Genomic DNA, 128,628 nt, shown 5'->3' with positions numbered 1-128,628 from the left:
TGCCGGTAATAGATATTAGCTCGATGCCGTTATAATACTTTTATCCAATGATAGACTGCAGTTCACTGAAGGCCCACATCCACAGATCCACTACGAAATTATACAGTGTAAGCAAAATGTAGGTGACCAGTTTTTAAAGCAAATAATTGTGTAACTGGAATGAGGAAAGTTATAAAGAAGCGCGAATGTGCTTTTGTTGAGTTAAAGGATACGATAATTATGAAATAGACTGGTGGAGGATAAATTAGGCTACCCCGACAGGTTTAGCTTCGAAGGCGGATCGACTATTAGCTATTGATCCAACAAGTCAAGAAATCCTTATTACTCACTCAGATCATTTTGACTGAAGTTAGAGTGGTGAATGTTTTTCGGGCAAGCCTATTCCTAATTCAGTACTTAAGAATATTAATCTATACTAATACCTATTATAATCCATGCGAAAGTGTTTCTGTCCGTCCGTCTGTCTGGCTGACACTTTTCATGGTCCATCCGTTAAATCAATTTTGACAAAACTTGGTACAAAAATAGTTTTTATTTCGGACACGAACATTTATCCCGGAAAATCAAAAAGTTCCCACGAAAAATCAACAAATTCACGCGGCCGAAGTTGAGGGCATCGCTAAGTTACAAATAAATATATTTTTTACTTATTGCAACAAAAATGGCTTGTTTGCTTATTTTATAATTAACTTACTAATTGTGCAATTAAATTTAATTACACAGTACCGTTTTTAATATTAAAGGAAACATTTGGCTAGAGCGTTGTGCACGATCAACATGATTTTTTGTTTGTATTTTAAATTAGAGAATTATTTACGAATACAAAAAAATTGAACTGGTAATTAATTATATTAAATATTTTTTTATTAAATAATTATTCTTACTAATTAATTACATATTATTCAATAATAATGAATAAGAATAAGTAAGAATTAATCAATTTTGTTAAAGCCTGGATTCGTTCAGGTGGAATTTTTTCGCACATAAAATCGTATGCTGCGTCAACTAGAAATTCTTCTAGAAATTATGATCAAAATCAGTTTTGATATTTCACAAGTGGGTTTTCACAGTAAGTAAATTTTCGAACTTACAACTGTTTGCTACATTAATCCAATTCAAAGTTTTACTCCTAAAATGAAGCTATGCGAGCGTTTTCACTTTTCGCTCGCATATTCTTTAGCGTCTTAGTTTGTTGGGTCGAAGACCATGGGCGCCCAAAATTTTAAAAATAAAGCTAGATTGAATGTAAAAATGTGATTTTTCGTAAGGCAGCTAAAGTGTGACATTTGAAGAAGTCTTTTTCACGTGACTTTTACATGCTATTAGGTACAGTATTAAATGGCCTACCTCTATTACGGTATAATTGTTCCAAGAAAACCCCTACCATAATATGATAAAGGGGTAGCGTACAAGACCCTCATAGTTAAGTCACACGTACTATATGTCTTCGTACTTCATATTATTATGGTTCTTCAAAGAAAGCTCTAAAGCCTAGTTCTCACGATTAGCCGCTAACTATTGGTATGTGAGTCGAGTGGACGGCTCATTATTTATTGAACACGATATACTAAAAGACCAGAGAGTTCCCACATACCTACTAGAGGCGGTGATGTCCTGCAAAACTGTTTCAACCTAACTGGTGAACAAGGATTTTTCTTTTCTTTAATTTAGTGAATTAAAATGCACCAGAACACAATCTATGTATTCTGGTGCATTTGTGTGGTGTTGCGTGGTGTTACTTGGGGCTTGCTTGGTGGCTGGCTTTTCCTGCATGCTTATAAGCAGTGGGAGGGTGCATGTCGCATGCTGCATGTTGTACCATAATGATTTGCTTTTTTTAGCGGATTATAGCAAATTAAGCTTTTGATTCTTTTTATATCATGGACTTCCGCAAAGTAAAGCCTGCTTCGATACGGTATTAGTTCAATAATTACTATTAAAACATTACGTCTTTGTAGGAGCTTTTCGCATCTCTATTGTCTACAGCTCAATGTATACGGCGATACCCGACAGCGACAGTGTGAAGCGAAGATACCTAAATGCTCATCGATTCGGCTAAAACATTACATCACCAGCTCATGAGGTTTTACAAACGTTAACTGGTATGTGTTAGTTTGCTGTGCACGCTGCTTTCGGGCATGGTAACTACTTGTGATAACATGCGGAAGGTCTTGCTTGTTTTGCCCTCATAATATTATGTTCTTTCTTGAAAATGGTGAACCCTTATGGTGCGACTTCCTCCATCTGTTCGTCTATCCGTCCACCATAGATGCTTATTTCAGTGACTACTATTAAGTACTAATGTTTTCAGCTTGATAATTAACCCCCGACCCAAAAAGAGGGGTTATAACACCCCCAGTTTGACGCGTGTATATGTGTATCTGTCTGTGGCATCGTAGCTCCTAAACTGATGAACCGATTTTAATTTAGTTTTTTTTGTTTAAAAGGTGGCTTGATCTAGAGTGCTCTTAGCTATAATTGAAGAAAATCAGTTCAGCCGTTTGAAAGGTATCAGCTCTTTTCTAGTTTTCTTATAGAAGTTTTTGTGTTGGGGGTTTTTAAAATTTTGAGTTATGCCTGATAAGTAAAAAGCGTCATAGAGTTTTATGTTTACCCAACTTTATTACCAAAGAGAAAAATGCAGATTTTTTATTATTATTGTAAAAAGGCCCATAATTTTAAAGGAGGGGTTACTAAGGCAACTAGAGTATATATGAAAAGGCTTAATTTGGACATTCTATACATATTTTTAACGCACAAACTATGATGAACAAGTATAAATTAAAAATTTATAACACCCCCGACAAGTGAAGGTTGCAGTAACTAGAAAAGAGCTAATAACTTTCAAACATACATATCCTTCTACATATACCATGTAGAAGGCTTGATTTGACATTTCTTTATGTATCTCTTCTGAACATTCTTGTAACGAAGACTGATATCCGCTTGCCATCCTTGAGTTCAGAATAGGATATTCGCTTTGCCAGTTTATCGCTTGAAGTTATTTTAAAGTACGTGTATCAAATATTTTCGAGGAAAATATGAGGTGTGATCATCCTTAGATCAAAGCGCATAAAAAATCTATAAAAATTACACGGAACATACAAAACGACTAAGTATAATCTTATAAGATGTTCAGCCGGATGCTCTTAAGATTATTTGCGTTTAACATAAAGTGGTTTAGCATGATGCACTAAGATCAATTTGTGCAGGTTTATGTACTTTATGTTTATTAATCTTGAGGTTCATGGAAGATATGTAGTAAAGTAAAGAGAGAAATAGGTACGTACTCCAAAAGTCCATCCAGTGAAAATATTATTGTTATTGTTCTCATTTTATTTTAAGAAAGTGATAGGGCATGTACCTACAATTCTTAGGGAATTTCCAAGCATCATCGCTTGAAGTGATTGTTTAAATTGACTATCATTTGACTATTAGATTGATATGTTAAAAGCTTTTAAAGTAATATTTATATCAAATCATCATGTTTTTATAGATCAGTCGTCATCTTTGTAAGAAATGGTTTTTACCATTTTAATTAATGCTGTAATGTTTAAACGCAATTTCTAAGTAGTAATGACTACTAATAAATATGGCGTTACTCATCCCGAAGGTTAGCCGAGGCCACAAAACAAAATCCGCAGTTTGGGTCACGAACTCAGTAAAGATGAGTCATTTTACAAGGAAGGAGTAGGTACTTCATCTAGGAGCTATGGCGTCACCAGGCGTAGCAGCGGACGGTCTTCCTCACGTTTTGCCGTTTAACATCCCATCTACGAGATAAAAGATAATAATAACTCACTTTAAAGTTTATGAATGATTCGCGCATAATTAAGGTATATAAATAGATATTATGTATGAAGTTAAAGTTAACATTTTTTGTAAGTATATATTTTCATATTTAATTTGTTTCAAGCTTTTGTACTTATATTATTAGCTACAAGTAACCACGCAGCTGTTATTAATTTGGAAATTTTATATAATTTATCCAAAAGTGAAAAGTAGGCAATCGATACGAACAAACAATAATTTTCGTTCTTTATAAGGAATCTATCGGCGCATAGTTTGTTTGGATTCAATTCCTACTTCTTTTTGGGTTTTTGGTCTGCAGATTTGGGATCTCCTTAGAGAATAACGTTCCATAATATTAGTTAATGATGTTAGTCGTATGATAGGTGTGACAAGGGTTCAAAATTCACGTTCCTACCTAAATAATCAAGCTAACTTAGAAACGGTACGTTTTAAATCGACTTCATTTGAATGTACATATTGTAATTTTAAAGTTGGTATTTTTAGGATACAACAATAATGTAATGTAACCTACCACTCTTTTCACTTTCAATTTACCATCGATCACTTTTTGCTTTGTACCTATTATATCCGTTATCACCTAGGTAGGTATCACTTTTACTTTTGAATTGTATTAGAATAAAATAATATGATTGTTCTTTACTTTTACGAATACCATACGACGACAAAATATCTTGTCATGAGTTAGGTACTTTGTGGCGGCAAAGTTGGAAGGAGTCCGCAAATATATACTTAAATATTTAGGATGAAATCATGGACCAATATGAGCTTAGACATCGTATTGAACAAGATTACTTATGGCTTTTTTCAAAATGGAAAAACTCCTTTATAACAAAAAAATAATTCAATGTCGCACCCGCCTTGCGCGCTGTTTATTTTCTCAATTCTGCGAAGTACTTACAAGTTTGGATTACCGTACGGCTTTCTAACCTATTAGGTACCTACTTAGGTAATTCTGTGATAATATTTTTTCGCCTTAAACCTAAGGGTAGTAAAAGCCTTCTTTATAGTTTTGATAGTGGTCTACAACATGAGCAAACGTATTGTATGTAATATACGTAATTGTTAAGTCGTATTGATTTTATTGTTTCTAAGCCTTCAGATTTTATCATCATACTTAGTTAAACCTACTTATACTTCTTATTGTAAAGGATGTGCCTATTTGAGTCGAAGACATGAACGCAGAGCTGGGGGATAACAAAAAACAGACGCTCTTCTGCAATGTGACATCATAATGAGGATAATTTATTATTGGTCGCCAGTAGAATTGGATTATTGTTGCTATATTATAGTGAAACAATATTATTCTCAGAAACGAAGTGTTTGAAATACCTCACTTATGCAATTAGGCCAGACTACAAAATATTTTTCCACGCTGTGCTGCAGACAGCAAAATTGTAATCATTTATCATAACAAGATATTTATGGTAAAAACGACAGAGAAGACAAGATATAAAGTAGGCATTGCAGGTACATCGTGTTCTTCTTGTGGTTGAATGTAGTTTTTGCCATGGAGATGCAGTAAATGAAGATATTAGCACGATCAGTAGGTAGGTATAAAGAAGGTATAGAGCATAAAAAATGTACATCAGGTTATGGTGAAATTTGACAAAAGGGCATACCTACTAGACATTCTAGGAGATTAAACATTATCAGCCTTAACCTTGTAAAAGGGGAATGGTACACGAACCAATAAAAAAAATTGCCAGTCGGTGAGGACTCTTACTTTACTTTTCAACGTAAACGAATTTTAAAGGGTTATTTACAAGTTCTTTCGTTTTCTGAACTATGGCGGCTTATGTAGAAATTTCAGGTGATAATTTATACACGTATCAAACTGGTAAATATACCGGTTCGTTTGTAAGAAAGACAAGGATGTGTAAGCAAGAACGTTTCTCCGTTATAACGAAGTCCGCTTACTGTGGTCTCTATAATTTACACTTGCTTGCGGTGTGCACTCTTGCCCGAATTTAAATGTTCACATTGTTTTGAGGAATATCACAAGCCACTTCACACACCATTTAACGAAGTCATTCAACCTGCGTTTTGCAATTACATATACGTACGTAAAGTACAGACCTACGTTTTCACGTAGCCCTTGACTGACGTATAAGTAATTTGAATTTATTTTAATAATATTATACCTATTGTAAATAAAAAAGTTGATATTTTTGTGTGGACAGCGACACGTAAAAGATTAGCTTCTATGCTTCTATCTTATAACTTGTCAATCTGCATTTTGCAATATAAATATAAATTGAATAAAAAATATTTAACATAATATTGTGTTTCGGGGTTTTTATCAACTAAGGAATCGCAGGAAGAGTTGTATAGGTACAATGTTATAAACATCGACTGTTTTATTTTATTTGTTACATTTAGTTACTTTTCGAAGTTACCTTTATGTTTTACAATTTACCCACATATATTCATAAATAATAATCTATGTCTGAACTTAGAATTATTCCATATCTACATTCCTGTATCGTATATACGCTACAGGAATGTGTACCTACCAATAATACCATGTGTGAATTTAATGACATCTTCGACCTAGACATTGATTCTGTAAAATATATCATCATCCAGCATAATTTCCTTCATTATAAACTCATTAGCATGCGGCCAACGGCACTCTTGCCGGCCGCCAAATTACCAACATTATCAATTTATACTCACTTGTACACAAACAAAAAACTAGATGACCGTTTCCCGTTAACGAATTCGTATTGTGCAATGTAGAAGAAAAATTGTAACGCATTCCCCGAGTGCGTTTTTGTGGAATTTAATAGTTCAGGGAAAAAGCAGTGATTAAGGTAGAGCACGAATGTCCGACAGAAGGAAAAGATGACTAAAGGCAAATATCCAAACTTTGACATTGATAAGGATAGGATATAAATTAATTAATGGAACTAAGTGACACCTAGGTTTATCCACCAGTGCTTACCTGATGCCTGCGATCTCATCCGCGTGGATTTACTTTTAAATTCTGTGAGAACTCTTGATTTCTGAAGATTAAAAGACGATATATCCTAGAGATGACGATAGAGTACGTCGTGTCTAGAATACAAACTGCCAAATTTCGTCAAAATCGGTTCAGCATTTATCCGTGCAATAGTCAAACATGTATGGATAAAAAACTGGATTCTAGTTTGTCTAATCTCCTAGAGTTTAATCCATGCTCATAAAACGTCATCACGGTCATTTTGAAAGGTTTTAAACTAGAAAGTATGTAATCTAATTAGAAAATCTTAGAATATGTATATGCATTTTTGTATCCATGTTAATATTTTAGATTAATCGCTTAATTCAATAAAATCGTGCATGCTTAATACTCAAAATATACTAATATTTGTGTTTATTTACACGGTGTTAGGACTAAAGGTTACTTCCTTAAACGTCGTGCTAGTAGTTTGCGTAATAGCGTGTCTCGTCACGTCTCTCCGGTTTAGAATTTATACGGTGATCACCACTTATACTATAAATAATAGGCAAACGATTGGCCTTCACAAGGACGCCGGCGTATGAGGTTGTTAGTAATCATTTCATGTATACTTGAAAGCGTTAAAAACGTGCAAAACCCGTCAGAGTTAGTTGATAAATTAGTCGATGATAACACAGATTATCGGTAAACGAATGGTCTAAGACTGGGTAAAAGAGTTAAAAATTATAGTGCTAAAAATATTTACCCTATGAAACATGGGAATCAGAGATTATCACACGTTTACTACACCTATATATACCTACCTAAGTACCTACATTTAATAGGTAGATACCTAGTTCACTGATGATCATCATCATAATCAATCGATAGAGCTTCACGACTGGGCATAATATGTCTCTTGTAGGGACTTCTACAGCCCACGGTCTTGCACCATTAAATCCAGCGACTCTCTGAGATTCGTTCATTCTATAGCACCTTGGGATCCCAACGTCTAGCTGTATTTTGGACTACCTAGGTGCCCTGCCCACGTGCCACTTCAGCAGCTTCAGCTTCGCAACCACTATGGAATCCTTCATGCAATTCATGGATCTCATCCTTTATGATTGAATAACGTAGAGAAACTTGACCAAGCATAACTCTCTCCATCGCTCGCTAAGTGACTCTGCCCACTCTCTCATATGAGGCCCATAGTTAGTGACTATGTCTCGGATTCATATATCATCACTGATGGCAACACGCACTCTCGAAGACTTTGGTCTTCAATATCGGACGAAAAGTCATATCGAAGTTGACTAATGACTTAGATTAAAAATGAAAAGAATGTATTTATTTTAGTTATATTAAGTTTATGTTAAATCGCTAGTAAATCTTTAAATAAAAATAAATAAAGAAATAGATTGCCTATAAACAAACATCCCAAGTCAAAGCCAACAAGCCAAGAATTGCAGGTAAATTAAATAGGTAGTTGTCAAATATGCAACTCAGAAATTAATTTTATAAAATAAATAGGTACAAATTAATGGATAAGTTTTATAAATTTTTCTCAAACATTTGTACCACCAACCTACTTTACTCGATTAATTATTGAGGTTAGGTCAATCAATTCGTTGTCGTTTCTTCTTTGCCAACTATGCCGTTGGAAGCAGATGAAGTAGATAGATCTATGCTAAATTAAATTAGATAACAAGATAACGTTCAGAGACGGAAGAAACGGTTCCGAAACTAGTCGGACATACACCGACAAAAAACGTTTTAGGAAACATTCGGAAGAAAAAAAACCAGTAGGTAAAATGGTGATTGGCTTTTTTTATGTTCGTATTAAAATAGAAAAAAAATCATAGCTCTATACTTATTTGAATTTGAAAAGTATTAGATAGGTACGGTCTACTCCGCTTATTTGTGGAACTAACTAAAAGTTCAGCAAAATATTTTTTACATAGATACTCGTAGATCGAACATAACGTGTATTCTTCAAAAACTGTGTTATTTGCCCCGAGCAATACTCACTCTACTTTAACTCATAGTTTATGTAGGTAGATACTTTGTAAGTACATTATTTAAGTCCTACACTGTTATTTAGTTGTACAGAGTATAGTAACAGCACCTACAAAAAACTTAGTTGTAGTGAGTATTTTCTGGGTAAGTCTGTATATTATAGTCTCTTCTTCAGTTACTTGTTTTATAAGGTATATCGCACACCAACTCCGTCTGTAGATAAGTATGCGTCGGTACTTAGAGAGACGTATTATTTTTTGAAATACTTTTTGGTGCCGAGTAAACGTTGCAACGCAACGCGCGTGTTGTTGGTATTATTATTAGCAACCTTCATACAGTACAAGGGGACAAACTGTAATTTCATCTCAATCGGATGATGAATGCATGAACGAAAAAAGTACAGAGACGAAAACACTAATAAATAATATAAGTATTGGTAGACAAAGTTATGTTTTAGTTATATTTAGTATTGAAAATCACTCAGAATCCACAGCTAAGTAGGCTCCAATAAATTTTATTAACGAGAAGAAATAGCATGATTAGTGTTACCTATTTGATTGATTTTTTTTCAATAAATTTGGTATTTCTGGATGTTAATTTATCATTTAAGCTGTCATAAGTCATAACGTAACGGACTTCGGCGCTCGCGCTGGTCATGAGACAAACAGTATTAAACACAAATAAATGTAAACAAGTTTTATATTTATTGAAACTGTAAATCTAATTGCGTGTAATCAACTGATACGAGTTTTAGTATGAATCAAAGGTTATAATCTAATCTCTATCTTAATGCACGTATACAGACAGAAATACAAACTTGATAAATGACCTCGTTATTGTAACGGTCGGGAATGCTGCAAGATTTTCATTTCGAGGTCATCGTGTTTATGTCTTTATAAAGCATGTTACATGCTTTTTAGACTTTTCAGAATCCGCACTTCCATTCTAATATTATATCAACGCGGAAGTGCGTCCGTCTGTCTGTTATATAGCTTTTATGGCCTATCCGTTAGTCGATTTTGTTGGAATTTGGTGCAGAGATAGCTTGCATTCGGGGATGAACATACCTATACAACTTTTTGTCCCCGAAAAATCAAAGAGTTCCTACGGGATTTTTAGAAAATCGAATCTTACGCGGATAAAGTTCCGGGTATTATCTAGTATTTTTATAATTAAATGTATTTTCTATTGATTTGCGTCATGAATAGGATTTCAAACGCTCTTACAAAATTTGGCATTACTAGCTTGATTAAAAAAGATTGCTGAATGTAGTAAATAAATAATAGCTAAATGCACAAAAAGCTCATCTTCAGCATTGTGATGCGACTAAGTCAAGGGGTCGGTCCGGCGGGAATTATTTTTTTGACCTTAAACCTTCTTCACGAATCACAATATACAGAACGTATCATTAAACCAACATAATATGTTATGTCTGTGTCCGTTTAAATTATCCAGCACAAAGGGTTCGCGCGTTTTGCATGCGATGTGACTCAGCGCCTGACGTTCCCACAAAGGTATTCGCAGGAAAGACTTATTAAGCCATTGTGATAATGTCACCGTGAGATCGGAAAGCATTCAAAATACGTTTAAGTGTGTACGGCTCAAGATAAATTAGACATAATTACATCAAATTTCGCGTGCTACAAGTGTTCACGCGAGAGTAAATGTACTAAATCGGCTAGTACAATTTAAGTTTAACCAGATTTCTCATCGACACAGAAACGCGACCTACATCGGACACGAAAGCTCGTATAACTGTTGGTGCTTCGATATACACACAGGGTGTTCAGTAGATAGACGCTGATGGTCCGCCCGTCCGCCGAAAGAAGGCCGCGCGGCGACCTTCCAAATGGTGGCCGGCGTTCGTTGACCGCACTGAAACGGACATAACATACAGGTACGCTGGAAGAGGTGTGTCTTACAAAATGTCAGCTATTGCGTACCGAGTATTAAAATTTATTTGTGACGAATGGTCTTCGTGTTGACACTATGTTAACAGATGTCTCATCACTAACTTCTGATTCCGAATACGCTTACATGACGCTTACTGCTGCTATAAGCTCCAAAATGGCGAAAATAGAAAATAGAGTTGCTTCAAAAATGGGTCGGCTATCGCAGGTCCAGCGTACCTGTATTGATCAGTGGTTGACCGCTAAAATTGTGGACCGAGAGAAGCGCACCGCCCGCGCCGCCCGCGCCGCCCGCCCGACATACCCAATTAAGCTCCCTGCATGCGTATTATATTCGTTTGCCTTACTTATTCTATATTTAGTCAAAAATTGAAAATTACAGGCTGTATAATATAATGTTATAGATTTATAGCTTTAAGTTTACCGTACAAATCTTATTGGTGTCAATATAATTCTTGGTTGTAGTTTGATGTTTAGACTTTATTATAATATCCTATGTTTATATTTATGAATTCAAAATTTTTTCCTCTTTCATTTGACATCCCACTCGATAAAATAGCAAACAAAATTTTGGAGACGTCGTCGGTCGTTTTTTTTTTCATATATAAAATGTAACCTATGTCACCCGGACTATAACAACGAATCAATTGACACATCATTCATCAAAATCAGCCCAGTAGCATAATCACTACCTTAACACACAGAATCTGATACAAACGTACATACATACATACATATACTGCAACAAAATCATAACCCTTTTGGCCTTGCCTGCTGAAAAGTCTGCTGTCGGTTTGATAATACTCTTATTTCAATTTGATTCATTCTACTTTTTTCTTTTTAGCTACAAATAGGGAAGTGTGAAATTGTGTGTCTAAAATATTAGATAAACTGAAAGTTTTGCAGAATTGGTAGTTTTTTTTTAATTTACAGACTAGCGCTTGGCTGCAATTAGACCTGCTTGCAAGTGATGATGCAGCCTAAGATGGAGCGCGCTTGCCTAGAAGTTGCCTATTCACTCTTGACTTCAAGGTATCTATATTACAAGTGGAAGGGAAAACTGATGCCGGAAGGGTGTTCCATATCCTAGCGGTTCGGAGAAAGTATATTTAAAGAAAACCGTTGTAGAACTTAATAATAATGAATTAGATTTCATAGTGGATACCATTGCTTTTCTGGGAATAATAATATACTATAATAATAATAAACGCTAGCGTACCTATTTCAGTTGATTCAATAGTCGAAGGAATATAAATTCATGAAAGCTTAACTCCTCATACCTCTTTTAATTACAAGCTAATAATTATAATAGTAATAATTGCTTAAAGACGGTAAATTATTTATTATTAGACGTATATATATTAGTACAATTATTATATTATACTAATAGTATAATTACTATATATATTAGTACAATTATTATATTATACTAATAGTATAATTACTACAATTATACTATTAGTATAATTTGAGGAAAAAGAGAAGACCTACCAAGATTTAGAGGAAAACATAATAAATATAATAAACAACAAAATGAATTTAAATTTTGATAAAAACTGCATTGAATACATAGGAAGATTGGGTAAAAATAAAAATAAGTTGAGACCAGTAATAGTAGTTTTATCCTCAGTGGGGAGAAAAATAGAATTGCTGAAAAAGAAAAAGTGCCTTAAAGAAACGAATTATTACATAATGGAAGATTTTCCGAAAGAAGTTCTGGAAAAAAGGAAAGAATTAAGAAAAAGTCTTGAAGAAGAAAGAAAGCAAGGAAGAAACGCAATTTTGAAATATGACAAAATAGTATTTTTAAAAAACCAAAAAGGATTGCTTTCTAAAAATTCTGTGTATGAAATGAATATGGTGTCCCCTTTGGAGACAAATAATAATAAGAACATTCAAAAATGTAACAAAAATAACAAAATGTTATCACGAAAAAAGCATAAAAATCAAAATCAAAAATAACTTTCAAGTCCAGATTGCCCCTCTCAGCCTCCCAAGCCGGCTGGTCACCGTGGGAGTGCTAGACTGCTACCCTTCTGATGGTGAAAATGGCAAGAGTAATAAAATAAAATATTCAGAAAAACGTAACCAACAGGAGGAGGCCTTCGCCTAACAGGCGTACTGAAAATAACAGAACATAATATCATAGCTTAAAAATATTTGAATAGGATTATTAAAAATTGAAATAACTAATAAATTATATTATTATTTAAATACTTAATATTATGAAGTACGAACTAGGAATCAATTGTGGTGTAAAAGATCCTTACTTACAAGTACACTGTATACAATATATAATACATGCATATATTTACTTTAAAAAAAAAAAACTTATATTTACATAACATAAAGTGACTATAAAAGTTTTACTCGTTAGTGGAAACTTAGGTGCATTATAAATTGTATTACCTACATAATTACCATTATGAAAATAAGACAGGGAAATGTTTGTTATTAATTGTAGTATCAGTTATAAGAATTAAATACGTATATTTTACATGCGATATGATAGATAAAGATAGATATAATATGTGTAATCATTGCTTCTTCAATATGCTGTTGTAATGCAAAGAATGTGTACCTAATATGTATGTACTTACCTGCATATATTATGCAACATATATTGTGCTTTTTAAAATATTATAAATAAAAACATAAGATAATAAATTGTTATCTAGTAAAAATATGAATTGTAAAGTATTTAACTATTATATATCGATAACAACAAATATATACCTTCCAATAGGCATATACCTACAATGTGATAAAGGTGTATATGAGCTTTTCCATTTAAAAACAGTTTTATTCAGAATAAATAGTGATTAAAAATCAATTTTTTAAATTATAGTTGTAGTAATAAATTGTGTTCATAAAAAGAAATAAAAAAAGAATGGAAAAATTGAAATATAATCTTACCTAAAAGCATGTATAACTTATGTTTGTAAATTACTTGTAAAATTTTCAGTAATAAAAGGCTTTATTATTATTATTATTATTATAATTTAGACGTGTATATTAATTAGTAGATCATTGATGAGATCATCTATCTGATGATCAATGATTTGGCTTCTTTATAGAAAAAGTATCACACTTCCAAAATATTAAATAAATTTTATGATAGAGATGATTAACTAACGAATAAAATTGAGCATTGATACTATTTTATCATGATAAATCTAAAATTGCTTTGATGAGATCCGTTGATTCGCGCAATTCAAAAAAGCAGAGGTATCCATAGTATGATATCATCGCCAACAACAGGTTTGTATAGGATCTTCGTGAAACAGGGCATGAATTTACACCTTGCTATTTCTACAATTAAAGACGACTAATCTTATTAAAATTGACTTCTGACTCACTTTGTAAAATTGTATTGAACATTTCCATAATAATGTAATTAAGATGTAGGTACAGATTCTTCGATGTAGTTACTACTATGTATTTTTACTTCTACTTTTTATTTCTAGAACCCTATACGTAGTAAGTATTCTTAACATAGGTTTAACAAATTCCATTTGAATGAGAATGTCTTTCCAGAAACTGCGTTTGGACGGGTTAGCCGTCAGGATGACCGTTTAGGGACGATATTTGCCTTATCCAGTCGGGCAAGTGGTTTTTCGTAATGTGTCCAAACCTTAGATATGTGTGCTATGTTCATAATAAAGCACAAGCAGACAGACAAGCTGTTTATCACAATTTTATAATATTTCATTATTAAATATAATGAACCTGACACAACTATAATTTATGAACCATAAAGAAAATCCTGGGATCAACTTATTTAATACAAGACGGGATCCGTACATTAGCATAAGCTAGAAGTGAAACCTTATCAGCTTGAATATAAATCTAATTACGGGCGGACTTGTGTCAGTTCGCTTATGTTAATCAACGAAGGTGTTAACGATTATGGAAGATAATTGCGGTGATGAATAAAATTAAACCATGGAACTAACACTCAAATAAGTAAAAATTACAAGTTTCCTGGTATGAGTTCGTATACCGTTACAGAACTATAGTCGGTAAGGTAACCGTGTTAATTCACTTACTATATACCTATTTAATTTGTGATTTGGACATAATTATTGAATCCTAATGCGACTTTAGTAAAGATCTAGTAAACTGTATTCATACGCAAATCTTGTACAAGAAAAACCATTTTCCGGTTATTATTACAATTGATCTATTTATATTATATTTCTTAATTGCGCCTAACTACATATTTATAGGTATACACATAAGCATGTAAACATGTGATTAGGTAAAGATACTTAAAACAAAGAAAATAGTTGTCATAATTTTTCTGTCAACCGCGAAAAATATGTTCATGACCGCACGATGATCTTTACATATTAATAAAACATTAAGTGGTTATAACTTAAAAAGATGCATTATTAAGTTAGTTATATTAAAAAAAAACTAGATGATGCCCGCGACTTTGTCCATGCGGACTTAGGTTTTACATATCGGTTAATTTTCCAGCATAAAAAGCCTATGTCATTCTCCGGGATACAAGCTATCTCTGTACCTTTCATAAAAGTCAGTTAAACGGATGGGCCTTGAATGATTCCATGGGATAAATCGATTTTCCGGGACCAAAAATAGCCTTTGTCCTTCCCCGGGATATCTGTGTACCAAACGTCAAAATCGGTTAACAAACTGATGGGGCGTGAAAAGCTAGCAGACAGACAGACACATTTGGCATTTATGGATATTGATTTTAAATCTGACTTTAGTCAATTGAAGTAAAAAAAAAACTTCAATTGCTTTCACTAGTAGTGTCACTAAAAAATGGACAGTTATGACGAACTAACAGGAAAAGAAACAAAAAAAATGACTTGTCTACTTAGTCTAATTCTTATATTCTAGAGGTTGTTTAATGGGTATCATTAAATCAAAATGTGGTACCTAATAACAAAATTCAAGTGGGAGTTGAGACTGATGTTAAATATTGACAAACTTAAAATTACTGTTAGATCTTGAGTCACTGCGTAAATAAATCATTTGGTGCCATTTCATTGAACTACAGCTACCAAATGAGGCTAGTATTTGAGATAATTAATTCTGTATGATTTCCTAATTTCATGAACGAGAATATCTACAGTGTAGATTTTACACTGATATTGTAAAGAGGTAAAATTTGTAAGTTTGGATGTACGGAATAATCTCCGAAACTAATAATCCTACTCTTCTTCGACTCCGAAAATTCTTTCACTAAAGGTTATAGGTAAATTAAGAGCTTTAGCTTGGGATAAAGGAAAAGAAAAAATAGGTAGGAAAAAATTATATATGTACCGCGGACAAATTCATGGGCAAAAGCTAATATGTACATTGTACATATGTACCTAATGTGAGAAATATAGGTAAGGTAGGTTTAGAAAGTGCGGTAAGTTAAGAGAGTTTGGATTTTCCTATTAAGTTTGAGTTTCTGAATAATGGTATCACAAGAGCTCAAATAAATAAATAATCAACAGTAGAAAACTCATCATTATCATCACAACCCATCATCGGCCCACCGCTGAGCATGGTCTTCTCTAGAATTAGAAGGGGGCTTAGTCCACCACGCTGGCCGCTGGCCCAGTACAGATTGGTAGAATTTCCATACCTTTCAGAAATTATGGAGACTTATCGGGCATGCAGCTTATCTCATATTTTCCTTTACTGCGAGATAGCTGAAAAGTTAGAGGAACTCGCCCGGAATCAAACCCTGGACCCTAATAGCTGATCGACGCGTCTAAACCATTTGACTATCACTGCTACTACTAGCAAAAAACTACTTATCATAAATTCTTAACGGCTTGAGAGAGCTTTAGAATAGAGCCGCTTCTGTAAATAAGTAGTTAGGTACCTACTTCAAGGTTTTAGATGGCAAGTTACTTTGTTTCAAAACATAAACTCCCCACAGTTAAATCGTAATCGATTTTATCAATACATTATCTTAGTTATAACTAGATGATGCCCACGACCTCGTCTGCGTGGATATAGGTTATCAAAAATCCCTTGTGCTTCCTCGGGATGTAAGCTAACTATGTACCAAATTTTATCAAAATCGGTTGAACTTTTGGGCTTTGAAAAACTAGCAGACAGACAGACAGATAGACACTATTTTAATGTATATGCTCAGTCACTACTGTTAACAGGTTGAGATAATGATGATGATGATCTGTACATAAATCTGTACAGGCTGAAAAACTCACACTTCAAACGGCTACCTGAGGAGTGTAAGCGGTTATTTAAATCACTACTTGATAAAATATTAACTTAATAAATGCATATTTTCGGACAACGCACAGCTTAACTGTGGGTCCTCTTAACTGGCGGTGGCTTAACTGGGAACTCTAGATGCTTTTTGAATCTCGTAGAGTCTAGACTCTACTTCTTGAGACTTCTAGACTTCTAGACTTCTTGAATCTCGTAGAGTCTAGACTCTACTTCTTGAGACTTCTAGACTTCTAGACTTCTTGAATCTCGTAGAGTCTAGACTCTACGAGATTCAAGAAGCATCAGCTTTGCATAGGAAATCCTTATAATAAATAACGTAGATGATGAGCATTAAGGAAGGAATTTTGAAAATGAATACCCTAAGATGGTAAAACGAGGAACGAAAGTTTTTACAGGAAGTAGTATTTAATTTTTGTAGTTAAAAACATGGAATTTGGTAACTGTATCTTATATATTAGGCTCCTTTTTAAAAAAATGCTAGGCTAGCTTTATCAGAACGAATTTTCAAAGATGGTTCCTGAGAGGTTGCCGATGGGGAATCCCATTGGACTTACGGCTAGTGTGCTAATGTTATGAGGAGGTAAAGTTTGTAAGTTTGTATGTATTTAGTAGGCAATCTCCGAAATTACTCATCCGATTTCAAAAACTCTTTCACCGTTTGAATTCCAGAGGAACATTATATCGGAGCTAGAGCGACACCGGGTGGATGAACTAGTTGTACAATAAATTTGAACATTTTGGTCAACTCATTAGCTCTCCTTAGCTTGTTTTCTTACATCTGTGTGGTCATCTATTGTGATAATTTGATGATCGGCAAGAAGCGGGACACGTGTCATCGGAGCTGATACTATCGCCCACGATGTTTGCTCATAGAGAGTAATGCCCTTTGTGTCCCTTGTTTTGTTACAAAATATTGAACACCGTTTTATTTAACACTTACACACAAATTACTTGTATATTGACTTGTAACGACCAAGAGCAGAAATGGCTTAAAACGAATTGTTACGAAATGAAGAGAAAATGATGCAAACTGTTACGGTTACAGATGGGCATTGTTGCTAATTGAGATCAGGCATGATGTTATTAGGTATTGTATATTTATAAAAATCCATTGACTTTTTTATTCTGCCATCTTAATAGAACTTGTTTTGCGACTTGCGAGGTAAATATGTAAACACAAAATTATATTTTCACCTCACTAGCTCAAAAAATATGCCTATTTGGTGCTTAAAATCAGTGTGCAGTCAATTTTGTTTACTCAGTACGAATTCCTTGCACTCACTGAAAAAGTGTTTTGAATTTAGAATGCTGCGAATCGGAATTTAATTTTGGCTCATGAAACAAAAATTCGTTATACTTCATATCTTTCCTTACATTTCATAATCTATATAATAGGATTGACTTTTACAGGCGCGCTTTTTGAGCTATTGAGATGAAAACAACTGTTTATTCCTTATATAGCCAGAAAGTGTTGTTTTATATCTTTTTGCCATCACGAAATATTGTATAAAGTGATCGGAGAATTAATGCAGTTATAATGTACCTTTTACATGAGGTTAATTTGTGGAAGCTACTGTTGAAGATGAAATTAAACTCTGCTGGTTGTAAGCCGCTGGTTAAGTATAATTATTTCGTGTTTAATGCGTCAACAAGCTAATGGCATACCAAAGATCATGTTACGAAGTTGAGTACCAGTTTGGTGGGTTCGTATTGAACGCACAGTGGTGTAGACGGACTGCATAAATTCTACGCAATGCATGCGCCAAAGTGGGAATGCCAATGAACTTAGGACGGCTATTGACAGGTATTGCGTTAAGACAAATAGTCGTTCCGGCGGCTAAGACAGACCTCCGTTCACTTGACCTGCCTACCTCATACATGTGTAGATGCCTCATGCCACATACACCACATACACCACAAGCCTGCCGAGAACGTCTACGTAAATATACACTAAGGGTAAATACAAAGTTCTATGTGAGCAAGAACCTAGTTTTCTTGTGTACAATCGTATCGATGGATAATGCGTGTTTCCTAAAGTTAACTTACATTTTATACAAGGACATAACTCCTAGATATACATATAATATACATAATATATAAGTAGATACCAGGCATAATAGGTTTGGTGCATTTTTTGTCATTACAGTTACCCAATAGTATATTTTTAAAGAGCGACCATGATAAAGCGAATCTGATAAAGTTGATGTTATCACGGATCAAAACCTGACTTGGCCACTTTAAATGGGAAGATTGACACGGCATCTTACATTGTGCAAGAAATAAAAAAGGGATTCGTAAAACATTACTAGTCAAATATAGTTTTGATCTTCCGATTAGGTGGACGTTGATCGTGCAGAATACTTTATTCGATGTTTAGAGTTTATCCCCCCACAGATGATATTTTTAGACTTCTGTATTTACAATAGCTGATAATATAATCATTTACACCTGCCAGTATTTATTGACACTATCAGTATTTCTTTATTTCCCTTTATTTTATAATATGCTAGAGGATGCCCGCGACTTCGTTCGAGTGGATTTATTTATGTTTTTAAAGATCCCGTGGGAACTGTTTGATTTTCCCGGGATAAAAAGTTGCCTATGTCAATCACAGGGACACGCTCCTCCGGTACCAAATATCATACAAATCGGTTAAGCGGATGGGGTTTTAGGAATCTCTCGGGAACTGTTTGATTTTGGGGGATAAAAAGTAGCTTATGTCCGTCCCCGGGATATAAGCTAACTCTGTACCAAATTTCGTCAATCGGTTAAACTGTTGGGCCGTGAAAAGGTAGCAGACAGACAGACAGACAGATAGACAGACACACTTTCGCATTTATAATATTAAGTATGGATATAGTATGGATCAGAGGTTTTCTTCTCCGCAATTCTTTTCTTAAAACCGATTAGGGGGTGAACTGAATTCCAAAAAGAGGTACCGAAGTTAACAATTCAACCCGTTCGTTTTAGGTTCTTTCGTTGTTACTTCTTGCACTAGCTTATTACTTAGTTGGAGGGCTGAGAGAAATATTAGTATGAATTTATGTTCAATATTAGCACATATTGTATTTGACAGGACTTAAAGGGTTCAACTAATCAGATTAAAATGAATTGAATCCTTAATTTCCCAAGTTCTATTATTGTGGACACCATACAACTGATGTTGGTAAAAATCGCCATAAATATAATGTAGAATAGTAGCTATTACAGGCATGCGTAGCAATGTAATACGTATAATATCGCCTTATTGCCTAGTTCACCATATATAATAAGATCAAGACTTGAAAAACGGGCCGAATTGAGAACCTCTTTCATTTTGGAAGTCGGTCAAAAATATACACAAACCTGCCCGACTCGGGTAAAAATATTTCCTTCATTTAGTTTAATTATGGTTTCACACTAGGTGCCAGTTAATCGGGTAGAGGAATAAATGGGTTTTCATCAGAGTGCGAGCGGCACAGCGGTTATTGATTGTGACGCGGTAATAGCTCAGCCCATACGTAGCGATAAATCACCTGCTTCAGAGGTTGAAAGATGAGCGGATTACCGACAGCCTACACGTTTTATACGTTACCTATCATATACATTATTTAACCTAAGCGACATTTAACCTTGGTATTAGTTCTTCGACCCTACTATAATATTTATCGTTATTTATTTTTAGGTACTTAGATACCATTTAACAAAATCTGGAGGATATAGCTAACCCAGATTGAAGACGGTTATGACATGGAGTCTGCGTATAGTTATACATATAACGTATATTGTTATGCGTAAAATAAACAACGTACCCATACATCGTAATCATAAAGTAACTCCTGAGTTTCTTGCCGGTTCTTCTCAGTGGAAATTGTTTTACGAAACGTATAATAGGTAGCTTTAGGTACTAATAATAAAGCGTTTGTAAAGTAAATCAATACCTAATTTGTCAAGTTCGTTATTGGGAATAATACGTCCATCATAGTGGCCAATAAGAGTTTTAAAATTTCTTATTAAATAAGGATACTTAATTATATAACTAAGCAAGCATAAGTGGTACAAAGACATGTTAAGCTATACCTAGAGTCTTAACACCGACATATTTTTATTTGGTAAACATATTAGGTACAATGATAGCATCATTTTTCCTAAAGTGGCATCAGAAGTAGCATCAGATGTTTGTGAAATCACCAGATATTGACGCCTTCATGTCTCCTAATTACAGAGGGAAAGTGAACGACTGCCTTCAATGACATCAGCGTGCAGTCACCCCTGCATAAAATAAGGACGTGTGGTTTACCTTCACCTCTATATTGTCATAAAAATTATAATCCATGCATTAGCGCTTCAAATATTCAACTGATTTAGCTGGGGCCAAAACCGTGTAGTCCTGTTGGCCCCGTTAACCGTGTCCCCGTTAACGGGGCCAACGGGATAAGAATAAAATTATTAAAAATCAGTCCCGTTCGCCCCGTTAAATTAAAAAAAACTAACAGTTTGATCTATCGTTTGTTTTTTTTTCAGATAATATGTAGATTATCGCTTAGCTGCAATCAAACCTGATGACAAGTGATGGTGCAGCCTCAAATGGAGCGCGTTTTAGCTAAATTAAATAATTTCATCAAATCCGAAAACCTCAAAATGCTATGATTTATGTTAATTGAACTGTATTAAGCACTCCTTATAGCAATGGCTAACTACGGCTAAGTGGTGGTACGGCTATTGACGATTCAAAAGTATTTGTTAAAGTCTAATTGAATAAAAATATTTTGAATTTGAATTTAACGATTTTTAATAATTTTTAATAATTTTATTCTTATCCCGTTGGCCCCGTTAACGGGGACATGGCTAACGGGGCCAAAAGGACTACACACCATTATTTAACTAACAGAAATGCAACACGCATTTTGCGTTTCATGATACTGAACATAATATTATCCTCACTAATAAAATGTCCAGTACCTACATAAGTACATACTGTTTACGAGCTCTAACTGAATATCCGAATTATGGCAGCAAGACGCATTTGCATCTTATTTTTTGCGATGGGAATTCGCATCGCGTCGTATCGCAGTTTTGCATATCGGCCCTAAAGTAGGCTTTTTATACCGGGAAAACAAAGGGTTCCCGGCTCCCGACTGATTTACACTAATTACAGAATCACGCCAATGAAAAATATTTCAAGTGCTCACCGCACTTGAAATATTTTTATCAGCGGCTATATATCACAAAACTATTATTTAGCTTAAAAAATTGTAAATTATGTAAGTATACCCATTTAATAATTAGATATTACTATAGGATGCCCGCGACTTCGTTCGCGTGGATCTAGGTTTTTGAAGATCCCGTGGGAACTGTTTGGTTTTCCGGGATAAAAAGTTCTATGCCAATAACATGGACGCAAGCTACCTCATTACCAAATTACATACAAATCGGTTGAGCGGATGGATCTTTAGGGATCCCGTGGGAACTCTTTAATTTTCCGGGATGAAAAGTAGCCTATATCCGTCCCGGGGATATAAGCTAACTCTGTACCTTTTGTCAGAATCGGTTAAACTGTTGGGCCGTGAAAAGGTTGCAGACAGACAGACACACTTTCGCATTTATAATATAAGATTGGATTAAGTTTTGCTTTTAACAATCCAATATACCTAAACACCTTATTAAAAACTATAGATACTTTCTCATTCAAACGGCCTGTGTTGTCGTTAATAGATAATTGAAGAAGAATTCTTGTACCTATGTAGCATGTCTAGAGGAAAATTTATAGGAGAAGGGAGGTCAAATCCGCTTTGTAGCGGTTGAAAAGTCGCTATTCGGGAGGCGCTTGCGGTACTTAAGAGCATTGTTCGCGGTCAGTCGGCAGCCATTCGCTAACATGCTGTTATGCAATGCGAAATTAGTGCCGTAACCCCTAGTAAAGTTATAACGTACCTAAATACCAATATAACTATAAATATAATATAAATACAATTCGTAATCGAATTCCATTTCGAGAAACCAGTCTAAAGATTAACAAATTACTGGAGAGTCGTTTTAAGAGTAGGCAGCTACTGAAAATTGATTATAAACAGTTATTCAGATTATACGGTTGGATATACTGATATAACTATGAATAAGAGTTGTTTTCTAGGTGTACGGGTATTAAAGATGAAATAAATCTTACCGACGAGTTTTATTGGCTCAATTATTTTTGAGTAGAAGTTATAGTGTTTGTCGGTATGACTATGAGTAGTAGGATTCAATAAGCCGACAGTAGTAATGCTAGTTTATTTTATATTTTTAAATTAGATATCCATACAAATATAATATTATAAATGCGAAAGTGTGCTTGTCTGTATATCTGTTAGCTTTTCACGGTCCATAGTTTAACCTATTTTGTTGAAACTTGTTACCTAAATAGCTTGCATTCCGCAACACGAACATAGGCTAGTTTTTATTTCGGAAAATAGACGAATTCGTACAAGATTAAAAAAAAAATCCACGCGGACGAATTCGGATTATTTGTGGTTATTTAATTATTATTATTAAATTAAATTCTTTATTTGAACTAAATAATAGTTGTACATAGTTCCACTTGACACCCTGAAACTCTTTTAAGCTTAGCATCATCCATCTATTTAATTTCGATTTCGGTTATGATTTATTTAATTTGTTACTTTATCATTTCTTCCGATAATAATTTATAGATAAAACTTTTTGTTGCAATAAAAAAATTGTGACTGAAAAGAAACTGGATGATTGATGAATAACAATGAAGGAAAAACTGAGCTGCGTATTCTGAGTATGGTTGCTTTAAATATCGTGATAGCGCCGCGCTGCGCTGGTCTGAAATAATTGATTTAGATAGGGTACTTATCGTGCATGAAATATTTCATAATAATTCACATTTTTGTTGCAGATTTCATTTAGAACAGTTTAATTTGGGCATCATTTTTTTTAAATTTAAATAAAGTTAGGTATACTTTGGTAGCTACAGTACCTAATGCGTATAATGTAATACCTACTTGCCTAGTAAAAGCAAGTTTTCGAGTGAACGGTAGCCGCGTTAAAATTTAGTTCATAATAAAAGGTATTAATGTTAAAAGTAATGGCCACACGCTTTATTGGTGTTTTAGAGTATAATATTTATAACTTTCAAAGATGTTCATGAGCCGATGACCCGAAGGCGATTACGGTACTTCCTATGCGAGTCTGCGCTATTTACATTCCCACCTCATTGTTTGTACTTCGTGTAGTGGAAGGATGAGAAATATCAGAAATGTAATCAAAGACGACACGACAAGTAGAGAACACGTATTTTGTGTATGAGTGATTGATATTCGCATGAAATTACCATAATCTTTACTTTATATTTTCTATCTCTAAGTTGTATAAATAACGTTTGTTATATTTTTTTAATTACTATAGCTGTGAACGACTACTTCGAGACAGTGGACTTCTTAAACACGCACTTTTTACCAAAAGCTCGATACCAATTTTCATGAGTATATAACTTCAAAGAATGACGGACTTTCATACAAACTTTCATCCCGTTTTAATAGGGGTGAAATCTCCAAAACCGACCAAGTGCAAGTCAGACTTGCGCACCGAGGGTTCCGTACTGGGGCATTTTTTCAGACTATTTACACAATAAGTAATAGGTACTAATATGGATAAAAATGAGTAAAAATCTGTTTTACAATGTACAAGTAAAGTCCTTGCATATGATACCCCACTTGGTATAGTAATCATACTTTGAAAATTGAAACACATTTTAATTTTTTCCTTTACCTACTTGTGCTAAAAGACCTACCTACCTGCCAAATTTCATGATTCTAGGTCAACGGGGATTTCCCTATAGGTTTTCTTGACAGATACGACAGACAGACAGACAACAAAGTGCTCCTATAAGGGTTCCATTTTTAATTTTGAGGTACGGAACCTTAAAAATCGTGAATTCCTACGTCATAGAAGGAACCTACTGTCAAGAAACGCTTCGAGAAAAGGTACGTAGTGCCCCGGCCGCCGTTTGGCTCGTCTTGTCGGGGGCACTACCGTGACCCCTGATACATAAATGTATATAGAAAGCCAATGTGTAAATACGTGAGAATATACCTACCTAATTGGAACGCTACAAACTCATTCGTTCTCCACTCTCACACCCTGTATCCTCTTTTGATACTTCAGGACATATTCTGATCCCAAGGGAAAACGAAAACATCGTAAAAAAATTCAAGTTAACTTGTTGTTGTTTGTCTATGTTCTTTACATATCGTAACGTGACGGTTTTATTATTAGTAGGTACCTATCTAGGAAATAGGTCGACTCAAAATTAAAAAAAAAGTTTCGGAAATGTAGCTCATTGAACTTGTTGAAGTACCACAATTTACAGTTTAATTGACTGAGTCCGTAATGACTCTTTCCAGTACCTTTAGATTAATTAATTTTGCGATGTTTAAAACCTTGTTTAATGAGACGCGCTCGCACTGGGTAATGTTTTTATTAAATTAATTCTTTGAACTGCAGTCAAGTCTGACGGAATAAAAAGTTCAAACTGGAAGGAAGCCCAAACCATTACCAAATGTGACCTGCATATGAACACAACGGGGCTCTGTTTGTTAACATTTATATTATGGTCATAATTTTCCACACGTAATGTAACATTAAGCAATTATCTCAGTAATTGCTTGAAATTCCTAAAGAACAGAATTTACATGTATAAGATTTTTAATATACTTATTTTGTGATTTGGGAAAACTAGATGGTTAACATTTCTTTTAATACCTTTATACTAATATCATAAATGCGAAAGTTCGTCTGTCTGTCTGCTAGCTTTTTCGGCGATTTTGACAAATTTTGGAACTTTGCGACATTGTTTCATAAAAAATTTGGAGTCCAACTCCTCAATCCTGATGCTGCAGGGGATCTGACCAATCCACGCGGGCGAAGCTGCGGGCATCAGCTAGTATAAGTAAATATAAGTAAACCTCTACCATTATGTGTATTAAACCTTATTTGCCTTGGTTGGCATTATGTTAAAACTTTAGGTATTCAATAGATTAAACTGTTCATCGAAGTTTACAAAATCACATACCTCATAGCCCGAGGCTGTTCAAGGGCGGTTTAAGTACCTACTGCCATGCCCAATTTCACGGTCTACAGCACTGATATCTCTCAAAGAATACTTAATATTTCTTAAAAGCAATGTGCGGATGGGTAGAGAGCTTATAAGCTCTCGTAATAAAATCGCAATTGCTTCCGTTCGTATAATCTTTAACCATTCTATGAAGATCATTCACATCAAAGAATTTACTCGTTTATTTTATATTTTCTACTCAATGCAATTATGAAATGTAGGAACCTATTTTTAAACCTGTTTAGTGATAATAGTTAAATAACTAGATGATATGGATTTCTGGCATTCGCGTGGATTTAGATTTTTAAAAAAATCCACGGGACCTGCTTTTCCGGGATACAGAGTAACTTATGTGTTAATTCAGAGTAACCGAACCACCAAACCTCCAAATTTTCACACGCTACATGTCCACGTGGACTGCTCAAGTTTCGAAAAATCCTTTCTTAGCGGACGTCATAATAGCTATCTGCATGCTTTTCAGCCCGATCCGTCCAGTTGTTCGAGCAGTGCGTTCATAGATCAGTCAGTCAGTCCGTCAGTTTTTGCTATTATATGTTTAGGAGAAGATTAGGACAGTGAAACATATTATGTATAGGATTAAAAGATTACGACTAGTGCTAGCTGACCCACCCCTGCTTCGTTCAGGTGGTTTTTCTGAAAAATCCTTTCTTAGCGGGAGTCTACGTCATAGAGAAAAACTCCACACAGAATCTCAATTTACTAGATGTCAGACATTTTATTTCCTTTAGATGTATAGAAAGTAAACTATTCCTAGTTGATTTCACAGTTTCCCCTACAGTACCTAAATATTCAATGGTTTTACTTAGCCTGGCCATTGAATGTTATATGATGATCGAAACTTAAAATACTAGGCTCCCCATGATATTATTATTATCCTATAGAATGCTACGATGCAACAGTAAGAATTCCTGTATCCTTGAACTTCTCTCTAAGCGAAACTTGTACGTAGTTTATAAATAGAACGTAGTTACAGCGCTTTTTGCAGCATAAAAATAGAATGAGTAGTACCTATCATTGGATATCTAGTAGGGAGCCACCAGCCACTCTATGAAAGGTACCTGTGCAGGTAAATGTATTTTATATGTATTATGTTGAACTTAGAAAATATTATGTGGATTATTAGGCACACTGAAAATAATTATAATTATTCACATTTTTGCCTTGTGTGGTAATCTCATCCCTTTTATATTGCTATGAATGACTAACAGAGCGAAAGATATCATATATTATAATTACTATAATATAATGCCCGCGATTTTATTTGCTTGAATGTAGATTTATAAAATCCTGTGGGAAGACGCTATGATTTTTCGGGATGCAAGATATTATCTTTGTACCAAATGTCGTCAAAATTAGTTAAGCGGACGGGAAGGTATTGGACAGACACTTTATTATATTACTGGATTAATGTTAAAGGTGTATAAAATCTGCCATTAGGAGGATATGTAGAGTTATTGTTTTTAGCGTTCCGTACCTCAAAAGGAAAGACGGAACCCTTATAGGATCACTTTGTTGTCTGTCAAGAAAACCTATAGGGTACTTCCTATTGACCTAGAATCATGAAATTTGGCAGGTAGGTAGGTCTTATAGCACAAGTAAAGGAATAAATCTGAAACCCGTGAATTTACAAAAAACAAATTAAAAAGTGTTCATTCAACAACATTTTATTATATTAACTTGGTTAGCGCTAAGTAGAAGAAGCAGGCGTTATTTTGCGGAATTAAAATAATTAAGAGCTAATTTAATCTCCATTTAAATTGAATTTTTTTGAACAACTCAATGTAACAAACTTTCAATCAAAATTTGCCCATCATCTTTCTGTGCGTCGAACTTTCTCATCTCTGAGGGTCGTGCCACATTTTCATCAAGCACATAACGATAATAAGAATTTTTTCAGGACAATAATGCGCTGGCCTTTGTCAGATAGGCTCTCTTTCGTATACTTACTCAATTGCTACTGTTTTCAGCTTAGAAAGATAAATAAATATAAATTCGGTATTTCAAAGTGTTACCGACCGACGAAGCCAAAGTATTTAGCTGTAATTATAATAATTAATGAAGACTGAACAGAAAGGCGCCTTTGACACGATGTAACATAATCTTCCGCTGCCGCCACCCACAAACATTAGGTAGACACTTTTATTTTCAATTCGCGGAATAGCAAATATTGTGTTGTCTTGTGTGTTCATCTTTTTTATTTTATTCCTAAAGTCGATTCAAATAAGAAGTTTGTAAAGTAAATAAAATTTTAAAAACACTCTTTAAAAATTTTGTTTACTTGTTTTGTTTATTTGCCCAAGAACTTATTGATCTAAGTAATTCCTCCTTTACTTTTCTATTATCGTAACGCAAGGCATCGTCAAAGTCTGCACCCTGTCAAAAGCTTCGTCGCCGTTTCTACCGTTCAAACCGCTACGGTTATTAAACGCATCATTGTTTTCCACTCCACTTTTAATATTCAACCTTCAAGTTAAGAGTGAATACGCATCTTCTAGGCAAGCGCGCTTCATCTTAGGCTGTATCATCAACCACTTGCCAGCAGATCTGATTGCAGCCAAACCATTGAAGACATAAAATTCTTATTCTTTCTGGTTATATCACACAAAATACTTTCCGCGATGCTGCAACAGTGATAAAAACTACTTGGAATACGATTTTAACACAAACCTAATAGAAATAATCATTTTAAACTTTGTTTTAATGTTAAAATCGACAACATTTTGTTAACATTCTATCTAGATTTTCTTATTTTAATGGAGTATAATTGCCATGTCATAGATCCCACTGCCAACGCGCAGCAGCGGTCGTAAATCTTTATACGTTCCGCTATGAAAACTGACCAATCTATACTTAAATAATAAAATAAATCAAAAATAAATAAATAAATATAGTCAAATACGAGTAGTTAGGTATATCAGTCATGCTATACCTAAATAGTGAACAACTGAATATGGAACGCAAAACTCAGAACTCGAGTCTTCTGGCTACTATTTTTATGTTCTTACCTATTTTTCTAAGAAAAACTTTTTCATATCTGTCTCCTATAAATTAAATTAAATGTCCTTATACTAATAGCAATAAAGCAAAAAAAACAAGACTGGGACCAATTTTTAGACGTTATAAGTAGATAGAGGACTATCTAAAATTTCATAGAAAGAGGTTTTAAAATTATTCCTGGATCCTAAGTAGGTACATAAATTATTCCTAACACGCACGAGCAATATGTAATGTGATGATTGATGAACAAACAATTTTCAATTAATAAGTTCGATTCATTGTCGATATCGTCTAGACGGAGATTATGTTAAAAATTCAAAGCTCCTTCCTTTTGCAATTCCTTTAGAATTGATCCTGTAATAACAGATTCATTTTACTCCTATTCAAATAGCAAATTTGCGTTGCGCGCTTTGATATGGAATATCTTTTCTTTTAGACTAAGAGCCTGATGGAGTGAATTGCTATGAATATAATTTCACATAAAAAATATTTCTTGGCAGGTGTTTGACCTCATATTTTATAGAACTGGAGGATGGGAATAGAGCCTACCCGAGTCAGTTTCTTTTCTTATTCTTAGCGGATGTCTACGTCAGCCATCTGAATGTTTTTCAGCTTAAACCGTCTTGTAGTTTGAGCTATGCATTGATAGATAAGTCAGTCAGTCTGCTTTTACTTTTATATATTAATATTAGTTTTCACCCGCTATATAAATGGAAAAGCGCGGGCGAAGCAAGCTTAAAGTTCAATTAGTACAACATTTCCCGAAAGGAGGCATTTTATAGACTGTTTCAGTCCTCCCCCTATACCTAATGGCGTCCGGTATAGTAGCATCACTCGCGGCTCGCACCATTCCTGGGTTGTTCCTAGATGAGGATGTAAATATTATTTACGCGTGAATCGTAGTCTAACTTTTATTCTATAGCTAGGAAAATGAAAGCATGAAGTGGTCTTGAATAGATTTAGTTTAAGTTATAATTAAAACTATTTTTTATAGAACAAAATTGTTTGAATAAAAATGTTTCTATTTGTTATGAATTTGTCTTAATGCAAACTTTACAGGTTGCTCTGAGACTATTATATTCTGTTACGTGATTTCCAAACAGTTATGCTCGTTATCTTGTCGATGGGCTCCCTTTGTTTGTTTTATGATGTTGGGCTTTCAAGTAGGAGGCAAACAGGATCGCTTCACTCTTTTTGTATTAATCTGTCCCGATGGCCGCCTTAACTGTAAACATAGACTGAAATCCAACTCGTTCGACTTTCTACTTAAATATTTCATGTACAGAAGTTGTCCAATAACAGTTTTATCATGGGTAGGTAACAATCCCGCTAACTGTGCATCTAATACAACAGATGGGACATCGAGTCGATTAGAATGAAAAGCTAATATCGCTCATTGTTATTATTAATGAGTGACAGTCCCTCAGGGGCCTGCCCTTCGGAAATATTTACAAAGGAACTGCGTGATCTGGCGCGCAAATGTTCACGGGGCTGTGCTGTGTGAATCAATATAAACGAAAATTGCGGAAACTTAATATAAATCGCATAATCTAGTGTGGTGTAGGGGACGTTCCGGGATAAATCTCAATCGGGGGTGAGGCGAGGGCGGGAGTAGCGCGGGGGGGTCGAGACGGAGGTCGGGCCGGCCATCTGCCGCGGGGTTAAAATCGATATTATTTAGGAAGTTTTATTACTTAATCGAAATCTTAATTTTATAACTTCGTGTGAAATAACTAACGTGCACCGTTTTTGTAATTCCAGTTTTAAAGGATGACCGAGACTTCGTCCGCGTGCGTTTATTTTTTCAAAAACATTTTGATCATCGTAGACAAAAATATGTCCGTTCTCAGGATGTAAGTAGGTATCTCTGTACCTACTGCTTTAATCAAAATCCATTAAACAGATAGGCCGTAAAAAACTAGCAGACAGGCAGACACACTTTCGCATTTGTAGATTTAATTTCTTTTATTTTCAAATAACATTCATGTATGCCAATAGGTTTGGGTATCAGATTAGACGACTCACCCCACCTCTATGGGCTCTTCAGCCTATATATTATACAGTAAGTTTACGGCAAAAGATTTAAAAAAACGGCAAAAGTAGTAGGTACATGACTTGATCAAACGTTTTATTACTTATGTATAGTTAGAACAAAAGTCCGAAGTTACTGAACTCAAATAAATCTGCGTATAATAAAGTTGTACTGCCGGCCGATGTGAATTGCCTTCCGCTTGTTACAAGTCTCGCTTCAAGTTCAGATTGGTAAAGTTATTAGGAATCGCTATACCTTCTAAATAATCCCAATCACTTAACTCCGGCCTACCTGATCCTCGTAAACTTCTTTGATTAACTTCTGGGAGCGAGTTGGATCGTGACGTGTTTGAGAATTGCTCAAGTTGGACCTACATACCAAAACGCGTACCTGCTGTACTGTGTTATATTGATCCCACCAAAAACATTTCATGTAAAATGTTGCCAAGACTCACAAGTTCATAATGCTTTCACTGTTAAAAAGTGATGAGATCTCTAGTAGAGCCAAGCCCCTAGCTGAGCTTAGAATTGCGCTGCCCATGGGACCTATCCCAAGTCCAAAGTATATAGCTCTTAAATGCTCTTGAGTATATCACATTTATAACAATAAAGAACAAATAACTCTACTTACAAGCTCTGATTTTACAAACCCTAAATCTTGGTTAAAAAAGGACGGCTTGGCCGTTTGATGTTCGTGGTACTTTTATCTGATATGACATTTAAGCCCGGAATAGCTTGTGCGACAATCATGAAGTATAATAAAAATTAGTAATTGTCGAACAAACTATTCCTTATGACCTTAATATAATATGTTATGCCATGTAATGCTTTCACGAACATTAAACGGCCAAGCCGCACTTTTTTAATCAAGATTTAGGGTTTGTAAAATCAGAGCTTGTAAGTAGAGTTATTTGTTCTTTATTGTTATAAATGTGATATACTCAAGAGCATTTAAGAGCTATATACTTTGGACTTGGGATAGGTCCCATGGGCAGCGCAATTCTAAGCTCAGCTAGGGGCTTGGCTCTACTAGAGATCTCATCATTTTTTAACAGTGAAAGCATTATGAACTTGTGAGTCTTGGCAACATTTTACATGAAATGTTTTTGGTGGGATTTCATTTCTTTTTGGCAGGTGCCCTAGATTTTTTTTTTGGATCTATTTTTTGTAGGTACCTACATCATTTTCATGGCCCGCTCTCTATCGTTACCTCTTTTTTTAAAAGCTTTTATTCTTGCAATGTATGTAACTATGTTTGTTTGGGTGGAATCTTGCAACTCAATTTTAAAGCAGATATATCAAATTTCAGTCTTTTAGGACTTCAGGAAACACATTTTTTAAATGTACAGACTGGGAAAAGTTTATTTTCCTGTTGTTTTAATGAAATCCCTAGCCTACATACCAAATTTCAGTCTTCTAGGACTTAGGGAAGTATTTTAGAACTTTTGACTAGAGGGGTTTTGAATGGCAATAAATCTGAAACCATAACAGGTAGACAATTGATACTTGGCACGTTTGATAAGTCTGTCAAGGACATATTATCCTGAAAATATCAGCATTCTAGCGATAGACTTTACAAATAATTTGCTTCCCCCATACGTGGGAGTGGAGGGGGAAATTTTTAAATTTCTTAATTTTCCTGTAGTTTGTATGCAATTTCTAGTTTACACACCAAATTTCAGTCTTCTAGGACTTCGGGAAGTACCCTAGAATTACAGACTAGAAGTTTTGACTGTCAATAAATCTGAAACTATAAAAGCTAGACAATTGATACTCAATGCGTTTAATAAATCTGCCCAGGACATCTTATCCTGAAAATATCAGCTTTCTAGCGACAGATTTTACAGATTTGCTTCACCCGTAAGAGGCGTAGAGGGGGGGCATTTCCAATTTCTTAATTTTCCTGTAGTTTGTAGTCAATTTCTAGTCTACATACCAAATTTCAGTCTTCTAGGACTTCGGGAAGTACCTTAGAGGTTTTGAGTAGAGGTTTTGATGATCATCAGTGAGGGACGAAATCGGCGTATTTTAGGTATCAATAAATCTGTAACCATAAAAGCTAGATATTTGATATTTAGTATATTTAGTAAATTTGCTGAGGACACCTTATACTGAAAATTTCAGCTTTCTAGCGTCATCCAGACCGAAGTTATGACGGGTCGAAAATACGGCGAAACACTTCGAGAAAAAGGTACGTAGCGCCCCGGCCGCCGTTTGGCTCGTCTTGGCGGGGGCACTGCCGTGCCCCCTGATATTTATCATATATTTATTTTCCGGGGAATGTGTGTATATACATGAAAATTCAGACATGATTTAGGTATACTTTATTTATACACTTATCTTATCACGAATATTTTTTTTTCTGACCATTGACGAGCGCTTGACTGCAATCACATAAAGTACAGTACTTAGGTGATGATGCAGCTTAAGATGGCGCTTGCCTGCCTAGAAGGTGCCTATTTACCAGGAGTGTATTTAAGATTTGGCGCCCTGGGCAATAAGATTTATCACTCCACTGTTGTTTTCTGTCTGCACAGCTTAAATTGTTTATAACGTTTCACTTTTTGCATATGAAAGTAATATCAAACTTATTTAGTTATATTGCAGTTGTTAAAAAAAAATTGCCTAGGCGCATTCTTTCTTTTATGTATGCCGCATACTTACTTACTCACCATTGAGCGTTGAACAACCTATAATTGTTGATTACAACTTAATTTTTACGGCGTTATACGTTTTTTATTTTTACCATTAGCATTTAATTTATAATGACGATTTCTCAGCACCATTAAAATATGTTTTTGCTCATGATAAGAAATTGAGGTTAGGGGACCTAAAATAAGACAAATTCGATCAGGTATCCCTTTTAATTTATTAGGTATTACCTTAAAATAATTTATAACATCCAATGCAAAATAACATCCATTAAGACAACCGAACGTAAAATCTTAACAGGGCTCTCTCCGTCACTCGCTTCATACAATCGTAGTTCCAATTTCATTTGAGTATTAAGCAACCAAAGTCCATGAAATTTTGCAGACATATTCAAGAAACGAATATCTGTGTCCATGCTGTTTTAGATTTTTCCAAAAATATGTAGTTTTAAAATTACAGGGGCTCAAAGACTTGTATGTAAACCTGGATCTGGAAAACCACAGACATAGATTAGTTTCTAGAATATGTCTGCAAAATTTCATGGACTTTGGTTCTGAAATCGGAACTACGTTTGTATGAAGCGAGTGACGGAGAGACCCCTCTTAAAATAAATTATTGGTTTAACGATGTCTCCAAAATAAAATATGTCCGCCGATCCACTACATTATATTAGTGGGATACATATTTATGTATACATATATCTGTAAGTAAATAATATGGTCAGTAGCTCAGGCTAAGTTACGAAATATGGAACCCTTCTTAGGTAAGGAAGGGTGTCTCCCAAAAGCCCAAACTCATCCAAATTGTTTTCTCTCCTTATTCTGGTTCAACCAATTTTACTGCCGGCTAATTCATAGGCATCTACGAGACAAACAATATGTCAAGTCAAACATGAAATGTTAGTAGAACTCTAGAAGTATTCTCAAACTTCACAAAGATAAGGCAGGAAAATTGGCAAAACGCACAAAGCATTTTTCACGTACAAGCATTACACAATGATTTATGGCGACACATGCTTTGTGATTCCAACGTTTAAATATAAATGACTAGCTGGTGCACGCGGCTTCGCCCACGTGGATTTAGATTTTAAAAATCCTGTAGGAACATTTTAATTTTCCGGGATAAAAGTAACCTTTGCAAGCCTTTAACTAGGGGTACCTACCCATGTAAAAATTACGTCGATCTGTTGCAACGTAATTGAAGCACAGACCAACAAACTAACACACTTTCGTATTTGTAATGGGTAGTGAATATGGCCTAACGGTACGGCAAAAGGCTTGCGAAGTATTCCTATTTTTAAATTTTCACTTGCTTACCGGCACAAAATCTACCAATTTCATCGATGTTTGGTCTTGATTCTGTGAAATATCAATGTCAACACAAACCAGATATTTTTTTACTAAAATCGGATTAGCGATTATACATACTGCATTTAAAAAAAACCTGAAATAATACAAACACATGTACATTAGCAAATAAATAGCTCGTGCATTTGTTTTATAGTAGTAGTTTCAGGTTTAGGTTATCAAGAAATAATAATACAACATACATGTAAATATGATTGATACCTGATTGATACACTGTTTTTAATAATATAAAATCGATAGTAAAAAAATACCTACGAATAAAGCGTGACAAATCAAAAAAAAAACTTGTTGAAAAGGAAACGGTCAATAAACGTACGTCTACGTGAACAAAACTTGACTAATCATGCTAACTGATATTATGTGACGCGAGACGGCAATAAATTTGCCATTTGAGTCATTTCATGATAAATACAGTTAGGTACACTTAGGAAGGTAATGTACCCAGTTTAAACTTAGCAGGTAGGTACTTAGTTGCCGAGGAAATGTTCAATTTTTAAAGTAAAATCACCGGTTTGTAAAAAATGAAACTTCTACAAAACTTACTTTCTTTGAAACTTATTGTAAAAGTTTATTTGAGTACTCTGTTTTCACTACTGAAGTGGATATAAAATACTAGTTCGCTGGAAGAGGTCTACCATACAAAATGACAGTTTTTTTTTGTACAGATTCGAAGCGCCCGCCCCACCGAGCGTGTAGGTCTCCGTGTTGATTCTATGTTGACAAAGTCTCATCACTAACATTTAGTTTCAAGTGTACGCTCACATAACGCTCACTGTTGCTATCAATGCCAAAACGGCAAAAATCAAGTTATTCCAAAAACAGGTCGGCAATCGCAGGTCCAGCGAACTTGTATTAGTAGAGGTCAGGGATTTTCAAGGGCTCCAAGAGATACGTAATTACCTAAGGCTTAGGCGTTTTTGATTTGAGAAAAAGAAGTATACTTTCTGACGTCAATGCCTGGTCAGATTGTTTTCGAGAAGCGATCAGGCTCGCAATTAGATACGTATTTTCCCAATCCAAGCGGTGAATCAGAGGAGAGTGCGGGCGCGGGCGGCTGAGCGGTCTGCGCTGGCTGCGCGGGCGCACGGCGCGACGCGATCGCAGCTTGCAGCGCGCCAACATTCCACGCGATCGTTGCCTCCACACGTTCGCAACCACTCTGATGCAATATTCAACTTTACTTCGTCCTTGCAATGCCGTAATTCGTTACAAGTTTAATCGCCGCGTATCGTCTTTATCTTTTTCTGCGCTACAGGTTTTACATCGCTGGACTCAAACTCAAGGCCTTTTTGGCGCCCTTAATTGTCTTAAGTCTGGATATGAAGGATCGGGGATGCGATGACAATAACTATTGAGAATCAACTTCTTACAAAAAGATGGGCATATCAGATCGTGCACATTGTGTTCATTCATTCATCACCAACCCATCACTCACTACTGAACACGGGCCTCCTGTCAGAATGAGTAGGGTTTAGCCATAGTTCACCATGCTGACCAGGTGCGTGCCCGAACCGCCGACCTCCCGAAACGGACGTCGTGACCATCACTGCTCCTAGCTGTTGGAAGCTATCACTGCTTCATATTATGTATTGGGAACAAAAAGGAGAAATTTTTTATGTTTAGTGGAGCATGTTAACGTTATACAAATAAAGTGGTGAGCGTCTGTCATGTTGAGTGGCAAATTGGCGTCGTCTCCGCATTTGTTCCGCGCCGCCGCGCCGGGCATCGGTCGCCGCTCGCCATCGCGCCACACACAACCTTGTCACTGCTTACTTTACCAGTTACTGTCTATGTCAATGCCGTTCGTTCCCCGACATGCGAGGAGGAAAACAAACTAAGCTTACACCAAAACGCCTTAAACAACACTTATTAGTTAAAACACGTCGATTTATTTGTTAAGTATACCTACTATAACCTAGCCATAAAACCGGTCAAGTGCGAGTTGCACTCTGAGACGAAAGCTTTCGTACCAGCGTACAAGAAATAACAGTTTTTAGTTTTTTTTTTAACGTATCTGCAAATTCACGGTTTTCGGATTTTTTCTTGTGCTATGAGACATTGCTGCCTTCCAAATTTCACGATTTTGATCCCTTGACGGGTCTTGACAGACACAACATACAGACAAACAGACAACGAAGCAAAGAAGGGTTGCTTTTTTATCTGGAGATACAGAACCCAGAAACACCACTCAAGTCGGACGCGTGTACTGAGCGTTCCGTACCTTAGAATAAACTTAAAATTATTATCTCCAACTACAAGAGTAAGTTTACAAATTAACGATACATATTTGGATTTTTCTCTGTACTTGTTCTATGAGAATTGCTTCTTGCCATTCATGACTGTAGATCAACGGGAAGTAAGTACCGTATAGGTGTTAAATTATTTGCGAGTGTCAAAACAAGCAGCATAAACGGCCATATTTTTAGATTATGTTGACTTAGAAGCCTGATTTTGTTATAGCTCCAAGAGACCGTAGACCTTGTGTTTGATATTATTTTACTTGATACCCTCCATGTGTTTCCAAGAAAAAGGATCGTGACAGTCAGTCAGACGGCTAACGAAGTGATCCTATAAAGGTCCTTTTGTCCTTTTGAGGTAAGGAACCCTAAAACGGCCGTCAAAAAGGATTAGGCGCATACATCGTACACGTCACATGCGCTGAAGATTAGCGTCAAACTATACCTTGAAATCATTTTTCCATACGTCTTTGCAGATGACTATGTAAGGCATTTCTTCGTTAAGCCCATGATTATGGTCTAGATCACGTCTTTTGTAAAAAACCTAGATGTGTGTTGCATAGTAAGTGGCCGTAGACGGCTCGATAACCGATAACCCCTAACGTGACCGTATGTATTCGCACGATAGCTTAGTTTAGAACTGCCGTTACTTGCAAAATTGCGCACATAATCCTCGCTTCGTTGTACTGCAGCTTACCGCTTTTATATCTTAGTCGAATCTATTGCTAATTTTAGACGCCAATGATATCCGATTGTAATAGCTGTAAGTTGGGCTTGTGTAAACTTATATTAACTATTTTGCCCTCAAAAGAAGATTGAAAAAGGCTTCTTCAAAACAGACGTATCTTAGGATGCATGATCGCTTACTATTAAGTGTAGTTTCAGTAAGCGCAAAAACGAAAAAGTGCACACATATAGTAATTCTCTTCGTTTCGCTATACTAAATAAATCTAACTCGATTTTTGATCAATGGTTTTTCAAAATCTTGGGTCTTGTCCCCTATGTTTTCCAGATCCAGATCACACTTTGCTTTAGACTCACAACATACAAAAGTACAGTCTAGGTTAGCCATTTCGAAAAACAGCCAGGGCAAACGACATTAAATAAAAATCATAAATATAAGTGTGTGACGTAGACCAAAACCTTCCTAAAATTAGGTAGGTATGTAGATGACGTGACGTCGCGTGGGTGAAATATATCAAAATTGATATTTTGGTTTTTGAAAAAATCGCAGACAAACATAGGTACATACTAAATAAGACGTTAATAAATCAATATTCATTTATTTGGAAACACAGTACACAGAACAAAACACAGAAACATACAGAAAAATAACACAAACACTTAGTCCTAAAATACGGCTTTCAGTGTAAAACACTGCCATTAAAACTAAACCAACCAGGAAAATGCTTGGAATCGAACCCTCGACCTCCCGAATAGAAGGCCGACGTCATACTCTTAACCATTACGCTATTACCGCTTGCGTCTATCTATAGACGTAACATTTGCTAACAAAGATTTCTTTAAGCCAATTTCGCAAAAAATGGCAGGATGTAGAGTGCGAGGCGTGTCGAGTGAGGAGGGCGGCGGGGCGGCGGGGCGCGAGGGATGCGGAGGAAGCGGCGGCGGGCACCGGGCGACTGGCGAGGCTGCTAGTGTCCGCCGCTGTCCGGACTAACCCGTCGCTCCAGGTCAGCGCTCCAGCGGGCTATTTATAGAGGTGCCCCTTAAACAGAGTAATTATTCATTGATTAGCACTGCGAGGAATAGGGGATTGCGTTTCTGATAGCCATCGCGCAAACAAGAATCGTAGCTGGCGCCGCGAGTCCTCGTGCCTGCCCGCTTTACTGAGCTCGCTCACATACCTACCTACGAATAGCTTTAGTTCTGTCTGTCTGTTATCTTTACACAGCCGCGCGATCTCTTTAACCGAACGTAACGAAATTCGGCATAGAGTTACGAGTAGCTCGCATCCTGCACACGGACGACGGACCTGACTACTTTTCATTCTAGAAAGTAAGCGATTTTTAAAAAACCTAAATTCACGCGGATGAAGTCGCGAATGCAGCATCTAGTATGTAGGTATTAAAAGAAAGTTCCATGAGTAATATTTCGATAAATAAATAATATAACATGAAGTAAGTAGGTATTAACCTAGTTCACTCTGGCCTAGGCAATACAGTATTCAGTAATTGGGAATCCTATGCAAAAAGATCATATTCTTTCATGCTAAATAAATAGGTACAAGCACCAACTCATAATCTCAATCAAGGTTAGATTTTGTTTGTTAATCTCCAGAAAATAATAAGAATTTTTAAAGAAAGTCTAAAATTAATTATAGTTTGTAATTAGTAGCCGTTACAATATCGAAACAACCTTTTATGCCTCTGAACTGAAACGACGGACACCCGTAAAAAACACCCTGGATGCGTTCGAACGTGTCGGACCTCACGTCCCCCGCATGTCGATTGCACGGCTCACTAGAAAACTCTTCGTTTTAATTTGTTAGGATATTTTGAAATGAAAACTTCTTTAGACGCGTTGGGCGATTTTGGAGTGGGTAAAAACTTCAAGGTCAATGCTAATGCTCGGAGTGCCAATAGATGTAAAAACTAAAGTAACGTTAGATGGTTAGATCATGGTTTTTTTTTCATTTACAAATTATGAAAATTTTTATATAATTCATTCGAAAATTCAAACAAAAACTACTGTCATTTCGCTTTTGTCCCCGCAGTCCCCACATTTTTTTAAATATCTTTGGCCAATGCAATCATGGCCCAAACCGAAAGGTAGGATGGTAATTACATAGCTGAAGCTTCAAAACAAAGGAAAAACCCAGACCTCAATCAATTTAGAAAATAATATCGTTTCCCAAATTAACCTAGTCATTTTAACCGACTTGCTTGCAAGTGGTCGTTGACACCGCTGCGCCAAACAGGTCAAGTATACTTAGCTTATTGTATCTCACTTCAAAGTGAACATCTTTTTATTCAGTTTTCTGTGCCACTCTATTATCGAAAGCCAATGGAAACTTCCTACAAAAAAAACTTCCTACTTAGGTGGTAGGTGGTAGGAGTTGTAAAAAAATAATATATGACGTTGATGTATTTTATATTAAAAAGTTAACATAGTTTGAGGATACCGATGGAAATTCGGAATTGGGGCTTTCTGTCAAGGAAAAGCTCAAATATTTTTTTGCTAAACTAGTCGCACGATTATTGCCAGTTTTATTCTAAATCATTTGTAGATTTTATGATGTGTATCATATCATAACAAGCTTGAGAATTCCCAAATAAAGTGTGAATGAATTGAACAGTTTAATGTCCGGAAATGTGAAAACCCGTTATAAGTACCTTTAAAAAATCTATGCCTATAAAATTCTACATAAAACGTTTTTAAGTGTATTTTTTTATTTAAGACTATTAGGCGATGTTTCGCTCAGCACAAGAACGAGTTCGAGAGAGTTCATTAAAGCGATTCATAAAGATAATAGTAAATAATTACCTACCCATAATGCAAACATACGTAATAAAAATAAACTGCAGCAGTAAGATACAAAATAACTATCACTTATAGTACCTAGGTTGATGTTAGACAGCGTTTCACATGACTTGACCGGTTTTTAGTCGGTTAGGGAAATTCGTGGAAGATGTAAAAGGGATTATCTGTTGGTCCCTAAACATAAAATGCCCTTCAAGAACCTTCAATAAAGTTGACTAATAAATATAAAATGCGTCTACCTCTCGGCCGCACTCTTTTTATTCTGACGCTCGTTGACTGTTGAGTCACTTATTACTTAGTGAAATAGAATCTTATAAGCCGATCGCACTAAAAACTTCTTCTACGAACATATTTAATGAAATCGTCGTAAATGAATAAACAAGAAATAACCTTGTTTTAATTTAAAAACCTTTTGTTTTTTTTAATATTAAATTATTTTATGATTTGAATCAGGAATATCTCAGCTAGGCAGATAGGATACTATAACATACCTCTGCATGAAGAAGATACTTTCAGGTTTTCATTGCTATAACTAATCTTCTAAAAGTATTAGTGTATCAATCCTTTTATTATTAATATTTGATACAAGTTATTATACCTATAAAAGACAAACATAATAAGATAAAAGAGATAGGCACTGAGTTAGTTTATATCTCGCGGTCGGACGGACAATTTTTTATCTCGGAAAATCACCACGGCATTTTTAAAGTCCGTCCCTTTAACCAATTTTTATGAAATTTTGTACAGAGATAGCTTGCATCCTGGACAATGAGATAGGCTTGTCAAGAAAAACTAAAGAGTTCCTAATGGATTTTTTTTAAACTTTAATCTACGCTAACGAAATCGCGCGAATGATCTGGTTCAAAATAACAAAGTTCTTAGTTAGTAGTCAAATAACAAACTTCAGGCGTACAAGTTCGAACATTAAAAGCACTATGGCAGGGCAAAACCTAACATCGGAAAGTAGAATCTGCTGAAAAGATCTGACATGAAATTCAGCACGCTTTTCAAACGTTAACTAAGTATTAAAACAATTTAAGAATATCATTATTCTTTTTCATATCTATAGGTAGTCTATACTCATTCCAACTGACTAAAATTTTGCTCTCCTTCTAAACGTAAATACCTAACTATTTTAAGGAAAGCATTGAGCCAGCGTGGGAGACTATTGCCTAAAACCTTAAGAGGAGACCCGTGCTTAGTGGAAGATCATGAGGCTTAATCATAATGATGATGTTTACAGTTTACAGAATACACACAGCCTAAAACACTTTAAAAAGTGAATAATTTAATAGGGAACTGTAGGTATCTACTTCCTTTGAAGCAATATTGAGGCGAACTTTGCAAGCACTCAATAAATTGATATTAATAGATGGGCAATCGAGTTCGGCGGGTTATAGGTATTCGTGGGCCGGGAGTACGCGTTCTGGGGTGGACAAAATCAATAGTCCGTACCTACGAATAGCTACCACTACATTCACGATTTGCACACATTGCAATTCTTTATTTGGCTTATATCCGATCTCGTTTGCCCGAAGTTATTGTCTTTTGAGCAGGTGGCGCTCTCATCGAATTTTAGGTATTTTCTCGTAAGAATATTGAGGGGGTGAATATCTCATTTTTTATGCTTTATTTTCGCTGTTTCAAGGGACGATGTTGATGCGGGGTGGTATTCATTAATCATGATTTATTGAGTGGTTTTCTGGGGGACTAGGTAAATACACGTATTGGAATCTGTTGTTTGATATTAAAATGAGAACTTTTGGTGAGAGAAAATAAAGAAAAAGATTTTTTTTAAACTTAGATTCTTAACAACAGCTATTTATTCTTCATCAAAGTGGCAGTCCTACCTTTCTCTTTCTTCTACCTAATTGTAATAGGGATTATAAATTAGAGTCTGTTAGTAAATATAATTTGTACCTTATTTTAAATGAAAACTGCTATCTTTTCATGGTCCATCCTTTGTACCCATCCCGGGATGTTCCGGAAACTCAATAATTTCCCATAGAATTTTTTAAAACCTAAATTCGTGCCGATGAATTCGCGGCTATCATCTAATTTTAAATTTTCTTATCAGAATGAGTTATTTTATCTACATTAAGAAACTTAATATTATTTATTCAAAAATTGATAAATGTTTTGATTTATTATGTTATTAGCATAGGATACGCGACCGCTATGTGCTCGTGACACCACATCGTCTACTTTTTCTTTTACTCAATCAATCAAGGATCTACGAGTACTCATTTGAATCTTTGCCTCTAGAACGTTTTAAATTGCTTTTGCTAGATTTAAGCCTTTCAAAAATCTAGTGGAGCCGCTTTTTTTATGGGACAAAAAATAGTCTAGATCGTTCTTTACATAGCCCTATATCAGCTTCCAAAAATCTTATCAAAATCGGTTCATCTGAGAAGATTAGTCTGTACAAATAAACAGACACAAAAATTTAAAAAATGGGTGGTACGATTATTACGTCTAAATACTAAATCAATCTTATGAACAAAACTTGCTTTTCAACCAATGATTTATATAATGTACCCATAATATTAAATTCGTTATTTTCGAGGCAGTTACTTCAAAATCACAGATTGTTTATTTGCCTGGATTGAACACAGATCATACTAATGATTCTGATATTGTTTAAACTATCGTGGTTTAGTCACAGACAGAAGTTCTAAACCTAATCCAGATAGGTAGGTATGACTTGCTAGAGGTTTGACGCACACGAATCTCAATCATAATATGATATTAATGGTTAACTATCAATCATTTTTCTGCTACAGTTAGATCTTGAAAAAATTGTGTCACATTGCGGATGGCAAGAAAATACCCTAACAATAAATTAGCATAGTAATGTTTTAGCCGTTATGTTGGGATTGAGACCACTTTAATTAATGTAAACAACTATTGAACGAGCGTTTTATATTCTTTGGGTTCTGTAGGTACGAGTATGTTATTTGGACCATTAATAAGTCATTGCTTTTAATAAGCCTAAGGAAAAAGCGTTACGAAGAATGACTTTTCGCGGTTATTACTTGCGGTTTGTTTTGTATTTTTTTAGTAGTAGTACCCGGTATTATTTATAATAATTTACTCATAACAACTATAATATGCACCGTAGGTACTTAATGTTATTAGCTGACCTGCTCTGGTTATAAATAAAATCTCCATGCAAAATTTCAAGTTTCTTTAAGCACATCGGTTTGATCTATAGTTACTTACATTGATATTATATCAATCAGTATCGATAGTATTATATCATATCAGTAAATGTTTATTTATTAGTTTAGCAACGTTGTTATTTTTATCTAAAGAGACCATACTATTTTCGGTCGATAACAGCAAAAATTTTCAGGTAGCTTATCAAAGTCGGTGTGAGGAAGAAATCTACTTTACAGCGTTCTTTGACTTTGCTCTGACAAGTTTAAAAGACATGATCTCCCTTTCTGTAGAGATCCCAGCCTGAGTCGGATTAGTAGATTTTTTGAACAAAAAATTAATGATTTTGAAAAATCAGATCTTAATCTAAATAATGAACTAACGTAAAAGATCATAATATGCTAAAGATACGCGAGCAAGCAAATAAATGAGCAGTGATAGCGGAAGCGTCCAGACTCGTTTGCGCGGCACTCTAAAAATGCGGCGCCTGCCAGTGTCACTGTCCTTAGTTGACCACGTCAAGCCGTAAACGTTGAAAAAATAATTAAAATATTCGCGTTATAAAATATTAGCGACACATTTCATCAGTTACTTTGGTAATTGATGATTATATATTTATTACTATCACAACTTGATGTAATTGACGTATGTTTACAGTTACACGATCGAGTAAAAGGTGTTTAGCAACGAGAAACCGCCTATGGTTAGGCCTATCGGATATAAAATATGTAAGTAGGTAATGAAAATTAGCATTTTTTGAAATAGACGAGTCATAAAAAATTAGTTACCTTGCAATCAAAAGATATTTGTAATGTAAGATATTTCAATAGGTATATAAAAAGATAAAAAGAAAAGGTGACTGACTGACTGATTGATTTATCAACCCACAGCCTTCCCACAGCTCGAACTTTTGGATGGATCGTGCTGAAAGGCATCTCCATGCCAAGTATTATTTATGCAGTAAACATCAGCTAAGAAAGGTTTTTGAAAATTAACTCCTAAAGGGTTAAAAATTAGGGGTTTGAAATTTGTACAGTCTTCGGGGATGTAATCGCGGGCATGAGCTAATAAGCAAGACTTAGAATGAGTGTCCGACTTGCACTAGACCGGTTTTCTTAACCGACTTCGAAAAAAGGAGGAGGTTCTCAATTCGTCGGAATCTTATTTAGTTTTTCTGATTTCAGTGATGTCCATCGATTCAGTTATAAGTGTTTTAGTTCAAAGAATACAAAACAATCTAAGCCATGATATCCTTGCGAAACCAAAGTAAAAGTGTCTGAGAATAATATAATAATATCTCAACATTGTAATAAAAAGTTAAATCAATACGTAGTATAAAACAAAGTCGCTCTACGCTGTCTGACCCAATGTATGCTAAAATCTTTAAAACTACGCAACGGATTTTGATGCGGTTTTTTTGAAACATAAATAGATAGCGTTTAATTATAATATCACTAGTGAGATGGTAATATCATGGCTTTGACGACATACCTGCGACATATATAATAAGTACTATACATTCTGTAGTATATTTAGTACCTATCAGCATTGCACCCGTGCAAAGCCGGGGTGGGTCGCTAGTAAATAATAAAATAATTAAATCAGAATGTAATTACGCTTTGGACACTATCATTACCGTCAAATGGCATAACATAATGTCAGCCGCACGCTGTTGTTGTGTTTTGACTAATTAAATTCAGCTTAACTGGTATTCACGCATGATGTGTGATGGACAGACATACGTATGTGGTTTGCATTAAAATTAATTCGACGTTAATATTAGTATTGATGTGATAAATGTGTGAGGATATTCTACTGACATTCTACTATTTCGATATCCAGTTAAATAAAGTTTTTTTAAATAGGTACTTGCAAAAGCAATCGGATTTTGGAGTAATGCCATTTCTTAAAAAAAATTATTCAAGAACTATATTTCATACTAGCCGATGCCCGCGACTTCGCCCGCGTGGATTAAGGTTTTTCGAAATCCCGTGGGAACTCTTTGATTTTCCGGGATAAAAAGTAGCCTATGTGCTAATCCAGGATATTATCTATCTTCATTCCAAATTTCAGCCAAATCCGTCCGGTAGTTTTTGCGTGAAAGAGTAACAAACACACACACACACACACACACACACACACACACACACACACACACACACACACACACACACACACACACACACACACACACACACACACACACACATACAAACTTTCGCCTTTATAATATTAGTGTGATATAGGCGAATTAATTATTCATGTCAGAATATGTCAAATCCTAGTACCGGCTAAATAGACAGTAGATCGGTTAAGCGGATGAGTTTTTGGGGATCCCGTGAGAACTCTTTGATTTTTCGGAATAAAAAATAGCCTATGCCCATCCCCGGGATATAAGCTAACCCTGTACCAAATTTCATCCGAATCGGTTAAACTGTTGGGCCGTGAAAAGGTAGCAGACAGACAGACAGACACACTTTCGCATTTATAATATTAAATATGGATTAGAGCCGAACCGTAACAGCTACGGGCTACGGCGTTCGATATGACTCCTATCAAAATCATTGATCTCTCGCCACAGTTCGACCGATGCAGTACGTGAACGAACTCAAAAAAGCTAAAAGTTGATAACGTGAGTATGGTTAACTAGACTTGTCACTTGTCAGCCTGCTAGACTCACGATTCTAGGTAGATTCGCGACTTCTAAGGTGGTGGAACTTTTAAGTGACCTTAACCAAGTTAATTTGGGCTTTTACCAAGCACCTCGTCAGAATTTCTAACGGCAGGGCTGCAACCGTTATCTACTCACTTGCAAAGAGCTGAGTACCCAAGGCATCAAGGCCACTGAACTCACTGTTCTCGCCGTCATAATATGTCGAATCCTTTGGTATCATCCTTTCCGGTTTTCATTCATTCCTTTTTCAGTCGCAAGAGGTTATCGAGAACATTGCACTGAGGGCTTCTGAGAATTAGCTAATTGCTAAGTAAACGTCAAACGAGTGCCTAAAGTTAAAATTTTATTAAAAATTCAAATACGGCGTTCAGTGACTGATTTAGGCACAGTTAATGTGGTTAATTCTGTTGTACACACTCTCTAAACTAAATAAAAATGACAGGTCGAAACTCCCTCTAACAACAGGTCTATAATGCTTTCCCATTTATAAAGCTCCCTGCGAAAAAGTTTAGATATTGTGCAAAACAGAATTAGCCACATAATTAAATTAAAAAGTGACACAAAAGCCTCAGTGCAACTTGGCACTTCAGTATCAGCCTTTTTTCATCATTATGCTCTTTGCAAATGGTCTTATGTTTGATATTGGTTACCGTAACTATTCATGGATACAAAGCTTTTTAAATATGAGCTTCGTCACAAACAATAAAAGTAAGGTAGTTAAGGTGGAATATTCAATTATTCATTCTAGTTAGGTCATAAGAAATTCTTAGTAATACGGAAAATGCGTCTCTACAATCAAGACTACTTTTATTGACACGTTTTCCTCTTTTGAAATAATTGTTGATGTAAATTAATTGGGTAAAGTAAAATTCAAGGTTCCGTAGATAAACTTCCAAACTTCTTTGTCTTAGGTAGGCCCATTCGCTTCTTTAGTTAGTCAAGCGAAAAACCGTCATCGAAAAAATTTAATAAAAAATATGTATCAATAACCTTTTGTGCGATAGGTAGGTAGTTATTAACGGATGCAATGATTCCAAGTAAACACCTTACACAAACAAAAAACCCAACGCTGCGGTAACTAAAATGAAGTTTCTTTGTAGCTAGGTAGGTAGATAGTTAGGTACAGAATGTTTTTTGTGGAGTTGTTGATACCAAACATTTTTCGGCATAACTTATACCTGTTCAAGGAAGGAATGATTGTATGGTGCAACGTGCAGCCCTCCCACTGCTAAATATGCCGGCAAGCCACCAAGCAACACCACACAAATCCTCCAAAACGTACTCAACGCATGTTGCACTCCGACTTGTCCTGACTGACTGATTGATCTATCAACGCACATCCTATATACCGCTGGGGTTCGAAACTTGAAATTTTAACGTAGCCTTTTGACCTTTATGGCGTAGACATTCACTGCGAAAGGATTTTGGACGTCTAAGGCGGTTATATAAAGGACGAAAGTTTGTATGAAAGTCCGTAATTTTTATAATCATAATCATTTATTTTGCTCGAATATGGCACATGTAGCTATATTATTTTCATAGGGTCCTAAAAATTATAAATAATATATTATATTATTCAATTATATCCATGAAAATCGGTATTTTCATTCTACCGATTAAAAATGAAAAATACGTGATCCAGGATTTTTGGAAATTCCATCCCTTACCAATTTTCAAAAACTCCACTTGAGCTAAGCGGGTTCGGGCTTTATGAGTTTTTTATAAAAATCAATGTACCCACTGAGATGTCACAGCTCTACTTTCAAGCCTAGAACATTAGAACCTGAACAAAGCTTGCCTTGAGTTTCAAGCGACGACGCCGTAATTCGGAAGAATGCAAAAGCTAATAGAAAAATACGACGCGAGATTATAACGTTATACAAGGTCTTGTATTCATATTATTAATTATACTATTATCACTAACTGATGTCCGCTACTTCATCCGCGTTGATTGAGGTTTTAAAAAATCCCGTGGTAACTCCTTGATTTTCGGGAATAAAAAGTACTTACATTATTATGTTCCCATGATGCTGTACCAAACATCTAAATCAGTTTAACGAATGACCCGTGAAAAGCTGGCAGACAGACAGACAGGCAGTCACTTTCGCATAATTTATAATATTAGTATGAAAGTATGGATAATAAAAGTGAACCACAGTTCAAAAGTAAAAGTTTGTTTATAAAAAGTGAGAGTACCTACTATTTGAGTATCATATTATTATGGGTTATACTAAACCGAGTAGAAAAAATAAACCACTGGACAGTGTTTATTAATGGTTTAGCATTAAATAGTAAGTACTAAGTACCTAACTACAAAAATATGTCTGATCAGTGGATTATTACTGGACATACTTTTACCGTTTATTTGGTAAATAGGTATACTAAATGAAAGGTAAGCACTGGTTTTGTAGAATTAAAAAAAATGTATTTTAATGCATTAGATTAAATTGAATGTGGTTCAGAACGAAACCCGATTACCCCGATTCCAAGCACTCTTCTCTATCTTATATATATTTCCTTAAAGAGTGTTTTTGTAAAGCGCAAATCCAGAAGATCGCGAAGAAGATCCTGAAAGAAGCGAGTCTACGAGGCCGAGTGGAGTGAATGGGGGAAATGGCGAGTAGAGCGAAGCGAACCGCCGACATCCGTAGCAAAATGAAAATCGAGAATGAAACGAAGGCTGAATGAAGGGACATCGAAGCGAGTCTTCCGGCGTAGCCCGTTTACTAAATTGTCACTATGCCCTTTATCCCATGATCTTCCTTTAAAAATCTCGTAAGAACTTCTATTTAACTACCAGGAATTTCAAACTAGTAACCAGATTTTGATTTTCTTAAAGACATGATTGTGACTTAGTTATTGTTGTTGATTTTTCAATTTTCATCAAGTTCTGATCAACGAAAACGAAAAGTTGCCTATTTCAAGAGTAACTACGCTATTTGGCTTTATTAGGCGATACAAATTACTTATCCGATTGTTTTAATTTTTAGCTTATTAAGTAGTCATAAGTTTTGGTAGGTATGCTACGACTTACAATCCATTTATTATTATTAGCGTATTTGTTTTGATCGACACTACGGCCGTTGGTTTTCTGTGATGGAAGTGAGGTCAACTTTGTTTCTTTTGGGATAGGAGTACATAATTTAAAAGACCTTACGTCCCCGTGAATATTGTATTAGTACACCTTTAACAGGGCTCTCTCCGTCACTCGTTTCCACTCGTTTCATACAATCGTAGTTCCAATTTCATTTGAATATTAAGCAAGCAAAGTCCATGAAATTTTGCAGACATATTCTAGAAACTAATATCTGTGTCTGTGGTGTTTTAGATTTTTCTAAAAATATGCAGTTTTAAAATTACAGGGGCTCTAAGATTTGTATGAAAATTTTAAGACCGCGTAACTTTGAAACCGAATATTTTAACAGAAATCTGGAAAACCACAGACATAGATATTAGTTTCTAGAATATGTCTGCAAAATTTCATGGACTTAGGTTGCTTAATATTCAAATGAAATTGGAACTACGATTGTATGAAACGAGTGGAAACGAGTGACGGAGGAGCCCTCTTAACGGAAAAAAGGGTTTTACATTTATAAACTGTTGTTATTAATTGATCTTTCCATTTGAATGGAATTTTTTCCACTTTTCAGACCAGGGCGCGTTCGAAACCCTCGTAGCTTTGGTTTTAAGTTTATGTAATTCATTATCACCATTAGACATTTAAATTAAAAACCGACAACCAAAAGTATACATCTATTACAAAAGTATACATTTAAAGTCATGTTATATGATTTTAGAGGTTATAACAACCTATTATATATACGTAGACAGACGTAACGGCGAAATGCATAATGCTTTATAAGTAACGAATGAATGTCCCTTGAATGCAAACCATTCATGAGTATGTTAAGTCTTTTGCCATTCTTAAAACTCTTGTTTATTTAAATTAAATTAACACAACTTGAATAGAGGGAACGGAGGTACTTACGTTTCTTACGAATCTACTTACCTATTACGTAATTAGTGTTAGTGTAGTGGCGTTAACATTACAATTATTGTTCAATCGATTTTGATGATGAACTTTCAGTATAATGAAGTTGTACTTTATAAATAAACGCTGTAGGTATATTATGTGATATCAACGATAGACAAATCGAAAGAATTAAGCTCGAGTGCATTCAAAGTTCTGACGCAGTATAGAGCCGTTATGTTGCGTATATATTGATATACCTACTGGTTATTGCATAGGTCCCATATAGGTCCTAATACAAGCATAGATACATGATGTAAGTTAGTATGTACCTATATTCAAAATCGTTGCAAAGTAACTTGAAAAACATTGCATCGAACTTCGGGTACAGACAATAAACTGCTCCTGCAGTGCTACGTTGCAATGCATGTATCTACAGAATATTTATTGCTATTACGATAACAAACCGCCTATTTGCAAACAAAATATTCTTACCTGAGTACTTGTATTCTGTGGTATAATAGTAAGATCGTATTTATCAATATTGCTTTGTCTCTCCCCTGTCTAATATATATGAAGAAAGAGTGTTATCGCCGTTCCATTGCGTAGGCTGTCTATGCAATTCAATGTGCGTACTGGTCAGACAAGTCACCGGAGCTTTAGACGAGAGCTCTTAGACAGCATCTATATTGGGACGCCGCAATGTTACATCCTTACTGTTCCTTGTTAGGGCTCCCATCAACTACTCCTACAATTTACCACGACTCAAACAAAAAGCAATGCTAAGAAGATATTCTAAGACGTTATAAGTCGTATGTGACATTAGGCTTTAAGGGCGTGCATACGCTCGCTGCCGAGGGACGCAGGCGCTTCATCGGTCTCTATCGAGCTTCTAACAATCGCGCCATAATATTCGCGCCGAGTATACGGAAGTCGTGACAGGGTTCGGGAAGCGAGCTTTTGCTAATTGGCTGTAACTGATAGATAAGCAATAAAATCAATTGGGAGGACACCGGCTGCATCTCCAATTTATGTCGATGTGGATTCGCGATGCGTCGTGGTCCGGCGCCGACCCCCGCCACCGAGCTTCATATTTATACGCTAAAGCGGACACTGCGCAGAGTTCAAACGCGCGACGGGCGCTCGGAACAGTAGACGATAAAGAAGAATCGCAACGCGTGGGTAGACGAGGGCGAGTGCAGTGTGCAGTGCGTGCGGTTCGTGTTCGCTGAAAGCTCGGGCTGCGAAGCCTCCGCGAGCGCGGCGACGGGCGAGCGCCCGCCTGCGTCAGTGCCGGCCCGGCCGTGCCATAGGCATCACGCTCCGCAATATCATAACACTAACTGTTTACTGCTGGACAGTGACATACACTTCACGAATACCTACTCTATTACTGCCTGCGAGCTGCCTACAGAAGTGTACGCGGAATTCTTGCAAATAGAAGTGAGGTGAGTTCAATGGCATTTTTATCAATTTATCATTTTTTTACTATTAAAACATTTACTAATAAAATAAGTATATTTTTACATTACAAATAATATAGGTTGGAGAGATAATGTAACAATCCCTTGTATAATATTGAAACGTCTGAAAAGCCGGTTCAGGAGCTTTTGTAGCGCTACCGCGTCAAATCTTGTTTTACATGTTACGAGATCAGTGCTACGAAAACTTATATAGATTATATTATGAGTTTGGTTTTATATAGTTATTAAGGATATTCGTCACAACTATTTTGTTTTATGTATACCTATATACATCTATATTATAAACTAGCTGTTGCCCGCGACTTCGTCCGCGTCCCGCTGGAACTCTCTTTTCGCATGGATTTTCCAAAGAAACTTTCATACATATGATTTTTTTTTTTGGAAAATTCACGGGAAAATAATTGTCCTAAAACAACAAAAAAAAAAATTATCCAATTTGGTCCAGTCGTTCTCAAATTACGGCGTGACCAACGGAATTTTACATATAAGATTTACATAGGTACTATAGATTTACCCAACATCATATGATTTAATAATTTAAGTATTCCAGACACATTTTTTAATCCGGAACAAAAACTAAATTATTTATACTTTAAGTTTAAATAATTTAGATTAATTAATTAATTCGTATAAATTAGTCATTAAGGCAAAAGTGCTTACTTTATGTAGGTACATGCTGAATTTACTATTTCCGTTCTTTAATAAAGTTAACAATTTTATAATAAAGGGTAGTTAGTACATGGGCATTACAATTATGTTTTGTCAATTAGGTAGGTAAACTATTTTAACCTCTGTACTACATCAACTTGTTTTCACTATCGTAACACAAGTCCTATTCATAACTTATGTGTTTATTGTTTGAAATCCTTCTTAAATTACATAGGCAGGGGCAATTAAAATGTTAATGACAAGTGTTTTTTATTTAACACAATAATTTTTCTGTTTGGTAAATTAACTCAAAAATACAGTAAATATTTTAAATACTAGATTTTGTACAAGTTATTTCTTAAAAATTATAAAGAACTGTGTTTAATAAATAATCAAATAGCATTGAACAATTCTATGGAACGTGTATCGAGTAGCAGCGTGACGGATCCGATATTTTACAGTCAACACCTCATTTAATATTGTAGCTGCAAACTATTCATACGTTCAAACTACATTATGCATTCAAACTATCATTTGCACTAGTCACTACTAAGAACTTAATTTGTAATATTTAGTACGAATATAAAGTAGGCAAAATTGCAACTTGTACCTGTGTCCTATTATTCGAGAAAGACCTTTTATTGATAAATACGTTATTATTAATCGCGCAGTGGATATGTATTATTTATTTCATATTAATTTATTTTTATATACCAATGAGGTACCTAATCAATAAATCTCGCTTATTTCATTAAGTGGAGTAGTTGGAATATGACATCAATAAATTTTCTTCTGCAGAGTATTGATCTTGTGGTAAATCGTTACTAATCAAAATTAATAATTATTAAAAGTAATCAATTCAATCGCTTTCGAATTTAATAATATACCAACTAAACTGCATCGTTTTTGCGTGGGTAGCTTACATTTTTTAAGAGGCTCTACAACCGTTATGTATAAAATCTGTTCGGCACTTTTTAAGACTAGTGCTTTCAAAGAGACAGATGCGAGAGCTTTACTTTCATTATGTAGTTAAGAAGAGGACAAAAATATAACAATAATACCTATGCATACATAAAACACTAAACAAGAAAAATTTAACACCATGTGCCATATCATATTATGGCTATTATGTTGGATGATTATGAATATAAACGACATTATGGTAACTATTTAGAGTTCAGACATTAAATTCTCTGAGCTGTCAACGGCACGTAAATTACGGACAAACGTAACAGACATATTGTGAAATAGAACAGAAGTATATCTAAGAGTAAATATAATCAATCACCTGTGTCTGGTTATTGTAACCACAATATATTATGATAATCTCCAGAGTCCAGGCCTAATTCCGATTCCTTTGTCAAATATCACTTCGTAGCAAAAGTTAGGGAGACATGAACGTCTTGATTTTGTTTTTTTGAGATATAATAAACTAGCCGATGCCCGCGACTTCGCCCGCGTCGATTTAGGTTTTTTGAAATCCCGTGGGAACTCTTTGATTTTCCGGGATAAAAAGTAGCCTATGTGCTAATCCAGGATATTATCTATCTCCACTCCAAATTTCAGCCAAATCCGTCCAGTAGTTTTTGCGTGAAGGAGTAACAAACATACACACACACACACACACACACACACACACATACAAACTTTCGCCTTTATAATATTAGTGTGATTTAATGATTGCTGTATTTCATGATCTAGTTTCATCAAAATTAACAAATCCTCGCGAATTTTTGAAATTCTATCGTGGTCGTATTATTTTTATCAGCGATAGAATTTCGGCCTATCAAAATCAATATTCATTGTTTTATTTGAATATTCACCAAACAAAACAATGAATATGATCGAGACACACAAACATACAGTACTTTGGAAATTCAGGTTTTCTTAATTCATTGCTGTGAGTTACATAAGAACAATCCTACAGGCAGGCAGAATAAAGGACACGGAAACTTTTTTCTCGACAGATCCATCACTTTTTGTCTGAAGGCCAAAGGTGACTCATGTTAATTGGCGCATCAGATCTTTGTAAAAAATTAACTGAGGAGCTTTAGAAAAATCATATTAAATGATAAGTCATGAAACTTAGATCTAACATACAAGCATAAAATCCAGACCCTGCCTAGGTTTTTTGATTAATAAAGATGAACGCCAACGAAAGTTGAACATTTTCGAGGCACATTAAAAATGGCTGGGCAATGCGTAGGGCAGTAAATGCAGATTATCGTACTTCATGACATAATAAGTACTGGTAATTAATTTGCTTACAATATTTCCTGAAGTCTAAAAAAGATACTGTAATCGACGCAGGATAGTTCATCACGATAATGCAAGTCCATACTTCAATATAATTTTATTATTGGACTATTTGAGCTTCCAATCGCGAATTAGGGACCTATTGATTATTATTTTTGCATTCCCAAAAATTTTGGATTAATTTTATTATCAAACTAGCTGATGCCCGCAGCTTCGCCCGCGTGGATTTAGGTTTTTGGAAATCCCGTGGGAACTTCTGAGTTCCCAGGACAAAAGTAGTCTATCAGTACCGCGCGACAAAGTCTTTACTTGGTAAAGATAGCTTCAATATCAATTTATAACCGATGACAGTTTCTAAATCCCATCCACTTTGGTGGTCAGGTCCCCTGCAGCATCAGAATTGAGGAGTTGGAATCCAAATTTTTTATACGTAGGGCAATGTCGCAAAGTTCCTCTATCGATTAAAAAAAAATTACGCAAATCGGTTCAGAAATCTCGGAGATTTCGGTATACATAGGTAGAAAAACACAACTCCTTTTTTGAAAGTCGGTTAAAAAAGTAGCCTATGTTACACCCTGATGAATCCTCTAATTGTCTGTGAAAGTCCCGTCAAAATCGGTTCAGCCGTTTCGAAGATTAGCCTTTTCAAACAGACAGACAGACAGACAGACAGACAGACAGACAGACAGACAGACAGACAGACAGACAAAAATTTTAAAAACGTGTGATTCGGTTATGGTATCGTTCAAATAACAATATGAGCTTTATATGAGGTAGTTATTTCGAAATTACAGACAGACACTCCAATTTTATTTATTAGTATAGATTCAACCACCGAACATTTTTCATCCCTTTGAAAGGGTACAAATTAAATTTTTTAAAAAAGATGCAAATTGTCAAAGGGTACAAGTTATAAATAGTACAGGGTATAAGTAAAAATAACCTTTGTTGGACTCATATTTACTTATATTCTTAAACTTTTAGTGTTACATAGTTTAAGGGAATAATAGTGCAGCTTTTTTATATTTTCGATAAAATACAAACGAATAGATTAATCATTATTATCACACTACACAAGATCGCGTATCGAATGCACATCCGGGCATTGATTTTTTCCCTATTTAGTTTTTGCCTACAATTATAAACATTTAATAATACAAGTTACTAAAATAGATGAGCAACGCTATTACATGTTATTATTGTTGAATAGTTAGGCAATTATACAATTAGCTTAAAAACTAATAATGTTTTATTTTATTTTATTAGGAACATAAAATATAATAAAATACAATTAATAACTTAAACCAATACAAATATGTAATAATTACGATTAGCTCTTTGTAATAATTTAATCGTAAAATATGGCGTGATATCTAAATGGCGCTAAAAAAGTTAATCATTAGCACTTCAGCTATTTACCGGTTTTTTTGCTAAGCCCTCGCGTTATCGTGTGTATCAATCATAATAATAATAGATAGGTATTTTAGACACTAATAATATACAGAAAAGCTATAATAAGCTTTTTTAAACGTAATCCTTCTGTCTGAGTCCAGTGTTTTGAGTTTAGAGTTTAGAGACTGCACTCAACAAATTGTGCGTATACAAAGTTTTAAGCTATCATCACATGGTTTAGGGAAAGCGGAACACTATACTGTTTAATAGTGTTTTTATAAAGTATTTTGCCTACTAACAAAGCTGTACTCTAGTTAAGTCTACCATATTTTATTTAGTAGGTATGGATTTATTGTGTTATAAAAAGAATCCTTCGACTATCGTGCGATAGTTGTGGTACTTATCTAAAGACTAATCGTAAGATTTTGTAAAACAAGTAGGTAATAAAACTATCACTATTGTGGTTTACAAAAACTATCGAGCACGGTCACAGCGAGTGCGAAACGACGCTTTCGAGTCGCTTGATTGCGCAAAGCCCGCGACCGCGATGATGCCAGTTCAAGTGCGGGGTGAAGGTTCCATTGATGCCCTTCGACGCTACCAGCCCTTATCCAAAGATGCTTTTAGACAATGAGGTATTGTATATGGAGGAGAAAACCTCATATATGCGTCGTTGATCGCAACTTTTGCTCACTGTAAGCTTGAAATACATTGCTGCTATGGCAATCTCAAAGCGCTACACACTAAATTCGCAAGTCCAACTTTTTATAACTGCAATAATTGTTAATGCGTGTCATTCTACGAACCGCATGTAAATCTACAACAAAAATCGTTTTTAAATTTTTAGGTATAATTAACTTCCACAATATTTGTACACCGCTACGGTTTATGTGTTGAACTTTTGTAATAATATGTACTTATCATCTTTTGTAACACATATTATGCAATTAAAGAATTTTCTACTTGTATACCTAATGGCGAACTAGTAGAGTCAGCTCCAACGACAATAATTAAATGATAAAAACTAGTATTTTTTGGCACCAGTTAAGTATATTGCGGGACATTGCACGCTCTAATACAACATCTCACTGCTTTTAGGGTGCTACGGCACACGTCTTTGTGATGCCGGCCGCTACTTTAGAAACATAAGCTCCCGCTTTCCGCTTATTTCTACTAGTTTTTTTGGATCATAATATCTATTCGTATATGCAAGTTACATACATACACATATACACAGCGGACAGATATGTAACATAGTTACATATCTGTCCGCTGTTTTAATGAAAAAATAACTTTTTCGTCTTAGTTATTTTTTTAAGCCGTAAGAAATTTTCTATACCTATTAAAAGTATGTGCCAAATCATGTTTACCTTTTCATATTTACATTTTTTTAAATTTAATAATTCATCTCGCATATTTTATTTAATCTATAGATACAAATGGAATTACTTTAAAATAATTCATTGGTCCAACCCGTAACGAAATAATGATTTTTTAAACTCATTAAATTACACCTTTTATTTTACGGTTGATGAAAAATTACACAGTACCAACACTACCATGCAATTGAAATGTTTTTACATCAATATTGCACGCCACAAATCTGACGTAATAATAAATACATTATATTATATTATTTTGTTACCATTAATTTTACATCTTTTAAGGTAGGTATATTTTGTTTTGGAATTTAAATTAAATTAAATTGACATGAAAACGTATCACATTATAACTACCTAGATAACATATATTATTTAAATACCAAAAATACTATATTTGTTATTCCAAGTTTGTAAAGAAATCTTTATCAGAATGACCTCCAGAACTTTAGTAAATTTCATGATTCTAGGTCAACAGGAAGTACTCTATAGACAGACACGACGGACGGACCGACGGACGGACAGACGGATGGACAGACAGACAGATAGACAACAAAATGATCCTATAAGGGTTCCGTTTTTCCTTTTGAGGTACGGAACCCTAAAAAAACTAACATTTCAAGTTTCTAACCCCAGTGATTTAGGCTGTGCGACAACTACGACCTTCCGTGGCGACTTCAAAAAATTCGGCCTTATTTCTTCATCATGTTATAAAGCGTACGTCTGTGCACAATATTAGCTTTTCATATCCATTTGTTTGGGTTGGGCGTTGATGAATCAGTCGACTTTTCTTCATATATATTTAGATAACAAACATGTTATAAATCTATGTCTCGTTGACGATGTTAATCTAGCAAGGCCGATGAGCTTCCGATTCTTTTGTTTTAAAATTTTAGGTAAATGCTTCGCACTTAGGCTACGGAATTACGCTTAGTTGACGGGAGCTAAATGGCTGGATGACGCTATTTTCTTAACGGCCCTGATGAGTACAAGCATTTTTTAGTCTGGTGCAAAAACACAAGGTCAATAGCAGCAGTTCTTATTATTTACAATGAAGTACAATATATTGTCTTGTCGATATTATACGAACGCCGATCAACGATGTTTAGCCTCATCACGTTGTTACAAAATTAAGAACAAAAAATTATTTAACAATGTAACCGGTACGTTTGTTTATATTGCGCACGCTGCGTTTAGTTTTCTATGACTAGCAACTTAAAGAAGAGACGGAAATGTATAACTTGGAAGTTAGAATGTAGAAACAACTATTAAGTGACTGTGCATTAATGAAACGCGTCAATATGCGCGCGCAGAGTCCCGGCGTGACAGAATGCGCTCGCGGCGAGCGGGCGACGCTGGGGCCACGCGCCGTCGCTTCCTGAGAAAATTGCAACTTATGGCCAACTGAATCTGGGACTCACAGGTGCCATTGACCTTTGTAGCCAGCCATATTCATTTCTTATAAGTTACCTTTGAACAAAACTATAAACAATAACCAACTTATCAATAACGTATTGACGATCAACTTTTTATAAGGCCCATTTAGTTCATGCGCTGAATTGTGACCCTTTTCTTTTTGAGGGTTCATATTACGTCAGACCAATTACTAGGAACGGAGAAAAACTGCAAAAATGCGTAACAGTATGAATAAGTATTATAAAGCACCAAATTCTATAACTCTACCTTTGTGATAAAATCTTTTTTGCAAAAATACCTAGACAAGGAACCGAAACGGTTATTTTGCCACAAAAACACATAAACCGTTTCTATTTCACTTGCTAGGTATAATCGTAATTTGAAAACGTGACTTTGATTTCATGGTTTCAATGAGATTTATCAACGGTTAATACTCGCGTCGAATTATAGGTACCTAACGATCAAACAATTTGTGATAACCTCACAACTTTAAATATTTAAGTGATTGTTCTTTATTTTAATTTTCGTTAGAAAATAATTTTATACCTACTAACATTAGTATAAATTACATTAGATAGGTATCGTGTTGCTTGTTCCTAATTCCTAATTTATTCCTAATTTGTATAATATACTAACTGACGAATTTTGTAGCAAACTTATATGATGACTAACTATTGTCTTAGACGGCCTGAATCTGCCTTAGTCCGCATGACGATAGTTTTTTAAAAATCCCTTGGGAACTCTTTAATTTTCCGAGATAAAAAGTAGACTAGCAAAAGTATTTACTCTCCAGTTGTTTAACTATATACATGCAAATTACAACGATCCGTTGCTCCGTTGCGGCGTGATTGAAAGAGAAAACAATAAACTACTTAAAGGAGTTCCCATGGGATTTAAAAAAAACTAAATCGCAGGCACCATCTAGTATCAAAATACTACAAATATTTCATTTGCATTCCTATACTTACTTAAAATGTAAAGGAATGTTTGTTGGCAAAATATGTACTATTTTACGGTTGCATGGTTATCGGTCCCCGATGAAGGGAATTCTGACGGCGTGTGCGACTGTGCGTAAGAAACCTCGGAACGGGCCGCCACATGAATATCAATATCAGTATATAGTCGAGTCGCGATGCCGGTCACAATGACCGATAAAAGAGAACCACACAAATATGGCCCTACTTCAACTTCGTTTAACATTCACATTCAATAGCACCAACGAGCCCGGTACACGGTGCCACCAAATGGAATGTAGGTTATGATGCTATTTGGTGTGTCTTTTTTGCCGGTCTAAGTTTTTTATAATACTTATCTTCTTTCGCGTCAATCAGATTTGTATAGGCGTGAAAGTATTGACGTCATTGTGCCAAATCTTGCCTTATTAATTTGATATTACCTCTGCAGTTCTGAAGCGAGGTTTAACTGTATCAAAATTATGTGCGCCAGAATAATGTTTTCCACTGTGCTAAAACAGAATAGGTACCTAAATTAAGAGAAAATTAATTTCATTTTCATCATTCTTCCATGTATAGGTACTACTTTCTTCCACCTTGGTACCCACTTAGTAATATTATAAATGCGAAAGATGTGTCTGTCTGTTTGTTTGTCTGCTAGCTTTGCACGACCCATCCATTTAAGCAATTTTGTCAAATTTGGTACAGAGATAGCTTGCAACCCAGGGAAGGGTTACTTGTTGTCCCGGAAAATCAAAGAGTTCCCACAAGATTTTAAAAGATTCTAAATTCACACTGAAGAAGTCAGCGGGCATCATCTATTCGGTAAAGAAATGTACGTATCGCTTACATCTCGGAGACGCATATAGGCTTTATTTTATCCCAGAAAATCAAAGAGTTCCCGCGGGAATTTTTTGAGAACCAAAACTTACGAGGACGAAGTCGCAGGCATCATCTAGTAAACTATATTTAGTGAAGTTAAATGTGGATCGTGTGTTGTTATACTAGTGCAAAACTGTGATTTACTATGACACGAATCTCGTAACATTTGTGTTTGCTTTATATGGAGTATCAAGCTTAACAACACCCACGTAAAGTGAGCGTACTTACGGCTAATACCACAGTCGGGCTTATATTAGATTGACAGTGTAAATATTGTCGCCACTCTGTCTAGCACTATCTGATATTAAATGTAGTGTAATTTACAGCGACGAGCATTTATCACTCTAACACCGCGAACGAAGCTCGCTTGTATTTCCTGCTTCGTACTAAAGAGCCCTCGACTGCCCAGACGCATGGCACCCACACTCTAAATAACAAGACAAATAGACATGTCCACTTTACCATTTACAAAGTAAAAATTCTCATGTTGTGTTTGCATAGGTCTTTTACCAATTAGTATTTTGTACCGATATATATGACTTTGTGTTAGTGGTTGTCTGTTGCACTCACTTCAAACTTTGTCTAGGACCTCGCACGCCGAGTCGAGAGGAAGGCGTGAGAGAATAAGGAGACTACTTAGCAGTGAACATCCATTGTTTGTGTTCAAATAGAAGCGGTTTTGAGCCTTTATTCCCGCTTTTTAGAGTGTCGCTTCGGCGTCATGAAACGCGAGTGATTTCGTAAACAGCAGTGACCCGACAATGCCAAATGACAAAGTCCTCGAAGGGATTTATTTCACTTGAAAATACTGGCTTAAGTTTACGACGCAATGTAAGGAAAAGTCTTTACCTCCTTTCGTGACAAAAAAATAAAGTGGATGCTACTACTATTACCGCGTAGAAACCTTGATAAAAACATTGGCATTTTATTATTTTATATCCAACCAATCTTAATCCACACCGAAGAAGGCAGCGGGCAACGTCTATTTGGTACAGAGATAGCTTGCATACCGGAGACGGATATAGGCAACTTTTATCCCGAAACATCAAAGGATTACGCGGATGAAGTCACGGGCACAGTCTAGTTTATAATAAATCATAATACGATAAAAACATTGGAATCCGAACAGATATCTTTCTAACTATCGCGACCAGTTGCGATATAACGACAGAATATGTCTTGAATGTACAGAAAATTCTACCTAAGGCAAAAGTAAATCAAAATCTTTATAAGTTTACAGTAAGTGTGCTAAAATATTACTTTATCTTTGCAGATTATCACTTACCAGATTTTAAATACTAAAAACTTTACAAAAAACTGACCATGGGCAGTATCGCTAAAATCTAAAGTACAGAGGTTGTCAAACTAAAGGACGAAAAAAACGGACGGAATTGCTTAACAGCGCTAATTATTGCATCTATGTTATTATATTATTATGTTAATAAAAGTCTCGGAACGTAATGTCCAGGTTGTTTCATCGTGCGGAACGCGCGATGTCATTGTCCTTAGAGTGGATGAGCTTGCACCTCGCCATTGCGCCTTCGCGCCACCAGCGTCGTCTCACAATTCACGCGGCTGACGACTAACGACCACTTTACTGAAGAGTATATTATACTCAAACTTATCATACGTCTATTCGCTCTGAGACCCAAGAGTAACTTTTCAAGTTAACTACGTGATATTGTGTACGAGGAGCTGCATCTGTCAATTCTTATGTACAGTATGACCAAATACCGTGATTTGACATTTTCGTACGGTAGAACGTAAACGAGTCACGTTATTAGGGTTTCGTAACCGAAGGGTGCCTGTTACTAAGACTCCGCTGTCAGTCCGTCCATCCGTCCGTTCGTCCGTCTGTCAGCGGGCTGTATCACGTAAACCGTAATAGGTAGAGAGTTTAAATTTTCACAAAATGTGTATTTCACGATGGTGCGGAACCTTTCGCGTACGAGTCTGACTCACACTTTCCCGATGTTTGTAAACAATCAAAAATGTATATACTTAACACTGGGCACAAGGACTCTGTGGTCTGTACCGAAATAAATCACGTAGAAACAAACACATTTCATCAACCAAGTCAAAATGATCAATTAAAATGCACTAATTTCATCGTTACACTTTCTATTAAAACTAAATGTTAGGTATTCGGTTTACTGTGACTTAAAAATGTACCTACTTGCAATATAGGAAAAAGAAATGAAAAAGGAAAACTAGTGCAAGTCACTAACATGACAAAAGTTTTTGAAGTTTTATACCTAGCAAGAGTTAAAAGTTAATAAATGTACTAATGTACAAACATAATAATTCAATAAAAAATGGGTCCAACTAGGATATAATATTTCCCTTTGGACTCCTAATGGCTAGTTAGCTAAAATTGCAGGTACTGTAGGTAGGTATATTAATCCATGCGAATCGGTTGTTATTGAATGAGGCACTTCCAGATTCGACGCATTTCCCTGAATATTGCTTTTAAATCTTAGTGTTTTACATCTTCACCTTGAAAGAGTACACAGGCATTTTTTACGACTGGTTTTTTTCAACGGTAATAACGATATTTACTAGCATATTGTTCATTTAGTGTTTTGATGCTCGTGCTAATCACGACTGTTCAAAAAACTTAGAAAAAAGCCACCGATTATGGTATTTTGATATATTTAGAAATGACGTAACTTATAACGTTTCCTTAACTTAATTTGTTTTCAGTGTGACTCATACTTGTAGCAAAAAAAGTTAAAGCTTCGGTTTTTAACTAAACACAAAATAAAAGCTTATCTTCCTATTAAGTAATCACGTAACTCAAGTCGCGTAGGTAGGGTACTTAGTTATTTTAACGCTATTTAAATAACTATCTACTTAATTACACCTTATCGGAAATGTTTCTAGGAAACCTTTAATTTGTTTAAGAAAATTAATGACCATTGCGTTTGCTTAATCAAAGCACAAATCTGTTTAACGGTACTCGGTCCATAGTCACAAGAACTCTGCAGTCTCTGTGAACGCACGCTAGCATTCGAGTCTGTAGGAATTTTTAAGGTGGTGCCTGATAAGAGTCGAAAGATTGTAAGGTGTTTCTTCTCGATATCCGTGTATAAACTAAGCCAGCATAAGATATTGAAAATAGTAAAATCTCAATTTCTTTTATTAAAAAAAGTTTAATTACTTAGAATTGCTGTACAAGGCATAGTCCTATACTTTGGCATCGCAAAATATTCACAATACTAACTTTCAGCTTTCATGCGAGCTCTCGGGGCATAACAGATATAGAGACATTAACGCAATTTTATCCTTATTTGTAATCTTTAGAACATGATCACGAAGAGGTTGTATTCCGATAGTAACTTGACTTACAATGTCTTCCAAATAAAATTAAATTTCATATTCAGCCGGACAGCCTATTACGATAAGAGAGCCGCCTATCTAATTCATGGATCCGAATCGATTTAAAGCGTCTTGCTTCAGGTTACGAATGCAATACAGGATTTACGATGTTTCGATTTGTAAATACATACAAACTTACTTATATTTATTTTATCTGGTACTTATATTAACAGTAATTCCTATAAATAAGTATAACCTATTTGAAATGCTTTAATCAAATTATTAGTAAATACTTACTATAGAAAGCTACAGCGTGAATATAGGTAATTAATTACAATTACTAAACTAAGTAGCTTTTGCATTTGATTTCATCCGCATGGATTTCAAATTTGTTAAAATCCTATAATCTGAAACCTTTATTTTCCCGGGATAAAAGTATCCTACGTCTAGGAAAGCTTTGTGTCTTCTTGAAATCGTTTGAATGTAGGTCCTTAGTTGTTATTATTATAGATAAATTTTCGGATTTATAATATTCGTACGGATAATGCACATTTCTCTTACTCTTAATTCTTAACAATTAAGCAACATAATGGATACGTATAATCAATGCGATGGGTACGTTTCAATTCATAAAAGATCAAAATTATAAAATGTTTTGCGATATTTTAAAAAATCTTATCACTCATTTAAGTCTTAAATCTGCATAATTGGGTATAGGTAGGTACACACGTTTCGATGTGGTAAATGGCTCAAACTGGCATCTTCATAACGGTACAAAACCGCATTTAATTCGTCTTGTTGCATAAATGGAGTATGAGTGAAACAAGCTAATTTCCGGTCCCAGGCCCTCTTTTTATGATTATTGGATATTAAACTCGACATGACTGGAAATCATGCTACGAAGAACGCAACATTTCGGTACTTTTGTTACGGGGTCAAATTCTCAACGTTTTACTCTTTAATACATTATTGCTTTCCTGTTTATTATCTACATTTAAGGTAGGTATTTTTTTATTAAAAGCTTTTTATTATTAAAAGCTGTAACTACCTGTTTGTTTATTTAATACTGCTACGCTAAAAAAGACTGGATATCAAACGACGTGCCAACTGTTAACTTGTTGGCAACCGACACTTTTCTCTACTTGTTGATAGGGGCGACTAATTTCAACCTGGTGCATATCAGCGACCAATAAATAAGTTGGCACGTATGGTGATATACCAGATATTGCCTTTTTAACAACCACAGTGACAATGTCTTAGTGGATATGTCACGCTCAAAGACGGAAAACGCTCATTGAGTGATAAAACTGCTGATAACACATTGTGGTAACTGTAAAATATCCACTTGGCGAAATTTGTGTTTTTCGCTCTATAAGCGTTTTCGGTATTTGAGTGTAACATGTACAGTACGAAATCTTACCAGACGACGAAAACTTTGGAACAAATGCAAATATTTATTTATCCTCAATATGCTGAAAGTGTACTGTGTAGGCTACGACTCTACTAATTTTTACCAGTTGATTTGGGCTCCGGCTATAGGCAATAGAAAGAAAGTCGATGTTTACGCGCCGTCGATGGTCCTCACGATCACAATGCTGGATTGCGCGGGCGCGACCGACCGTCGCTATTGTTGCTCCGACTTACTAAATCAATATTTGCGCAGATGTCGGCGTAAGAGCATATACTATACTTGTAGCGACCTAAAATTCATACAGCTTATATGGCAATGTTAGCGGTAAATTTTCTCGGCAGCTACTTGTAATCCTTCAAATGTGGGTCGGTGTTGCACGCACAACTTGACCCCGGCAGTGGTGAGCTCAAGATAATACGTCAAGATCGCCCCTAGATAGCGGTATGGACGATATGAGATGCACTTAGGTACATAGTTTTTCATAAAACACTACTTATCCTAAAAGTAACAAGTGTAAATTAAAAATTTATAACACCCCCGACAAGTAAAGGTTACAGTAACTAGAAAAGAGCTGATAACTTTCAAACGGCTGAACCGATTTTCTTGGCTTATAGCTAAGAACACTCTCGATCAAGCCACCTTTCAAACAAAAAAAACTAAATTAAAATCGGTTCATTAGTTTAGGAGCTACGATGTCACAGACAGATACACAGATACACACGTCAAACTTATAATACCCCTCTTTTTGGGTCGGGGGTTAAAAATTATAACAGTAAGCATCTACTAATATTTTTAATTCAAAATAATTTTAAATTAACTACAATTGCCTGAGAGTTTAGAAGATGTGTAAAGCCTACCATTCCGCATATCGCCTAAACGCTTCTTTTTCTGAGAGGAGACCCGTGCTCAGTAGTGTTTCGGCGATAGGTTGATAATGATGATGATGATAAAATCTTTGCTCGTAGTAGTGCAAGTGAGGCCTGATAAAATACTAATTTAAAATATTATAGCAAAATTTTATTACTATCTTGACTTTTCGAAATAGCTAATTAAAAACAATTTTTATGGTTCAGAGCCTGGCTATAAAGCTCGTAAGCGCATTCCTTGATAATGACGGCTGTGGAGTGTATCGAAGTAATATTACTCAACTGTAATTACCTCATGTTTGCAGCGAATCCTTAAACAAGTTATAGGTTTCGCAGGAAGAGTTAAGGTTACACTTCATACGCGCTTCTCCATAAAAATTATTATGCCGATTATTCTATTATTTGTTGCTCTAAAACTGTGCAAATTATTGATTTATCTCTTTATTATTTATGCCCAACAACAATATATATAATATACTATATATGTCCGCGACTTCATCCAGGTAGACTACACGTATATTTCAAACCCCTTTTTTACACCCCTGGGGATTGAATTTTCAAAAATCCTTTGTTAGAAGATGTCTACGTCATAATAGTTACAGCATACAGGCCAAATTCCAGCCCGATTTGTCCTGTAGTTTGAGCTGTGATGTGTCAGTCAGTCAGTCAATCAGTCAGTTATTCACTTTTTCCCTTTTATATATTTAGATTTATAAGTTTTTCTTTTGTACCCTTGAAATATCTCTATTTTAAGCCAACTTTTAAGGTATTTTCATGGGTAGGTAAATGAATCATTCAAAAACAAAATTGCTAAACTAACGGCTTTAAGTCAACCTTTACTTAACTAGTTTCAAATGTGTTAGGTTTGTTACTAATACTGATTAGTTTTCAAAATTATAACGGAACGTCAAAAGTTGCCATTAGATTATGTTCCGCTCGTCAATGTTGATTGGGTGCGCTTATACGCTCGACTTGGACCGACCATGGAGAGCACTCTTAAAACTTCAGTCTACAAGCTGTAGAAGTTTTGCTAAACTTTTTTTAAGAGTGCGGTTTCTTAGTGAAAACAAAGTGCATAATTTTCAAAGTTATGACCACGATTCCCGTGTAATATGATAATGCATCGTATAAATATTTCATGTCTAGTCGCTTTATCGTTTTTGCGCTAGAACCAGTTTCTTGAACTTAAAGCAGTTTATGCAAAAAATGAAGCTTTTACAGCCCATTGTTTTTTTCTGTTACGGTCAGGTAACCGAGAAAATTTTGTTATTTTTAATGCTAAATCAATTTTAAAGCTATTTCGATAGCTCCGAGTAGTCTTTGTGGTGGTTTTTTATTGATTATGATCGTCAACCGATCGATCGCTGGCCCACTACTAAGTACATCCGTCTCCTCTCAAAATGAGTATGGTTAAGGCCGTAACCTGCCACGCTGATGGCCCAGTGCACATGGGCAGACTTCACACACCTTTCTATTATGAAAAACACCTAGGCATGCAGGTTTTCTCACGATGTTTTCCTTTACCGTTAAAGCAAGTGATATTTAATTGCTTGAAACTTAACTTACTTAACTCCGAACAGCTAGAGGTACGTGCCCGGCATCTAACCCCCGACCTCCTGAATAGGAGGCGGGCATCTTAACTACTAGGCCATTACGGCTCTTTTATTGATGCAATACAAAATAGTTATGATTTACGTTTAAACATTGTGGCTCGTTGCGTTGTGGTTCGACCGAGGTTTAATCCCGAACAAATATGACCATAGGTTCCAGAATCAATAGAAAGTTGAATGTATTTAAACTTCAGTTATGTAGTTCTACGTGTAAGTCATGTTTGAGGTAATAAAACGGTTAACGGAAAATGCTTGTGGAGTTGAGTCTCCTACGTGCCCGCGCTCGGCCATTTAAAGCTTAGTTCTGACATTCGTTTGTAAGTGCTTGCCATTCATTCCGTACATAGAGATATGGCCGGTAATGACTGGCCGGCCGGTTAGTTGTCGGCTAGGTGCTCGTAAACACTGTTCGACACGAAGCATTAGTACATGGCTGCGAATGCCAGTCAATGGGCATCAGGCCGCGCGCGTTCGCTTCCTGATGGAGGTAACTATTCACACAAGTATAAATCTCTCACTTCCAGGAACCGTACCGCTGGAAAATATACACTTTTATTAGATAGCAACAAAAGGGTATCAGATTTAAAGGTCACCACTTTACTGCACAAGGACTCACTCGTTGAGTACAGAGGGGTGCACCAGAGCTGGGTCAGAGAGGGTCAGCATGCGTTGTAATAACAACTATCAAAGAGATTTCGTATCCCGACGGATGGGAAAGTGTGAGGGTGGCAAGCTATTACGATCTAATTACTACAGAGGGGTGGTAAGGAACCGACATTTCCCGGAGGTCAAAACTTTTGACGACCCCCCTGGCGCAGTGGTAAGCACTGTGGTCTTATAAGTGGAAGGTCGCAGATTCGATTCAAGGCAGGAACAATTTAGAAATTTATGAAAGGCTAACTTATAATGTATTTAAAAAACCGGTGAGTCAGAATCGCATACAAGAGTGCCATCGTACACGAAGTAACACTTTTTACTTATTTTATAAATTTTGATTTCTTATTATTTATTGTTATAGCGGCAATAGAAATACACACTGTAAAAATTTCAACTCTCTACCCGTTAGGTTCATGAGATACAGCCCGCTAACGGAGAGACAGGCGCACATACGGACAGCGGAGGCTTAGTAACAGGGTCCCGTTGGCACCCTTTGGGTACGGGCCATAAAAATAACGTTTAATTAGATAGAAAAACGTCGTTAGACAGGTCGCTTTACATGCAGGGAAGATTTTTTGCGATAACCGCCGTTACATGCATTACGCGTAATTGTATATTATTATTGAGGATCCATGAGATCGTTTAAGTATGTATTTCTTATTATGCAACATAATAGGTCGTGAGAGGTGTGTTCTCCAGGGCGGCGCGGCGGCGCGGTGCGCAGGCCGCGGGCGTACCTGTGAGCTTAGTATGAGATTTTATTTTTCGTCAACGTTGATAGAATTCGAGTGTCGAAGCGCTTCAACGTTAAAGTTAAATGAAACTTAATTGCTTTGTTGAAGTGAAAACTTCTTTTGGCAAGTTGGGCGATTTTAGTATCGGTAAAACTTCAAAAAAGCGCTTGGAATGCTGATAGATCTAAAAACCTAAACTACAAATGATGTAAATGCTCAGTTATTAAGTGTTTTTAATTTACAAATAATGAAATTAAAATTTTTAATACTATAATTATTTTAAAAATCCCAAAAAAAAACACTGTTATTTCATAGTTATAAGTTTTCACTTAAGTCGGCAGTCTCAATGCCAACTGCCAATTTTTTAAAGCTCAAGCCAGCGATCCAAGCGGAAACGCTGTGAAATTAAACCGGTACTACTGAATTACTACTACTTTTAGTCTAGAAACCTTAGACCCATTTTACTTTGAGGTTATTTTGTTTCGACTTTTAAATTCTATCAACGTCGGTGAGATGTAAAATCTCATGCTAAGCACACTGGGTGGCGGCGGGGCACGCAGGGCAACGCTCAGCGTGTGAGCCGAGCGCGCAACAATCGCGAATTCAGTAAGCCTAGCAACAGCACTCACACCGACGCCACTTTCTAGCGCCACACAAGCGTATCGCATTCGAGCTTTAAGCTTCCGACTCAATGGTTATTTTTTACTTTAAAAAACTGATATGGCAGGCCGGAGATGGCAGGCTGTGGTGATACTAAAATGAATAATTGTAATTACATTGTTAACCTGCATTTAGAGCAAATAAATGGTTGATTGATTACCGCCACCCATGAATATTTGCATCACCAAACGAACCGCCAAAGCGTTGCCGGCTTTTCAGGAATTTATTGATCCACCCGTTGAATTTGCCCATGTTGAAATCTAGTGCGAACATCGCCAAAAGAAGTTGAGTCCACAGTTTGAATGTGCGTGGAAAAAAGATCCAGCTCAATGGGCGCTCGAAGTGCGCCAGGCAGTGGTGAGGGTGAAATTGCTTACGGTGGCTTTGATATTTGATTAAAATTGATCTAAATGTTAAGTACCTATTTATATACATATAGATTGAGAGAAAACGTGATAAAATTATCACGTCATCTAACAATAACCTGATTGGTTTTTTGAACACATCTCCAATTTTTTGCAAAGGACACGCACCCTCTCACATAATTGCAAACCTATCAACAACCCTATCAATAATAAAATCATTCTGTTTGTAAAAAATCATCATACAGACGGCCATGCTTGTGCAAAAATACCAATCCTGACTCCAATTTCGATGCAAATTTCTGATCAGTGGAAATTTAGTCACGATGCGAGTAAAATTTTAATGCTCGAAACGAATTCCGCTAAATTATATCATTGTTTTACAGATAAATCGGTATCACGGAATACTGTGGAAATAAGATAATTCGTACGAATCTCTGAGCGGAATGCTAAGGCAAAGTAACGGTGATGAGATGTCTAGTGCGGATTTACCTAAATTATTCGGACTACGTTGGCGATACGTGCCGACTGGCGGTCAGTGCTGAGCTGCAGCGGCAGCGCCACGGCAACTCCTTGTCCAGTCATCCGCCGCTCCCGTTGCCTCCACATACCTTTCGAGTTTATGTAGAGCGTGAGACATTTTACTTAGATTCTAACGAGATCTTTGTTTTATTTTAAAAATCATATTCTTGTTATATACATATTAGGTACATATAAAAAACTAGCCATGACTGATTACTGATCTACAAGTATCAACGCACTAACCGCACTCACCTAAGCTTGAAATTTTGACACTTAGGTAATTTTTATAACGTAGGCAACTCTAACTACGGGGCGGGTCAGCTAATCATTACAAATGCTATAAATTGAAAGTGTATTTGTTTATTGGTTTGCTTGGTTTGTTGGTTTGTCCTTTAATCACGTCGCAACTAACTAACGGAGTAGTTAAGTAATAATAATAATAGTTTTTATTGTCAGGCATAAAGAAACCCATATATAAATAAAAGTTACAATGTAATATACATTACATTAAAAAGCATACACAACACATAAAACATTAAGTTAAATTAAGACTAACTGAAATGATTAAAAAACTCATTTCACTCATCGTTAAAGATCTGGAGAATGACATAGGTTACTTTTTATGCCGGAAAATCAATGAGTTTCCACAGGATTTTTAAATATCCTAAATTCACGAGTAAGAAGTTGGGGGCATCAGCTAGTGTTTTTTTTTATTTGTTGTTATTTACGTAATAATTCGTTACTAAATCTTAGGTAATGTCATGTTATTCAGTTATTCTAGTTATGTGCACAAAACAGCAGATGTTTCTGGTTAATAAACTAAGTAAGTATACAGAAAAGACAGAAAAGTACAACGGTTATTTAGTGTGTTACTCTAGAGAGTTTTATATGTATCGTTTGACACAAAATTCGCACGGGTCAACGAACTGCGAATGCGTCGTGAGGGAAACTAATATTTACTTTTCTTCCTTCCCATTTCCCTAAGAGACAGACCCTGTCACGAGAATTTACTTCCACACGACTGCCCTACATCCTTATTTTACTATCCAACTACCCGAGGATATACGAGTAGGAGTGTGTGAGGTGTGTGTGTGTGTGTGTGTGCGTGTGTCTGTTTGCCTGTTCATGAGTGACCTAGTAGTTTCAAAACTTAGTTCGTTAGATTTTGATAAATAGGGTGATGTTAGCTTCGCTTAAATTTCATAGGCTGAATGCAAATTGTAATATTAGAGGTATGATGACAATTCCAATATGGTGGATGTGAGAAGAATACAGAATATGATATCATGATAAATATGGCGAGTATGACAAGATTTCTTACGAGAAAAAAAAACCAGTTAAGTTTGACTCGGACTCGCCCACGAAAGGTAAAAGGTACAAGATATACCTAACCTAACCTAATACTTTTATGTAGAACCGACGGACTGCGTCATGTATATCTGTATGAAATTAAAAAGGTCTTGTGTACAATCCGAAACGAAAATATAAACCTAATAATGTAAATCGTTCGCGGGTATTTTTAGGAGAAGTGGCCATTTTAGTTTTTGGATTTTATCTTGTTTATTTTTATAAAAACTACCTGACTACTTTGTTATTTGTTGATAAAATAGATGTAATTATGTAAAATTCTAACAATTAACATACTTTAGACGATGACGAATGACGCGATTTTATAACAAAAAATTCTTTGTAAATAAATGATTAGGTATGACTATTTAATTTAACAGCCAATTACAACTATTAAAATTAATATGCAGTGATTATAAAATAATTATATTAATTGGATGGGTTATAATTACAGGTACTTATTATTACATACTTAGAGCTTGACGCCGTTTGACGTCGTGCCCTAAGTTAAGCTAGATCTTCATATGCATATAATAGCATACTTTTTTTAATGTTTTTTAAGTTTGTTGCAGAAAACAACAGTTAAATAATTAGTTAATACTTACAAAAAGCTTTAATCTATCTATCTATTTAACTTTAGGCATGCATAAAAGTTAAACTAGAGAACAGAAAGGAAAAAGAGATACAATAATTTAGCATGTAATAACAAAATTATCATAGTTTTTCATTCGAATCAGAACACCACGTCGAGCATTTTAATGCTTTATTAACCCCCGACCCAAAAAATGAGTGTTATAAGTTTCACGTGTGTATCTGTGTATCTGTCTGTGGAATCGTAGCTCCTAAACTAATGAACCGATTTTAATTTAGTTTTTTTATTTGAAAGGTGACTTGATCGAGAGTGTTCTTAGCTATAATCGAAGAAAATCGGTTCAGCCGTTTGAAAGTTATCAGCTCTGTTCTAGTTTTCTTATAGAGGTTTTTGTGTCGGGGGTTTTTAAATTTTGAGTTATGTAGCTTGCTCTTCGAGATGAGTGAAAGAGAGCGAGATGACCCCGTGAAATCTGACAAACCGAAGACACACAAAATAATTTGTTGAATTATTCAAATAGGAATCAGATTCCGTTTGTATCTATGTAGAACGCTGCAAATACTTGTTTAACTTCTTTCGAAGTCAAGTAAATTCTAAAAGGCTCGCTTTTCGAGGTTCTGACAAAACCGCCAAAAATGACTAACGTGGTATTACAACTTAAGCGACAAAATAGATGGTCGAGCTCTTTGTGCAGCTTGTTCGTCGAGCATGTATCTGCGTGGGGACCCAGCGTTAGGAACGTAGTTTGTATCACGTAAGTGGTACATAAAACACTTAGTATGCACATGTCTCCGCGTTGCCGTTAATCGACCGCTACACTTTAGCGACAATTACCGTCTAATAACGATGTAGTTCGTGTATCCGAATCTAATAACAACGACGTCGCCAAGTCCACGACTGCTATGCTAATCGGTGTAATTTACGGCGGTTGATAATCGCGAGGCCAGTACGTGAGTGCATTGTGCGAACGGCAGTCAGCGAGCTTGGATGTTTGAACGTACTCAGCGACGAACACGCTCGACGCTCGGAGCTTTACAATGTGACACCTCACTGATCAATCTTATAGCTATTTTAAAGACTTTAATATCTGCTACAAAGTCGGCTTATGAATTATCGGTTGGTACATTGGTAAAATTGGAACCAGATTTAGGTTCTATCAAATGAGTAGCTAGGTATAGCTAGTTAATTCTATTTAGAATGCTAAAACTTTTTTGTTTAATATGAAAACATCAGATTTTCGGTAATATATGAAGCATATATTCACATTTCGGTATTATATTCACACTTGTCTGAAATCGATATTTTGTCAAAATGTTCTGCCACTGGAACATCCGATTAAAATCCGGGCCCGACAAGCGACAAGTGGGAACCGACACTAAGGTCAAAGAGGTAGGTGCCATTGCCATCATTTCGCAAACTTAAAACTTATAACAAAGTTGTTATTTATAGTATTCTAAGGCGTTCTTATTTCTTATCGTAGGTAGTAGTCGGGTGTTAGTTCTTGAACTTTATCTTGTTACTAATAAGTAAAGCTCTTATATCCTATCAATCATATAATATTATGTGTATATGAATTTTATATATGAAAACGTGTTTACCGAATTACAAAGATACGAAAAGCGATATTACCTAAGCTAATTTGTAAGAAGGTAATAAATAAAAATTAACGCTCACCTAGTAGGTAGGTATTATATTAGAGCAGTTGTTCATGTCCGAAATTGGTGTCAATGCTCGCTGCGGTTGCAGTGTTCCCAAATTATGTGTTAAGCAACATCGGGGCCGCCGACCCAAGCGCCCGACCCGATCGCCCAATGCCCTTCCGATCACAACCAATCGACTTTTACTGCTAATGTGCCCATTTAAATAACGCCTTACGGTGTTAGAGACTAACGATGCAGTCGTGTAGTTCTCATGTTACGGGAAAACTGACGTGATAACATGTTGGTGCTTATTAAAATGTTAATCAATGTCAGCGCAAGCTTAGAGGTACAGTTATGAGTTTATGGTATTACCAATTACCATCTACAAATGTGTAAAAAAGTGTCTTGCTTTAGGGCTAATTTCTAAGCCTTAGGCATACCTTGGGTCGGTCGTCCTTATTTTTGTAACATCGTCGTCGGTCGCGTGGGATATGTTTTAAATGGCTTATATTTTATAAAATTGTTATTAGGAAGGTATAAATAGTATTTTTAATTATTAATCAATTAATGATTAGTGAAGATTTGATAGATTAAACATATACCTACCTAGTAATTAATCTTGAAATCTTGTTAATCCCAAAAAATAACAGTAATTTGACTTCGCATCGGGAGTTCCGTACTACAATCGTATTTTTGCAACATTTTGTACGATAAAACAAAAAAAAAAAAAAACAGTTTTTGAATGTATAGGTAAAGTCCTTTTATATGATACCCCACTTAGTATAGTAATCTTACATTGAAAGTTGTAAATACTAATTATTATTTGTTCATGACCACATTTTTTTTTAATGATTTATCCATAACTTCACGTTTTCTGGATTTTTCCTCTTATATGTGCTACGGATCAGCGGGAAGTAAGTACCCTATAGGTTTTTTTGACAGACACAACACAGACAGGCAGACAGACAGACGGATAGACAGACAGACAACGAAGGGATCCTATAAGTTCCTATCTTCCTTTTTTAAAGTACGGGACCCTAAAAATCCTTTATTTATTTTAAATCTGATAAAACTATAGCCTCCTTCTATTCTTTTTTTGCTTTAATTTAATCAAACAATAATTATTATCGATTAAAAACTAAATTTTTCACTTAGTCGCATGGGGATCATTGAAAACCCGTGCGCAAACCAGACGCATCCCCTGTACCTACTCAAGCACGCGAACTTTCCTGCATTATATTTTAGTGGTTAAATAAATGTTTTAGGAAGCTAGTTTAAGAAACCGATTTATAAGCTGTTATCAGTGAAAATAAATATAGCAGTTTTTCCTGGATCTAGGGTTTTCGAGACCCCATGCGGCTAATCCGGGGTCAATAAGTCATGTTTATAATATACATATATCGGATTAACTGTATACTTTGAGGCATTGTTACACCAAACGGTATACCAAATTAAGCTTGGGAAGTGGACTCCCATTGTATACATTAAAAGAAGCGGTGTTTCCAACTTTTAAGGCAGTTATCATGAAATCCCATTAAGCGCCTTTCACTCCAAGTGTCATAACTTTTAAAATAAATCTTTTGAACTTAGCGATCTAACCTTATTTGCAAATTAGATGGGAGTTAAAATAAATTTACAATTAAAGAAACTTTTTTAAAAGTAAAAGCTTGTGATAATATACTAAAAAATATGAAAACAAAATATACCATAGTTCAAAACTAAACACGCCTATCCTATCATACGTCATTGGGGAGTTCCAGTGCTTACCTACCATCTGCATCATCAGGCTTTTGTCATTATTTTTTTGAAAAGTACTCATAAAACAAAACAAATCCCGAATCTGTCCTACCAGAAACCGTCAGAGAGTTCCAATGTCCACCTTTCATCAGATATGCTTAATTGTATCGTAATAATCATGTATTGTCATCCAAACTAAGCGCCTCAACTCAGTCGAACAATTGGAAGTGACCGAAAAATCAGTTACCAATTTCGACAGAATGACAACATTGGTACGAACAAAGCAACCTAATAAAAAGCTTTTAAAAATTTGTTGTACGAATGGTTTTGACACGTCAATATGCGAACCTGTTAACGTTCGGAACACTCGCACTTTAGCTAAACCAAATAAATAGATAGTATCAGGCTCGCCCTCACCCTCCCAGTGAAGGTGACTTGCGAAGAGTGTCTAGACGGAGGGACCCCCATCTGAGAATAGAACGAGCTTCTATTTATCTAAGATGAACTTAAATTGAGTTAACTCTGAATGGTTTCTTGAGGAAATTCACTTTTGCTGAATTTGTAAGATTTCTATAAACGGTCCTTTTTTCTACATCATGATAAATATACCTAATATATTGAGCTTCCTGTTTATTTTTCATTCCCCGTAGGCCGTAGATATGAAAGAAAATGTGCGTAGGGAAAAATTCACGGTGAAGTATAAAGAAGCGCTTGAAACGCAGAACAGTTATGTAGGTACGTAACTACGTACCTGTTCTTGCATCTAAGTTTTTAAGCCGAGTATTTAAAACTGTAAGGATATGGAAGAATTACCTGCTCGGAGCTTACATAGTAGCAAACATAGTAGGTACAAACAAAGCATAAAGTTGGTATATGTACCTATATTACGATTGTACTATATTTGCTTACTTAGCAACTTGAAACAAATGAATCTTATTTTATTTATAATTCTTACTGTCAACTGTTTAGCACCCTTTTAGCACCATACAAAAATGTAGTGAGGCGATTTTGGTAAAATTAGTAACCCGTCCAGTAATTTTGCCAAATGCAGATAATGTTACTAGGGTTTGTATCTTTGATCACTATTAAACTCTTTTGAGGAAAGTGCGTTTCCATTAGTATCATAATTTCATAACATATCGTCAACGTCAATAGATAGACGTACACTACTGGGCATAGGTCTCTTATAGGGACTTGTAGGGACCACACGTCATTGATCTTGGCTAACGATAAAAATAAGAAAAAACCACTAATAAAAAGGGATTTTATTCTGAACTATATAAACAGGGCGTAAATGATCAGTATTATATTATACAGAGCAACTTTTTTGCCCGTTTACAGGAGAGGCTGAGAAAGTTACGGACATTTGCCAATATAGGTAGGTCTTCATACCTGCATACTCATAATCTTTGCACATGTTATGTTCAGTACCATGTGAGCGAAGATATGCTTTCCCACGGTAACTCTCGGTTTATACCTACGGGGCTGGAGTAACAATAATTTGCCCTGTAGTTATTGACTCTTGAAGTACGAGCCATAAATACAAGTTAGCTGCTTGGAGAGTAACTGCGCAACCGGCTTATCATGCATTTGTAATACTTATCATACCTTATGATTCTATAAGCTTGCATGTTTACTACCTGTTCTTGGAGGAAATTTCTAAGAAATATTGTTCGACGAAAATGTTACTTAAGCAAACTTACCTACTTATTTATTTGAATACGATGACTATATTCAGCAGTGATCGTAAAACGAGCTCATCACTACCCATATTATATTGTAAACATAAGTGTTTAAATTATTTATTGGTTTGTCCTTTAATTGGCCCGCAGCGCGCAACGGAGCAACGGATCGACATGATTTTTAAAATGGATTTGGAGAGTGCCATAGGTTACTTTTCACCCCGAAATTTTAGTTTCCACGAGATTCTTAAAAACTTAAATCCACGCAGACAAAGTCACGGGCATCAGCTAGTTAACAATATGCAAAAATTAGTAACAAAACGCACGATTAATGCGTGATGAAGGATGAAACCTTTTATGCCGACAGACTACAGACACGAGTTTTTTTTTTAATGAATATGGTTCAGATGAATATAAGTAGGTAATGAATGAATACCTTATAAAATTAAAATAAAAGCTTGGTGGCGGAGTTTCTTTATGGCTATTCCACTTAAGATCTCTACATGTCCGTTATTCTCTTTGAGGTTCAAATGAAACACTTTTACTTTTGATCTACATTTAGCTTACAAGTGATTAATGAAAAAAATAAGAGTAATGTGGACGCGTTAACAATAAAGATCAATGTTCGTATCCGGTGTTTATATAAACATCTCATTGACAGGAATGTGTGCGAATCGGGGTGCACACACACAGCGACCCTCGCCCTCACCTACACATTAGGTACACTCCAGTACCTTAGTACCAGTTTGCACTTCTCTGCAACATTGAAAGATTTCGAAAAACCAAACGCTATAAAGTGAGAGTAAAATGTACACAAAGATGTTTGCTATTCAGTACAAGCGAATGCTCGCGTCTTCACTCCCGTAGGAGTTTCGCAAAATCCAGTCTTATTCCTTGCCTACATCATAAAGGAACCACAGTGCAAAATTTCAGTTTTCTATGTCCAAAGATGGGCTGGGTGTTGATGAATAAAGCAGGATTTTTCTTGTTTTATATATAGATCACCGGCTTTTGATCTCCGCTTGGGGTACTGTTTGGAACTTATAGACTTCTGCAAAACTCCACTGACTTTCCGGACTAGCTTTTGCTCGCAACTTCGTCCGCGTGATAATATAACTTATAGATAACCTGATGCACTCAGGGATAATGTAGCTATATCTATCAGTGTAAGAGTTTTCAGAATACTAGCATTAGTTCCGGAAATTATCCCTTACATACAGAGTAACAAATAACACCTCTTTATTTTACTATTAGTATAGACTAAAGTAGACTCGAAAACTATTAACGTTGTCGAAATGTGCAAACCTGTACTAAGTCCACAACGCTTGCTCCGCGACACATTTTCCCACTCTCGAAATGTCGCCCCTACCTCCCGCTCCACATCTATTTATTACGTCTAACCATAAACACCGTCAACGAAGAACACTCGAGTATTCTTACGGACCCCTGTGTAATGTACCTACTAGCTCTTATTAAAACAACAAAAACTTCGCCCACTTAAACTTCGCTCGAAACTCATTTTGTTTTCCGTCGCCAAGTGAGCTTAATAAGTTCACTTTGTAGAGCGGCTCGTGCTACTTACGAATATGTTCTTCGCTACTTTACTAATGGGTATTCTTTGCCTACTTCTTGCAATAACTGAGTGAATTTTGTTGCCTCGTAATATAAAGCATTCTTTCAAATTTTTTAAAACATATTTTTCAGCACGAGTAGCTTATTTAGGTAGGTACTTCTTAAAATAATAGTTAATCAGTGCTACGAAATCGTAGCATGGTAATAAAAAGCAAGATTTCATTCGAAAGATAATGAAAATCTGTTTAAGTAACTACAATTTTATAAATATAACTAGTTTAGCTCTTCGCTTCTAAACCGAATTTGGATAAGTTGGACCAGTATTTAATAAATGTGAAAGTTTCCTTAAAAACGATATGTTACAGCCTGCATGTTACGCGATTAAATAAATTATTACAATTTTAAATACTTAGTAGAAATAGAAATAATTTTATTCCAATAGAAATTTACAATTCGTACTTGTTATCTTTCAAATGCATCTACCAAATCGTTCGGAATACCTTTCTTACGGAGAAGAGCCAGCAAGAAACTCGGCAATTGCTTTTCTCAAAGATTCGATAAAAGTGATTGCAGACATTGAAAATTGCGGAATATTGCACAATGTTACACTAATTCCCAGAACCGACTTTCAGATTTTATTGAGGCAGAGCGCGGGAGTCGCAAGACTACTACGAATTATCTAGCCCCTTCAGAGAACATAGAAATAACTAAATACAACAATAATTTATCCCATCACATTCTTCAACCTGTTCTCAGGATATTTTACTAACGTATAAAATTTATGGATCGTTACGACGGTGCATCGAATTTGAAAATTCAAATTATGATTTGTAATAACCATAAAACTCAATTTAGAGCCTCGTAACTAACAAGTAAATCCTATTTAAATACGAGGCTATAAATGAAACGGGATAATATTACATGACATGGATACCATCCCGTATAGGTATATCAAGACTACAAAAGGTAATCGTAAATAAATAATAATTAGATTTTCCGAACGTTCTCAAATTCAAATTGAGGTGTTATGCCTATTCATTAGATACTATTCCGTTCCATAGGTAGGTATCACCAACCCTTTTACATTATCTAAATTTAAACCTTTAGGTTAAATGACCTGACCTGACCTATGCGCCTATGATATGATATTTATGTCATGAAGGACAGCCATTAGTAATTAGTAAATATTAGTAAATTAGTAATACATATTAGTAAATTATTATTAGTATAGATAAGTAATAAGTATGGATATATTTTAATGTGAAATGTTCATATTATATATACACTTCGTATCGTAGCTTTGACTTATAACAACATATATATAACTTCCTGATTCAATCTCATAATTGTCGCTACAGGCAAGCGCTTTAAGTATACCTACAATCGCCTTGGCTTGTTCTGATAGAGCTTGTGTGTATTGTTACAGACGGCAGGCGGCAGATGGATCGGAGGCGCGCGGCAGCGGCGCTGCTTGCGCTAGCCGCTTGCATCACGTGCTCTGCAGCAGGTAACCTATACTTCAGTCTTCCTTAGTAGTTTATTTTTTCACCCGACTGCCGCAAAGCCAAAGGAAGGGTTATGATTATAGCAGTCTATGTATCTATGTATGTTTGTATCCAGATTCTGTGTGTTTCACCGTAGCGCTTAAAATACTGGGCCAATTTTGATAAATGAGATGTCATTGGATTCGTTGTAAAGGTCGATATTATATACGAAAAAATTGACCTAACGGATGTTACATCAAAAAAATGCTTGATTGCTTAAATAAAACGCACATAACTCCGAAAAGTTGTAGGTGCGTGCACGGGATCGAACCAATGACCCCTATTATTAATATATAACGTCTATCAAATCTTTATTAAAATAATCCGCGACCACGATTTCCTTAAATTATTATCCTTGCAGAAAGATATAAATCTCCAATCATTCATTCCGATGATCCGTTTGTAATCTTTCTATTTTTTGTGTTGCTCGTAAACTTTAACGCGTTATGTTATTTGGTAACATTATAGATTCATCTACGAAATGTACCGCTTCATCGTATTTATGTTCCTAACGGAGAATATTTTTATCGAATTCCAATTTATTACATAAATTATAATAATCCGTATTAAAACTGTATTCGTTCGTTACGAGAGAATGCATAACTGTTAAATGAATAAAATTCCTGCTTTACCGGTTTTAATGGAGACCGAAAGCCCATTTATGCATGTGGACGTGGTTCGCTGTTTCGTATGTGAAAATGTAATGCTTGCAAATTAAATACGCATAGGTACTATAGAGAGAGAGAGCCAGCGCGTGCCAGACCTTCGTTATTTTATAAAACCTAAAAGTTTCTCTGCGTATTAGACGCCTTTAAGGTTTATAAGTTTAAGGGTTTCGGGCAGAGAGTTACCACGATACTAAGTGTCTGGCAATGCATGACATGATTTCTGATTCTACCCCTATGCTGGGGACAATACGCAGGGAAACTTTCAGCTTTTATAAAATAACGAAGGTCTGGCACGCGCTGGTTCTTAGTCCAGTACCTACAGTAGTATAATTTTGACAATCTGTCAGTTAATGTGATCAGATTTAGTGCTGGTTAAGAAATTATTCCCGCTACTTGCACTGCAGCACAGCAGTGCTGCTGCACGGCACAGATGCATGGCACAGGTGCTCAGCCCCCTGTGCTAACCATTCATTGATTTAGGTAGTTTTCGATAAATTCCGCAATAAAATCAGTATTTTTTAATTTTTTCTTATTAAATTCGAAATCCAAAAAGAACAATATTTTTTCAATTATTTGAAAAGTACTAACACCTAGTAACACGGTGAAACATTATAAAGTCGAACTTTGTATCTAAAAGATTTGGTAAATAAGCATGAATAAACGGGCTCTAGAGTTCATATCGTAAATGTTGTAAATCATTTATTTGATTTAATATTCACAATCCATTTAATTCTGAAGGAGAACAGGTAGAACCGTTGTGTTGTCTCATGACCTAGAATAGGTCTGCCTATTCCCGTGATGTTCGTGCGCGATACCGCTCGCCCGCGCCGCCGCGCGCAGCCGCCGCCGCTCGCTGTCGCCAGACTCGCTGAGAATAGGCATTTCAAATTAGTAAATTAGCGGCGCCAATTAAATGTATGTATAATTATTTTTTTAATTAAGTAAATACATAACGAAATTTTTCGTTTAGTGGCGAACGACTTTATTTTCTTAAAACTTTCAGAAATTGAAAAATAAATAAATAAAAATAAATTGATATTAAAAAAATCCTAGGTAATTATGTTGTAAATAAAGTATTGTACGTTTGAATAAAGTAGCCTTGTTATTTTAAAAATATCACAGTTTTGCTATAAAAATGAAAAATCACAATTTTGTAGATAACTGTTTGTGCCTTGGGATGTCGATACCCGATTCTCTTATTTTGCAAATTCAGTAATCATCAACTCTCGGTAAAGGGGTGAAAACTATTTAGTAGTCTAGATACGATAAATATTAAAATACGAACTGACCTATAAGTACGTCTTTCAAGTATTTGCTGTTTAATCTTATGTAATCTACCTATATAAAAAGTAAAGACATACCTACGTAAAGTTCACACCGGTGAGTTAATGACCTATTACCAAATCAATAAATAAAACACTCGACCAGGCCAAGGTCCAGACGCGGCTGAGATTGAACATGTTTAAGAGGTTGTTACTCTTTTACCGATTAATTATTCATACAAAACATTTTATATCTATAAAGTAAATTGTTTCTAAGATTTGACGAACGGTATTTTTCGAAAGCGAAAATTTATAAACGAGACGACACTACTTTGCTACGGCAAAAGTAAGGTCAATCGGTATGCGCGTAATATAAAACTCACATCACGTGTCTGATAAACAGTACCAGCTAATTGGCCGGGGTGGTTTGCGCGAACGGAATAACTGTTCCCTCAGGCATGCCATTAGATAATGCTATTTTAGTCAGCGGAGATTTAGTATCCGCTGCACGGTTCCTTCAAAGAATTCGTACTGAATTTATGTTATACATAGGAAGTATATTCAAATGCGGCCTACAATGTTTAGGTCTACCCGTGTGAACTTCATCACGCATGGCGACCACGCCGACATTCATTCATTGAAACAACAATCCATATTAATGTAGTGCAAATTTTAAATTCATGCTGCCTCCTCATTTCGATTGCTTCGAGCCATGTTTCTAAGCGCACGACTTTGCATAAATTGTTTTTTGTTCGTGCAAAGCCATTTTTAACCACGCACTTACATGCAATAATATCGTTACTTTATAAATGACATGGAAGGTGGCTCCGAGCTCTGAGCAATCCTCAGAAAAATTCGGAGCATGTAGGTACATATTTTGAATTCTGACTCATACTTAGTTGCAATACAAATTGGAGTTTGCAAAGAATTCTAAGTTGATACTAAATATTACCAAAAGCTATTTTTTTAGTCTGTATGCAGGTGTACAGCGGAATTAATTGGACCGATTCTGAAAATTATTTTACTGATAAATAAATAATTGTCCTTAGTCATTATACCTGAGTGCTATGAATAATAAATTACACGACACACACAAAGTCGCGGGTTAAAGCTAGTACCAACTTTATAACACAAAAACTACTTGCAAAAATCATTTTAATCAAATGAGCATGTTAAATTGGTAAATGACAAGGAGATCGACCATCAATATTGGAATAGAAAATTAAAATTCTCCGTTACCCGGAAGTAACTTAAATTTTATCATCGATACCAATCGAGAGAATGAAAAAATATTATAATCAAAATCGCAACGAGCAAAAGCCGGCACTGACAACATTCCTCGACCGTTAGGTGGACCAGCTTTCAGAGAGCAGTGCGCGGCCTCGGCGCGGCGGCGCGGGCGGCGCGCGGCGCCCTTGCATAGAGAGACGCACCGCCGTCCTATAACGGACCCTTGTATACCCAAACAATTCATTACGAATATCATATTGGCTTATTTCAAACTAAGGTTATAGGGGTTCATCCCGGGCACCCATCTCTAACTTTTTGGAGTTAATATGTGCGGTTTAAGCAATTAAATTTTGCTTTAAAGGTGAAAGAAAACATTGTGAGGGAACCTGCATACCTGAGTGTTATCCATAATGTTCTCAAAGGTGTGTGAATTCTGCCAATCCGCACTTACCTGGTCCACACTAGGTATGGACAAAACCTTCTTATTCGGAGTAAAATTCTGATAAAAAATAGTCATATTCGTTTCCAGATGCAAGCTTTCTCTGTACCAAGTACATGATGTCCGCAATTTCGTCTTCGATTCAGGTTTTAACAAAGCCCGATAGGACCAAAAGCCTATATCCTACCTCGCAATGCAAGTTATCTCTATACCAAATGGTGCCAAAATCGGTTTAACGGATGGGCCGTGAAAAACTAGCAGACAGACAGACACAACTTTCGCATTTATCACACTATCACACTTCACACTATCACACTAATATTATAAAGGTGAAAGTTTGTATGTGTGTGTGTATGTGTGTGTGTTTGTGTGTGTATGTTTGTTACTCCTTCACGCAAAAACTACTGGGCGGATTTGGCTGAAATTTGGAATAGAGATAGATAATATCCACGATTAGCACATAGGCTACTTTTTATCCCGGAAAATCAAAGAGTTCCCACGGGATTTCAAAACACTTTAATCCACGCGGACGAAGTCGCGAACTTTCGCATTTATAATATTATAGTATGGAAATGGATTATGTTTGTGCATACCTTACTAGGACCGCATATCACAAAGTATTGCATTTCTATGAGTTGCTCTAATAAAGTTGCAACAGACTAAATAGGCGCCATTGCAGAGATAGCTTCAGTTTACAGCCTGCAACTTGCAGCCTCATATATCCGAAAATCGATTACATGCGAGAATTACCTCCGGCCTATTTGCAGTGTTATTATGACTTAGGTACGAGTAGGTACGCCCTCGGATAGAATCAACGGCGAAACTGCGGTTCCAACGTTAACGACGCTCTCCGTTACTTTAATTGCAGCTTTGTCGCCCAACCAGCAGCTTTTAGTAATTTTACGCAGTAAAAGGGATGTATTATGTTTATCGGCTTGAGACCTGACCGTAAGCAACTGGCGGGTGATTTGCAGCTAATTTCCTGTCCAGCTGTAACTGGCTTAATCATTCCAACTATAAAAGCAGCAGTAAAATTTTCTGCGAACAACATTTTATTACGCACTGGGTTTATATTTGCAGAAATAGGGTTGGAAGACTAGAAATAATCGACACTTTAAAAATCAATCCACCACAATAATACTATAGGCAATCCCAGGTATTTGAATATCTAGGCAGTCGGATAGTAAGTACTTATAAGACTCTAAATATTTAAAAGGAAAAGGTGACTCTGACTGATCTAACAAAACGCACAGATCAAACCACTTGGCACTGTATGGACGGATCGGGCTGAGCATACAGATAAATATTATATTCAGGCATATTATATAATATAATATTATATAAAGGCATCCGGATTTTCGATAATAACTAAATCCTTAAGGAGATAAAATAGAGGATTTCTTGAATAGAAGTCTGAAAGTTTTGAAGTCATTTTGAAGTTGCGAATATAGGTACATACCTATCCATGAAAATCTCATAAAAATTTATATTAAGTAGTTGTAATTTATTGTATTGTTGTAGATTTTTGGTTGAAAATGAAGAAATATGTGTTTCATGATTTTCTAAAATTCTAACATGGGGGTTAAATAGGGAATGGAAGTTCGTATGCAATCTGTCATTTTTCAAACTACATATTATATATATATAATATTAGGGGTATGCTGTTACCCGTTGAGGAATTCCAGCATCTATTTTCGAAACTGTTCATCAGTTCTTCACAAAAATTGGACAAAACTTACTTGATAGCACACACTTTCTAATATAGAAAGAAGTATTTAAATCACCTCAGATTTGACGGAGTTATGGAGTATAAAATCGATTAAAAACTTGATTGTACTGCTAATGTAAAATATCTTTTTAGTACATAAGTAGCGGCTACTGGAGATCACATTTTATCATGTTCACTTAGAAATTAATAGAAAAACGTCACATGTGTAGCGTGCGCGTTGAAAATTGCAGGTTTTACTATTTTTACTACTATTTTTTCACTACAATTTTATGAAATATTTTATTTTTATTTCCAGCACCCACGGCGGGCAATCACACTGCGTTAGAATTACATGATGGTAAGTAATCCACCAACAGAATAAAAAGACTGGATAACTAACAATATACTCCTATTATATATATCATAATCGATGATTACCAATTTAGTTTAAGAACGAAACTTACCAATTTATTTAAAAAAATAATAAGATTAATGTACTTAATTAAAAATTTACACTTAAACATAGTAGTAACAGTTGCAACATTTTGATTTCAGGTCTCATAGAGGGATGCTACTACAATTTTCAGCATTATGGCGAAGGCGACCGAATCATGACGAACGAACCATGTCTAAACTGCACATGTCATAACCGGATGCTTATGTGTTACTTGCGGGTCTGCCCATTCACAAAGGCTATTGGCCAAGACTGCACGGTGGAGAAGCGAGCTGACCAATGTTGTCCTATAGTGACTTGCCCTGACGGTTTGTACCGATTGATTTTTTTTAATTTTGATATTGGGAGATTCAAGAAAGTATTTCATTCTAATAAAAATTGTGTGATAATATTAGTTTCAAATAATGCTCAACCGAGAAAATATTTTATTTATTTGCTTGACCTGTCCGAGAAGATAACTTAATAATTGATAATATTGTGATTAGAGAAATTGGCTAGGTATATTATTATTATTTATTGTTTAACATTTATTCAGGCACTTTTGACTACGTGACCACAAAATATTCCGATAGATCTACGAATCAGATTATATTAATGGTCATATATTATTATATATTTATTGAAATAAATATTTAAATTAGTTCGATTATAAACGTGTTTCTATGTTCAGTTCCAGTTGACCTACTCACGTCGACTTCAACATCTTCACCTGCTGAATATGGCGCAACTGGACTTGGCAAACTAGATAGATACGGATGCAGTATTCATGGAAAATATTTCCCAGAAGGAGCCAAAGTTCCATCCACACCAAACAAACCATGCGAACACTGTTACTGCATTCGCAACATGACAACATGTGTAATGCAAGAATGCACACTGCACGTTGATGGATGCACGCCCATTTACCACAAAGATGTCTGTTGCCCGGTTCGCTACTCTTGTGGTATGAAAATTTAATTTGAAAATCATAAAAAAATTCCTTTAATAAAATCAACAAAAATATGATAAAATTTTTGTAATTTCAGATCACCCTGAAGACGAGATTCTTCTTTTGGATGATATGACAACGACCGTGCGCCCAACTCCAGGATTCTTATTAACGACCACAACCATGGCGCCAGTAACCCAGATGTCACAAGACTGTGTACATGATGACCAAATATTCTCAGATGGTGCTCTTATAAAAACTGAAAAAGCTTGTGAACATTGTTACTGCATGAAAGGAGATATAGTGTGTGTTGTTCAAGAATGTGGAACACCAATGGAAAACGAGGGCAAAAATTGCACATCATTACCTCCACGCCACGGTCAATGCTGTCCTGATACGTATATTTGTGAAGGAGATGAACCAGTTACTGATTCGACTACCGATTTTGTTGAGTTAACTTCTTCACCACCGAGAAGAGTTAGTGTTGAAGGAAGTGGATATAGAAATGAACCTGATGAACCTTATACAGAAATAAGTCCAGCAATAACTGAAATAGAAGGCAGTGGTGAAGACTTTGCAACAGGTTCTCAGATAGATACAGGAGAAAACATAACTCCAGAAAAAGAAGTCATTGATGAAATGTTACCAACTACAACTGAGAGTAGCCTGCATTTAAGTCAAAGTACAGAACCAGACAAAGGACAAAACACAATTCCTGACTTAGTCGTAGATAAGGAAACGGCTCAAAAACCAACACAAGAGGAGGTAACACTTTCTGGTTTAGGATCTATGACAACAGCTTCTGAGGAATACACAACTGCACGCATATCTGATGCATATCTGACTTCTCAGAAAGACGCAATTAGTACTACTGAATCAGTACCAAAAATAAATAATGAAAGTGATTTTGAAGAAACTTTAAACCCTAAAGAACATGAAAAGACAACTACAGATTCCACAGGCTTACTAGATAAAACTACTTCCACAGATGAACTTATACTTCACACAAATCCTAACATTATTGAACCAGTTCAGAAAGCCACTAGTTCTCCTTCAACTGAATATATAACTAAAGTTCAGGAAACATCAGAACAAGAAGAACTAAGTACAGAAATTTTAGAACAGTCTAGTGTGACTGAGAAAAATAAATTCACAGATGTGTTCCAGACATCGCCTGAAGCAGAAATCTCTATTGAGCTAACAACCAACACTATCACGAACCTAGTCGATGCAGAAAGTACTTCTATAAACCCAAATCTAAATGAAATAGATGATAGCGCTTCACCTGCATCAACACCTAGCAGAATACCTGGTGAAGGCGATTGTCTCTTGAATGGTATCACCTATACTAACAATACAAATGTACCCAGTACGAATAATTGTCACACAGGTTGTAAATGTATAAGTAGTATCATTAAATGTGACCCAATAATATGCAGTCCACCACCAGAATATATGGAAAACATGAATGATTGTCAACCTGTTTACGATACCCCGAACTCATGCTGTCCAACTTATGTGTGCAGCGTTAAAGAAACAATACCGCCAGAATCACATAGTCATATGTCTGGAACAGAGAGTCCTAAACCTATTGCAAATGAATGTAGCGGCACTGACTGCTTAGATAATGAAGATAAAAAAATGCCTATGGAGCCAACCATTTGTACATCTGGTAACTGTTTGAATGAAAGTCCTGCAGTACAAAAAGAATGTGAATCAAATGATTGTAAAGACCAAGCTGAAACAAGTCAACCAATGCCTTCTCAAGATTGTTCTGATGGTAAATGTCAAATATTACCTGTAGAACCATGTGAGGGTGAAAACTGTAAAACAGAGCTACCGAAAGATACAATCTTTGAAAAAGACTCGGAATCCACAAAAACTCCCGCAATCCAAGAAAAATGTGAATCAGGTGACTGTAACGATCAAGTTCAAACAATTCCATTGAAACCTTCGCAGGATTGTTCTAATGGTAAATGTGAACCAGAAATACCATGTGAAAGCGAAAACTGCAAAATTCAACCAACAAAAGAAACGATATATGAAAAAGATTCAGAACCCAGTTCACATATAGTACCAGCCATTGATGTACCAACAAAAGTTTGTAATGAAGAAAATGGATGTGATGAAAATAATGTTATTGAACCAGAAGAGTGTGTAAATGAAAATTGTCGACGAAAAGATTTTGCAGAAACGGGAGAAAAAATACCATCAAAATGTTCAGGCACTGATTGCAAGCAACATGATGAACCAACTGTACAGTCTACAGAACAACCAACCGAAATATCAACTGAAGAAAGCACAGTAAGCGATGTAAATTTACAAAAGACGGAAAGCATAGAATCTCACATAACAACAACAAAAGAAAAACTTACGAAGTCAGATTTAGATGTTACAAAACAACCTATATACATAGAAACTACCGAAAAACTGTCTACTACATTTGAACAAACTGAACCTCCTAAGAAATATTATACAGAAAAAGGGACCATCCAAACAGATATTTCATTAATTCAGACAGGTACTGAAATAGCTGAAGAAGCTGCAACAGAAATGCTTCAAACTGAATCTCCAAAATTATCCGTCACAGAAAATACAGAATTACTAGGAAGTGTCAGTCATACTGGTGAACTATTAACTACAGAAATTGATATATCCTACACAAAATCACCGGAATATCTTGAAACAGGAACTATTCCTGGACAAAATGAACAATTCTCAACTAAGCCGCCACATATTGATACTGAAGATGAAACTGTATTAGACGAAGATCATACAAAATTACCTCAAATTCCATTGAGCGAAATTGAAAAATCTTCAACTGAAGCACCAGAATTAATGATAACTGAAACTGGTGGAATAAATACGGAAACTTCTGAAACGATCACCCAAAAAGAAGAATTTGTAACAAAATTGCCGGACACATTCGGTACCGAAAAAGAAATAATTCATTCTGGAGCGACTGAAACATCATTTTCTGCAACAGAAGCTACCCAAACCACACTTTCTAAAGTAACAATTTCAAAAACGGAAACGATACCTGAAACTTCAGAAGCAGTTACTGAAAAAGAAGTAATGGAAACTAAAATCCCAGAATCATTAGTAACTGAAAAAGAACAAATACAAACTGAAGTAACTGAAACAATTACTGATCGTGAAGATACTCAAACAAATGCTCCAGAATTATTTGCCACTGAAAAAGAAGTCATTGTAACTGATGCCCCAAAAGTTACAGCTGCTGACAAAGATATAATTCAAACAGAAAGCCCAGAAATCAAAGTTGCTATTAAAGTAACAAGTCCAACTGAATCTCCAGAAAAAATTGACACTGAAGAACATACAACTCAAACTGAATCTCCAGACGTTGCAGTTATAACAAAAGAACACACTGAAATGGAAACACCAATATTCACTGAAGTAATGCAAACAATAGCTCCAGATGTAACAATCACTAAAAAAGATGAAGTTCTAACAGATATTACAGAAATATCAACAGAAAAAGAAATCATTAAAGTGAGCTCTCCAGACCTTCATGACATAACAATAGAATCAACTACTGGACATGAATCGTCAGTAGAAGAACAGACCATGGTACATTTGAATCCAGTAACTGATGAAACTGAATCGTATGTAACAAAAGAATCCATTTTCAAACCACAGGCAACTATAACGGAGAAACCTGAAACAACTGATGAAGAAAACAAGTACGATGAATCTTATAAACCAAGACCAACAAAAGCTGAAGATATACCCACAGAAGATACAACTGAAATTGCCACCGAGCCTATAGAGTCTGATGTTACAAAAACCGAGACAATGCCAGGAGAAACATATGCAGGTGTAACAGAATTGATAAGTCAGCCTACATTATTGGAAGTAGCAGGTGAAACTACTACAAAGGAAACTCATAAAGTTACTACAGAAGGACAAGAAATGTACACCAAATCACCTCAAGAAATTGAAACAAGTGCTGAAGAAAAAGAAGTCACTACCGATAAAAACTTGCTTTACACATCAAGACCTGATGCAGATGAAACAAAATCGGATGATGTATCCCAAGCTATAGATAAGTCTTTCACTGAAAGTCAAGTAGTTGTCACAGAGGGACCAGAGATATTAACTTCACAAAATGTCGAAATATCTACAGTACACGATGTAATAGTTACCGAAAAATACAAAGAAAGCCAAGACACAGAATTAACTTCACTGCCTACAAATGCAATAACTGATAAGCAAGAAAAGCACACAGAAGCTCCTGAAACATATTCAACTATATTGCAAGCACAAGATAAAACTACAAAGCTTCCAGAACTATATACAACATTAGTAGAGGAAATTATGACACCTGAAAAAACCACTGAAACTCCAAGTTCAGAACTAGAAAAAGATCAAAAAGATATAACTGACCAAATTCATCTAACTACACTGAAAATTATAGAAGAATTAACAACTACAGAGAGTAGTAAGTTTGTGACAGTAACTCCTGTACTATCTACAGAACCTCAACAACAACAATCTTCAACTGATCAGAAACTAGATTCAGAATATCCACAATTGACTACTAAGATAGAAGACAGTAATAAAGAATCAGAAACTTCTACAGATATTTTAGAGCGTGTGACAGAAATAACTAAAACTCCTACTGATTATCCAAAGATCACGGATGAAATAAAGCAAGATTTCACCACAAAGATAACAGGACAAGACATAGTTACTGAAACATATAAAGAAACAACAAGTGATAATTCACCTTCACAAACAACTAAAGATGAACTGCCTACAGAAATACAAATTATCTCTCAAGAAACTAGTTATACCAAAGCAGATAATGAACCAATTGTTGAAACAAGTACAAGCACTATTTTAGAAAAAGAAAAAGAAAAAGAACAAAACCAAGAAAAAACAACGATTATATCTCAGACTACTCAAAGCAGCGATAAAGACGAATTTGAAGCAACATTGTCAATCACAGAGACCTCTGAGCCTGAGTTTGTGACCGAAAAAGACACAGTTACATATACAACAAAGGGCGAAGACAAAGATGATGCTGAAAAAGATGGTTTGAAACCATTTGTTTCTGGTGAAAAACCTTCCGATACAACAGAAGAATCTGGTTTTCTGGGAACACATAAGCCCGATCATACTGATATTGACTCATTAACTACACAAACATTAATGCCAAATGTTGCAGATACTAATAAAAATGTACAAGGTTCTGAAATGAGCACTGAAAAATCTGAATCTATCACAATGTTTGAGCAAGTCACGTCAAATATCAAAGACAGCGTAACAACTGAATCACATTTATCCTATACTAGTTCAGAAGATAAGCTTTCTACTACAGCCTTGGATAATAAAGAAACACAAAAAGAGCAACAATCAGATTACGGTGAATTTAAAACGACATCTTCAGTTACTGAACTGCCCATGTCACAGGTTACTCATATTGATCATGCTTCATCACTACAAACTACTATAACCGATAAAGAAGAAATAGCGGAACAAGCATCAAAAACTACCGTGGATCTAAAATTGGAACAAGAGAAAACGCAAACTCCTATGATTGAGTTACCAAAACGATCAACGGAAATTCCTGACTATCATATCACACAACAGGAAATGGAGATAGAAAGTTCTTCCAAATTAAATGTACATGATTTAAATAATTTAGAAGTAGATCATGCCGAAAAAACAACTACATCTAGCATGGAATCAAAAACGACAGCAATTCCTCACCAGCAAACTGACTTTTCTAAAGATGTCCCTACTGCTGGAACTATATCTGACTTGTATAACCAAAACACGGAAGGTACACCTACTTCAGAGATGAAAGAAGGAACCATAGATACTCAATCACAAAAGACTACAACAGTATCATTACCAATTGAAAAGGTGACTGATCTTTCTCATGAGCAAGAAACTCCTTTGACAGAATCTGTAACAGAAATTGTAACTAAATCTCCTCATGAAACGCAAACTGTCCTCGAAGAAAATGCTACGACTTCCTCAATATTGCTGGATGATGAACACGTTAAGGAAACTATGAGTACTGAAGCCCTTCCAACTGAGCAACACGGATTAGTTACAGAATATCCAGAAAAAAATGTCCATGATGTGTATTCAACTTTGCCTGAAAAAGAAACTTCTGCAAGCGAAGAACTACTTACTGGCACTGAACCTACTAAGATATCGATAGAGAAAGAATCTGTATCAGATCCATCATTGTATGTTCCAGTTGTGACTGAACTTACAGAAAGACCGATGCCTGTAGTAACAGAAGTCAGTCAGCCTGATATCACTGAGAAAGATAACAAACGAACTGAAATAGAAATACAGTCTGAAGAGAAGACTACGACATATATCAATTTAGATGAAGTAACAGAAAAAGACACTTTATATACAGAAAGTAAACCACTTTATACCACAGAAGCACAAAATATAGTTACACAGCAAAAAGAAATGAACACTGAAGCATTGGATAGAGCTACAACAGTACCTGACCAAGTTATTACACAGAGTTTATCTACTAGTATACCTGAACGCGATGAATCCTATGGAACAACTGATAGTGTAGACAAAGATAAAACAGATGAACATATATCACCACATAGCACAACACAGATGCCAGAAATAAATACGAAAGAAACTCAAACAGAAGCTATTGGTATAGAAAAAACAACATTAACTGTGCAAACACATTCTGAACAGGAAGAACCAAGTCTTACAGTAACGGTAAAAGAAACTGAATCTCAACCTGAAAACCAGAGTACTCAATCTACAATAGAAAATGAATCACCTATCACAGAAGCAACAGCAGACTCCAGTACAGAAACAGACAAGAAAGTACCAGATGTACATATACCTACAGAGTTAACACCGACAACGTTAGAAAACTTTTACACTCAAGCACAAACTACACAAGCACATAAAGAGTTTGATAAATCAGACGAACCAAAACAGACAACTGAACCAGAACATGAATTTAGTGAAACAACCCCATTCCTAGTTGAACTAAAAGAACATACACATCAAGTAATTGATGATAGCTCACGAACGCCTATTGAAGAAATACTTACGACTCCGTTATATGAACCACAGCAAACAGAACGAGGTGATCAAAATCTAGATGCTACTGATAAATATGAAGATGAATCATTGGTACCTATTATAGTAACAAAATATGAGCAAGAGGTCAAAGAAAAGCCTATTACAGATGGTCAAGAACAAGCGGAAGAAAAAGTTCCAACTACGATTTCACCTGTTAAAGATTTCACAGAACACATAAGTGACACTGAGATAATTCCTACAACTTCATCTACGTATCTTGAAACAGACTTACAAGAAAAAGAAAAACAACAAACTACAGTGCAAGACGTAGTGTTAACGACTTCTGCAGCTCCACAAACAGCTAGTGAAAAGGAACTGTACACGACTATAACAACTGATATACAAAATTTAACATATCCAGTTACTGAAACCTCGAGTATTTCGACCGAAAAAGATATTCATTTAGCCACTGAAGAACCACAGAAATCAGAAACATCAATGGGAACTACGTTATTAGACGAAGATTTATTACAAGGACCCTCAAAATCGACAACAAGCAAGATCAAAGAAGAAAGTACAACACACTCTTCATTGACTGACAAATTCACTCAACCTGAAGAAAGACCAATTAAACCGACACCTTCTCCTCCTACGCAGGAGTTAACTAAACCAGCATTTGACGACGAAATCAACGAGGGTATACCATCCCCCGACTTCCCTCCAAGTGGAAGTGGGGGCTACGGACAAGAGCCAGACTACGTTGAAGAGGATCAAGCCTTTGGACCTGGAACCTGTCGATATGGAGGCAAAGTATACGTGTCTGCGCAACAAATCCCCAGAGACGATCCCTGTGATTTCTGTTTCTGCTTTAGAAGTGATATTATCTGTCTACAACAAAGTTGTCCACCACCTATTCATGGATGCCACGAAGAACCCATACAAGGCTTCTGCTGTCCACGATACGAATGCCCTGTGTCCATGGCTACTACGCTTAATGTTACAACGACCACGACAACTACTACTACAACGTTACCCCCACATTTCCTCCCTCACGCTTACAAGGGTGCAGCTCAGAGGAGAGGATGTCAAATAAAGGGTCACACTTATAAGGTTGGGGAGGTTGTAAGAGCATCGTCGGGACCATGTTTACTTTGCACGTGAGTATTCTCATAAATAAAATTTATTTTTTGTTCGTCATTGTCACCAACCCTTTAAGAGGGCTCTCTCCGTCACTCGTTTCCACTCGTTTCATACAATCGTAGTTCCAATTTCATTTGAATACTAAGCAACCAAAGTCCATGAAATTTTGCACATATATTCTAGAAACTAATATCTATGTCTGTGGTTTTCCAGATTTCTGTTAAAATATTCGGTTTCAAAGTTACGCGGTCTTAAAATTTTCATACAAATCTTTGAGCCCCTGTAATTTTAAAACTACATATTTTTAGAAAAATCTAAAACACCACAGACACAGATATTAGTTTCTAGAATATGTCTGCAAAATTTCATGGACTTTGGTTGCTTAACATTCAAATGAAATTGGAACTACGATTGTATGAAACGAGTAGAAACGAGTGACGGAGAGAGCCCTGTTAATCTAAATAACAAAAAATCTGTAGGTATCGGTAGGTATTATTATATTTATATATTAATATTGTAAATGAAAAAGTTTATCTGTCTATATGTTACCTTTTCACGGCCCATTTAACCCATTTTGACGGTACCGATCCATAGACAGTACGGATAGTTACCGAAATAGGGGCATAGTTTGCTTTTTATCCTGGAAATTCAGCTAATTTAATTTTTACTCACTGGTTTTAAAGCAACAAAGGCGCGCTTTTTGGACTAGTAAGGTAAAAATAATTTATGAATTTATGTTTTCTTTCCTTTCAGATGTGGTGGTGATGGCCAAATGAAATGTGACCCTAAAGCGTGCACGCCAGAACCTATGTTAAGACAAATGATAGCAGCCGCTGTTTCGGCAAAGAGACGAAGGTGAAATACCTCAGCGGTATTAACATGAAGTACGTCATCACAAGAAGAACATCTAATGTGATATGTGACTTTCATGTATTATTTCATGCACAAGAATAATGCTCAAATTTCACGATGAATTAGTTTAGGATTTCGTGTCATATGTAGTAATCGCTATAATAATGTGTTATACTTTCATTTTGTCGCGGCACGCACCATTTTTTTAAAGAAAAACCCATGACTGTGATTAAAATATACTTTCATAATAATTATGTAATTTACGAAATCTCAAATGTCAATTTCGAGTCATAGTAATTTTATTATTGATGGTTTATTTATTAGAAAATATTTTAACGAAAGTCAGTGCCAAACGATAGTGCTAAGTTGTAACGACTGCGCCCCTTATGTTAAAATTTTCCAACGATATTTTTTATATGACCCGACCTACCGAAGCCTTGCCAATCAAAGTATAATTTGTTCACTTCAAAACGTAAAGCTTCGAAGGTCAGCTTAGATCGCCGAAATCTTGACCATTTTTAACATAATAAAAACAAAAAAAAATTACCGATATAAGTTTAGTCAATTCTTTATTTTTACACGATGCTGTTGCGGTCTAGTATCGTGTAAATATAAAGTAATTTAAGGATCCCAGAAGATGTTGTAAATGCCTTACTTAATTTGTAATAATTTATATATTTTAGGTGTATAGTACTTAAGCCATGTTTCGAGACCAGTGACTACTTATTATAATTTAGAAGTAAAACGAGGCCCTTTGCGCTGATTTCGAAAAGTGTCAGTCGATGCAATAAGCCTCGGCTGACACTTCTCTCCACTTTCATGTCTTGCAGAAAGCGACACGGCAATGATCTTGTTTTCTACAATTCGTGAAAACTTTGACACTAGCACTTGCACCGTAAAAGTGGCCGAGAATAATGATCGTTTTGTAAAGAATTTTACAATGTAGCTCATTGATAAAGCATATTGTAGGATCTTTTGTAACTTTTGATATAAAAGTGCTGGTAGTTTATTGAATATTTGAATCACAGATCGAGGCGGGTACGAAAGTTTCTCGACTATTGTAATCGTTATTTACATGGTATTGAATAAGCGGTTACATTAATTCGTACCACCCTCCTTCTGTATAATGAGGTTGTAGTTATATCTCCTTATTTATTTAAAGTTATAATAATAGTGATACTTATTTGTTTAACTGGTGATATAATGTGTACTGTTGCAATAGTCGACTATGGTTTATTGCAGTTCATTACGAAATATTATGTCAATTATACAATTAATTTTATTTCATTGGATTTATGTTTTACCGAAATTAAACATCCCTAGCTAGGATCTAGCTGCCTGTACAACTTCTGCAAACGAATTTTAAATAAAATATTTCAAATCAACTGACTTTTTTTCTAACTTTACCTACCTCATATATGTATATTTATAATCTGTGGAAAATCTACTGTAGGTTTCGCAGGAACTTCAGACTTCACAACTCTATATTCAACTTAAGAGTAGGTAGGTACAAACTACGTTGGCGCTCCAATTACTGTGCTACGCGCATCTGCATTCTGCAAAATGTTGAAATGGAGACGATACGTGCATCGATGAATATCTACAAGAGCCACGCGTGCTCCACAGTTTTAAACATATTTTCTTCATAACAGTATTTTTATCAATAATAAGTATGTATTTAATAAAAACTAATAATAATTAAAATTAAGTAATACTTAGTTCTATACCTGAGTTGCCACTTAGCTACCTAATAATTTAAAAAACAGGCCAAGTGCGAATGATACTCGCGCACTGAGGTTTTCGACCTACGTAAGATTTTTGAAAAATAAGTATGTAAACATTTTTAACCCCCGACCCAAAAAGAGGGGTGTTATAAGTTTGACGTGTGTATCTGTGTATCTGTGTGTCTGTGTATCTGTGTATCTGTCTGTGGCATCGTAGCGCCTAAACGAATGAACCGATTTTAATTTACTTTTTTTTGTTTGAAAGGTGGCTTAATCGAGAGTGTTCTTAGCTATAATCCAAAAAAATTGGTTCAGCCGTTTAAGAGTTATCAGCTATTTTCTAGTTTTCTTGTAGAAAAGAAGGTTAGATAACCCTTAGGTTCATAATATTCAAGTGTCAATTGACAAATGTCAAGCTGTCAAGATGGACGTTGCCTAGATATACATAATTATTTATTTGAAAATGATTTGTCGGGGGTGTTGAAAATTTTTAATTTACACTTGTTATTTATTGAAATAGACATCGAAATTCAATTAATTAGGTACATTAAAGTACTTAAAAAACTAATTTGAAATTACTACCTACTTTGTCGCTGCTTGCTTCTTCGTTTTAATATACTATTTCTTTAGTAGGCAAAATCTCCTAAACATAACAAAGTAAGATCTAATGCTTGTTTAGCAAACCTGCAATTGCATAGTACTATAATTTCATTATTGAGTTTAGAATGGTAATAAGAGTAGGCTCCGTGCCTTGACATCTATTGTTATATCTATATTGGCATTATTCGGCAATATAGCAGAAACCCCAAGCCAGGTCCATCCAGATAATGCAGTGGTAAATTTAAGCAAGGCAAGTTTTCTCAGTTGTTCCCTAATAATAAAATTAAGAAGTATTCGTTAAAATTTATTCATTTCAAGTAGAACAACTAGTGTCTCTTATGACACGTTTGGGACTCTACCACTGGTTGACTCTCAGCAGTTACTCTTTTCAAATCATAAAAGTTACAATATTGTCAATGTAACAATTTAAGTACTAAACTATTTTGGGGGCATTTGGAAGCTCAGCCTTGCATCATAAATAAACAAACAAAATAATATTTTATTTCAGACCTTATAGGTACAAAGAAGGCCATATACAAAGTTAGTAGTTTCCCTAACTTACCTGTGGAAATAACTTTGTAAGTAGATTAAATACCTAATACAAAAGGTATTGCAATCAAATCTTTTTAGGATTTAATTGAACTCAATTCTCGTGGTTCTCTACACTGGCTGTCTTTTAAGTAAAAGGATTATTATCGGCAAAAACTGTAACACCATAGATATGTGTAACACATTTTCAAAAACTTATTTCAAAAAATGAATATACCTACGTAGGATCAAGGTTTTTAGGTAATATTTAGTTTGAGCCACGGTTTAAGCCTACGTAGCAATGTTATTTAGAAGCATAAGTTTTTGAAAATCCTCAAGTTTTTTGGCAATAGCAAAAAAAAATATTTTTTGCACTTTGCTTTTTAGTTATATTAGGACGGCTGGAGGACGCGACGGGGCGACGGCATTAGTAGGTATATGAATACGTTGCACAGGGAGCTTTACGTGAACTTGTACATAATATGTAATACATTATATAGGACTGTATCACTCTACTTCCCTCTACCTCGGAAGTGACGAAGCTTTTAAAGGTCAGTAAGTTGCGAGCTTACACACATACATGTTAACTTTCATAGTAATTCAGGCTTGTATGCACTAGATGGCGCTCTTAAAAAAATATCAGAGAAAAATACCCCGGAAAAGTTTCTATTTTTTGGTCCTGTTTACTCACTACAAACCGCCAAACCTTAACAATAATAACTATAAGTACCTAATAACCATATTTACAATTATTGAAAATTACATAAGCACCTGCCTTATCAAACTACATACCTAATAATATTATGACTGATTGTATCTATTTTTTTTAGATTTATAGATGATAAAATTATTATTTCATAATTTATTTTACTACACCAATTTAATCCATAAAAGTTATCTAAAACTGCTTGCATACAACCTACATATTCAAACATTGTAAATACCTGTTCTTGAAGTTGCTCCTGCAACTCTCTTCAACTTTTCTACTTTTTGTTCAATAAAATCATAACATGGAAATACCATTTCTCAAAATGTTTCTCGATCTACAATATTATATACTAACAACTATTAGTATAATGACCTAATACACTGAGATAGTAAGCTCCCAGAAGACATATTGGAATTTGGATGTCTTTCAACAAGTTCACAGTTTTCATAAATCGTAAACTTATTGAAAAATCCTTTTATAGTCTAAAGGATTATTTAAATGATAAGAAAGCTTTGGAATGAGTTGCTACAGTTTTGATAGTTTTAATAAGTTTAAGATATTATGAAATTGTGAAATACAAAGAATACCCGGGTGAGTTCGTTGTGGGCTTCTTCTCAGACCAGGGCGCGTATGGAGCTTTTGTTTTTAGTTTATTTTTTTGTTTTTTAACATAACCAACTTAACCTACGAAACCCCAGGCGGCGAGTCTGACTTGCTCATAGTTGGCTTTTATTTTCATTCATAACTAAATTCGGAATATTTAAGTAAGTTCTAACAGATATTAATAAGTAGTTATGTGTGGCCATTTAATACCGAGACGACATGGATCAAGCTGGACTATTATAGTTATTTTTAATCTTGACGATAATAAAATATTAAAAATAAATTAAGACTTATCCATATTATGTTAACTAGCTATTTGTTACCTATGTAGAAATATGTACCCTCAATTTGAATAACCTCATCTCTTTCACACTAATGTAAGCTCCCGTCTGCCATTTCACTCTATCCCATTACTTTTATATTGTTCGCTAACTTTCTTGTTTGTATAAGCAAATACGTACCTATTTGAAAGTTTGTATAAGTATTTGTAGGTTGTGTTTTTGATAAGTAGATAGGTACTTATACCTTCTTAGAAGACTATACTTACCCTTTTTTTCCTCGCTGACGAGAAATGCATTTAAGCTTCCCCTCTTGGGAGCCAGCCAGCCAGCCAGCCAGCTAGTCAGCCAGCCAGCCAACCAGCCAGCCAGCCAGCTGTGGAGTAAATACACTCCTGTAGATACCTACCTATAAGGTTAAGGGGAAAGCGTGTTCTGGAGTGGAGACTGCGTACCAGCAAGCGCAGTGTGGGGTGACCTCCAACCCGCAGGACTGATGGCCTTAAGAAGGTACTTAGCGGGAAGTGGGTGGATGAGGAAGGCAGAGGACCGTGTGTGGTGGCGCGCTCTTGGGAAAACCTATGTTCAGCAGAAGACGAAAACAGGCTGATTGATTGTAGATCAAGTTTATTCTGTGAATCACTGTAGGATAGCGAAACCTCCGCGCCTCTCGTCTCAAAAATCCCTCAACTCTAAACTCTGACCTGCTTGCAAGTGATGATGCAGCGTAAGATGGAGCGCGCTTTCCTAGAAGTTGCCTGTTCACTCTTGACTTGAAGGTACTCATATTAAAAGTGGAAGGTACCTCGAAGGGGGACATAGAATTTAATGATGATATAGAGAAAATGTAGAGTACGATAATACTCTACAATTTCTTTTCGTCATATTAATCTTTAAAAAATAAAATTATGCTATGAAAATCAAATTTAAATTAAATTAGAGTCGCTGTCCCGTAACGCAGCTATATGGAACAGGCAAACGTCAAAAAAACGTACGTAAGTAACGTACATCTTCACACAAGCATTTCTTAGAAGAGAAATCTTGGAGAGATTCAAATTCAAATTCAAAATAATTTTATTCAATTAGACTTTTACCTTACTTTTACAAGTACTTTTGAATCGTCAAAAGTATCTATTACTTGATTGATAGGTAAGAGGTATACCTATCTATCTTTTTTTAAGATTTTTGTGGACTTTAATTTGAATTACATTTTTTCTTTATCAAAGTCTCAAGTTCCTTTTTCTTTTCTCATCAATGCTCAATAGTCGTTTCTTCCATTTACAGATTTAGATTAGTCAGAGATTTTGGGCCCAAATTCTAAAAAAAAATACTTATATTACTACTATATTACTCTATACTTAATTAATATTTTCGCCTTCAATTTATTTCTATCCTGCTCCTTTTATTGAAACTAAGCTATAAAATTAAGTACTTAGTCTGTATACAATCGTAGTTCAATACTGTTTTAGACTAAGACATGAATAAAAACAACACACCAGATGTTTCTCTTCCCGTGCAAGTCGTAAATGTCGAGGAAGAAAAATATAGGTTATAATATTATTGTACTCAAATTCTTATTGTATTATGCCTGTAGGCAATGGCAATTCGACTTTTATAAGCCTATTTTATATAATATCTTAAAAGCTTTTAGTATTATTACCTAGTAGTCATCTTATGTTTAGATAAACATAGATTTTTGAAAAGTTAAGTGAGAAGAAATAGATTATTTATAAGTACCTACTTTTGAGTTGACCTTGTCCGCGTCTTCTTTCGCGTATCTACCATTTCTAATTTCCCAAAAGATTAAGAAATTTTCCCGCTGTGAAAAACCTACTGCCAAAAGGTCAACCGATAGTAAAAACCACAACTTCGCACCCGTTGATTCGCAATTGTGTCTCAAAAAAGGCTTATTCAGGTTTTTATTACTTACATGCCGATTTTTCGTGTCTTCATATAAAACAGAAGACTTGCACACAATCTTACAACCCACATTTTATCCCCTTAGGAGTGGATTTTCGAAAAATCTTTTATTAGCTAATACTTACTTACCTCCCAAAAAGTTAACTAAAGAACCATTAACCAAAGAAACTTTTGATCAACTTTATTACATCACCCACCCTCGAGATCAATGAATTTCTGTAAATTACTAACTTTTATTTGAAGTTTTTATTTAGTCCTGCCTCTCATCCGTTCCGGGTTCCGTATCACCAGAAAAAAAGGAGCCCTTATAGGATCACTTTGTTGTCAGTCTGGTTGTCGTATCTGTCAAGACAGGTCAAGGGACTCACAACCTATAGGGTATTTCCCGTAAAGAGAAATATCCGAAAATTGTTTTGTGGTTACATCACAAAAAAAAAATATATAAATGTTGCTAGCTGATGCCCGCGACTTCATTCGCGTGGATGTAGGTTTTTTAAAATTCCCGTGGGAACTCTTTGATTTTCCGGGATAAAAAGTAGCCTATGTGCTAATCCAGGGTATAATCTATCTCCATTCTGAATTTCAGCCCAATCCGTCCAGTTGTTTTTGCGTGAAGGAGTAACAAACATACACACACACACACACACACACACACACACACACATACAAACTTTCTCCTTTATAATATTAGTGTGATGTGATTTCTTGTACGACGGTACGGAACCCTTCGTGTGTGAGTGCGACTCGCACTTGACCGGTTTTTTTAATTCAATGCCAATTCTAATGCAATAATAAGTGACGGTGCAGTCCATATCCATGGATCAAAATCGATTGTGCCTTGATTGATTTTGATTTTTGATGATGAGCCTCGATAGTTCAACGGTTGAGGAGCGGACTGAATTCCGAAAGGTCGGCGGTTCAAACCCCACCCGTTGCATTATTGTCGTACCCACTCCTGGCACAAGCTTTACGCTTAATTGGAGGGGAAAGGGGCTAATCGTTTACTGGTTAACTAAGCCCCGGCTGTAGACTAGTTCAGACTAGTTCAGACCAGACTAGTTCAGACTCGATCGAGAAATATAAACTTTATTGAACCAGCTATACAATCCGGTAGGTAACTACCTGCTTTCCGAATCCCAATTAGATAAGTATAAGACCACAGCGCATAGCGCTGCCACCACTGCGCCGTTCTTTGCCACAATTGCAGACATACCTACATACATTATAATATTATGTACTTACCTACCTATGGTTTAATACCTAACCTCCATTTTTGAAGTCGGTTAAAAATAATTCTGGATTCATTAAAATGGCATAGCATAACAACCTATAATTTAACACTTTACATTCTTCATCATTGTCAATTCACAATCTTTTGATTAAAGCCAACCAAGCCAAGTATACCTACCTACATTAGCCACTTAAGTTGAGCAACAATTCGAAAGCGATAAATGTCATGTTTAAGTAAGGGGATATAGCCCATAGAGCCCAAATAGCTGTATGGGTTTTTATGAGATAAGTGCGTGAGGTCCCGCGGAGTCGGAGGCCCATGCACCATCCCGGCATCAGAAGGTTCAGAACCGCGGCGCCGCCCCGCTCCGTTCGCGGTCTCCATGGCGACCAGCTCAAATGACGTATCGATCCCGCGTGGGGGCGGGGGGCCCAACTCGCGGGGTGGCGCCGCTCCACCCGCTCCCCCCTTGCACCCCTGCCCCGACACTCGACCGTTGGCCCATGCAAAATGACGGATGTAAAGTTTGGATATACCTCCTTGGAAGGAAATGATATTTTCATTAAAATGAAAATGAAAATGAGGCAATGTTTTATGATTTATTCCTTCCCATACATTCGAAAGCGTAACTTAGCTCAAATCTTTCCTCCCGCCGCCGCGGTACTCACGGAAATAACACAGAAACTTACTATTTCAAGGGAATTGAATTTCCAGCGATCTACTTTCTTTTTATGGACCATAAATCGTATTTATTGTTACATTATAATATTATTTTGGTATGAAATAGGAATGTAATTTAATGATTTTCATTTTCAATATAAAATGTCGAAGTCTTTACTAAAACTTTCAGACATATTTTATGCTCACAATTTTCTTTTTATACTACTTACTTACTAATAATTTATTTACTTACGTTATAAATTATTTTGCATAATTCTTGCATTTATCAATTTTTTTGTGAATATTATATCAAAAATTCTCGCGCTTTTGTTTTACGTTAGGTGGTTGACGTCCACAACTGCGTCCGCATGGATTAAGTTTTTTGAAAATCCTGTGAGAACTCATTGATTTTCTGGGATAAAAAGCCAATGTCCCGAAATCGATGCCTGGCTACGGCCTTCTGATGATACTTATTTCATAAAATCAACCCTGAACCGGGGTGAGATATAGGTACCTTGGTAGATTCCTACAACTATGTACTAAATAAATAAATATACAAGAAATATCAATACCTATATCAAGTACAGTAAACTGATATTTTTATTTATATGGACAGGGATAAACAGTGTTTCTTTTAATGTGTAACAATTTAAAAAAAATCAAGGCTCGACGCTTTTCCGTTACAGACTCAATCATTTTGTATGTTTTTATGAGGCAAGTGTACATATGTTTAATGAAAATCCTTCAGAAAAAGTTTATCTACACGTAGGTACGTGACACTTTTGTAAAGCTGAATCGAACTATTTCCCATAGGTGCTCTTAGCACAATATTGCACATCTCGATGACATTGATAGATTTCGAGTTACGAAAACACGACGTCATAACGTCCGATTAATACAGGTCTAATGCACAAATCCTCTATTTATTAAGACTTACATTCAATGGGTAGCAACGATTTTTACTTCACAGTTTCCGCTTGGCTAGCTGTAGATGTCCTCGTATGATAGTACAAACTAGAGCTTTAAAAATACCGGACAAGTGCGAGTTAAACTCGCGTGGAAAAGGTTCTGTACGATGAATATAGCGTAAGTTATTTTAAGACGATAGACTTCTTATAAGTTTTCCTGTAATCTATAAGTAAAGAACTATGTATTTAAAAAAGTAAAGAACTCTGTATATTTCAAAACTTAAAGCTCAGTAGTTTCGGAGATAAGGGGGAAAATTGACAATTTTCATCTATTTACCTAAATACTCGTAGCTTAATTAATAATTGTTTAATTTAAAAAAAAAACTGAAATCCTCACATTTGACATGTCACATGGTACCTACAGTTCGAAAAACTATGTTTTAATTTTTCTATTTGACCCCAAAAGTGACCTTATTTTCAAAATTCATTTATTTATGTTATTTGTCCGTGTTTGGGCCATAGAAATTCATATATGTGCAGTTTATCAGTATCATTTAGTAGATTCGGAGCAAATTGGCTGTGACAGACAGACAGACGAACGAAAATGATCCTATAAGGGTTCCATTTTGTCATACAGACGTACGAAACCCTAATAAGGCAATCTAGATCCATTTTACTTTGACAATACAATGTTCTGATACTCGAACAACGAGTCGAAATGTTCAAACTCGTACTAACCCTACAGTTATACTTGACGTACAGAAACACGCCATTAAAACTAATAGTATGCGGCTTCAGAAACATCGGCGAAACTTTAATTAGTTTGCAGTATTAATTTACCGAATCTAATTTACTGATGCAATTAGATCTCTGTAATATGGCGAGGAGTTTCGAATTCATTTCTTACTTTGAACTATATAAAATCTAGGTACGTTTGTAAATCTTTATTAAATAAATATATTTATTACCAACGGATTTTAACAGTTCTTAAAGGAAAAAGAAATATATATAACAATTTTTTTTTATTTCGAGTCATTTTAAGGCAACGCGTAACAATCGATTTTATTAGTTAAGCAACGTTAACCTAAATCATTAACTGAGTGGGTGCTCGACTTTGGTGATATAAAATATATATCCCTACCTATATATTATTCTCTCTAGGCCTTGAAGAGGATATCAAGCCGTCAATTCTGATTAATTAATTTATTAATCATAATATCTGGAAGGCTGGAATGTAATAAATCGTTTAGATAACCTTAGTATGTCCAAACTTGTCATATGCAGAAGGATTTAGGTACCCTACTATTATAGGTAGGTAGGTACTATTATTCTAAAGAAATCCGTATCATCATGTTAAAAAATTGAAGCATTAAACCTACACTCGGTCTTATCATTTTATTCTCTGAATAAAATAATAATAGGCAATGTAAAATGAAAATACTATTTAACATTTTTCTGCCGGTACTCATTATGTTAGTAGGTAGGTACTTAAGTAGTAAGTGCATATACGGTTAGGACGAATTCATATTTAAATATTTTTAAATTATGTCATTGCCGTGTTTAAACGTCTCTTCTAAAATTTTGTTTCAAACATTAACATAATTAAGTGGTTCTCAAAGTTTTCCCATTATAAACTTAGCGAGAAATTTTATTTTTCCCTCAAGTCACGCGTAGCTGTGTGCGCGCGTGTACACGGCACGGCGAATTGGATTTTAGCTTGTGTGAGTAAACTTACTTTTGTCGAACGAACAGGAAAACTTTAGAGATTCATGAAATAATACTTATTGCAAAAGTTTCAAAAACGAATACAGACACGTGACTTATATCGTTCCAGTCATACAAATGGCACCTAAACCTAATTCATATGTGGTAATGGACTAAGAGGCCTTCGTTATTTTATTTTAAAAAAATCAAAAGAAATCGACTTCAATAACCAATCAAATACAAAAGAAAACCGACTTCAATAACCACAAACACTGAATACAAAATAATTTAATTTACTAACGAATATATTATTATACAAAAGGTATAGTTCTATACTTTCAGACTCAGACTTTTTTAATCAACCTAAATTTAATTCTCTAATATTTGAAAAGATAAAATTACTTTAAAAAAAGATCCCACCAAAAACATTTCATGTAAAAAGGTAGCCAAGACTCACAAGTTCATAATGTTTTCACTGTTAAAAAGTTATGAGATCTCTAATAGAGCCAAGCCCCTAGCTGAGCTTAGATTTGTGCTGGCCATGGGACCTATCCGAAGTCCAAAGTAATATAGCTCTTAAATGTTCTTGACTGTATCACATTTATAACAATAAATAACAAATCACTCTACTTACAAGCTCTGAGTCTACAAACCCTACATCTTGGTAAAAAAAGGACGGCTTGGCCGTTTAATGTTCGTAAAACTATTACATGACATAACACATTTTAAGGCCTTAAGGAATAGTTTGTTCGACAATTACTAATTTGTATTGTACTTCGTGATGGTCGCAGAACCTATTCCGGGCTTAAATGTCATTTCAGATAAAAAATCCACGAACTGTAAACGGCCAAGCCGTACTTTTTTTACCAAGATATAGGGTTTGTAGAATCAGAGCTTGTAAGTAGAGTGATTTGGTATTTATTGTTATAAATGTGATACAGTCAAGAACATTTAAGAGCTATATTACTTTGGACTTCGGATAGGTCCCATGGCCAGCACAAATCTAAGCTCAGCTAGGGGCTTGGCTCTATTAGAGATCTCATAACTTTTTAACAGTGAAAACATTATGAACTTGTGAGTCTTGGCTACCTTTTTACATGAAATGTTTTTGGTGGGATTTCATTTCTTTTTGGCAGGTGCCCTAGATTTTTTTGGATCTATTTTTTGTAGGTACATCATTTTCATGGCCCACTCTCTATCGTTACCTCTTTTTTTAAAAGCTTTTATTCAACTTGCAATGTACTCGTATGTAAATATGTTTGTTCCGGTGGAATCTTGCAACTCAATCTTGAAGCATATATACCAAATTTCAGTCTTTTAGGACTTCAGGAAACACAGATACTTGGTACGTTTGATAAATCTGCCACGGACATCTTATCCTGAAAACTTTAGAATTCGAGCAACAGATTTAACAGATATGCATCTCATATACGAGAGGATGAAGGGGGACCCGATTTCTTAATTTATCTGTTGTTCATAATTCTTGAAATTCCTACTTAATGCCAAATTTCAGTCTTCTAGGACTTCAGAAAGTACCCTAGAATTTGTGACTAGAGGTTTTGAATGTCGATAAATCTGAAACTATAAAAGCTAGACAATTGATACTCAGTGCGTTTAATGAATCTGCCAAGGACATCTTATCTTGAAAATATCAGCATTCTAGCGATAGAATTTACAGATTTGCTTCCCCCATACAGAGGCGTAGAGGGGTGAAATTTCCAATTTCTTAATTTTCCTGTAGTTTGTATGCAATTTCTAGTCTACATACCAAATTTCAGTCTTCTAGGACTTCGGGAAGTACCCTAGAATTACAGACTAGAAGTTTTGACTGTCAATTAATCTGAAACTATAAAAGCTAGACAATTGATACTCAGTGCGTTTAGTAAATCTGCCAAGGACATCTTATCCTGAAAATATCAGCATTCTAGCGACAGAATTTACAGATTTGCTTTTCTCATAAGAGACGTAGAGGAGGGGAAATTCCAATTTCTTAATTTTTCTGTAGTTTGTATACAATTTCTAGTCTACATACCAAATTTCAGTCTTCTAGGACTTTGGGAAGTACCCTAGAATTACAGACTAGAAGTTTTGACTGTCAATAAATCTGAAACTATAAAAGCTAGACAATCTATACTCAATGTGTTTAATAAATCTGCCAAGGACATCTTATCCTGAAAATATCAGCATTCTAGCGACAGAATTTACAGACTTGCTTTTCTCATAAGAGGCGTAGAGGGGGGGAAATTCCAATTTCTCAATTTTCCTGTAGTTTGTATGCAATTTCTAGTCTACATACCAAATTTCAGTCTTCTAGGACTTCGGGAAGTACCCTAGAATTACAGACTAGAAGTTTTGACTGTCAATAAATCTGAAACTATAAAAGCTAGACAATCGATACTCAATGGGTTTAATCAATCTGCCAAGGACATCTTATCCTGAAAATATCAGCATTCTAGCGACAGAATTTACAGATTTGCTTTTCTCATAAGAGGCGTAGAGGGGGGGAAATTCCAATTTCTCAATTTTCCTGTAGTTTATATGCAATTTCTAGTCTACATACCAAATTTCAGTCTTCTAGGACTTCGGGAAGTACCCTAGAATTACAGACTAGAAGTTTTGACTGTCAATGAATCTGAAACTATAAAAGCTAGACAATCGATACTCAATGCGTTTAATCAATCTGCCAAGGACATCTTATCCTGAAAATATCAGCATTCTAGCGACAGAATTTACAGATTTGCTTTTCTCATAAGAGGCGTAGAGGGGGGGAAATTCCAATTTCTCAATTTTCCTGTAGTTTGTATGCAATTTCTAGTCTACATACCAAATTTCAGCCTTCTAGGACTTCGGGAAGTACCCTAGAATTACAGACTTTGAATTGTGATGATCATCAGTGAGGGACGAAAACGGCGTATTTTAGGTATCAATAAATCTGTAACCATAAAAGCTAGATATTTGATACTTGATATATTTGGTAAATTTGCTGAGGACACCTTATACTGAAAATTTCATTTTTCTAGCGTCATCCAGACCGAAGTTATGACGGGTCGAAAATACGGCGAAACACTTCGAGAAAAAGGTACGTAGCGCCCCGGCCGCCGTTTGGCTCGTCTTGGCGGGGGCACTGCCGTGCCCCCTGATTCCGATGAATTGCGAACCACCTCCTTATTTGAAGTCGGTTAGTAATAATTTTAGGCTTATTCGTGGTTTAACGACATATAATAATGTAAATAACGGATAGGTACATACCACGATTAATATGATGATTTTTAATTTAATTGATATTTAGACCCAGTTGGTGGTCATGACAAGACTTCGAAATCATATTGATTGTGATAATATATACCCATTATTTATATTTTGATACTTAAAATAAAAAGAATTACCTACCTGGCAAAAAAATGAAAAATGATAATTTTATCTACAAAGCTATTCTATGGATTCGAGTTTCAGTCATAACGTCTTCTCTCGATGCGAACCAAGAAATATAGATCCGCGCGGGTAAAACCTGTAGTAAATCACTAGTCTACATTATTACATACACATCAATACATTAATATTATGAAACGGTTTATAAAGTCAATCAAATTGTAGATAGGTACTATTAAACTATTGTTAACAATTATTATTATGTTGATGATGACGATAATGCTAAGTTGCATTCAAATCCGTTCAGTAGTTTCAGCGCGCACGGACAGACAAATATACTCTTTGGGTTCTATATTTATAATAATAAATAATTTGCTTACTCCATATTAAATATTCACAATAAGGATAATATAGCTGTATGTGTTACATTTGTAATTTAAAAAAAAATGTTTATAGAAATCATCCAGTCACAGTTTTATAACCAAGTGGGTACCTATAGCTTTTATCACCTCGTTTGTGAAAATTATTTAAAAAAAATGGCATCACTCGCGAATCCAAAGTGGTGCTGCTGGCAATCCTGGATTATTACACAAGTAACGCAAAAAAAGAACGTGCTAAGGCGGGGCGAATCACTTAGTTTGATACAAACTACCCTTACAAGGGAAGCTAGGAAAGTTATCCGATAGCCCAGTGGTTAAGACGTCGGCCTCCTATTCGGAGTCGGGGGTTCGTTCCCGGGTCTCTAACTTTTCGGAATTATCTTCACTTTATGCAATAAATACTTATCACTTTCTTTAATGGTGAAGTAAAATATCGTGAGGAATTTTGCATACCTGAGAGTTCTCAAAGGTATGTGAAGTCTGCCAATCCGCACTGGGGCAACGAGGCGCACTGTGGCCTGTACTCTTCTCATTCTGAGAGGAGCCACGTTTTCAGTAGTGGGCTGGCGATGGGTTGGTCATGATGTTGATGAGCCGTACAATATAAATAAAATAAATAAAACCACTTTATTTCTTACATTTTTACAAGATTTGGTATCTGTTTTCTAGGTTTATGTTATTTACTTAGTTAACTTATAATTTGACATAATAATATGAACATTGTAAGTTACATTTTTTTTCGGAGAAACAGTCAAGGAAAAGAAATATAGTGTTTTTTTTTCTTTGGTATTGAGGAAACTGAAACATCATTCGAAAAATTGGAAAGTGATATTATCACTTATTGTTATTTTCATTATATGGGTTATTAGTGTTATTATCATTATATGGGTGGACCAACATTTTTCTATCAAGCCGTACAATATATTACAAATAAATTGCAGGTAGTTAGGTACCTACCTAGTGACTTTAATAATAATACCTACAGAAAAAAATTATACGTGCCTCTCAATAGAGAGTAATTGCATAGTTGGATATAGACGTAAGCTCTGTTTTATATTCTGTAATATTTGTGTTTAGTTACGACGTCGTTAAGTACAGTTAACAATTTCTTCCCAACCGGTTCCTTGGTAACAAACCTACAATGTGAGTTTTATGATTCGGAACAGGTTATTTTATTTCATTAAAATAATGGCACATAAAAGTAATCTCAGAATGGAAGCAATAAGTCCATATTTCAATAATTTCAGTACATTGATTTCTTTGCGATACAATTATGAAACAAGCGTAAATTAAAAATTTATAACACCCCCGACAAGTGAAGGTTACAGTAATTAGAAAAGAGCTGATAACTTTCAAACGGCTGAACCGATTTTCTTGAATTATAGCTAAAAACACTCTCGATCAAGCCACCTTTGAAACAAAAAAAACTAAATTAATATCGGTTCATTAGTATAGGAGCTACGATGCCACAGACAGGTAGGTACACAGATACACACGTCAAACTTATAACACCCCTCTTTTTGGGTCGGGGGTTAAAAAGACCACGGGGAGTCCCAGTGGAGAGATTTTACAACTTAAAAAAATTTACAAACAGTAAATAAAATTATTATTATTTAAATCAACTCCCAACATAATAAAATAATGTATCCTAGCACCTTCCTGCTGCAACATCAGATCTCAATCACTGTTGTACAGAAGCAGGCGCTACCATGTTATACAAGGAATCATAATTTTTATTTATTTATTTATTTAACTAAGACTTAATTATAAAAGAACATTTTACACCAATTGTTGTAGACCAAAGCACTAGACAAAAACTGAGAGTGGTGCTTAAAATTTTGCAGCCCAAATAGACCGTAGTCTGTGCTAGGGCTATCAAAAAAAAGATTAATTTATTTTAAGATTTATAATATCCACGAAAACAGATAAATCTACCTATATGGTGCAACATGTAACATGCTATATGCACCACCCGCCCTCATACTTACTGCTAAACACGCAGGCAAAGCAAAGCCACCAAGCAAGCAATATGCACCACCACCACGCAACACCACACAAATCCTCAAAAAAAAACCAGATTATATAAGTTTTCTAAGGGTCTAGTAATGTTAAGTTGGTGTTGTTAATGGTTAGGCCATTAACCAATCAAAGCTTTTATAAATAAAATAGGTACCTCAAAATTTTCTATAGAATAATCAAGTTTGAAATTGATTCAAACTTCATATAGCATGGAATATATTTTACTACTTACTTACCTATCTACACATTTAAATACTATTATTATTTTAAATGTCACTTGTCTGTTCAAGGTCCCAACAGTCGACAAACAACATCGTATTAAACTATCTGTAAATTAGAAAGGGATCTTTGTTTCAATAACGATAAGTACATTGTTTAGCAATAAATCTTCTGTATTGTACTTTTAAACTGAAACAGTCCCGCAACTTACAGGATCCAAAATACTTGAACTCTTCTAAATCAAGCTGACTGAATCCAGCTGCTCCCTGCGACTCGTTTGATGTCGTCTGTAGATGTTGGTAGACCCACTAGTAAGCTAGTGGGGTCTACCAACACTGCGCCTACCCGGGCGAGGTCGCTATTCCAGTACCTTGCGAGTTGCGACCCCATTGCCACTTCAGCTTCGCAACCTGTTGAGCTTTGTCAGTTACTCCGACTCTCCTAAGGATCTCCTCTCTCTTTGAGCGTAGCTCTCTCCATCGCCCGCTGAGTTACTCTGAGTTTCTTATGAAGGCCCATAGTTAGCGACCATGTCTCGGTGCCATATGTAATCACTGGTTCGAAGACTTTGGTTTTCAAGCACTGAGGAATTTTGGATAAGTTTTGAATGGATTTAATTATACACATTTCTATTTAGGCATAGGTAAGCCGTATAATGTTGGGGTGAATTAACTAGTCTCCTAGGTATAAAATCCCTCTGCAAAGTCTAGTAACATTTAATGTAGAGACGTGATTGTTGTTCTTTTTATTACAATATGTATAGAATATCTCATTACCTCGGAGCTGATACAGATCGCTTTGTGCTTTGTTGTGGTTAGTAACGAGTATTTCTTTTAATATCTGATGAGAGAATGCAATTTCAACGCTTTGAATATCTTTTTTATTGGAAATTGGAATAGTTTTAAAGTTACGCTAGTCAATTCCAATGAGGAGTTAGCGAACAAAACCGTTTAGTTACACTTCTGATCAAAAACTTTTTCTTTTGAATCCGGACGTTTTTGGCCCACCGTATACAAATCTGAACTCATTTCCAAGCACCTAAACCTGGGCTGAAATTGAGTCAAAACCAAATACTGTGATTCCGATCGTTGAACACAATTGTTAGACCAAGCATTAGATGTGACCTATTAAGATAGAATTAAAACAACAAACACCAGTAATTAATTATATATTTCTCCCATATTTTCCTTTATGTTCCACTTCATTAAATTCATCTATTCAAAATTCTCATTTCAACAGATAAATGCAATTCATATAATAACACTAATATAATCAGAACATTCAACAAAGCAAGTACACTATCACCACGTGTGCTAATTTAGGTTAGGTAATTTCATCTCTTATGATATAATCAAATAATCAATAAATTATCAACACGTGGTTTTATTTTAGGTTAACTGACTCCATCTCTTATGATATAATCAAATAATCAACAAAGTTAATAAATTATTAACACGTGTTTTTATTTTAGGTTATGTAACTGTATTTATTTTAACATTATTAACCAAAGTTTATTACTACCGCCTTTGTAATCTTATTCCACCAATAATAAAAAATGGCGGGACAAACTTATTAGTTTTACAGAACTAGGAAAATTACGTTATTTTAAATTCATTTTAATCACACAATTATTTCCGATGGAAATCCAGAGAAAATCATTTTAACCAACAATAACCAATTTACACAATGTGGATAAAACCTCAAACTATAACAAATCAAAGTTTAAGCAGATTTAGGAAATTATCACAATATGGTTAATGTCTCAAAATATTTGCAGATAATCATACTAACATTCTAATATTAAAGTAACCAAATAGTTAATATACTTAGCTTTTTCTAACCACCACGAAACACTATAACACTTGCACTATTTCTTCCAAAATTTCAGCGTAGACTGAACTCAGACCTTAAGCTACAGGTCTTAAATAGCCACATCGTTCCAATATGGCGCTCGAATAGCTCTGGGTCCCGTGCTTGTCAGCCACATTGGAATGTCATTTTGACACTCGTCCATCCTGACTCGCTTTGCGACCCTGCAAAGAGAAGTGTGCAAAAATTTTATTTCGTAAATATTTTAAAACATATTTCCGCATTGACTTTTTATATTCTTCCAATATACTCGTTAAAATGTATGAAAACTAACAAACTTGTTTTGTACGACCAAACAAAGCCATTTTATAGAAAATATAATATAGTTTAAAACTGTTCATTGTTTTCTGGACTATAGCCCAAGTATATCCTACGAAGTTCTAACCCAGGCCTCATACAGTGATGAAAAATCTCCTTTATATCCAAAATTATATTCAACCACAATTACTTTACTAGAAGCGAATAAGTTAATAACTTAAACAACTCATGTAACTATATCCATAATCAATAGTTTCTATAAAACTGCTGTGAAACTCAACCAACTTCATAAAGATTAACTAAATTCATAACTCTTACAACTGTTTTCTATAAACCAATTTGTCACAACCATTGCGACTATTTTACTATACCCAATAAATCAATCAATCATAATAACCATAATCTCATCATAACCATTTTTTTACCATTTCCAATAACCATAATATCAATCATAACCATATTCTTTTTTTTCCTTTTTTTTTACCATTTTCAATATCCAAAATATCAATCATAACCATTTCCAACCAACATTTTTTTAAAACCATTTCCAATATACCAATCAATCATAACCATTGTTGGAACCATTTCCAACCAACATTTTTTTTAAACCATTTCCAATATACCAATCAATCATAACCATTGTTGGAACCATTTCCAACCAACATTTTTTTTTAAACCATTTCCAATATACCAATCAATCATAACCATTGTTGGAACCATTTCCAACCAACATTTTTTTAAACCATTTCCAATATAACAATCAAACATAGCCATTTTTTTAACCATTATTTTTTTTTTAAAACCAGTTAATCAATATTTATCCTTCCAACAATTCAATTATTTAATTCTTTCAGTTATAATCTTCAATCATTCCATTGATTAATTAATCCAATTAGTTCCTTCTGTACCATTAACCTCACTATCTTCACCACTCGAAGAGGAGTTAACTTCTGCTTCGAATCTTTCTAGGGAGTCCGACGAAACCAAAGCACCAAAGTTTTATAATCGTTCATACCTTTCAGAGATTTAATTACATATCTATATAATTGTCGACTTCTTTAGGAGTTTTGTAAGGTCCCTTTAATATTCCCTTTTCCCTTTAATTTTCTCTTTAATTTTCGTCTAACATTCAGATTTCTATCTGCACCTCACCTTCCACTTTTCCGTATTAACTCCTTTTAAAAATATCATCTACACAACAACCTCGCTGTTCTGGTAACCCAAAAATGGCTTTTTATGGTACCCTCACGTTTTACCCTTGGATGTCCTATGCAATCATGGTACTTCCTCATTATGTTCCATCTTCCATATTTCGGTATTACCAGTCTTTCCTTTCCATCTTGGTTCTATAAATCTTATCTTCCTTAATTTTAAATTATTTTTAATATCGGGATCAACGCCAGTTTCCAATTTTTCCTTATCATACGAATTTTATCATCCTGATTTCGCAAACAAACTATCCAATCAAAATATCTACGATATGAATGTCTAGCTACATGACTATGCGACTTGCCAGATCTTTGCTCAACCACCATATCTTATTCCTGGAGAAATAGCCACCATCTTGGTATCCTTGACACCAAATTCGTTTTCAAACAGGTATTAACAATACACTGCTGCACATTATCTATAGTTACTTTAAAATGATCACCTACTAGGTATATTCGAAATCTTCTTAATGACTTCACAACGGTTAAAGTTTACAATCCGTAGGAATGGTACATAGATTCTTCTTTACAAAACTTTCTAGTTTAAAATAAGAGATAGGCTTGAATCCACGTTCTTGTTTCTGCATCAGAATGCCAGCCACGCCCTTACTGCTTGCGTCAGTTTGAACTTCGATATTATTTCCTGTTCGGTGAAATAACGAGAGTATTGGTCGACTCGTCAATATTAGTGTTGTTATGGATATCCATATCCGTAACCGAAACTATCGGATATCCGAAATAAAAAAAATATCTGTAACCGTAACTGAATCCGTAATAAAAGTTTTGGATAGTTTCGGATAGGGCAGAGTCCAACTAAATATTACGCTCGTACGAATTAACTGTGCACTCCGCTGGAATGCGACACCTTCATCAGTTCGCATTTTACAGTTCCTTAAAAAATTTATATCCGTAACCGAAACTATCGGATAATCCGAAATAATTTAATATCCATAACCGTAACCGAAACCGATATTATTTTTTTCCAATATCCATATCCATATCCAGATCCGAAATTATATATCCATAACATCCCTAGTCAATATAACTTTAAGATAATCAAATGCGTTTTGTTGAACAGATTTCCAATACTAGGGAACGTTTTTCTTAATTCATTTGTATAAATCAAAACATACAACAGCATAATTGGCACAAATTTTCGAATATAGCTAGTTAGTCCTAGAAACGTTGCTTCCTGGACGGATTTTTTTGTTCAGTTATTTCATAACAGAGGAAATCCATTTTGTCCTGTAAGAAATAGCATTTTTCCAAATTCAAAGTAAGTCCTGCTTCTCATATAATCTGTAAGTCTGTAACACTTTCCTTTAATAAGTCTAAGCATTCTCAGTTACCGTGGGTAGTAAAATATTATCAATGTAATGAAGAACTTTGTTCCTTATTGAAGCAAACAATGTATCCATTCGTCTTTAAAAGACAGCTGGAGAATTCGTCAAGCCAGATGGCATCCGTAAAAATCGTAATGGCCTTCGGGAGTCACAAATCAAGTTTTGTGAATATAATCTGCTGCTACAATATTAAAAAAAAAAAAAATATTAAAATGTAAAATATATTTTTCCACCAAGTTCTTCGATTTGGTCTTCGATGATTGGGAGCGGATATTTGTCTTTCAAGCTTTCTAAAATCAACGCACAATCAATAGTCTCCATTCTTTTTGCGTATCTACCAATAAAATCGGGCTGGGATAGTTTGACTTGGATTCCCGAAAAATACAGTTTCCTAACACATCATCTATTTTATCCCTAACAACATCCTTTTCTGCGAACGACAACCTGCATGGACGATAACAGACTGGCTTTTCAGAGTTAAGTTTGATGTTCAATTGTATTTTATCGGCTAAGCCTAGTTCGTTTGTATTAGTTGCGAATGAATCCGAGTATGTTTGTCAGATACTGACAAGTTCTTTTAGAATTTTAAGATTCTACAAATGAATCTTTGTCATGGATTTATTGTATTTCAAGGATAGAAATCGGAATTTGACTTTCCTTACAATTTCTACTATAATTAATTTAATCTTTAAACCGAATTTCGTTTGTTACGTGTCCACGTGCTAAAAGTTGGTCCTTTTTTATTAAAAGCGTACCAAAGTTAACGATGGTTAACGGTTGTACGAACGGTTAATAAATAACGATGCAACTGGATAATACTGTACCGAAGATGGAACACTATACAAAAATACCGTTAAAAGAACAGGTTCACCTATCAATAAATATAGGGGTAGATTGAGCAAGATTATCCTTACTATTTGTTTTACAAATATTGCGGCGGAATCGTGATTTGTATTCTTGGGACAGAAACGGACCACGTGTCCGGGCTCGTTGTATAAGAAAATCGATTCCAATTTAACATGGAAAAACTCACATCGAATATGTTTATAAAAGAGTTAATCAAGCATCGTATTGTTTGAACATGTTAGCAAAAAGTACTAATGACGGCTTATTATGGTCAAGTAGCCTCTGTATAAAGATATGGCATAATTTTTGGGGCAACGGCTCTAACATAAAAAACGTGTTACTAGTCCAAAGAGGATGCGTGAGAGTTATATGTAGATTGTCCCAGAGAGACCATACCTTACTTCCAAAAACTTCGTTTATTAACTGTACCTTCATTATAAAACTATTTTGTTTGTAGCTAATAAATAAAAATAAAAAAGTTAACAGAATTTGATAACAAAAGACGAAAATATAAATTAAGATTCCCGTCACCAAGCACCGCTCTTATCATTAATAGTTTTATCATTATGGCAGTTAAAAATTTTAAACAAATTACCTTTTGGAAATAAGAGAACTTGTAAACATAAATAAAATAAAAACGTTAAAAGTAACTATTTGAATATTTAACCACTTTCCTCTTTCTTTTTTTTCTTTGTGGTAATCTTATAATAATTAGGACTAAATATTCAAAATTCAAAATTGTAAGTCCCTTTTATTGTCTAACTTCATGTATTTCAAACAATCGTAAATTTTTCTTTAATTTTGTATTTAGAATTTAGTATGTTTAACACAATTAATATTTTTGCATGCTAGCTTGACGTGGTACAGCGGGACCAGTATTATTATGTATTCGTACCTATAAGATGACCTGTATCAATAACTAAATTTGATCGAATTGAATTGAAACAAACGTTTTTATTCTGATCTCAATTATCCTGTACGCCGCCATTTTTATTCCCGAAACTGTTTCTAAAAGTCTGCATTATACAATTTATTCCAGAAAAATGTTGGATTGTGGCATGTAAAAAGATTTATTTTATCTTCATTTACGCAAAGAATTTGAGAATATAATTCTCCTGGTCTATAATTACCTGCCCTGGCCATGGCTCTAATGTGATAAAGAAATCCACCAATGATGCAGGACACAGCTTTTAAATTAGTGATGTCACATTTCGTCAACAGGTTACATTTGGAATAGGAATAGTGAGTCGTAGTTTCATTTTGATACCATTCGATGAACCATTTGCTTCAATGACTCAACAAAACCAATACTTTGAGGAAGTCTCCATAATTTTATCTTTCCATTCCTGCCATGTATACTCATAGGAAAGTAGTGAGCTTTGCTTCATTTTACTAAAACCTACCAAACAAGCTTCCATATAATAAAACTTTTTACGAAGTTGTTCCTAACTGTTCAATTTTATTTAGCCATTGACGTGCGGGTAATTCAGTTTTTTTTTGACTGACTGACTTCCGGTATAATGTGAGGTTTAGCCAACAGAGAAGAATATGGAAAGATCCTACCAGTACCGCTCGGTGAACGTCGTATCCGCCGTCAGCCTGTAGACTCAACGTGGCAGCGAAGTTGGCGCCGGGAGCTGCTTTCGTTGTCATCTTCTTGCACCCGTGGCTGCTCACGCTCCATTCTCTATGGACACCACCTCACCCGGCTGCGCGACCGGGTTCTGCTACGGGAATTCATCCCACTTCTGAAAATTGTTAGACCAAGCATTAGATGTGACCTATTAAGATAGAATTAAAACAACAAACACCAGTAATTAATTATATATTTCTCCCATATTTTCCTTTATGTTCCACTTCATTAAATTCATCTATTCAAAATTCTCATTTCAACAGATAAATGCAATTCATATAATAACACTAATATAATCAGAACATTCAACAAAGCAAGTACACTATCACCACGTGTGCTAATTTAGGTTAGGTAATTTCATCTCTTATGATATAATCAAATAATCAATAAATTATCAACACGTGGTTTTATTTTAGGTTAACTGACTCCATCTCTTATGATATAATCAAATAATCAACAAAGTTAATAAATTATTAACACGTGTTTTTATTTTAGGTTATGTAACTGTATTTATTTTAACATTATTAACCAAAGTTTATTACTACCGCCTTTGTAATCTTATTCCACCAATAATAAAAAATGGCGGGACAAACTTATTAGTTTTACAGAACTAGGAAAATTACGTTATTTTAAATTCATTTTAATCACACAATTATTTCCGATGGAAATCCAGAGAAAATCATTTTAACCAACAATAACCAATTTACACAATGTGGATAAAACCTCAAACTATAACAAATCAAAGTTTAAGCAGATTTAGGAAATTATCACAATATGGTTAATGTCTCAAAATATTTGCAGATAATCATACTAACATTCTAATATTAAAGTAACCAAATAGTTAATATACTTAGCTTTTTCTAACCACCACGAAACACTATAACACTTGCACTATTTCTTCCAAAATTTCAGCGTAGACTGAACTCAGACCTTAAGCTACAGGTCTTAAATAGCCACATCGTTCCAATATGGCGCTCGAATAGCTCTGGGTCCCGTGCTTGTCAGCCACATTGGAATGTCATTTTGACACAATCTAGACTTATTTCCAGGCAAAACGCCTAAAATTATGCTCAAATTCCTTCCAAACTCCGTGATTTCGTGCAAAACGGTAACCAAGGAGTACTACATAGGCTACTTTTTTAACCGACTTTCAAGAAAGAAAGAATTGTGTTTTTCTATCAATGTAGGTAGTACATCGAAATCTCCGATATTTCTGAACCGAATTGTGTAATTTTTTTTGATCGATAGAGAAATGCGACATTGTCCCATAAAAAATTTGAATTCCAACTCCTCAATCCTCATGCTGTAGGGGACCTGACCAGCAGTCCTGATATTGGACGTACCTACTCGTACCAAGTAAACTTTAAACAAGACTTTAGCGTTGAACTCGAAGACCCAACTCCTCAACCTTGATGCTGTAAGGAACTGCATTCCTACATCGTGGTGATCCCACGGAATTTTTAAAGAATCATCCGTTAAAACTTTAATTTTTTTTACCAAAGGCACAGAAACACCTTGCATCCCAAGGACGGGTAGGTTGCTTTTTGTGCTGGAAAATCAAAAGTTCCCGCGGGATTTTTAAAAACCTAACTTCGCCCGCGGCCATCATCTAGTAATAAATATTTTTCTCCTTACAAATCTACACTCATTCTCCACCCGTCTCGGAATGTCCATTGTCCTGATATTGTCCGACTGTAGATCCACTTATATTAGGTAGGTATATAACTTACCTATATCAATAACCGCATTGTTGCTACATTTGAAAACTATCCTATTACATTTAGCTGAATAAAAACTTTAAAAAAAGATTAGGTACGAGTATGTCACACCTTGTTACGCTACGGATATCTATACTAGTATGTACTCGGATAATCAGAATGGTGTCGTACAGACCTACTTACCTACTACATTGTTTTGATAGTACGCCGTAAGTATCCGAATAGCTCATCGGTAGCAGCTCTGGACTCTAACTTGGACATGGGAGATACCTTTTATTAGGGGAAAACACATCTTAATGATAGTAAAATAAATATTACGGTACCTATAGTAGAACTTTAGAAGTGCTATGCCTACATTTGCGTACACCCAGGAGCTCGATGCAATCAACTAGGCTAAATATTATGTAGAGTACTCGTATGTACTAATTTGATTTCAATGGACGCCAAGTCAACCATCCATGATCAACAGCTGCAAAGCAACAGCAAAACCGCGGCCAAGATCTTCTAAAGCCTAATTTGCTAATGAAATCACTTCTTCAAAAACCTTCTAATTCAGTCATTAAAAAGAAAATCACATTTGTACAACGCACAAAGGCGTTTATATTATTCGTAATGCACGTTTTACGATGCATTGCTTTTATACAAACGTAACTTAAACATTTCTTTTCAACTTTATTGCGTTCACAAAGATAAGGCTATAAATGTAGGTCGCCTCTATAATTTATCACCTCGACGACGACGCCGTGCAACAGGAAGAGTTAGATAGCAAAAGCATAAAAGCTCTAGTAAGTAGTGCATAACGTGTATTGACCTATAGGTACGCGTACAGCACATTCTAAAGACAAATGTGTGCCCATAAATCACGTTTTGACGGTATGTCTGCGTTTATACAGGACTCGCTTATTTTGTAATGAAAGGTAAGGCATAGTGCAGCTTATTCTTCATAATGTTGTAGTAGAGTTATTAGTGGTCGGATCGAGGCGCTGGCCGGAGTGAGCGCAGCTGTCAAGGCCAACTGAGGTCACTCCACCGACGATCTCTGAGCCACGATGCCCGGGACCGGTTCTACAATTTTTAGTCTCTTTTTATTTTCATTTTTGTATACACGACGCTGAGACTAAACATTGTTTATAATGCCAACCTCCGTCAGATAAACTTTATTTAAATAGGTAGATTATCATTTTATTTTTAACCTTTTCAAAACATAAGTAATACTTCCGAAATTGGAATAGGCATTTGCCATTTTATTTCGCATCAGGCGGCAACTCAATCATATAATACGAGAAATAGAGTAAAATAATTACCTACTTTAGCGATAAAAGTACCTACCGGCCAAGCTTTCCAGCTTTCTTTTCTCCGAACTATAGGCACGATTAGAACATTTGTAGCTTTAGATTTAAGTTTACGTGATTAATCATCACCATTAGATAGGTACATCATTATCTTACAAGTCCAACATTTGACGATCAAAAAGTTTGCAATACCTACCGTACATATTTTGAATTTAAAAAAATTACTTTGACTTTGTACTGTGTAAACTGTAACTCGCAGGAAGTCATCTTATTACACAAAAAAAATGCTGAAATTAACATTGATATGACAACATCTGCAAGTTCTATTGCTATAGGAATTAGGAATTAGGATACTTAAAAAGACTGAAATTAGGGTTCGTTTCCACTGAAGCTTAAACAAGACCTGCAAGAATAGACCAATCAGATTATTGACAGATAAATTGATAAAACACGGCGCGGCATAATTATAAGTTTGTATGGAGCAAAGCGCACGCCAAACGGAGCAAGGCGCTGCCGCGTCGCATCGCGTCGTCGCGCAGCAGGTAGGTTGGTCTTATAGCACAAGTAAAGGAAAATATCCGAAAATCGTGAATTTGTGGTTCATCACAAAAAAAAATGTTTACGAAAAAAATAATTTACTAAATCACATGGGTACATGGCACAGTCCGTTATTAACTTACAGTATTCTACGTAAAAGTGTTAGGTAGGTATACCTTTTACGGAACCCTTCGTGTACGAGTCCAACTTGCACTTGACCGGTTTTTTATTTTATTTTCTACTCACTAAGAATATAAAATAAGTAAATAATTTAAAATTGTTCTTCTCTTCTTTATTTTCACTTAAACGATGCTGATAGAAAAATGAACTCAGCATCCAAATACTGAATGATATGTTTACTAGAGTTGATTTTTTAAAATCATAATCAAAAAAATATAAGCGGGAGCGAAGCGAGCGTGAAATGTGGAAAAATCTGTAGGTATATACCTAGGTACCTAGTATTCCCGATTTGTATATCCTATTTTGTGATCACGCCTTACATCTCAACTGAATAAATTTTATCCTCAACACCTAGATGCTGGTACTCTACCATATACCGCTGTTGGCGCTAACTCAGATCGCGCCAACAGATACCTACATTTTGTGATCTCAGGATTTTAATTTTATTATTATTAATAGTAGTGAAATAAAACATAACTTACTCATAATTAATGCTGTATTTCTTATACTTTACCACTTGTCTTTACAATTTGCCACTTTAACACTTTAACACTTGACAATATTCCACTTCACACTTTCTCGATTGGAGTACAAAAATACACTGACTGAACGGGCTGGCCCGACTCTCGAAGAAAACTCCAACTACTTCCGGACAATAATAATTGCCTTTGTCAATATACGTCTTGTCATGAAACGTATATTGACAAAGGTATAATAACATATTTAAAAAGGTGTATTGACGTGGCTACACTTGTTTCATTACACAAAAGTTATATAAAAATAGTAATTTGGTCAGTGTTGCTGATAATAAACAGTATTTTAGCCAGTGTTGCTAACAGTCGGCCATCCAAATTGGGTCGTCGACCTCGAGCGACAAGCAACAAAACATGGCAGATTTACGTTAATGTATCACTAATAATTTCTAACTTTCTATAAATATAATTAATAATTTTAATAAACAAATTCTATTTTAAGTATTTACGTAATCATGGACCATTGTTGTCCTTGAAATAAATATTGGACCAGGTTGTCCAATGTTAAATGCTAAGACCAACGTTGTTCGTATGCCACCAGGCCTCTAATAATTTCAAATTAACAAATTCTATTTTAACTATAAACATAGTCACAGACCATGGTGGTCCTTAAAATAAATATTGGACCAGGGTTGTCCCAGCATATTTTATTCTAGGACCAGGGCTGTCCCTTAAAGGGTGATTCAGAAATATTTTCGTTTCTGTTTTGTCTGTAGTCTGTCATACGCAGGTAACAGAGGGTGAGGAAAGGTCTACAGGTTTTTTCTTTTTACAAGGATCAGGATTTAAATATATATATCTTTACTGGGTGTCTCAATAAAATATTTTGATTTAATGTTGGTAAAAATAATGTTCTAAGTGCAAATTCAATTGGGTCCACAAGAGGGGACTGGGAACACAATGCCGGCCAAAAAATCGGGTTGCATAAGAACTTCAAGAACGGGGAAAACCGTCTACTATATGTCCATCTGTCTCAGCTAATATAAGACTATAATGCGTTTGGTCCCAAAAACTCTAAATTTGAATAAATCACAGTTCTGCCGATTATTAAAGGCATTACACTTGCGTTCTAATAAAGCTGTTGCCGTACAGGAAATAAATCCCGATAACCCTGTCAACTGACTCGAATTCTACAGTAAGAGCGTAATCGAGACGACGTTAATTGGCCACCGAGGAGTCCAGGTTTAATCCTCACTGACTTTTTCTTATGAAGCTATCTGGAAAGCAAAATTTACGATCCGTTACTGCAAAGTTAATTTTGATGATTGAAATTTTAGCTCCAGATTAAGCGAATTTAAAGTTAGTGATTGCCATTTAAAAATGGTTGTTTTCCATTGATAAAAATCTAGTTCTTCTCTTTCATTTGGTGTTACATTTATTAAATTTAACAAAACTTTAATGTTATTGTCATTTATTTCCAACACGAAAATATTTTTGAATGACCCTTTTATTTTCATTTAGGACCAGGGTTGTCCATTAACTTTGAACTATATGTATTCATTTAGGACCAGGGTTGTCCATCAACCTATAACCATATCCATTAGTTACTTAGCATTTTATATTATTGTGAACTATCTTTTGTATGCAATTACTATCCGCTTCGAATGAAACGATTACGTTTTAATTGTCAATTCATCAACTGTTGTGATATTTATTTCAATTAGATGTTTAGCCAATTACGGGTCCCTTTCTGAGGATTCACTGGAAGACATTAAGCAGTGTTCATGTGGTCTATTGAAAATAGCTTCCTACTACTACTGTCCTGCGACATATGCAATCTATCATATATCCTAAATAACAATATGAGACTGTTCCGTTGAGGACTGTCCTACCATGACTGGTATACGATTGTAATGTGTAACACTTTGAACAGTTCTACTTTTGCTTCGTCAACTTTATTACAAACGCAGTGCTTTTACAACACACCAGCGTATAACCTGGCGTATGGTACTATGCTAGAAGAAATGTGCCTTACGCATTGGTTTAGTAGTCTACGACAATCTTCGCATCATTAACTTTCTAATGACACTGATTTCAGGCTCATTGGTTGGATGGTTTCAAAGTCTGTAACGGGCATATATAGTAACACTTTTTTTCTTGTGTTTTATATTATTGGGATAAGGATGTACAAACAACAAAAGTTTGCAAGGCATACCAACACGCATCCACGTGTGAATGTGTGATATTACCAACGATATAACTGTAAATTCCTTAACACGCACATATAGGTGAAACTTATACGTAAAAGTATTATATACTCATCTCACGCATTCAGCATAAGAAGTGAGCTGCCCTTAACCAATAATATTAACCTATTATAAGCGTCACTCAGAAAAGCAGGTATTATTTAAATACTGTTGAATTATCGAAATGTCCTCCCAAAACCTACGTAAACACAGGTTCAATGCGAAGAGTTTATTCAAGAGTTTTAATTTAAAAATTTAATGGCAAAATTAATAATTTAATTAGAGCGTGATTGCTATCACAACATCTAATTATCCAGTTCACAATACAAATACCGAAAATATGCGATATCGCTCCGAATCTCAGATGGAGACTAAACCAAAACCTTCAAAACACCCATGTTTATGAAAGTTCAATATTGTTGGCCTCCTAGTAATAGATTGTATGAGATCGAATAAGCCAAATATCGATTTTATCTAACTACCTTCATCAGATAAATTTATAATTTTATATTTTGACAATTCAAAATCATTACAAAAAACTATTTAACTACCATTATATCGCACCTACTTAAGACGCAATTCCGTGAAATTACGACATAATTTTGTATCCCGTGATTTTGTGTCTCTTCTACGTAAACAAGTCTCACAACTATGAAAAATCTAACGATGTTGCAAGTATATTTGTTTTGTTTGGACAAAACCTACCTAACACTTAATGATATTGGTAAGTATCATACGAGAAGTATACCCAAATTTTTAAAATATAGATTGAAAATTAAAGAGATTCTATATTATATTATTCTATATAATTTATTACTATTAGAAACTACTTATTTATTTCAATTGTAACAGAATATGTAATGGAAGAGCGGGGTCGCCCGCCATAAGTACTAGTTTAATACCAGTTACTTACTGGGACGGTTCCAATTTCTATGTTATATTTAAAATATATTTAAACTTGTTTTTTACTGAAATAAATATTTTTGTATTTTGTATTTTGTATTATATGTATTTATTTAATTAACCTTAATTATATTATGAAGGAAGATTAGTTATGTTTTGCCATAAAGTAAACTTTTATATTTGTCTGCAAGGGTGAACGGTGCAACTGTATAACGGTTATACAATGGTTCCACTTTAGTGACTGTCCAGCCAGAAATATTTCACAATTATTGTTAATGAGATTAGAGATCC

The 128,628-nt window shown here is 35.3% G+C and overlaps 1 protein-coding gene and 2 long non-coding RNA genes across 6 annotated transcripts; 1 reads left to right on the top strand and 2 right to left on the bottom strand.

The window, feature by feature from the left end:
- Positions 1-51,729: 51,729 nt before the first annotated feature.
- LOC123878589 lies at positions 51,730-98,364 on the top strand. 3 transcript variants are annotated; one of them, XM_045925888.1, is made up of 8 exons: positions 51,730-52,035; positions 81,134-81,214; positions 86,875-86,916; positions 87,114-87,320; positions 87,683-87,955; positions 88,038-88,825; positions 88,868-96,144; positions 96,881-98,364. In XM_045925888.1, the coding sequence occupies exons 2-8, from the start codon at positions 81,148-81,150 to the stop codon at positions 96,984-96,986; spliced, it is 8,760 nt and encodes a 2,919-aa protein (XP_045781844.1). In that variant the 5' UTR covers positions 51,730-52,035; positions 81,134-81,147; the 3' UTR covers positions 96,987-98,364. The 3 variants fall into 3 exon arrangements, with proteins under 3 accessions (XP_045781844.1, XP_045781835.1, XP_045781824.1); XM_045925879.1 differs by having other exon boundaries at positions 88,038-88,828; positions 88,871-96,144; XM_045925868.1 differs by having other exon boundaries at positions 88,038-96,144.
- A 16,619-nt stretch (positions 98,365-114,983) lies between these two features.
- LOC123878788 lies at positions 114,984-121,039 on the bottom strand. 2 transcript variants are annotated; one of them, XR_006798880.1, is made up of 2 exons: positions 120,925-121,039; positions 114,984-115,864 (listed from the first exon to the last, which is right to left on the bottom strand). It is a non-coding gene; the product is annotated as an uncharacterized LOC123878788 (long non-coding RNA). The 2 variants fall into 2 exon arrangements; XR_006798878.1 differs by having other exon boundaries at positions 120,919-121,033.
- Positions 121,040-121,164: 125 nt separating this feature from the next.
- On the bottom strand, positions 121,165-122,011 carry LOC123878797. Its single transcript, XR_006798883.1, has 2 exons — positions 121,804-122,011; positions 121,165-121,717 (listed from the first exon to the last, which is right to left on the bottom strand). It is a non-coding gene; the product is annotated as an uncharacterized LOC123878797 (long non-coding RNA).
- Positions 122,012-128,628: the final 6,617 nt, after the last annotated feature.

Source organism: Maniola jurtina, chromosome 3 (assembly GCF_905333055.1).
Source record: "Maniola jurtina chromosome 3, ilManJurt1.1, whole genome shotgun sequence".
Classification (NCBI taxonomy): Eukaryota; Metazoa; Arthropoda; class Insecta; order Lepidoptera; family Nymphalidae; genus Maniola; species Maniola jurtina.
Note: the sequence above shows the minus strand (reverse complement) of the source record. Positions and strands in the feature narration are given on the sequence as shown.

Excerpts from the sequence above, each read along its gene's own strand:
- LOC123878589 (XM_045925868.1), top strand. The coding sequence starts at position 81,148 with ATGGATCGGAGGCGCGCGGCAGCGGCGCTGCTTGCGCTAGCCGCTTGC. Across the intron at positions 81,215-86,874 it reads CATCACGTGCTCTGCAGCAG|CACCCACGGCGGGCAATCAC; the intron begins GTAACCTATACT and ends TTTTATTTCCAG. Across the intron at positions 87,321-87,682 it reads TATAGTGACTTGCCCTGACG|TTCCAGTTGACCTACTCACG; the intron begins GTTTGTACCGAT and ends TTCTATGTTCAG.